Genomic DNA, 142,859 nt, shown 5'->3' on the forward strand with positions numbered 1-142,859 from the left:
TATGTTAAACATATATCCAATATTCCAATTTCTATGTGTTAATGACAAACAATAAGCAATGAATAATTGAAGGTAGGTGAAGTATAACGTTAAAATTTAATTAGTTATGGAGCTTTGTGTACCCTTATGGATGTTAGATATGTGTCTTCCCTTTGCCAAAACGTTCAACTTATATGTGTGTTTTGCTCAATCAATATGTGTTAATGATTCTGTTAATATGGTTAAAATGTACAACACCCTCCTATCACATATTCCCTCCGTCCCCAAAGAATATGCATTTTGGGGGTGCACGAGTTTTAATGTAAAATTGATAAAGTAAGAGAAAGATAGAGAGTAAAAGTAATTAAAGTATTGTTAGGTCATGTTTGGTAGGGGTGATAACTCATATAGGGATGGAATTTTATAAATAAAAATGACATTTTTGTTCATAAAATTCCATCCCTAGATGAGTTATCACCCCTACCACACATGTTACTAGTGGAGAATGAGTCTCACCTGATTAGAAAGAAAGGACTCTCCAAATTTAGACAGTGTATATTTTTATGGACGGACTAAAAAGTAAAGAGTGCATATTTTTATAGGACGAGGAAGTAACACGTTAGGACACATAAGTGAGAAATGAATGAAATTTACAAGAAAAATGAAATAATATTGTAATATCTAATCTGACATTCCCTTATGTATAAGTGTGTCTTAGGAAATCAACATAGAGTGTCTTTTCTCTCTTTTATTGTTGAATGTATGAGCAAAATTGGGAGTTGGATCCCCTGCTGTGCTCCACCACAGCAGAGGCGGCTGCCACACACATACTTATATTTTATTAATAAAAAAAATAAAAGTAAATAAAATTATATTAAAATATTGTGATGAGTGAAGCATAACAGCCCCTGCTGTGGTTGGAGACAGCAAGGGGTTCCAACTCTGCAAAATTGTCCCTGAATACTTGCACATGAATGTGTGGGGTACCGTCGCGGCATTAGATGATTTTTGTAGAAAAGTTTGGTATTCTATCCACACGCAGAAGTAGGAAGTGTATGAAAAGTTCGAAAATTGGAAAATCTAATTGGACAAACTATTAAAATCGACAATAGTTAATCATGTAATGCTCAATTGAGTACTTTGTGCATATGGGATAAGGAGACATAGAGTATACCCTCCAATTAGGGCTGGCAATTTTTTATCCGACACGATAATCCGACACGAATCCGCACGAAATTAACCCGACACGAACACGCACGTTAAAGATTTGGGTCCTTATAGGGTCGACCCAATAAGAACCCGAAAATTTTGGGTTGGGTTGGGTCGGATGCGGGTCGGGTTGGGTTAATCCGTTAAGAAAAAAAAATTTATTTTGATTATTTTTATTAATTAAAATAATATATTAAATTTTAATTTTAATTATTTTTATTAATTTAAAAATATTATAATTTTAATTTTATTAGTAAAAATATGATTAATACTATTATTAATTATTTTTTATTATAAAAAATACTAATGCATACTTAGTTTTTATTAAAAAAAAATAATTATTTTAATTATTGTAACTCTATTTATTAGATTTAATTTTAATATACTTTAATTTTATTATTTGGATTTAAATATTATTTAAATTAATTATTTTAATTTTGTAATATCTTATTTTATCGTGTAATATCAAATTTTAATTATACAATATCATATGTCGGTCGTTATCGTATAGCGTTTATATTGTGTAGTAACTTACTATCATTAAAAGATGACCAATATTTTTTTGGATGACACGAAATCCGCACGAATCCGACACGAATCTGTTTGGGTTGAACCCGATAAGAACACGATGATTTGGGTTGGGTTGGGTTGGGTTGGGACCCGATAAGATTGGGTCGATATTGGGTTGACCCGATAGCGACCCAATCCGCACGATTTGCCAGCCCCATTGAAAAATAGTCTTTCCGTTCCATTTTAAGTGACACATTTTTCTTTTTAGAATGTCTCACTCTAAATGACACATTACTAAATATAGAAATTCTCTACTTGTTCCCCTCCCTTGCTTTATTCTTCCATGTTATTAAAAAAAATATCACTACACAAAATCTCGTGCCAAATTAGAAATGCTCTGCTTAGAGTGGGACGGAGAGTATAAAAACTTTTGAAAAGATTTTAATATACAATTGGTAAGTTAGCTTAGGAGAATTGGTAAGTAAAAGAGATTGAAAAGAAAAATGGGTAAAGTAAGAAAGAGAAAGAGTAATGAATATAGTGTCAGTGGACTATGTGATTTCACGTCCCAAATCAGAAAGTTTATAAAGTCTTAAATTTTAAGGGACGACCCATATTATAAATAGTTTCTATTTTTAAGGGATGAATATAGTATTCCTCCATCCCACGTCTAAGTGATACATTTTCCATTTTAGTAGTCCCACTCTAAATGACATATTTCTAAATATGAAATTGTCACTCTTTCTACTTTTTTCCTCTCTCTTACATTATTGTTTCCATTTTACTCACAAAATAACACTACATAAAATCTCGTGCTAAATTAGAAACGCTCCACTTAGAATATGACGGAAGGACTATTACTTAAAAAAAATGAATAGAACCCTTCTCGACAAGATTAGGTGTCTTTTTGTTGGGCTTTCTGAAAAAATTTAGGGTAAAGCTTTATATGCTAGTACTCCATCCGTTACCTCATAGTTGAGCCATTTTTTTTTTTAGAAAGTTCCCTTATAGTTGGGTCATTTTTATACTATATGGTAACACTTTTTCCCACTCTTACTTTACTATCTCTTAAGTACTTTATTTTCCATACTTTATTGACTTTCTTCACTATTATCTCTCTTACTATTTTTATCTCGAGTGAACTATGCGAATAATACTTGAACTATACGTTTTGCACGCAGACGGTCCATAAACTTTAAAAATATCATGGGTAGTCCAGGGACTAAGTTGGAACCACATTCATGGTACTTTTTCACTATTCATCACAATTTTTGCACCAAAAATGCCTCCTAAATCATGAAGAGCATTTTCAGACATTCACATTTAGGTATTTAATATGATATTTTTGGTATCTCTTTCTAGTACTCATTTAGTCCCACTGAAGATGACTTACTTTTCTTTTTGGTTTGTCCCAACTAAGATGACTCATTACTAAAAAATGGAAACTTCTTTATATCTACTTTATTCCTTCTGTCTTACTTTACTCTGTCCATTAACACACAAAATAAAATTGTATAAAAACCCGTACCGCCCAAGGAAGGGGTCATCTTCCTTGGGATGAAGGAAGTACTGAATAAGATATTTTCTTATAGTTTGAATAACCTAAAATGATACTCCAATACCTAGATATGAAAGTCCAAATTACCCTTCATGCCTTGGGACATTTTTAGTACAAAATTGTAAACGTGATTACACCTTAGTCCAGGAATCAAGATCATCCTTGTATAAGGATGATTGCAATAAAAGTTAGAGGTAGGTCCAAAAAGTAGATCAAGATCGGGGTTTATACATCCTAAAAGAGAATCAAAAGTGTTTTAATTGTGGTCGCCATACATACACCTAACAATTTGAACTTCATTTGCAAATTCTGTTTCCCGCTCAGTCAACTCAAGCTCAGCCATACCTCACAATTTAACTCAGTTACTGAAAGACACTACGGATGTTTCGGAATAGCAAAAACAAATCAACTAAACTGTGGTTAAACTAAGTGAAGGATTTAGCTGTGTTAGACGACTAGCAACAGTGGACTAGAGAAGAAGCAAAAGGAGGATGGGAACATACCCGCGTTGATTCCCAGAGCAGCAGAGAATTAAGAGGCCGAGATGCCTTGATTGAAGAACGGGTGTTGCTTTATCAGTGTAGAGGTCGATGGATAAGTAGATATAAGCGGAGGTAAGTGGACATAGGCAAATAATGGGCATCAATTTCTCTAGATTTCGACTTATAAATGGACTCATTTAATTGGCCCAATTTAACGAGAAAAAGTTTACCGATCAATCCTATTTGATACTATGTACTATCAATAAATCATTGACAAATATAAATATACTCCCTCCGTCCCACTTAAAATGAAACATTTGGAAATCGGCACGGGATTTTATGTAATGTTGTTTTGTGAGCTAATGAAGACAGAATAAAGTAAGAGAGATGAAAAAGTAGAGATAGAGTTGTTTCCATTTTAGGAAACGTTTCATTTTTAATGGGACAGAGGGAGTATATATTCATAGGAATATACTAATATGGATGCGTTAAAATGACAACACCTCTTAAAGTGACACTGTGACACCACGTAGCCTGCAATATTATAAACACTACAATGCAATAGTATAAACGCTACATCGCAATCTATAGATTGCAGTCTAGCGTATTAGATTGCAGTCTAGCGTATTGGATATTGCAAACGGGCAAAAATTGCAGTCTAGCATATTGGATATTGCAGGCCGAGAAAATTTACCTTTGAGCATTTTTTATGATTGCCACATGGCAGCTGATTATTCGTCCACGTGTACAAATAATTGGTTAGGAATGGTGGTATGGTGTCGCTTTAAGAGGTGTTGTCATTTTAACACACCTATACTAATATGCTAACTAATTTTAAATTGCTAATGTACATTCAATCTCGTGTTGCCACGTGGCACGAAAAATACAATATTATAAACACTAAAATGAAATATTCATTTATAGAAGTTATATATGAATTTTGGCAGATTACATTTTTTATTGTTGGGTTTTGCAATTTAGATATATGTTTAATTTGCATTTAGACGGATTGCATTTATAGATAGTTTATTTTGCATTGTAGAAAATTTAGGTTAAAATTCAAAACTCAACAATATAAAATGCAATTTTCCTATAACTAAAATGCAATATGCGGAAATACATGTACAACTTTACAAATATATATTGCATTTTTTGTACCACATAACAGAACGTGATTGAATATACGTTTACACTCTAATTAAGGATACACCCTAGTGCTCCCCTATATTCATATTTCCTATTAGATAAATTAATAATGGAACACTCTAAATTATATAGGTAAAGCTTCTACTCATTCCATGTATAATTCCTACTATTATGTACTTCAATATTTGTTCAATTTTCCCAATTATTGTCAAAGTTACACGTAATACTGAAAAGGATTATATCATCCATTTTTTTACTATTTGTTATCATTTTTTTAAACAAGAGATAAAAATAGAATAGTCCTATTTTTCGTGGACGGAATGAATATATAATCATACTATAAGTTTCTTAGCATTGAATACTATAAATTAAATTAACAATATAAATCATTCCAACGTGTATAAATTAAGTTAACTATATGACTATTTATATAGTGTAGTTAGGGGTGGGTCGATACGATATATCGTATCAAAAACGTTGTATCGTGTTTCGTATCGAAAATATCGATATGAAAGAATTTCATATCGTTATCGTATCGAAAGTTTCGATATATCGAACTTTCAATATGGATAATATCAATATCGTTATCGTATCGAATACCTGTATATCGAAAAATATAATTTCAAAACTGAAAAATAACACAAAAATGAATAAAACTTCAACACAATAAAATAAATAGTGTTCTTATTAGGGTTTCATATATATATATATATATATATATATATAGGGGTGCATTAGGGTGCCACCATAGATAGGATAACATCATACCACCAATATAGTCCGTTAGATCTCATCTATGGACGCCTAGGATTAAGTTTCGTGAAAAAACACGGGTTTGCAGTCTACTGTATTAGATATTGCAGTCGTGGTAAACTGCAATATTGTTGTAGTAAGACTGCAATATTCAATGAACAGCACTGCAATCTGGTAACGTAAAATTAAAAATTTCCTATTTTACCCTTCCGTATTTTTACACGTGGCAGCATGACAAGCACACGATTTTTAGATCTAATGGCCTAAAATGGTGGTATGGTGTTACAATAAAGAGGGTTGTCATCTTAGTACATCCCTATATATATATATATATATATATATATATTTCTAAATATATGAATGAATAAAATGGATTTATATATATTTATAATTTTAAACTTCAATATGTATTGAATTTCAATATGTTTCGATATATACGATATATATCGTATATTCGATATAAAACGATATATCAAAAATATCGATATATATCACATATTCGATATAAAATGATATATCGCGATATAAGGAAACTCATATCATTATCGTATCGAAAACTTACGATACGATACCGTATCGTATTGAAAATTACGATATACCGAAAATTAGATATTTTTCAATACGATACGAGCAATATATCATATTTTCGGTATTTTTCCCTAGCCCTAAGTGTAGTTTTTGTTTAATATTTCATTGCATATTAATTGTATGAATATTATATACGAGTATTATATTAAATTGTAAAAACAATAGCAATAAGATGATCTTAAAACTACATTTTATCCTTTTCAATGTACCATCAAAAAATTCCATGAACCAAATACGATGGATGATTGTTGCATTAATAACATTTAAATTTTTTAAAATTAGAAAAAACTAATAGTAGTTAATGCATGAAATATCTCTCAGATTCATAATAAAATAAACAAATAATATTTATAATATAAAGTTATCATTTTTTAATATATACGTATAAAATAACGGAAGATAATTATGAATGACGATGACTAAATATTTAAATAATAGAATAATGAATTGTAACGACCCGCTCATCTAGGGTATAATAAATGCGGCGATCGTTAACTAGGCGGACTTAAATGCATCAAAGATCATAGGCTAGGGTTCCATTTAAAAAGGGATTTAGCCAAAGCATTTAATGAACAATTAAGTAGGAGAGAAATAATGTCTTAGCAATGAAATCCAACAAAAGGCTATCACCAAATATGCTCCAAAAATAGCAAAAGTTCCAAAGTAATCTCATCTGTTTTGCATCTAACACATTCCCACGAAATAAAAGAGTTTAACCCAACCAAAAGATCACAAGTTTCATAATATAGCGGAAGCGATCAAGAGAGAAGTGAAGCTATGTATGGAGACACAACGACACTTAAAGTTCCAACAGATCATGATATTATTTCCTACTCAACACCGCAGCCCGCTCGCCACTGCTCAACCTGCACATAGGGAAAACACATGCAGTTGAGTACTATAATCATACTCAGTGGACTCATTGCCGAAAACAGTTTTATCAACAATAGTAATTATCATGCCATTTTCAAGTGTCCATCGGGGTTTTAACTTTAGAAAGACCCGAGGCACCAATATATATTCTTTATCAAATATCACGGTCGCGCAACCATTTTTCACATCGACGTTTACCATATCCTCATTCTACATGACAAGGAATGCGGCCGCAATCCAGGTCACTAGACCGGCCAACCCGTACGCTGACACTCGGTCTACCATTGGTGTACACTAACCCAAGTAGAGTTTGCGGCTCTACGAGGATCCGAATTCGATTAAATCAATAGTGGCATAGCCACGAGGGATAGGCACGACAAAACAAATCAAGGCATGATAACACATATCTCATTCTCATCAATATCAGTTTAGGACAATGTCCTTATTTTAAAAGAAAGCCCACCTCGTCGGCTTAGCTCGATAGTATTCTCTTCTCCTCGTTTATCACGCTGAGAGCGCGAAGTATCACCTTTAAATTAGGCGTATCACAAATCAGTTTCAATCATTGATTTCAAATCTTGCATGTTCCCACGTTTCCCTTTTTCCCATTGATAAATCTTTAATATCATTATTCAAAAATCGAGGTATGATTAACATATCATTTTTATTCAAATAACAACTCCAAATTCACCACTAAATCGCGTCACGCATGAGTGCTCTACACACACAACACACGCACACGAACACCACACATGTGCACGCCGACCGAGGCGTGCACACACACACACACACGGTCACGCACACACACATTCACACATGCACCCCAAAATTCACCGATTAAATTTCCCATTCACTCGATCTATATGCATGTGGACTCAAGAACACCGATTAATCGGTAGAAGAAGAGGAGATCAAAATTAAAGTACCTTTTCCAAAAGAACGAATGGTAGAAACAAGTTATAGCTTTGGTTCTTCAATAAAATCTTGAACTTCAACTTGGATTCTTCTCAATTGATGAAGAAATCTTGGAGAAAAGATGAAGAAAATTTGGAGAGAGTGGGGGAGAGATTTCGAAAATATGGAGGAGTGGGGTGTCGGTTTTGATTTCTAGGGTTAGGGTCTCTCTCTTATTTATAGACTGTAGGATATAATATCTTTAATTAAATAAATTAAAGATTTTAGAAGATATGGAGAGATTTGATAGTAGTTGGCGTTGAAACCGTTGAGAATTAGGAGGATTTCGAAATTTGTAGGCTATTTAATTAGCCAATAATTAAATTCAAATATTTCACGGAGTAGAATAATATATCACGGAGCAGAATAAATAATTAAATCCTCTTCAAATAATAGTAGTAGGCGATTTTTATGCCTATCTCACAAGGGATTAAATTTCAAATCCTAATTTAATTAGGGTATGGCAAGATCTTCTTATGTTTGGCAAGATATGGTAAGATATTCTAGCATATTTATATTTATTCATGGAATAGAATAAATAAGAGATCAAATAATATAATAAACAATTCCCTCTTCTCCAATATATGAGATTTTTGAAAATCTCATGGAAAATCAAAGTGGAGTTTTCGAAAATCCAAGGTGGAATTTAAGAATAATTGGACTTTGGATTTAATTTGGATAATTATCCCAAACAAGTAATTAAATCCAAGAAAAATAGGATTTCTTCTCCAAATAAAAATAGGAGGGATCGAATAATTCCACATGACTAAATAATGCTCCTATTTAATTCTCACTCATCCCTTAGGAAAAATAATCCACCACAATTATATTACTCCGCATCAAAATATTCACACCAAATCAATCATTTCTTCACTTTCTCTTCATTTTCTCAACGCATTGACCTTTCAACGGCCACGTCATATTTTCCACATCTTTGACTATTCAATAGCCACGTCATATTTTCAACAAGTTGACTATTCAACTCAATCTCAATTCTCATACGCAATTAGGTCACAAAGACACCATGTAATTAATTACTCATCAATTAATTCACATATCATAGCATTTAATGCAAAAATTTTATAACCCGAAAATTAGGGTTTGAAAAAGTGGGGCGTTACATGAATATTTCTTGCATATATAATGTATTTATTATACATGGAATATGAAGATACTTTCTAACAGAGGAGTATTAGGGTGCCACCACCTCTTAAAATAACATCATACCATCAGTCCTAGTCAATCATTTGTACATGTGGACGAATAATAAGCTGTCATGTGCCAAAAAAAAAGGTAAAAAACACGGCCAGCAATATCCAACACGGTATATAGCAATCAATAGTTTGATGTGTAGTGTTCATAATATTTCTGTATATGTGGTGTCACGGTGTCACTTTAAGAGGTGTTGTCATTTTAACACAAACCTCTTTCCATATAATTTAGTGTATTGTTTATAGGGTCCTATTAGATTAACATTTTTGGGCCTAATTGAGAACTAAGATGCATTTTCAGCTACTCATTCACAATTTTCGTGTGATGTCAATTACAGAGATATTATGTCAACTAGGGGGCATAATTGTCTTTTTCGCGCGATGTCAACTACAGAGACATTAAGTCAACTACATTGTCAACAACAAACGTTATTTATGTCAACTATTATGTCAACAACAACATTTTACAAATAATTAATGTCAACAACAAATATTTTCATGTCAACGACCTATATTATTGGCATGTAATTTGCATAAATTGTACACATAGTTGACATTATATGTGTATATTTGACCTGAATTGTATTTGTAGTTGACAAAAAAAAATTAAAAATTAAAAACAAAAATTTTAAAAATTTAAAAAAATTAAAAAAATTAAAATTAAAAAAATATTTATTGAATAAAATGTACCATGAAATTACCATTCTGCCCTAACATAATTAATTAATCTAAAAGTATTTTCCAATGTTTTAAAAATCGGATCAGCCGGCGAACCGGCGTCGTTACTGGTTCACTGGTTCAACCGGTTCACTGGTCGAACCATTGGTTGAACCGGAATACTGTTTATATATATATATATATATATTTGTTTATTTAGTAGTAGTAAATAATAAGATTTAATTAAATATTTTATCAATAAATATTATAGTGTTATATATTTAATAGTATTATTATAGAAAACAAGTCTTATATTAGTATATTATAATTTTAATGACCATATGTTTAAATACAATAATAAATTATAATACACAATATTAAAAACTAATATTAAACTCTATGTATAATTATAAACTCATATATTGTAAAATATTAGTGATTGTAAAAGTATAATTAAAATATAAGAAATATATTATAATTAACATTCTCTTAAAATAATATAAAATTAAAATGAATTATTAGTTTTAGTGGAAAAAGAATTTCAGATTTAATGTATAAGAATAATTAATGTTCATAATATTACAAAATGATGATGTGGTGGAGTGGTAAAGGAGTTGGTATTTAAAGAGGAGGTCATGTGTTCAAGCCCTAACAACAACAAATTTTAAAAAAAATATTTTGAAAAGGTGAAAAATCGGTTTCCGGTTCACGGTCGGACCGGTCCGACCGGCCGGTTCCACCGGTTCACGGTGATTCAATATACTAGCGGTTTTTAGGGGTAAACCGGACCGGACTACCTGCTGGTTCGCGGTTGAACCGGTCGAACCGGCCGGCCCGGTCCGGTTTTTAAAACACTGGTATTTTCCATGTGGCAAATTCTGGACCACTCATTTAATAAAAATGAGTGGCTGATAATGTATCTCAATTCTCAATTAGGCTAAAAAATATCAGTTGATCACAACTCATTATTTATATATCTAATTGAAAGTGTGATTGTATATATTTCCATTTGTCAAATACTTCATATCTATTAGTAGGGTATACCAAATAGGATTGATATCATGGTATGTCTTGATCAGTGAATTTTTTCTCCATTTTAATACTCGATATAAGGATTAGTTGGTTATACCCCCATAACATAAAATAGTTTAGATTTAGAAATACTCCCTCTATTCCATATTATTAAAATTATTTTATTATTTTAAAAAAATTTAAATTAATTAAGTCATTTTTATTTTTGGCAAAAAGTAACTATCTCTCTTACTTTATTATCTATTTGTAACGCCTTGGAAATGATATTGGAAGAAATTTGCTATTCTTATTAAGAAATCTAAGAATTGGAGCTTACTGGGGAGAAAGATAGAATTAAATTATACAAACTTCAGACTATTGGAATTTGTGAGTTATTGGTCGAAAATGAAAGGAACGATTTTTTTTGTATTGTTGGGAGGTTAATTAGACCCTATTTGTTTACTTAAGCTATAGAACGAAGTAAAAAATAGAGAAAATCCTAGTGAATTAAAGAAATGCCACTTGACAAATGAAAATACCACAAAATAAATTAATCCTTGGAAGATCCACTAAAATACACTCAAAACATCATTCTTCCTCATTCTTTCATCCTTCATGGTCGGCATTTTTTGAGAAAAAATTCAGTGGTATCAGTATATCACTATGAATGCATATGTGGTATATCTAATTAATAGTATTTTGATAAATAAATATATTCATGGGTCTCATCTCCAACTAGAGTCACGCGCACACATATATGGAAATTTCTTATGTCCATACATAAATCATATAGCTCCATATACACACATATATATGCATTAATTACTAGCTCCATATACATCGGCGGATCCAGGTGGGGTCGCCTGGGGTCGGCCGACCCCACCAACCCCCTCCAGAGTGCCGCTGGATCGCTTCTTTCATCGGCCCTTCGACCCCGCGACGCCCGTGCCTCCGACCCTGTTCCACGTAGAGAAAGCTGGCAAGGCTGAGTTAGAAATGAGAAATTGAGGCAGCGACGACGTGAAATGAAGAGAGGGATAAAATAAGTTGTTCAGTTTTTGCTTTCAAGAAGAAAGAAATGGGATGGCGGGGGAGGAGAGAGAGATCGAGACCCAATAATCGAGAATTCAAACACTTATTTGTGCATTTACTACTATATTTACATATTTAAAATAGCTTAGCTGGCAAGAAGAAAAATTGATACATATCCTATTTAATATAGTGTCATGTCTTGATTATTTCTAATTTTAAAATGAACTTTCAAATTTTATTGTTTTATTTTTATTATTCCAAATAAACCTAAGTAAAATTTGTTGATAACGATTTTAGCAAATTTATTATAATATCTCTAGATTTTCTAAATTTAGTTTCTATAATTTAACATTTCAACCATATTATTCACATTAGAATTATTTTTAAATTTTATTTAATCTATTTAAATTATACTCTTTTATGTCAAGGGAAAAGTTGTTGGTGTATTAATTAGAGAGAAAAAGTTTCCAAAAAAGAAAATGTGTCATTTTAATTGGGACAAACTAAAAAGGAAAACGTGTTATCTTAAACAGGACGGAGGGAATATTTTTGAAAAACAAATATTTATTTTAATATTATTTTTACTATTTGTTTCGACCCCACGATATTTAACTCATGGATCCGCCATTGTCCATATACACGCAATAACTACTGCTACTGCTAGTGCTATACTCTTAAAAATCTCTCACATAATTAAAATAGCCACCATTTCATCATCACCAATAACAAGTATTGCACACGATAAATTATCTCTATGAATGATAGAAGTACTTAATATAGTACTTCCTCCGATCCACAAAAGATATCACACTTGTAGGAGGACAAGGATCTCCTGCTGTGCACAGCAGGGGCTGTACCAATATTTACACACAGCGTATTATTCTATAATAAAATATATTAATATTTTAATATTATGATTTTAAATTAAAATAATAGTATGTGAGTAACAACATCCCCTGATGTGCAATCACCCACAACAGGGGATCCAAATCTCTTGTGGGATGACACATGATTTTAAGAGGTTTTGTTTTGTGTGTTAAATGGAGAGAGAAAATATACTACCTCCGTCCACGAAATTTGTCCCGGTTTGATCGGGCACGGGTTTTAAGAAATGTAATGGAAAGTGAGTTGAAAAAGTTAGTGGATTGTGGGCCCTACTTTTATATATTAGTTTTATAATAAAATGTGAGTATGAATAAGTTAGTGGAATATGGGGTCGACTACCAAAAATAGTAAAAGTGAAATGGGACAAATTTTGGGGGACGGACGGAAATGGAAAAGTGGGACGAATTTTCGTGGACGGAGGTAGTAATTTTTATATTAATGTGAGAGAGAACTTTTCCAAATATGGAAATGTGACATCTTTTATGGGACAAATTAAAAAGAAAAGTGTGACATCATTTGTGGGAGGGAGGGAGTAATATACTTCTTATTTAATTTTTCTGAACTTTTAAGTATGAATTAACATAATAATCGTTGTATTCTATGTTAAGTTATAAAGATAGGAGTATTTAATAATAATGACATAGATCCAAAAAATTTTAATATATTAAAAATTCTAGAAAAAAAATAGAGTAAATGATTATCGCAATAAATAGCAATTAAAATAAAATAAAAATAAATAAAATTGATCGGAGATTTAAGTGTGTAGAAAGATGAAGCCTTCACTGCATATATACGAATATATTAGAGCATCTTCAATGGTCGGCTAGCGACCGGCTAGCTGATTCGTCGCGCTGGCCGATCGGCTAGCCGAACCATTGGAGGCGGCCAGCGCGAAATCGGCGAGCGGACCGGCGTGGGCTGGCCGATCGCTCGGTGCTGGCCGATCGGCTAGCCGCCATTGTGGCGGCCCGATCGGCCAGCGCCATTTTTGTTTTTGTTATTTTTTTTAAAAAACCTATATAAACGCGATTTTCGTTTCATTTTCATTTGCACCACTTGTTTTAATGAGTTTTCTCTCTCTCTAACTTTCTGTACAAGAGCATCATCGAGCGATGAGTAACGCGGGTGGTAGCGGTGGTGGTAGGGGTGGGGATGCTGAGGAGTACGAACGGAGGATGAACGAGGCTATGAATGCCTACATGAACCGCGAGATGGAGCGGTACATGCTTATGGTGGAACAGCAGGCGATACCTCGCCCTCCACGGGTTATCCACCGCCGAGCAGTGATTGATCGGGATCACGCCGCTGCACATCAGCGGCTGTATGACGAATACTTTTCAGAGAACCCGCGGTTTCCCGCCAACTTGTTCCGGCGGCGTTTTAGAATGCGCAGGGAGTTGTTTATGCGCATCGTTGGCGCATTAGAGCGTCGATATCTGTGTTTCCGCTTTAGGCACGATGCGGCTGGCAGACCCGGCCACACCCCTATTCAAAAGTGCACGGCGGCAATCAGGCAGTTGGCCTACGGAGGCGCGGCAGACATGTGGGATGAGTACCTCCACATCGGTGAGTCGACGGCCCTGGAATGTCTGAAGGATTTCTGTGGGGGCGTGACAAGCGTTTTCGGTGAGCAGTACCTTCGAAGCCCTACTCCCGAAGATTGTCAGAATTTGATGCAGATGCACGGGGAGAAGCATGGGTTCCCCGGGATGTTAGGCAGCATATACTGTATGCATTGGGAGTGGAAGAACTGTCCGACTGGCTGGAAGGGGGCCTACACGACCGGCTACAAGTCAAAGAATCCCACGATAATCCTCGAGGCTGTAGCTGATTACCGGCTGTGGATCTGGCATGCGTATTTTGGGGTAGCCAGGTCGAACAACGACCTCAACATCCTGAACTCGTCTCCCCTCTTCAACGAGAAGTGCCAGGGCGTCGGTCCAGCCGTCTCATTTGTGGCCAACGGCAACCGGCATGATATGGGCTACTACTTGGCGGGTGGGATATACCCTCGGTGGCCGGTCTTTGTGAAGACGATCAGGCAAACAAGTGATGAAAAGAAGGCCTACTTTGCGGAACGACAGGAGTCGGCGCGCAAGGACGTGGAGCGCGCATTTGGTGTGCTCCAGTCTCGATGGGCGGCAATTAAGGGTCCAACGCGTTTGTGGGATGTCGGATGCGTTTCTCAGATAATGTACGCCTGCATTATCCTGCACAACATGATCGTCGAAGACGAAGGCGTACAACTGACTAGTTGGGCCAATGATGATGAAGCCGGTCCAAGCCACGGAACGGCCACCCCTAGTGTACGCCGTGGGGTACCTCTCGATGAAGCCGACCGCCTCAAGGAATTTGCCAACATGCGCCAAGTGGATGTTCATATTCAACTCCAAAAGGATATAATTGAAGAGTTGTGGGCACGGAGGATTGCACGGCGATAGTTTTTTTTCTTTATTATGTACCTTTTTAAATGTAATTTTTTTTTATATATGTACCTTTTTTAAATGCAATTAATGAATTTTCCCGTATATGTCTCGTAAATTTAATTCCGTAATTTAATCGTAATTTTAATTCCGTAAATGTAGTATTTTTTGAATTATTTTTATTGCGGCTGGCCTATGGCTGACCTAAATCTGATGTGGCAGGTGGATTTTTAGTGCTGCTGACGTGGCAGGGGGAGAAACTGCTGGCCGATTTCTGGCCGAAGTACCATTGAAGATGCTCTTACGTGTTAGTTATATGAATTATATATGAGATGCAATTTTTATATCAAATCAAATTTCTGCCGTTAGCTAAATGAGATGGTAATTAATGCGTATATATATGTGTATATGGAGCTATTTGATTTATGTATGGACATGAGAAATTTCCATATATGTGTGTGTGACTCTAGTTGAAGATGGGACTCATAAACGTATCTATTTGTCAAAATACTATTAGTTGGACATACCACATGCATTCCATGATGGTATACTGAGACCACTGAAATTTTTTTCTCGGCATTTTTCCTCTCCAACTCCAAGTTGTATTCTTCAATTCCTAATCTCGTAAGAAGTCAGAAAAGTTGATACAATTATGTATACAAGGAATTATTAAGGTACTGCTTTTATCCTAGCTTATTTTATTAAGTTTATTGATGAAATATTGAGTTAGTTATGTATTAGTAAAATTTTCTAAAATTAAATGATATGACAGAATTATGTGTGAGGATTATCCTTTGAATAATAGATTAACACGTTATTATAGAATGTTAAATATTATGTTTTGATTATTAGATTCAAAGTTGAGATGTTCTCTAAGATCAATTTGTAGGAGTTAGTGGTTTATGAGAATTTGATATCGATGGGCTGAATTTAGTTAGAAATATGATGTTTATAAACGTGTTGAAATAGAAAATGGATTAAAATATATGGAATGGGTATGGAAGTTTAGAAGTGACCGAGAACTTTATATACGTTGAGCCAAATATTGTGAATTCTATTAGCTTAGATTTAAATTAATATTTGTACTTTTAGACTAGATACAATGCACTATGTAAACTGATTAGAATTAATAATGATCAGTTGATACATCTTTAAAAATTTGATAAGAATGCCTAAGTTATAAGTTTATAGAGTAAAGGCATCTATCTAGATGATTTTGGTCATGAATATGATCTGGAATATCTATAAGTATAAGTAAATAAATTTTCAAGTAAGACTAGTAATTGAAAAATGTAAGCAACATAATGTTTAGTGACTTTTTTAATTTAGACTTCAAGTAACACTAGTAATTGAAAAATGTAAGCAACATAATGTTTAGCGATTTTTTTTTATTATTTTGGAGACTCAATGGGGGTTACCCTCTTCATCTCTCTTATTTTATCATCATCCACTTAACACACTTTCTTAATCTCTGTGTCGAAAAGAAACGTCTCAATTAACAAGGAACGAAGGGAGTACTCCCTCCGTCTCAAAATGAAAGTCACATTTTGTCATATCTATCCGTCTCACAATAAAATTCACATTTCACTTTTACCATAAATGGTAAGTAGGTCCCACGTTCTACTAACTCACTTCATTAACATTTTATTATAAAACTAATATAAAAAAATGAGTTTCATATTCTACTAACTTTTTCAATCCACTATTTTTACCTTTCTTAAAACTCGTGCTCACATCAAATGTGATCTCTATTGTGGGACGGATAAAATATTAATTTATCTTTCTAACTAATTTACGTCGTCTCTTATAAAATCCTTTAGACATAATTTAGTGTCATCCTTAATAATTAAAATCAAATCATCGCAAATTATTAATCTCCCCAAATTATTAGAGTTTCAAGAACTAAACTTTAATAATACCTTGTTCCAACATAAGTAGTTCCAAGAAACACATTTATTGTAGTATCTCAAAAGTCCCTAAACATTCCTATAAATACATGGGACTTGGGCATCTTTCAATCATCTAAATCAATACAACCTTTTGTTATATATTGCTTTCTTCTCTAAACTATGTTGCCAGTACCATTTAACATAAACAATTAATGTCAAACCAATGTTCAATCCAAAATCAGGGCGATGAATTGGAGATGAAGTTGTGTTTATGCTAGACGACTAATTCTGACGAGTGAGTGAGTAATTAATCAATTATGATGCCCTTAAATTTGAGAATGGAATCCGAGGATGAATCCGAGGTGGGCAGCCAGGTCGACGACTCCTTCGAGCCCGTTACCCTCGACCTCACCCTCAGCCTCAGTGCCAACGAGGCCGTTTCCACCCCTCCGCCATCCTCGCGAGTCTTTTCGTGCAACTACTGCCGTCGCAAGTTCTATAGCTCGCAGGCATTGGGAGGACACCAGAATGCCCACAAGCGCGAGCGGACCCTCGCCAAGAGGGCCATGCGTATGGAGATTTTTTCCGAGAGATACGCTAGCCTCACCTCACTCCCACTCCATGGATCCGCCTTCCGGTCTCAAGGCATCCAAGCTCATGCTTCCGTGCACTCGGAACATGGGATACGAGGAGGAGATAGGTTTATTGGTCAAGGCTACTTCGGATATATGGAGTACGACGAAGGGGAAGGGGAGTTTCTGACAAATGGAGGGCGTTTGTGGACATCCGGGGTAGGGTTCGGATATGGTGGCCGAAGCTGCCCCAGTTCCGAGGACGGAACATTCATCACTTCCTGATTCATAAATTCTTGTAATCATCTAATGAGCGCAGCGGAAATTTACATACAAGAATAACAGATCTAGATTCATAATCATATTGCAAGTTGAGCATGTAAAACACAACGGAATTAAATCTTACTTGTTGTGTTGTTTTCTTCTGCGATTGAATCCTACAAGTTGAATCCACTACTATCGAGGTCCACGTGCAATCCAATCCGATGCAGGAACTATCCCGGTACAATTGCTCCGTAGAAGAATGCTAGGAATTCTCTCTACAAACTTTTACGTATTTTCTCTCTAATGTTACGCTATTTCTCATGCCCCACAATGGAGAATAAATAACCATTATATAGATGAAGAGTCACTAGGGTTTCATGATTGTTGGGCTTATGGGCTATTATAATTATAGTCCAACTATAATTACTTAATCCATATTAATCTAATTCTAGCCTATTTCCTTTCAATCTCCCACTTGGACTAGCATTAGATATAATACGCAGTTCCAACTTTGTACCCTTGAGCGGATCAAAATACACTTATAGTATGACCCTTTAGGCCCTCATTATCGACGACGATCTAAACGAAGTCTGCACAAAACTCCTAGACTGCGTTGGCAGCGTAGCTCGATATATGAAGGACGTTTACGTGAATTCTGTAAACAAGCCTTTACATAAAGTTTATAGTAATATCCTTTCATTCACGAACCACCCGATTGAGCCTAAGATTTGTCATGTGTCATCCAAATAGCTCAATCACTTTATCTCATCTTTATTAAATGACCCATTTGATCATATTCAATTACTTTAATTGAATATATCTTTGCATTGGCCAATGACTTAGTGGTCAAGTAATATAGAGAATTTGAGTGTTCTCTCAAAATTCTAATCGAGGAATGAATCTCATTCTTTGCTCAACTACCATTTTCATTTATCTTATGATGTACCCAACACAAGTCCGTGTCTTAATCCTCCGAGGGAATGCAAAGCGTTGTACAAGGTCAAAGCACACCACTCAACAAACAAAATGTGTAATGACCTCAGATCCAAGGACTATTACATACTTCATGCACTAATAAACCGTAGACACTTAACAAAACAGTTTAATAGTAGGGTATACCAATACTCTCCAAAGTATACCATGTGTCCATCACGAGTATCAAATATCTCATAGTTGTGAGAACAACTACATTCTCGAAGAATGTGATGCAAACCTCATGCTAATCTATAACATATCATCGATATCTCATTCTTGATGATCATTGGTTAGGGATATTTTAGAATTATACTATATCATTAATGTCTCACACCATTAACGACAGTCATAATTCAAGGGAACAAATATTCAGAATAAAGACAAACATTTAAACAATTATTCCAATAAGTGCACAAAACCCATAGAAAATAAAATTTTCATAGAATGTGATCAAGTAATAATGTCTCAATACAAAATATTTCTAAGACATATAAAACTTTAGCTCCCACTGATTCAAAGCCATCTACCAACATGCTTAACACCTAAGTTCTCGAAGTGCTTGTTGTGTTTTGCTATACATAATGGTTTGGTGAAAGGATCAGCCAAATTATCATCAGTGGGTACTCTTTCTAATTTTATGTCGCCTCTTTCAATTATTTCTCTGATAAGATGATATCTTCTAGGAACATGTTTGTTTCTGTTCGTAGCTCTGGGTTCTTTTGCTTGCGCAACAGCACCAGTGTTGTCACAGTACAAAGGTATTGCACAGTTGGCACTCGGAATGACACCCAGTTCTTTAACGAACTCTAACAAAGCAACGGCTTCTTTGGCAGCTTTAGATGCAGCAATATACTCGGCTTCAGTGGTGGAATCGGCAGTGGTACCTTGTTTGGAACTATTCCAACTCACTGCTCCACCATTGAGGATAAAAACATATCCAGACTGAGACTTATAGTCGTCATGGTCTGTTTGGAAACTAGCATCAGTATACCCAGTAACTGATAACTCTGGTTGTCCACCATAGACTAAGAAGTATTCTTTAGTCCTTCTAAGGTACTTAAGAATAGTCTTAACAGTTTTCCAATGTTCCTCACCGGGATTTTGCTGAAATCTGCCTGTCATGCTAAGCGCATAGGCCACATCTGGCCTAGTAGATATCATGGCATACATAATAGATCCTATAGAGCATATGGGATCCTTTTCATGTTGTTTCTTTCTTTGTCATTAGAAGGACAATCCTTCTTTGACAATACAATGTCATGTCCCATAGGAGGAAAACCTTTCTTAGAATTCTCCATTGAGAAGCGTCTTAGCAACTTGTCTATGTAAGTGGATTGTGATAATCATAACATCCTATTCGATCTATCTCGATAGATCTCGATTCCAAGGATGTAGGAAGCATCACCCAGATCCTTCATCATAAAGGAACTAGACAACCATTCTTTCACGGATTGCATCAAGGAACGATCACTTCCCATAATCAAGATGTCATCGACATATATGATAAGGTATACGACGTTTCCATTTTCGCGTTTACTATAAACACATGGATCCTCTTTGCTTCTGACAAAACCAAACGATTTGATTGTTCTGTCAAAACAAATATTCCAACTCCTAGAAGCTTGCTTAAGTCCATAAATGGACTTCTTTAGCTTGCACACTGCATTCGGCCTTTCTTTCGATACAAAACCTTCAGGCTGTGTCATATACACATCGCCTTCTAATTCTCCATTGAGAAATGCGGTTTTGACATCCATTTGCCAAATATCAAAGTTGTAGTATGCAGCTATTGCAAGTAATATCCTAATGGACTTGATCTTAGCCACTGGCGAAAAGGTTTCATCATAGTCAATGCCTTCGCGTTGACTATAACTCTTTGCCACTAACCTAGCCTTGTAGGTTTGTACTTTGCCATCTGCATCTCTCTTCTTTTTGAAGATCCATTGGCAGCCTATAGGGTAAACCCCTTCTGGCAAGTCAACTAGTTCCCAGACCAAGTTGAAGTACATCGAGTCCATTTCAGATATCAAGGCTTCAAGCCACTTCTCTCGATCGGTGTCTGACACCGCCTCGGTATAGGTCTTAGGCTCATCGTTATCTAAATCAACTTCATCATCTTGGTTCTCAACCATTAGATTCAGTCTCTCATGTGGAGGACGGATCCTTCTAGGCCTATTGAGTTGGTTTTCTTCTGGCTCGGGCTGTTCATTCTGAATGTGAGTAGGTTCAGGAATATCACTATAATCTTCTTGAGGTAAAGATGATGCAACTATTGTATCATCTTGTCTTTGATGCATCTCATTGTCTTGAAGAGGTTCTTCGAGAGTTCCTCTAAGGTCTCCTCTAATAGTAATTTCCCCTCCCAATAGATCATCAAAAACTCCCACTGAGTTATTGTTCAAACCATTTGACAATACCTCATCCTGTTATCTTGTAGTTCTTGAATTTCTTCAAGATCTACGATGTTGTGACCTTGTTCCTTTAAGACATAATTGTCTTCAAGAAAAGTCACATTCCTAGAGATTATCACCTTGTGATCACCAAGGTAGTAGAATTCATATCCTCTAATTTGTTTAGGATATCCCACAAAGTAACACTTCTCACTTTTAGATTCCAAGTTATCAGTCATTTGTTTCTTAACAAAAGCTGGACAACCCCAGGTCCGCATATAGTTAAGACAAGGCTTTTTGCCATACCATAACTCATATGGTGTTTTCTCAACTGATTTAGATGGAACTCTATTCAGAATGTAAATAGCAGTTAATAAAGCATGATCCCAGAGAAATAAAGGGAGACTAGCTAAACTCATCATGGATCGAACCATATCTAATAATGTTCGATTTCTCCTTTCAAATACTCCATTCATTTGTGGTGTACCAGGAGGTGTCCAGTCTGACTGAATTCCATGTGATTTCAAGTAATCAAGAAATTCTCGGCTCAAGTATTCCCCTCCTCGATCTAATCAAAGACTTTTGATACTTTTCCCAAGTTGTTTCTCAACTTCACACTTAAACTCTTTAAATTTCTCAAAGGCCTCAGATTTGTGTTTCATAAGATACACATATCCATACCTTGTCAAATCATCAGTGAAAGTAATGAAGTACGAATAACCACCTTTTGCTTGAGTTGGAAAAGGTCCGCACACATCTGTGTGGATCAACTCTAGCACATCATTAGCACGCACCCCTTTCTGAGAAAGTGGTTTATTAGTCATCTTTCCTTTGAGACAGAATTCACAAGCACCATATGATTCAAAATCAAATGAATTTAGATAGTCTAACTTTCTCAATCTCGCTATCCTTTTCTCATTGATATGACCAAGTCTACAATGCCAAACATAAGTAGCATTATCCGTATTACATAGCTTAAGTCTTTTATTTTGCACATTGAGAATATTCTGTTTGCATTCAAGCATATATAATCCATTCTCTAAAGAGGCATTTCCATAAAACAATCCATTCTTAGAAAATGGGCATCTGCTGTTTGCAAAATGGAAGGAAAAACCCTCGATGTCCAACATCGGAATGGAAATAATATTCTTTGAAATAACTGGAACAAAATAAAAATTATGTAAATCTAGTCTATGTCCTGAGGGAAGATCTAATCTATAAGTTCCCACGCGTTCGTCAACAACTCTTGCTCCATTTCCAACACGTAGGTCTACTTCCCCAGACCTCACTTTCTTGTTGTTTATTAGACCTTCCACATTATTACAAATGTGTGAACCACAAGCGGTATCCAATACCCAGGATTGTGAGTTTTTCATAGACATATTTATCTCAATGACAAACATAGCTGAGCTCCCACTCATTGCACCTTGTGCCTTGAGTTTTGGGCATTCTCTCTGCCACTCCGTGAAATTTGACCTAGTCAATTTGTACTCATAAGATAAGCTTGACATATTATCTGAACAGAAAATAAAATGAAAAGCAAATTAGAAAAGCATACAAAGATCACATTCGCATCACTAATCAAACAAGGGTTTATTGTATTGATTAGCTCCCACTAAATTTAACATATATTATACCCCCAAACATAAAATACGAATTTATATCAAATATAAATTTTAGTGGTCCAAGATCCAACTCTATATAGTTGTAGCCTCTGCGAGGGCTGATGACTACAATAATATCATTAGGTAGGCCTCCAAGCCAATTGTAACAACAATTTTACAATTCTTGGTTTATTAATCGAATTAATATACGTCCATAAATTATTTTGGTTGCGAGGGCTACACAAAATAATTTAACCAAGTCAACCCCATCACACGATGCCAACCATGCATCTATGAATGAGCCTAAACCTTGTTAATTTGGAGTAAACGCGAGGGCGTAAAATTCATGGTCGAAAAGGCTAGGAACATCAAATAATTGTGATGGACGACGCGTTTGTTTTAAGAACAAGACTTATATTTTATGGGGGAAAAGTGTGATACTATCAAACAATTACTGGGCGCCGCCTACCCAGACATAGTATAACACAGACTACAAATACTAGGCGCCGTCTACCCAGACATAGTATAACACGGACTACACATACTGGGCGCCGCCTACCCAGACAATAAAACGGTCTCTAACTACTATAGTTAAAATAAATAAGCATAAATCAAATAGCACGCTGATCACATAGGATATCAAATAATGCTCAATGAATAAAATCAAATTTTATTCTCTAATTAAATGTGGACTTAAATAATTCAGGTATTAATTCTAAATTAACATAATCACATATTTAATATTAATTCCAAATTAATATTAACAATATATTTATTATTATTAGTATTCAGTAATCGAATTAATGAATTTAAATAATAATCTATATTATAATAATTGTACACGAATAATTCAAAATCAATATAAGATACACAATATTATTATTTCTAAAATAATAACGATGAATCACAATCTATTAATCTAATTAATATATTAACTCTCTGATCTATATTAATTCCAAATTAATATAATATGTACAATTACCGTCAGTTCCAAACTAACAAGATACATATTCATTCAAAATTGAATAAAATTTCACAAACCAATTAAATTAATCAAATAAGAGTAGTGCAGCTACTGCACAGTCATAGCACCAGCACATACATCCTCACGGTGGGCTTAAACCCGCGGCCCGAATCGGGTATAACCCGATCCAGTCCTGAGACCCGTTAGGGTTTGAGGCAGTAGCTTTTGCGCCGACTTCCTTTTCTCCTTCTCGTCGGTCAAAACGTCTCCAAAAGCGGCTCTTCCAGGTCCGTTTTTCCGGCAATCAATCGTCATCTCCGAGATGTCGAGGAAAGTATAGCACGGTTGTGTGGGAATGAATGTTTTGGCTGGATTTACGCCGCAACGGCACCGAACCACTAGCATCCCCTCCGGTGCCAAGCACCGATCACCTCCGCTATACACAACTTGTTCAATAAGATTCATTCAACATGACAGTGATTTGTTCCCAGAACCAATCTTATCCTCAAATTTAATTTCAAAAATGGTTGGAAACCAATTTCAATTTTCGAAATTCAATTGCAAATATGGTTGAAAAATATCATTATCTTTTAGTTGAAATCCAATTTCAATTTTCCAAAACCTTCAAAGCTTAATTACAGTTTACAACTCATATTCGATATTTTATTGAGTTCCGAAATCAAGTTCAAGTATCACGCCAGTGGTCATGGTTTTGGTTTGCAAAACATTCTGAGTAAAGTTGTTGTGCTGGAATCCAAGTTCCAATTATCACACTAATTTTTGAAAGAATTTTGAAATCCAATTTCAGAATTTTGATTTCCAAAATCATCCACAAATTAATTAGTAAACAAAATAATTATGAATAAGCCCTGGGCTCTGATACCACTGTTAGGAATTCTTGTAATCATCTAATGAGCGCAGCGGAAATTTGCATACAAGAATAACAGATCTAGATACAGATCTAGATTCATAATCATATTGCAAGTTGAGCATGTAAAACACAACGGAACTAAATCTTACTTGTTGTGTTGTTTTCTTCCGCGATTGAATCCTGCAAGTTGAATCCACTACTATCGAGGTCCACGTACAATGCAATCCGATGCAGGAACTATCCCGGTACAATTGCTCCGTAGAAGAATGCTAGGAATTCTCTCTACAAAGTTTCACGTATTTTCTCTCTAATGTTACACTATTTCTCATGCCCCACAATGGAGAATAAATAACCATTATATAGATGAAGAGTCACTAGGGTTTCATGGTTGTTGGGCTTATGGACTATTATAATTATAGCCCAACTATAATTACTTAATCCATATTAATCTAATTCTAGCCCATTTCCTTTCACGCTAGCCTCACCTCACTCCCACTCCATGGATCCGCCTTTCGGTCTCTAGGCATCCAAGCTCATGCTTTCGTGCACTCGGAACATGGGATACGAGGAGGAGATAGGTTTATTGGTCAAGGCTACTTCGAATATATGGAGTATGACGAAGGGGAAGGGGAGCTTCCGACAAATGGAGGGCGTTTGTGGACATCCGGGGCAGGGTTCGGATATGGTGGTCGAAGCTGCCCCGGCTCCGAGGATGGAACATTCATCCCTTCCTGACCTCAACCTCAAACTTTAACAATTTTTTGGAGTTTAACATGTGATGTGATGCATAAATATTGTACAGATATTTGAGTGCTAGAGATGAATTCTTGGTGTGGAGATGCTATATGTTGCTAGTTGGGATAATAGTCTTAAATTAAGCATATCAAAAATAGGTTGATGTAATTTTGTGGGTAAAAATATTTGTAATGCCAACTCATTTATCCATTGAACATTGTTAGTTATTTTAGATGTGCATATCTTGGACATAATAATTAGTTATGACATTGTGTTATTCTTGTGCTAAAAGAGAAACATGTAGCAGGTAGAGTGATGCTAATGCTTTATGCTACATGCCCCCAATGCAATTTGGTTAAATAAATGAATTTTAGTAAGGGTACTTTTTTCTAGTAATTTAAAATATTTAATGGACGTATCTAATAGACTAAACACCTATGAATGTCAACTTAATCATCCAAAACTAAATAATCTAACCAACCTATTTATTAACTAATCAAGCTATTCCTAACCAACCTATTTATTAACTAATCAAGCTATTCCTAACTAGACTTTGATATCATGGAATTTAGGTTGATGATTCAATTCTACAATTTAATTCTCTTAATTCATACTCTATAATTTTAAATTTCGTATTGAAAATAAATACTTGAAACTCTAAATATTTTTAAGATTGATCACATTTCAAACACACACGTTACATTACACACACAACACACAACATACAACACACGATGTATATTGGCTATTGCACACAACGCACAATACATTCCATACAATACACACACATCTATACAACACACTAATACAATATTGCACACACAACATGTCAACACACACACAATAAACTCATAAATATTGAAAATTAATGTAAACATGCATAAAGTTGTTAAATGAAACTTTTTAAAATGTTCATTTAGAAATCAATATCAACATTTAAGTTATTATATGACATACCAAATAAATCATTTGAAAATTTCATAAATTTCAAATATAATTATATTCCTAGTAATCATCAATCTAAAATAATAATCTCATGAATTATTTTTCCTAACAAGTTTTTTATTGATAAATAAACATCAATTTTTAAGTCTACATCACAATAAACTTGAATCTAAAACCTTTAATCGTAGATATTAACCACACTTGACACTACTACAATACACATGACAAGTTTTGTTTTCTATACTATCCTATTAAACAAATGGACCAAAAACAAAAGTCGCTAATAGCTCATTAAATTAACATAACCTAAAGATACATCTAGATTTGGAGAAGATCGCCTTCATTTATAATCTTATTTAATTATTCCTAATTGATTCTCGGAACATAAATTAATCACCAATTAATCTCGTGACCATAACTTATTAGCTAGTCGAAAGAGTGTTGATTCCAATCGAGCCCCTAACCTTAAAATTTTAATTTGTTCTGTACTGTTTTAGACCTTTCTAAACTTCATCCATGAGCTGTCATAATTTTATACTATACTTTATTAATGATACCTTATTGTAATTATACGATTATTTGTACGAAACTAAAGTCATATTTTAATATTTTTATATAGTTAACCAACCACATCTTTTAGATGAAACACCAACCGATATAAAATTGGTCGATAGCCACTGTCTTATTTTATTATGTCACATGTGAATTGGTAAATTCGAGGATAAATGTGTTTCATCGATCATCAGTTTATATGTTTGATAGATTTAAGTTATATTTTCACCTGCAACAAGAAAAATGGTAGATGAAGTGATGATGATGGGTAGATGAAGAAGTCCGCAAAATGGAACCAGCGAAGGTTTGCACGCTTACTAAAAGAGATATACGGTCGTACAAGATGAACGCAGAAAAAAATACTATTGATAGAAACTTTAGTAAATTTAATTTATATAATAGAATAAGTGCATACATATTTAAAAATATTATATATGGTATAAAAATCATATTAATATATACTATTACTCCATGTTTAATAGTGCATTGGAATATATTACACTTTTTTTACTTTGTACTAGTATTTCTCATTTTAGCATTTGCTTCTCCATTTCTCATATCAATCCACGAAACCAAACTGTACAATGTTGTTGTTGCTTCTTCCTTTATCAGTCTCTTTCATTGAGCATGCATTTTGTGAGAATTTGAAATGAGTTTGTAATGTCAGTTGACTTTGATTTCTAAACTTAATTGGGACGAAAATAGTACTCTCTACGTTCCATAGTAATGGAGGCATTTCTTTTCGGCACGGAGATTAAGAAAAATTATGTTAGGTGAGTTAAGTAAAAGGAGAATAAAGTGGAAAATGAGAAAATATAGACGAAGAGAGAAAAAAGTAAGAGAGAGTAAAGTAGGTGTGGAAAAATGTGTTCACTTTTACTAAAAAGGGAAATGACTCTATTACTATAGAACGTACCAAAATGACAAAATGACTTTATTACTATAGAACGAAGAGAGTATTTAATACTAGTATAAAATTAACTATTTCAAATTGAGAAAACACGATCTAACATATGTTACAAGAAAATAGTTATAAAAAGAATCGGAATGTTAAATATTTAGTGTCAGTTTGATTTCGGTTAGTGTTTAAGAATATTTTTAGTAATCGATGATAACCGATAAAACCAATCTAAATATAAATGTATGAATTGCTTACATTTAAATGTATTAGAAATTTACATCAAACACAAAACAAAAGTAGACTGACGTGTAAATCAAACTTCCGTCCCATAATTAATTGTCTCGTATCCGATCAGCACAAGTACAAGTTTTAAAATGTGTTAACTTTATAAAGTAAGGTGGATTGAAAAAGCTAGTGAAATGTGGAGTCTACTTTTATATATACATTTGTCTATGAAAAATAATCTAATTTTGTTATTTTTGGATGTCTAAAAAAAAATAATCTCATTTAAAAAAATGGAAAATTTCTTTTTCATACTTACTCAGCTATTAGTTTTATAATAAAATATAGGTGGAATAAGTTAGTGGAATATAGAATCTACTTATCAAATATAATAAAATAAAATAAAATAAAACATTTATTGGTAGTCAATGACGAAATGGAAAAAGTACATTTCTTGGCAGACAAAGGGAGGAGTACTTATGATTTATGAAAGTCTAAAAGTAATAACAGTACTTCCTCCGCTCCCTTATAGTTGAGTCAAATTTTTTTGACACGGAATTCAAGAAATAGATGTTTTGTGTGTTAAGTAAATAGATTAAAAAGTAAGAGCGAGAAAAAAGTAGAAAAATAGAGTAGAACGTGAATAAAGTAGAAAAAATAAAATAAAGAAAGTAAAATAAGAGTTAAAAATAACATTACCACATATAGAAATGACTCAATTATAAAGGAATTTTACTAAAATAAAAAAAATGACTCAACTTGCGACGAATCTTCCTAAAATGAAAAAAATCTTTCTAAAATTATAAAGGAATTTTACTAAAATAAAAAAAATGACTCAACTTGCGACGAATCTTCCTAAAATGAAAAAAATCTTTCTAAAATGAAAAAATGAGCCGCAGTTTGGTGACTGAGGGAGTACTATATTAATCGTAACATACTATAATTAATTGGGCTCATAAATCATAATTGGGCTTTTATAAAATTCATACTGTAATTAATATAAGACAGGTATTCTCAACGGCCCAACAAATATGGGCTTCAAATGAGCCTGTCGTAATTTAAGAAAACTAAGCTATTTTGCATTATAATTACTGCTACAGCTTATTTTATTTTATTGACCAATTCCAAAAAGAGTGATTTAAAAAATAATCATTTATATTTTATTTTTTTGAGTTGTATGAGCAATCTAATAGAGTGCTATTGTATTTAGCATCACTCAAAAACCCTCAACATCCATATTTATTGACATTCTTTTTCCATGATTTGCAGACTGGGCTACACATAAATTAATTGTTGTTGACCAGAACGTGATAAGATTCCACAGTTGATACGATTAAGATTTTGGTGCCAAAATATTCTCATGATCTAGTGTAGATTGTTGACATTGAAATAATTTAATAAGACAAAATACCATCAAAGGAAATGGAATTTCCTTATCTGTGTGACAACTCAATTCCCATTAATAAAGATTTACTAGAAAAATGTGTTATTGCCAGTTTCTCATTTAGTATATTTTTAAATTTTAATATATTGTACGGTTAATAACTAATGAGAAAATAATTGTGATTAATATATACCGAATATTTGATGAAATCTTTGCTAGCGAGTAATTTAATAAAGAGTGAATGGAGATGTTGGTCGGATTAAATTAATATTTTTGTGGTTATCTTATCCTTTATAAAAGCATAATCATTAATTGAAATGTGGCCATTATCCTCATTCCATAAGATTCAAGAACACAAAGCGAAAGGCCTGACATTTGATTTGATATATGTCGGTAAAAATACTTGCCCTAAAAAATCTATCATTATGAACACATTCAACAAATTTCATTATGATAAATAAATTGATGCTCTATCATTATGAACACATTCAACAAATTTCATTATGATAAATAAATTGATGCACATACTAATGTAACCTATTTTGAAAAGTGAAATTGTTAATCCTTCATTTATGTTCATTGGTAGGAAGGGGTCAAAAGTAATGCTAATAGAACTACAATGTTCCAAGACCATTAAGGTCATGTCAAACATATATTTGAAAGATTTGGCAATTATATAGAAATTGAACAGACTGAAAATACCAAAAAAAATAAATTTTATTTGGATAAAGGGACCACAAGATGTCTTGATATACAAAGTAAGAACATGTAAAGAAGGCAAAGGTCCCCAACTGGAGATCATAATGTTTTTGGAGGTAGCGTTATTTAGACAAAGTACAGCATAGTACCCTCCTGTCTAGCACAATCATATCTCGTTTAGTAGATTATCCATGTTTCGACTAAATAGAATTATAATGATCATTTCGTATCATAGTTTATGTCAGTTATGTCCTTCGTTCTGTCTTAAAAGAAACGTTTCATTTTCTGCATTCGTTTAGAAAAAATAATATTAATAAATAGTTAAAATGAAAAAAATAAAATAAAAGAGAGAACAATGTAGAGAAGACTCTTCTCTATATGGAACAAATGGAGTATTAATAAGAAGTGTTTGATAGCATAATTAAAAACATCTTGTTTTTAATTTATATTTTGTGCCAAAAAAATAGAATATCAAGTTAAAATTTTGTATGCGTTGGAATAACTCAATGTAGGGCCACAATAGGACTAGAATGAATTAAGAGTAACAAAAATGGAGAACAATTTGGTAATTTCGCCAAACTACCTAATTGCATCTCCCAAAGATGTAAACATAGCACATCAAAATGGGGAGTTGATTTTCTAGCCCTCTATTATCTAGGTAAATTTTGTAGATGACATGAAAAGAACAGATAATATGAAAACTCAAGAAGTCCATTTATTTGATTTAAGTAAATTTCAAGATCATGGAACCTCTGTATATCCCAATCAATAAAATTTTAAAACACTGATTTCACCTATGAATAACTCCGCAAATTTAGTCATTAATCTCAAGATCATTTTATATTATGCAAAAGAGAAGAGTTTAGGAAGAGCAAATAAGAAGATTAAGGCAAACATCAAAAAGAAGGAAAAGTTGGCATAAACACATTATATTGTTGCAATATTTCACTTTTCAATGATCAATTTATGTTCATTTATATTTTTTAATCTGGATATAAAATAAGCAAATAATATAAGAAACATCATCTACTAAATTGATTGCTTATTACATATAACTAATGCCATTTAGTGCAAAGTAGTTGGAGCTTTAAATATAAGCTTTTAATGTTAATGCCAATATTTAAATATTCTTCACTGTTACTACATCAGACTAGTTTTATCTCGCAGTTTCTTGAATGAGACATTGACTCCAGCACTTTTATTGGGATAAGAAAATACATTTTGTTAAAGTATGATAAGTATTTTGTTAAATGACCTTAATCTTGCTTTATTTGAGTTGTTACTTAGTTCCTAGTTATTCTATTAGAACAGCAACTGCCTACCTTATTTTGACAATCACATTGACTTTTGAGATATTGGGTTGACAAAAATGCGGCCAAAAAATTTGCCTATTTTTAGTTAGAATACGAGTAATGATAGGTGCCATTATCTTTCCTTTAATTTTAAATTTCACTCTAAAAGATATGAAGAGTCAAATTGAATAAAAATACAGGAGAATAATTTTTAGGTCCTAAAATATAAACTCTCCACATATAAGGCTACATATATATCAATACCCCTTTTAGTTTTATGTTGAGGTAATCTATCTCCGTTGGTACGAAAAGATTGATCAACTACAAAAAATCAAATGGTTATAGACTCCAATTGTAAAGTTATAAAATGTTATTTCATTTAATAGACCTACTTTGTTAGTTGGATTTCATAGATTTTAGTGAAATAGATTGTGGATTATATTCACCATAATAATTTGTAGTGTTTTTTATGAGTAAACACGTATTCATAATATGCTTATAATAATCTTTGATTTTGTGTAATAGCTAATACCTCATAAGTACATTTCCTTTTATAAACTGCAATTGCAAGATTTAGTGTGACAAGTTTGGTCTATAAAAAGTGGAAGAAAATGGAAACTTTTGACGACAGTAATGTAAAATACTCAATCCGAAGACCTTTCTCGATTAAACTATTTATTATTGTTGAAAGATAGATAAGATTGTGATGGCATGATGTAGAAGCATAGTGACAATCTAGATTATATCTTTTTCTTTCTTTCTTTCTTTATGAAAACAGTCGTTTGTATTAGAAATTTAGAATCTTTATCCATCTTTTACTTTTTTGGTGAAAACCCAAAGTGGAAATTCTTCTTATAAACATTTTGTTGTTTTGTTCAAGCATGTAACTCATATTCCACTATGACAAGACAATTGTACATGTTTATGAGCTTGTGTACGATAACTAGTTTCAAAGACATCTTATATAGAAGTATGTAATATGCTTATTTGCATAAATGGAAAAAGTGGAATAAGCTGAAAATACACCACTCAATTAATATTAGAGCACCCACTAACTATAGTAAGCAAGTGATGTGGCATAGAAAGAACCGCACTTGAGGAGAAGGGGAAGGGGAAGCTCCTACTGGCTCCCCGATGAATTCAAATAGTCGCCTACATATAAAATATTATTATTATTTTCAATTATTGGACGCCATTTTTGTACGAAAACGTCTGCATATGATTTCTCGGGTGCCATATTAGATACACTCATAAGTCGTATTCTAAACTTGGTTACTGATCAGTATGTCGTGAAATGCATGTATTATCTGCAAAACAGTTGCTTAAGTGTGCAGGATTAAGGGATCCAAGTCAGGAGATAGTTCGGACGTTGCAGGTGAAAAAAGCGCAAGAAGGGTGCAATACTGACCAAGATGCATGCCAGAGAAAAGACTCGAGATGGAGAAGAAGGATAGCTGGGATGATCAATAACAAGGGGTAGAAAAGTCAAATTACGAAGGAAGTCTACCCTAAAAACAAGGGCCAGCCTCCCTATAAAAGAAGCCACTTGGAGAAAGAGAAGAGTTCCGAGTTTGAAAAAATCCAACCACTACACTTAGTAGAATTCTCTCTAGAGATCAGTCTTTCAGCATTGTCCAGTTTCTTGTTCCCCGCCACAGCTATGGTCACTTGACGTCTAGAAGTCTAACGGAGAAGTCATCATACCACCGTTCCAGCCAGTTCGTCGTAGTAGTATAGCAGTTTCACCGCCCGGAGTGGCCAAAAACAATTGTTACTCGCTTTCTAGTTTAATATTTACTTGCTTTCTTCGTTGGATCTGTTGGAAACAGTTTATCTTTGTTGCCTTTTGAAGTACTTGGTGAAGATCCAAACGTTTAAGTTATGAAGTTTCTATTTCGTATGTCTCTTTGGTTTGAATTTGCTTCGTTTTGCCTAGGAAAGTTAAATTTAGTTATCGCTTTTAATTTCTAAGTGTTCGCATGTGTTTTCATTCGAGTAGGCTAGATCTGAAGTTGTTGATCGAAATTTGTAGTTATGTTTCAGTTTAAGTTTTCGTGCATGAGTTTCCTGTTCTGTGCTGTTATTACCACCTTGCATGTTAGTCAGTAGAAGTAATATGCAGTTTCAGCTGTTCATCTTAAGTTGAGCATTTTAATTAATGGATCTTGAGTTTGAATTTATGAATCTAGTTTAGTCATGGAGTTTGTGTTCATATTGTTTTCTGTTAATACTTGTTGAAGAAGAAAACATCACAATCTACTTTTGTTTGGACTACTTTTACTTTTAAGATACTTTTTGCTTTTGTCCTTAACTTTTCAGTTGTACCATCCAGGCTGTCAGAAAGCTACCCAACCACCAGATATGCCCTGTTGTCTAAGTTTATGCATTTAGTAATTGTCTACTTTTCACATGCCTCTAAGATACCTTGTCCCCTATTTCCTCGAACACAACCACATGTCTGTCATTTTCACGCCTACTAGTCAGTAGAGTACCATCTTTATTTCCCGTCTAAGTAGAATCTCAACCCCAACGCTTGGTAGCTAACCAAACCACCCAGGAATATCACCACAGTTATCCGAACGTGTCCATCCTCGTGGGATTCGACCCTTACCTCCACTATACTAACCAGTAGAAGTGGGTTGAGGAAATTTATTTGATATCAGGTTTTGGTTGTCGTGCCAACGTCTCAGCTAGATTGGGAATCTTATCCTGATCAGTTGGATACACACTTGCATTTAACACACCCGACCGAAAACCTGCACCTTCATACACCAACACAATTTTCACGGGATAAATGCAAATAAATCCAAACTTCATACTTTATTTTGACTACCATTGTTATTAAGGTTTCAATTTCGCTTTATTTTTTGTTCTCAACACAATTATATTTATTTGTGTAATTATTTAACACTCCATTGTTTTAATCAAATAGTATAATGTAAAACAAAGATAGTACTCCATATAATACATATGTAGAGGATCTTATTAGAATGATAACTAACTAATTACTTGTCAATACATATGAAACTACCATCAAAATTAAAATATACGAATGTTAACTGGCTTCATAAAAGTCTCAACTAGCACTAAAATATACGAATGTCAACTCACTTCATAAAAATATCAATTGAGAATAATGTGTTAACATTATTTGCCATCTATTAACATCTCACTACTGATCCAGAAATCTAATAAATGAAATTTAGTTATTAATTATCACTAAATAAACAATTATCATTTAATCACATTAAGCAGACATATTTAAAATATAATTATAATTGTGAAGGTCATTAAATAAAGAATCGATAAAACTTCAATGAAAGTTGATATTGAGAAAGTCAGTACTTCTTCTGTCCAAACGAAAATGACTTATTTCTTGTGCAGAACAAAATTTTATATAGTTTTACTTTATGTATTGGCTGGATAGAATAAAAAAAGTTTTATTTTAAATAAAACATCATGTTAAATAGGACAAACTGAAAATGAAAGTGGACAAAAAAATACTACTCTTTTCATCCCACTAAAGATGACTCGCTCTAATTTTTAAACCAAAATGATCCGCTACTGAAAATGAAAACTCATTTATTCTTACTTTATTTCCTTACTCTTACTTTATTTTCTCCACTTAACACATCAATTAAAAATGCATAAAAACCCGCGTTGCTCAAGGACGGAGGGAGTATCACTATAGTATTAGCGTGGAACACCACACCCACATAAAAGTAGAAAAAGAAAGAAGGGCATTTCAGTAAATATTGGGCATGAGATCTGTTTCTTGTCGCCATGTCATTATCCACAAGATATGTGAAAGCGACTTCAAATTTTATATTCAACAAACAATTATTTTTACCAATCAATAATTTAATATTACAATTAAAACCACTTGGGTTATTAGAAATTTAGAAAAGAAAATGACTCCAATTTTTTTATTCAACAAACAATCATTTTTACCCATCACCACTTGCGTTATTAGAGATGAGAACGAAGGGGAGAACTGTTCAAATTTTCAATTAACGAACAACCAAATGTGTTAATAGGAGAGAGAGAGAGAGTTTTTTAATTAGATGTGAAAATGTAAAGAAGGGGACAAGAGCGTATCTGGGAAAATCCAGAAATTCGTTTAAAAAGCAAACTATGGACGTATCTCATGCACTTACCACACTCGCCATCTCATTAAAATAATGATTTTGGCCCCCCCTAAAAGCCTTGTGAGTTGTGAACTCAACCACAACAAACTGCAGTACATTGAATCCAGAGTTAGGCTGCTGTTTTCTTGATGGAGTAATATTTTACTACTGTTTCATAATGTGAGCAGATGGGTTGGTCAAAGATGAAATCTTGGGGTGGTTTGAGTTTCTGAGAATGATAGGTATACTATTTTAAGTGAGAAGGGAGCAGAGAACGTGCTTTTTTTTGTCTGGGTGTTCTTCAAACTTAACTCCACGCTTGTGGAGAAAATCTATGCTTTGATTTAGGGGCCTTATTATTTGTTTCTAGTTATCTACACCCTCTCACATAATTCCCTTTTGGATTAGCAAACAATTAGTATTATAACTTTTGGTCCGAGAGAGAGAGAGAGAAGGGGGGGGGGGTTTCTTTTCTCTTTGGAATTTGGGGAAGGTTTCGCCTTTTGAGGTCTGCAGCAAGGCATGCTTTGCTCCTCCCATCATGGAATTATGAATACAAATAATATTAGGCTCTTTCTTTGAGCAAACTCCTTCAACTTGGGGATTTTCTTTTTTTGTTTTCTTCTTATGCTGGGGTTTGTTCAAATCTTCTCCTAGTGTGAAATGTGGATGATGCTTGTAATGATAGACTGCCTTGAGCCGACGAAAGGCCTCTTCTTTGCAGGAAAAAGCGAGTCTTGAAAAGGTGTAGCAAAAAAGCTCATGAGTGCGTGTCTTTTCTCGATCTCTTAGATTCCCCTTGTGTTTGAGGGAGTAAAAGGTGTGAATTCTTAGTTGAGGTGAAAACTAAAAGGTTGGGTTTTGGAAGATGGGTGAGAAAAGGCAAGGGTCCCAGATGATGGCTGTGAGGGGGAATGAAGCAGAGGGGACTGAGAGAAAACATTCTGCTCTACTGAAATTCTGTTCTAATCGTCGGGTTTTGGGAATCTCGATCTTGCTAATGTTGTTTCTGAGTAAGAATATCTATGATCATATGGATGATGAGCAGCAGAAGAGGAGGAAGGAAGTTCTTGTAGGCATGTGTGATCAGAGGGCTAGGATGTTGCAGGATCAATTTAGTGTTAGTGTTAATCATGTCCATGCCCTTGCCATCCTCGTCTCTACTTTTCATTTTTACAAGAATCCCTCTGCAATTGATCAGGTTTGTGTCGTTTGGGCATTCTATACTTTCTTGATCATAGAATTTGCCTAATATTGTGATGTTAAGGACTTTGGTTTTGCGTTGGAAATATGAAATTTAGTTTTGGTAGTTTATATGTTATGGAATCAATCCTCCAATGTTGGTTGTTTATCTTGCCTTGGATATTTGTTATATGTAGTGAACACTGATCAAGGTCTTCACAATGCTTCTAGTGACTTACTTTGCTTTATTAGTTGAGAGATGAAACAGTGGATCCATTTGTAAATGTCAAACTGTGTTTATTTTACTTTCTAATTTTGAATCTGTGGCTCACCATCGATTGGAAAATATGCGTTGGTGGTAAATGCAGGAAACCTTTGCAGAATACACAGCTAGAACAGCTTTTGAGAGGCCGTTATTGAGTGGGGTGGCCTATGCTCAGAGGATTCTGAATTCTGAAAGGGAAGAATTCGAGAGGCAGCACGGATGGACCATTAGAACAATGGAGGAAGAAGAGCCTTCCCCGATTAGGGATGAGTATGCACCTGTGATATTCTCTCAAGAAACTGTTTCCTACATTGAATCGCTTGATATGATGTCAGGGGAGGTAATTGAGTGCATTTTTTGATGATACCTTTTACTTGCTTGTGGCTTGTGAGACTTTTCATCTTCCAACTACTAGTTCATTTTGTCAACACAGGAGGACCGTGAAAACATACTGAGGGCTCGAGCTACTGGTAAAGCAGTCCTTACTAGCCCATTTAGGTTGCTAAACTCACATCATCTTGGGGTTGTTTTGACGTTTCCGGTTTACAATTCCAAGCTTCCGCCTAACCCGACTGTGCAAGAGCGCATTGAAGCAACGGCCGGGTAAGCACTTGCTCTGTCTATATGAATTAACAAATGGAGCATTATTCTCATAGTGGACAATAATCCTATGTACTGGTGCATTTAGGTTCTTTCCTTGATTTGTTACCGGGCAAACAGCTCAACATGTTGTGCATCTCACTAAAATTTTTTTCTTTATTCCGTATGTGTTGTGACTAAATCGGTTACATTTGCATCCTATAGTAAGTTCAGATTGTGATACCATCTAAAGTAGTTTATGAGTTTAATGATAAACTATGGCAATATAATTATTGAACAGTGCAAATGATAAATTCTTAAAATTTGTACAATAGTCAAATTAGTGCTTCATTTATGAATAACATTTGCATGCCTACCAATGAAAGCCACAATCTTTTTTAACTAAAGTTCTTCAATAAGTAATTACTCTGACTTCAATGATGAAATTTGAAATCACAATTATTGTGTCTGTTACAATATGAGATGAAAATCATATAAATATATACAAGTATCCAATATAAAAGAGTGACTCTAGATTTGTTTTATTTTATGTTACTTTTAATTTTTATAAATTTAATGGTTCAAGTCCGTGTGAGCATTTTCATAGAGATTGTAGACCAATATGTTAATATTTATTTCTCCTCTCTGAATAAAGACAGTGGGGTGAGCACAACTCCTGTTTTTTTTTTTCATGTGACGTGCCTCATATCACAGTTTTTATTCAAATATTTGTACAAATGGCATTTGCTTCATGTGTTGCATATATTGCTTAACTGCCCTTAAGTTCTTTCTTACACTTAAGCACTTAGCTTATCTTCTAACCTTCAGGGATATGTAAATGTCATTTAGGTACCTAGGTGGGGCCTTCGATGTTGAGTCCCTTGTTGAGAATCTACTTGGGCAACTTTCTGGGAACCAGGGGATTGCTGTTATTGTATACGATGTTACCAACTCTTCTGATCGTTTGATCATGTATGGCCAGCAATCTCTAGAAAGTGATATGTCACTTAAGCATGTGAGCAGGCTTAACTTCGGAGACCCATTCCGCAGGCATGAGATGATATGTGGGTATGTGCTCAAACCCTTATATAATATCTTAGTAAGTTGAACGTACCGAAATGTGTAACCAGAAACGAAACTTGAGACAATTTCTTCTTATTTGGATTCTGCCTTTAGGTACCTTCAGGAGGCTCCAACATCATGGATTGCGCTAACAACATCATTCTTTGTCTTCGTGATTGGCATCTTAGTTGCGTATATGATATATAGCGCCGCTATTCACATTGTGAAAGTTGAAGATGATTTTCGTAAAATGCAGGTTCTGAAATCTCAAGCGGAAGCTGCAGATATAGCCAAATCTCAGGTTTTTCATTTAGTACTTGCTGTTCACAATTACATCTATCTGCTTCTTCTCAAATCTTAATTGCCTTTATTTTATTTTTTATGTCCTTGCAGTTTTTGGCTACTGTTTCTCACGAAATAAGAACTCCCATGAACGGGATCCTAGGTACATTGTTGTCTTCCGATTCACTAATGAATCACATTTTTGTCCGGTAACTGTAATAAATAACTCGCTTTCTTGCCATTGCAGGCATGCTACAGTTGCTATTAGACACGGAGCTGAGTTCGGCGCAAAAGGACTTTGCTCAAACAGCTGAAGCTTGTGGAGAAGTACTGATAACCTTGATAAATGAAGTGCTTGACAGGGCAAAGATTGAAGCTCGCAGGTTGGAGCTTGAGGCTGTCCCGTTCGACATTAGGTCGATTCTAGATGATGTTTTGTCCTTATTCTCTGAGAAATCAAGGCAAAAGGGTGTCGAGGTTAGTCTTGAAATAGTTAGAATCGAATTTATTGCCTTTCTATTCTTTTCTTTTACCCCCTTCAGCATCTTATTTGTTTAGAATTTCTACCTATAAAAATTATTTTGTAATAACTGGAGAGTACAGTTGGCTGTTTTTGTGTCAGATGAAGTGCCCGAAGTTGTTGTCGGGGATCCAGGAAGATTTAGGCAGGTCATCACCAATCTTGTTGGGAACTCAGTAAAAGTAAGTGTCATGATCACACATTTTCCCCCATGTTATATTAATTTTCAAGCAGGTTTAGAGCTTTCAATTTCCACTCCTTGTGGATTTGAAATTTGAACTCTCAGTCTTGAAGATCTTCCTTTTTTGTAACTAAAAAAAATCAAAATTCATATTTGTTGAGATGAAGTTACCCTTCGGCTCATATGGTCATATTCTCTATTTGATTGTTTGAACAGTTTACTGAGCAAGGACATATATTTGTTCAAGTCCTTTTGGCTGCACAAGCAAAGTCAGTTATGGATGCGGAGACTGAAATATGCACGAATGGAGAATCTGAGTGCAAAGTGCAATCTTGCATTCGACAGTACAATACACTGAGCGGTAGACAAGCTGCAGATGACCGCAGCAGCTGGGTAACCAATAAACATTTAGATGATGAATCTGGTGATGCTTCGTGTACTGTGATGAATGGTGATGCTTCGACAACTGTGATGAATGGTGATGCTTCTCACGGTGTTGCCTTGATGGTATGTGTCGAAGATACTGGGATCGGTATCCCTGAACAAGCACAAAAGCGGGTGTTCACACCGTTTATGCAGGCGGACAGCTCAACTTCTAGAAATTACGGTGGAACTGGTATTGGGTTGAGCATTAGCAAATGTCTAGTTGAGCTGATGGGTGGTCAAATGGACTTCAAAAGCCGTCCTCAAGTAGGAAGCACGTTCTTCTTCGCTGTTGAGTTTAGGAGCTGTGAGAATAATTTGATTGTAAATCTGAAGAAATCTCTTTCCGATGATCTGCCTAACTCGTTTAAAGGGATAAAAGCACTTATAGTTGATGGCAAACCGGTTAGAGCTGCTGTCACAAAGTACCACTTGAAGCGAATCGGTATTCAGGCCCAGACCGTTGGTAGCATCGCTAAGGCAGTTGCAGTTTTCGGAAAATACTGCTCTCTGATTTCTAGGTACGCACTTTTCTTATTTCTTGGCTAAAATTTCACTATTATATCCTTCGTTTCGGCAAATCTTATTGGTTGTGTAAATCTCTCTTTTCCGACTAGGATAGCCTAGCAATCTAAGTTGCTGTTTCCTTTGTTTTGTGGGGGCAGAGATGAAAAGCCGCCAGATGTATTACTCGTTGAAAAGGATTTGTGGATTCCCGGTGAAGAATATGACATGATGCAGTTATCGAGCTGGAGAAAAAATGGCCATTTGTATAAACTCCCAAAGATGGTCCTTCTTGCAACCAACATCACAGCTGCCGAGTGTGAGAAAGTGAAGGTGGCTGGATTTGAAGATACGGTCATCATGAAACCTCTGAGAGCGAGTATGGTGGCTGCGTGCTTGCAGCAAGTATTGGGGATTGGTAAAAAAAAGCCGCACGGGAAGGAATTGCTGAACAGAAGTATCGGTAAATCTGGCTTGCTATCTGGCAAGAAGTTTCTGGTGGTTGATGATAACGTGGTGAACCGTAGAGTTGCTGCCGGTGCCCTAAAAAAATTCGGTGCAGAAGTGCACTGCGCTTCAAGTGGCCAAGAGGCTCTGAAGTTGCTCCAAATACCACATGAGTTCAGTGCCTGCTTCATGGATATTCAGATGCCTGAAATGGACGGGTGCGTGTCGCTGTTTCTCCTCTGCTATGAGCGTGGAACGTGTATTTAACCTCTTGTTTCCTCACGCTGCAGGTTTCAGGCGACCACTCTTATTCGGGAAATGGAGCGTAGAGCAAATGCACACGTAAACGGAGAGTGCACCACGGAAGGAGAGGCAAGGAAGGGTGAGTGGCACATCCCAATATTGGCGATGACAGCTGACGTCATACACGCCACGCTAGAGAAATGTTTGAAGATTGGCATGGATGGATATGTATCGAAACCTTTCCAGGAGAAGAGTCTGTACGAGGCTGTGGCGAAATTCTTCGAACCAAAGGAAACCGTAAACTCTTCTTGATTCATCTATCCGACAGTGCCACTGCCAGCAATTTTTGCTCATTCTGCTGCCTGTGGATTCGCTGAAACGGACGCTTGCTTCGACTCCGTTTGCAACGCGTGGTTGTATGTATATTTACTAGGGAAAGATGTAAATGTTTGAGGGGGTTTCACAGCCTAGGTCAAGAAGCGATTTGGTCTCTGTAGAAAATCATCGTATATGAATGTTGTGTTGTAGAATTAGTTTAAAGCATGTAAGCGATAGTTGTTGCCATTCATAATCACAACTCTTTGTTTGCATATTCAATCTTCATTCTCGAACCTCTCCTTATCTTGGCCTCCTCTGTCTGTGTTAACGATATTGGAATTGACTATAAACATATGATAAATGCATCAATTTTAATCTAATTACTTAAAGAAGGAAAGGTGGCACTCAAATCAAATCCACACATCATTAGTGCCTAATATTGAAAGTTGATACGAAACAAACCATAGCCCAATATACAGCTAAAGACAGCTAGAAAGACATAACTAGAACTAGAGAGATAATACGACATGATATAACTAATCTAGCAATCATTCCACACTGCTAAATTTGACGTGGAAATACACAGAACACGCCTATCCTCTAACGTGTGGAAATTTATTTGCAGGTAGACCCTTACCCATAAGCTGTACATACTTGCGTCTGTCTAGTGGTGCGTGGCACCCAAGAGAGCGAGAAGGAATGTTCTGTAATGGCTTGATGTTTCTGAATGCACTGCATCGTTCAGAGATTTTCCATATTTCTTTTGGTACTCTGCCTTTATATACTGCAGATCAATCTCTGCTCTTGTCACTATCACCCTGGTAAGGGTTTTATCGTCAGTTCCCATACCCTTCATTGCCTTGCGCAGCATCTATATTTCGAGGTGAAACATGCCGTCATTACACATTGACGGTGATATCTAGCACACACAGAAATAGCAAATCCTGGAGAGAATAAAATTGAGACAGCTCGAAGTTTACCTTTGCAAAATACCTCCCAGGGTTCTCAGCACACTGTAATATAGTCAAGAGACCAAGCTCAAAGTTCCCAGACGTTTCCCTTTTTACGGCCTGCAGAATGATTCAAATTATTCGTTTACTATACAGAGTTTCTACGCAAGAATTACAGCCTTTAAATGAGATAGGTACCTTTTTAAGTGAGTTCCCATACATGCTATGATAAGCAGAAGATATAGCAGCCAATTGCGCTCGGCTCCGTTCAGCGAATATGCGTATGAAAGTGTCCTCATCAGTTCCAAGCTTCTTCTCCCCAGCTTTAAAGAGAGACTTAGCATCATGCTCTGCTAATCCCCTGTCGACCTCAGGACCTTCATACCGAGGAACACTAGCATATGCCAGTAGCAACTATAGCATAGAAGAGCAGGGAAGCACATAAGTAAGGTTTTTTGGTTGAAACTCCTTGAATTACTCCTAGCCATGAATATATTCATAGATTATGAATATTTTATTTACATCTTTGTAATATTATTTGCCACAATTATATGCTTATGTATGTAAAAATACACGCCAACAAAATGAGGAGTAGTTAACAATACCAATTATTGTGGGAGCTGTAGCTCAATGGAAATAATTAACATTTAAATAAAAGATTACATGTATAAATTAAGTACCAAAGGCTAAAAGATATAAGACCAACTTCAAATTGCAACAATTTCTTTATAGATATAAGACCACTCTTCAAATGAGAATACTCTACTTGTACTTCTGACTTGTACGGTATGCTTGCTCCTGCCTCCTTTATCTTCATTTACAACATTAGTCTTTAGGTGCTTGGACGACGGTATCTTATACATGACTCAGGGTTTACTGACAGAAACATGCAAGCATACTCAACTGAAGCAGAGAGAGGTGTTCGGTGAAACACAATTTATTCAGCTGAATTTTGTTGACATGTAAATATGAGCATTTGATGAGAGAGAGAGAGAGAGTTTGGACCTTTTTGAGATCACCAGATGCTTGGTATTCAATATCATGCTCAAGGTAAGCATGAAACTTTGCATGGTAGATTTGTTTGAAATGCTGTATTTGAGTTGAAGTACGCGAACAAATGACTTCAGTAGCAGCTTTCAGGTCAATGACATCACCACTCAAAGCTTTCCTTACTACTGTTGCATCACGAACAGCTGGATCAGGCATCCAAAGTAAAATTGCTCTCTGCAACCATTTCACAACATGAATATGAAAATTGTTCATAAAATATAAGGTGCTGGAAAGACAATTCTACAAGTTTATATAAGTGAAAGCTTATATCTGGAGAAAAAGAAGTATAGATCACTCTCGTTTGTACCTCAATATCACCCCTAAGTTCTGAAGCCAGACGTTTAGTAAGTTCTTCGGAATATATAGTTCTGTACTCTTGCTCGATAAGAGCACGTTGCATTGCGTCCCTATGAGCAAGGATATTAATAACTGCTGCAGTGTCGCACCCAAAACCTGAAATTTGCAGCTACCACCAGTCAACTTACTACTGTACTAGATTTTTTAAATCTGTAACATATAATTACAAGGAGCCAGCCACGCTTTCCTCTACCATATCAAGATACAACCTAATCTCCAGCTTAATAGAAAAATGATAAGCCGCAATTTCACGGGCTACATTGTTTGCTAGTGGTGAATAAGCAGTTGAGACTGTTGAGTTCATGCTAATGTAGAGAGCTTCATGACCTAATTAATAATCCAATTGGCTAAATCGTTGATTAATTACGAGTCGATGAAGATTTTAAAGCATCCCGAGGGCCATGAGCCCAACGAAATTTCACTAATCCGGATTCTCGACACATTCTCTCTACAAGCTTTTCGCGTTCAATTATCCACTAACTATTTGACGTCCTGACCAATATATGTGTGATTGGAGTCGGAATCAGCTTGCTGATTAACCTTCCTTGTTCAGGTTGCATGTCACTTGCAGAATATCAAATCGCCCAAATTATAAAAGAAGGCCCTCATATTATCCTCCAAACACCAAAATCACGAAATTTTCACATAATAAGTAAATAACCTAGCAGACCGAGACTCAAATCTAGAACATTACAGCAATACGATGAGCTAAACCCGCAAAAATGCTTTGAATTTGGAAATCACGTCTCACAACCTGCAAACAAAATAAAAAAATGAAGAAGACGAAGTTGTCACCCTTGAAAGCGCGGTAGAGTGCCGCAGCATCATCTCGGGGCGAAGTCAAAACTGGAGGAACGCTCAATGTCGCCATCTTTGATTCTGTGATCTCTGGTGAATTATGCAGATTTTTGTTGAACAACTTTCTGTGGCAGGTACAGATCACTCATAAATATCGGATGAGATGGGAGCGCTTTACACGTCACCGCACAACATCCGTAGCGAAATGTACAACCGCATAAATTAGTTGAGCCACGCGTTGACGCGGACATTTTGCAGGTATTTTAACTGATTGGTAAAATCATTTGTTAAAGCAAGAGAGATGTACCCTGAAAAATTAAATAAATTATTATTAATGGAGAATGAGTCACTTTATTAAATAGAAAGGAGTCAAAAATTAAAGAGTCACTTTATTAAATAGAAATGAGTCAAAAATTAAAAAGTGTATATTTTTGTAAGACGGATGAAGTATTATAACAGAAAGTTTGTTATAAAAAGTTATGGAAAACTCTCTCTATTCCACAAAGTTTGTCCCAATTTAATCCGGCCCGTGTTTTAAGGAATTGTTTTACTTTGTATTAGAAGGAGGTGTGTAGTGGAATAAAGGTCGCACATTGAAGAGATTGAGAAATGTATTTAATGTCTATTTTTGGGAAGATTTCAATTGAGACAAACTTTGTGAGACGGATGGAGTAGTTTAATGTTTTAACGAGGAGTAGGATGGACAAATTAAAGAAAAAAATGGACATGTTGAGTGAGATGGAAGGAGTAGTTGATATTTTTAAAGAACGGACCAAAATAGAAATAGCTACTAGGAGTATTTTTATACTCCCTTTTTCTCACAATAGGACTCACATTCGGTGTTGACTTAAGTTTTAAGAGCACTCCCAATGGAGTTCCCTAAAAACTCCCTTATTTCTCCCTAACTCCTGCCACATCAGCGCCACATCAGCACCAAAATTTATCCCCAGTTTTTAGCCAAGTGCTACATTGGTTTCTCCCTTATTTCTCCCTTATTTCTCCCTAACTCAACATTTCATTTTTACATCATTATTTTTTATATTATTTAATTTTCCCTACAAATGTATTTAATAAATAGACTAATAATGAACAATTCATCGTTGTATTAATCATTGGAAAATATAATACAACGAGAAAAAAAAAACTACAAATAAAAAACGCAAATAAACAAAGATTTAAAAAAAAAAAATCTAAGACGGAGGGGCCGGAGGGGCGTCGGGATCGAGCCCCAGCGTACTCTGCAGGTGTTGGATGCATTTCCAGAGGGCCGCCTTTTCTTCAGGGGTCCCGCCGCCGGTGAAGTACAGCGTGTACATCTGGGTCAGATTGGCGACATTGCTCGAATAAGTGGCTTTTTCTAAGTCGATGACGGATTCCGACGCGACTTCCGACGTTGCGCCCTTCCCCTTCCGCCTCCCCTTCGCCTTCTTCACTCCCTCCGGGCGCTCGTGCGGACCATCCCCACTCAAGTCGATGTGGGCCGCGCTCCCCTCGCTCTCCGAAACGCTAAGTCGCGAGCGCACCGATTTCCCGTGCAGCGCGTCGTGCATTCCCGTCCGGAATTTGGGGAGATCCTTCAGCTTATCGTAGATGTTCCAATACTTGAAGCCCTTCGTCGACAAGTACTGGCTACTATACATCCGGATGGCCTCATCTCGGACCATGTGCTCGTTCTGGCCACTCGTCATGTGAGTCATCAAGTTAGAATAAATACCGTTGAAGTGCCCGCAGTCCCTCATGAGGCGCTCCCAATGCCGACGGATCGCCTCGCTGCCATGGTCCTTCATTGAGGCAGTCTTGTGGCTCCTGTACTTCGCGGCAATCCGCTCCCAGAATATGATCTCAGTCTGGTAGTTGCTGCGCTCCGCGTCCTGTGACGTGTCCGCCCAGCAGTCGGCTATCAGCTCGGACTCTTGCAGAGTGTAAGTAGTCCTTACCCGCTTCGGCCTCTCATCGGAACCCGTATCAGTCGCAGCCGACGACGCCGGCGCCTTCCCCCTCCCGCTCCTAGAAGGCGGCTCGGTGGGCGTTTCTTCCACCTCGAAGTCCTCCGCGCTCAGTGTCGCGGCCTGAGATTCTTGGTCGCCTGGGGTTGATCCGGGGGTGTCGAACTGGGGCCGATACACATCGTCGGCTGGAAAGGGCATTCTGCCGGCAGAGTTGAAGTACGGAGAAAGTCTCCGCGCCGGAGGAGTCTGCAAAGGAGACGGACCCCCGTATGGAAGTTGGCCGGGAGGAGAACCCATCGCCAACAACGACTGCATCCACTGCTCGTTTGCTTCATCCGTGTTGGGAATTTGTGAACTCGACTCTTTCCCCTTACCCTTATCCTTACCCGATCGGGAACTTTTCTTCCAAAAGCTCATAATTTTGATGAAAATTGAAGATTGGGAGAAGAGATTGAAAATGGAGAGAATGAAGATTGTGGGTGATGAATGGAGGAAGTGGAGGAAATATTTATAGGGGTGGAATGTAAAATAGCCGTTGGGTTCAAAAAAAAAAAAAAAAAATTTTAATTATCGCCGATTATCGCCGAGCGTCGCCACAGTGGCCGGCGATCGCTCGGCGATAATCCGGCGTTAGAACGCCACTCGGCGAAGCAACGGCAACATTATCGCCGAATTATCGCCGACTTCGCCACAATGGCCGGCGATAATTCGGCGATAACCGGCGATTTATCGCCGAGAATTCGCCACCTCCATTGGGAATGCTCTAAGAAATGCAAAAAATAATAGATTGAAATATGAGGTCCACTTTTATATTTATTTTATAATAATAGTATGTATATAAATATATTTTGGATTTCGGAATACTTTAATGTTTAAAATATCTGACCCAGTATTATCTAAATTTTTAAAAAATCTAATTCGAACCTAAAAATCAAAAAGTCCAAATCAAAGCTTAAATATTTTAATTTACTTTGAATCAGATTTTAGACATTTTGTTCACCGCCAAAAATATTCTCATCTCTTTGCCCACTTGTTTCCTCTTTATTTATTAAATATAATGAGGAGCGGTGTATTTAAATTTTCAGGTAAAGTTCATTTATCTCCAACTCCTTTTAAAATTTCGTTGCTAATTGCTAGTGCGAAGGAGATTAAATTATGGAAAAATGTTTTTATTTGGGGTGGGGTTGATAGAGTTTTTTGCCACACGTAATTATTATTTACCCAAAATAATCCTCATATATTATGATAAATTTCTCTCTACTTACTTTTTCACTGGATTTCTTACTTTATTATTTTACATTAAAATACGTATAGTATACTACTCCCTCCGTCCATAAAAAATAGATCACTTTCATTTTCTGCACTCGTTTTAAAAAAATAATAATAAATAGTTAAAGTGGAGAGAAAGAAAAGTAAGAAAGAGAATAATATAGATAAGAGACTTCTCTATATTGTTCTCTCTCGTACTTTACTTTTTCTTCACTTTAATTATTTATTATCATTTTTTCAAAATGAGTACATAAAATGGAAGTGATTTATTTTTCGTGGACGAAGGGAGTATATGAGAAGTTATATACATCAAGTTTGTTTTATACAAATGTTAAAATGCAGTGTCGCTCTTCCTTAAAAAATTAAAATGAGAGAGAGATGCGCTAATGAGCTTTCTTTTAGATGTGTGGAAGTAAATGTAATTGTTTCTTGTTCTTTGCTTATAGTGTATAGCCCAATGAGCTGTAGGTTTGGTTGAAGGTGAAAATATTATAATATAATTAAAATCGTCTTTACATAAATTATTAAATATTCTGAATTACTTATAAGGATATTTGAAATAGGTTAAAAGATGCATATAAGTAAGGTAATACTCGCAGTCGCATCACAAGGAATATCTTTGTCTTATAAAATAAAGTTTCTACAAAATTTACCCAGGGTCATTAAACTCATATAAGTACTTTTTTTATCTTTTGAGAATATATAAATTTCTCCCCATCATATTACACCTTTAACAGCGATAAATATTTATGTTGGTGATTTGTTGGAAGACAACTAATCCATTAAATAAAATATACTATTTGGTATTATAATTTTCTACAACTTATTTTTATTTAACCAAAAAAGTCATTAATTGCATTTTATTTTTTCGATCCCTCTTTCGTCGCTCTATAAAGACCTACCTTTTATTTCTTTTTTCTTCCATTTTCATTAAAAGCATCGCTCGTTACTCTCTCTCCTAAAACACTCCGAGTAGCTCTCTCCGGTGATAAGCAAAAGTACAAAAGAGTCGATTCAAGTCACAAATTGTGTTCGTTAATTAAGAAGACTAGTCAGGGTTGTATGTATATTGATGTACTCTATATTTATTAAGGTTCGATATTTTTTCAATTTGATTTACTTGTGAAAAGTCAATTACCTTTAAAGAATGCATGAGTTTTGGATCTTGATTAAAATTTATTTGGTAAAATCGTATTGAATTTTTAGCGGGGTAGAATTTTCGTTCATGATTTTAGTTTTGATGAGCATGATTTTAATTTAAGGGTAAAATTAGAATCATAAGAAACAAATTCATAACTTAAGCCAGAAGATAAAATCCTCACTCGAGAGAGTTTGCACAATAATTTTCAGACCCGTTAGTAAAGATTCTTTACGCGTGAATCGTGTGTACCCTATTCAACTGAGTGTATTTAGATTTTAATTTTATTATCATTAAATACACATCCTATGGTGGTTGCAATAAGTAGATTTATACCTTGTAATGCAATTCTCTTCTCTCTCACACGCAAATCATTTAATTATTTCTGTGGTTCGTTAAATTAGAAAATAATTTATGTTACTACCAATGAAAATGCGTGGAAAAGTACTAATCTTTATACACTATATATCTATTGGGCCCATAAAGCTTCACATTCTTTTATGGGTTTCTTTCTTATTTTATGCATATAGTGTAAGCCCAATAGGTTGCGCCTCTACTGAAATTATTGAATATTTTAAATTATTTAAAAGGATATTTTGAAATAAGTTAAAAGATACATACAGGTAATAATGGCATCATAAAGAATATTTTTGTCTTATTAAATAAAGATTTTAATAAAATTTACTTAGGATAGTAAACTTTTATGTACTTTTTTCTTTTGACTATATATAAAAATTAATTTCTCCCATCACATTACAACTATAACAGTGATAAATATTTATTTTTCTTTTATTTTGTTCGAAGTCAACTAATCCATTAGATAAAATGTTCTGGCATTATAATTTTCTACTACTTATTTTTATTTAGCCACAAAAAATTATTAATTACATTTTATTTTTCGATCCCTTTTTGGTTGTTCTATAAAGACCTACCTTTCTTTCCTTTTTCTTCCATTTTCATTAAAAGCATCGCCCCCCTCTCTCGCTCCCTAACAAATATAGCTCTATCTGACGATAAGCAAAAGTCGAAAAGAGTCGATTCAAGTCACAAACTAGTCAGGTTTGAGTTGTATGTATATTGAGTACTTATATTTTATCGAGGATCAATATTTTTTTTAGTTTGATTTACTTGTGAAAAAACGTTTCTCTTTAGAGAATGTGTGAATTTTGGATCTTGGTTAAATTTTATTTAGTAAAATCGAATTGAATTTTCAGCGTGGTAGAATTTTCGTTCATGATTTTAGTTTTGATGAGCGTGATTATTATTTAATCATATGTAAACACACATAGTTTTTTGAGTTGGATTTAGGGAGAGAGAGATATAAATATATATAATAATTAGAAAAATCATAGTAAACAATACTCCTAACCTAAGCCAAGAGAGAAAATCCTCACTCGAAAAAGTGTGTAAAAGAATTTTCTGAGCCGTTAATAAAGATTCTTTATGCGCGCATCGTGAGTGCACCTACTCAACCGAGTGTATTTGCATTTTATTAGCATTAAACCGAATTACACATCCTAATTATCATAGACTCATAGTTGCTTAAAGCGATTATCTTCTCTAACACACGCAAATCATTTTATTATTTTTGTCGTTCATTTGAATTAGATAATAATTTGTGTTAGCGATGAAAATGTGTTCAAAGGTGGTGTGATCTTTACAAAGTCCTACTTATAAAATTGTTACTACTACTATGTACTATCCGCTAATGGTAAGTTGACTAATTTTTTTCACATGGCAATAAAGGCCCCCAATATTATTTAAGTCAATTTAGAGTTTTAGACAATCTTATAGTAGCCATTAGGTCATTTTATGTCTTACAATAAGATTATTTTTCCTCCCAGTCACAAATTATTTAATTTTTTTTTTCATTTATTTGAATTAGATAACTATTACTTTGACTAAAGACTGAAAACACAAGTTAAAAGGTTGCTTTATAGTCTTTTGGTTGAAAATTTGTTTTTATACCAATTAGACCATTCGATGACGGTAAGTTGACTATTTTTTTCACTTTTTTTACACGCACTTTATTAGTCAAATTTATTAGTTGTTTATTTGAATTTACACCAATTATTATAAGTTGATTCTTTTCCTTTTCAATCCTAAGTCATAGTAATTCTTTTGGCCTGCGAAAAATTACACATTGTTTTTTAATTGTTGCACATTCGTGAGGCAACTAAGTTTCCCAACGGTTATATTCATTTGTCATCTGTATTTCATTTTTTTATATTAATAATCACAATCTTACTGTCACAAATTAACAAGGCAGATCTACTAAGAGCTTAGGATGGGCATTTGCCCCACCTCATATTTTCAACTCCATAAGTATATTGTCTACTATGAAATTTATTTTTTTTAGTTTTTAACTAAATGCCCCTCATTAAATACTTAAATTTTCTTCATAAATAAATTTACCTCTCTCCCTACAAATTCCTGGCTCCGCAAATTAGTAAATCAATACACAAAGTTATATTACAAGTCTGTAATTATGTATATCGCTCTCTATCGCACGCACACATACGTGCGTGTTCCTGCGCGTTCGTGCAAGTGGACTTATATATTTTTATTCTTACTCTACAAAATAGGTCAAATCACGGTTCTAATTTAAGTACTAATTTATTCGCGTGTTTCTAAGTTCTAACATATATTATGCATAATTAATCCACATTCGTTATTTTATTGGTAATACTAACTTCTTAATTGGGCATTGTGTAAAGAGCTCATTCTTTAATTTCTAGTACATTGTTATCTGTTTTGGGAATCATGGTGATTGTAATTTGATCATATGTATATCATTATGTGTCTAAGCTATGATGGATTGACTTAATGTTTATTCTTGATTGAGTTTTGATATTGCACAAGCATTCTAGTTTTGCTATTGCACTAGCATTCTAATTTTGATATTGCACAAGCATTCCAATTTTGATATTGCACAAACTGATGCATCTTTAGTTGGCAGATGACTAATTGTATGGAGAATCAAGTTGCATCCTCGTTGTATGATTTGTTTGGGGAGCCAAAAATCGCGCCTCGAGTTGGGGATGAATATCAGGCTGAACTGCCTCAGTTTCGTGGAGATTCAAACACTGGTATGAGTCGGATGGATGAAATAGACGAGCGCAGTGGTATGGTGCCTGAAATCTGTGATGAATGCTGGTCTGAAGCTGAGAAGGGCTGTTTCCTTGTTGGATTGTACATATTTGCAAAGAACTTTGTCGAGATAAAGAAATTTGTTGGGACGAAGGATATGTTAGCTGTGCAGTCGTACTACTATGGGGCGTTCTACTCTTCACAGGAGTATCATAGATGGTTCAACGCTAAGCACAAGAGATGCAAATTAGGCCGGGGATTGTTTTATGGGCTAAGGCTGCAAGAATTTCTATCTAGGGTGCTACCAAGAGTAGAGGAGGAGTCTCGGAATGCTCTATTAGAGGTACTTATTGCTGACTGCGCTTTTTCTTGATTGAATGCCAAATACTGCAGAAATGTGCTGATCTTGTGCATTTGGTTGTTTTTTCTAGGTTTCTAAATCATTTGAGAATGAAAAGATATCAGTAACAGAGTATGCCTTCCGTTTGAAGGCGATGATTGGTACAGAGTTGCTCGTGGAAGCCGTTGGCATTGGGAGAGAGCATCAAGATCTCACTGCAATGGCTACGCGGCACTCAAAGGCACGCGGCCATGATATGCCATCAGAGAAGGTTTATACCTCACTTACAACAGCTGAGATATCGAGCTTGTTGAGTGGAGAGCACCGACTGAGCAAGGCCAGATCGAATGATCTGTTCTGGGAGGCAGTCTGGCCGCGTCTGCTAGCAAGTGGTTGGCATTCAGAGGAGGCCACGAACTACAGAGACGTTGCTAGTTCAAATGCAAGTCCTAGCCTAGTTTTTCTTATTCCCGGAGTGAAGAGATTTTCGAGGAGAGATTTGGTGAGAGGTGATCAATATTTTAATACTGTGGCTGATGTGTTGAGAAAAGTTTCTCAAGAGCCTGCCCTGCTGGAGCTCGACCAAGAAGCAGAACAATGTGGATTGAGTAATGATGAGAGTTTTTCTGTCACTGTTGTGGATACAGGCCTCCCAGATGGGAAGGTAGTCGAATTCAGAACCTTCCCATCTGCAGCAGAGATTAGTCGAGAAAGGACTGATGCCGCGGATGAAGAAGCTCGTGCGACTTCCCCTGATGTGCACAAGAAACGCACCACTCGAGATCAAGTAAGCAAGAATCTTGATATATTGCCATCCACTAGCAACAACAGCATTGAACAGCAGCAACAACCTCAGTTTTATATTGACCTCAACTTCCCTCCAGAGGCCGAGGCTGGCTCCTTTTCTGCTGAGCAAGATATCATCGCTTCCAAAAACAATGCTAGCTCGAACCAAACAAGGTTTAGCACGAGGCGTAGGCCTCCAACGATGAGGGTTCTAGAAGCTGTTGCGCACGGATACTTGAGCGTGAACAAGAAGCAGAAGAAGAAGAAGAAGGAAGATGGGCAATGAGCAAGCGAGGTACAACGTGATGGTGATGATAATTACTCTCCCGCTCGTTGCATATGCATAGGCCCGCCTTGGCCCCGACGCCCTCGCCCGTTCTTGATTTTTGTCTGCAATTTTGAGAGAGTTCAAAGTTGAAAGTTGAAAGTTGAAACTAAGATATTGATGAGAAAATTTTGCATGAGTCCAGAATTTAAGTCAAAACTCCAACTGATGGAGGTGTGTATAATGACAGGAAAGGGCCTGAGGTGGGAGGGTTTCGACGGTATTCGGTTTCGGGGTAGATTGGGGAATTCGCTGCGGCGGATTAAGGGCAGCCAAATTTCAGTTATTTGATTTCTCGCTCTATAGTCTATCACACTGAAATGATTGAATTAGTGTTAGAGGAAGTGGTGGGCATTCGATTTTGTGGAATCAAATTTCGGCTAATCTGAATTGATATGAAAATCCGAGATTCGAATTATGAAATCCGATCTTAAATTGTACAAAAATATAAAAATTCAATACCAGAAATCCGAAAATTTGAAAATTCAAATATATTCTCCCTCTGTCCTACTCAGCATGTCCATATTCTTGAGTAATACAAGATTTTAGGAGAGGAGTTGATTAGTAGAGTAAGTAGAGAGAAAAATGTACTCCCTCCGTCCCCTAAAATTCGTCACCATTTGACTCAACACGGGTTTTAAGAAATGTAATAGAAAGTAGATTTAAAAAGTTAGTGGAACGTGGGTCCTAATTTTATATGTTAGTTTTATAATAAAATGTGAGTGTGAATGAGTTAATGGAATGTAGGGTCCACTACCAAAAATGGTAAAAGTGAAATGTTACAAACTTTTAGGGACAGACGGAAATGGAAATAGGTGACAAATTTTCAGGGACGGAGGGAGTAGTATAAATCTTGTTTTTACATACTCCCTCTGTCCCATATGTGCACTTTCCATTTTCATCAGTCCCACAAAAATATGTGCATTCCATTTTTGGAAAGTTATAATGTAGGTCTCACTATCTACTAACACAACTTAACTACAGTTCTTCACCTCTCTCTTACTTTACCATACAATTCTCCTCCCCTCTCTTATTTTCCCAATTTTATCTTAATTCTCATGCCATATCCATTGCCCATATTTTTATGGGACAGAGGAAGCGTAATTTTTCTCTTCACTTCAATTATTTATTATTTTTTATTTTTCTCAAAAAATGGACAAATTTATAAATGAGACGGGTTTTAATGTGCAATTGGTAAAATAAGAGAGAGGTTATTAAATTAAGAAAGAGAGACGAATAAAGTACTGGAAGTAGTGTTAATGGATTGTGAAATTCACATTATTAGTGATGTGTAATTCGTTAAAAAATTTTCATATTTAGACTTGGTCTAACTTTTTGGGATGGCCAAAGTAAAATTAATCTATTTTTTGAGGATGGAAAGAGAATCATTTTTTCAATACAAATGCCAAAAAATAGTGATTCAATTGTAGTGATACGGATGGAGTATTAGTTTTATAATAAAATTTGATTAAGAAAGAATCAGTGAAATGTACAATTCACTAATAAAAAAAAAAAAAAAAGTAAGATAGTAATAAATTTTGAAGAACACGTGAAAATAAAAATAAATGAAGTATTCAATAAAGGTTGAAAGGGTCAATTATTTTTCAATCTTACTCTATTTTTTCCTATATTTCTCACCATGAAGATTGTTTAAGTCGGTACTATAATTTTAGAGGACATTTGCTAAACTGATACTCTATCCATCGCCAATAATGGTCATAGACACAATTTTTTGAAAAAGGTAATAGAAAATGAATGAAAAAGTCTAATGCAATGTGAATACTCCCTTCGTCTTATAAAAGATGTCACACTTATGGGACGACACGAAATTTTAGGAGGTTTTGTTTTGTGTGTTAAATGGAGGGAGAAAATATAACTTTTATATTTATGTGAGAGAGAACTTTTTCTATAAAGAGAAATGTGACATCTTTTGTGGGACAAACTAAAAAGGAAAGTGTGACATCTTTTGTGGGACAGGGGGAGTACTATTTTTATATATTAATAAAATATGAGTGAGATGAAGTTAGTGGAATATAAAGTATATTACCAAAATTAGTAGAAAATAAATGAGACAATTATTTACAAACAAGAGATTTGCAATGTGGATCTCCTACTCCACAATCCATACTCTGCTCCTACTCCACACTAGGGCTGGATCGATACGATATACCGTATCAAAAACTTTATTTCATTATCATACCGAAAATATTGATATGAAAGAATTTCATATCGTTATTGTTTCGAAAGTTTCGGTATACCGAAATTTCGGTATGGAAAAAAATTATACCGTTACCGTTTCAAAATTTCGGTATATCGTACCGAACTTCGGTATACCGTTCTGAACGGTATATCGATATTTCTTACGATATACTGAAATTTTATACCATTTCGAATACCTTTATACCAAAAATTATAATTTCAAAACTGAAAAATAAAATCAAAATTAATATAATTTTAACATAATAAAATAAACATTGTCCACATCTTCATAATCAAAAAATATATAATTAAGTTATATGGATATATTTATGATTTAAACTTTTAATCTTAAAAAAATAAATTATATTATTATTATTATTATTATTATTATTATTATTATCATCATCATCATCATCATCATCGATATAAATGGTATAAACGATATGTATCGATAACTCGATACGTATTGATTTTCGATATATTTCGGTATATACCGATGCTATCGATATATACCGTATATTCGATATAAAACGGTATATCGTGGTATAAGAAAATTCATATCGTTATCATACCGAAAACTTTCGATAAGGTATTGTACTGTACCGAAAGTTTCGGTATACCGAAAATTCGATATATTTCGATATTTTTCAATACGATATGATCGATATACCGTTTTTTCGGTATATTTACCCAGCCCTACTCCACACACTCACAACATAATAAAATAATACTACTATAAACATGAGTAATTTTAATAAGTGATGTGGATCCATTTTATTTTGATGTGAGTATAGAGTAGGAGTGGAGTAGGGATTGTGGAGCAGGAGATCCACATTGGGAGATTTGATCTGTTGAGCCCCTAAATTGAGCGTTGGTGTGAGCGACTTCCACGTCATCAATAAGCTCATTTTATTTCTTTTCTCTTTCTTTATCGTTCTCCATTTTTGTTCGTCTTCATCTCTTCTAAAATACAATTTCTTTCTCTCAGAGATTAAGTAATCATAGAATTTTGCAGTTATCTATGTAATTCTTTCTTATGCAAATAATCCCTCTGATATTTTGTATCTTTGAAGTAAGAACTTAAATGCAATTTGCAACTTCCCCCTTCATCAATTGGCTATCGGAAATGAGCAATTGCAAGAAAATCGCACTACATCTTCTCTGCTAAAGTAAATAAGATATCTGCAATGCTGGAAATATATATAATTGCGTCGTTGGCGTGAAATTAAGCTATAATTGAGTCTGATTTACAAAATTCGATGAGAATCGCGATGCGGTGGAAATCGCACACAAGTTTTCAGGGTTGTGTATGATGAATTCGACAGCTATGGCAATACTTGCTCAAACACACCTTTATGTGGCGAATCGCCGGCAAAAATGGTCCGGGAGACGTGACAATAGAAAGCTCTCAAATCGAAAAATTAGCATTTAAATTGAGGAAAAAGTTAATTAGTTGATGTCACTACAAGATAAAGGTTGTCCAAGGACGCTTTTTAATTCAATTGAGGACGTTTTTTTTTGTGTTTTTAAATAAACTACCTGACGCCTCAAAAAGTACCCTTACAGGAAGTGTGCCAAATACAATCAATGACACTTTCAAATAGGTAATTAATTTTTTGTGACGCTTTAAAACGCGTCTCCAATATATTTGGGACGATTGCAAAATTGAGTCTCCAAATATATTTGGATACGCTTCTAGATAGCATCTCAAATTACATTTGGGACACTTTTAAACAGTGTGTCCAAATAAATTTGTTTTTGGGACACTTTAAAAGCGTCTCCAATATATTTAAGATATCCCTAAATGATTTCTCCAATTATAATTTAATCTAGGATTAATAGCCTTTATATACATAATAATACGTGAAAGATAAAGAGAAATTGCTAAAGACCGAATAAGAACTAAAATAATTTCATTTATCTCAAAAAGGCTGCAGTCAGCATCCAAGCTTTTTACAATTATAGAAAGACATATACTAGAAAATACAGTCTTCCATCAACTAAAACAAGGCCAAAACAGGGCAAAAGAAACAAGACATTCAGCTCTGGTCTCGGTTCAGCATCTCAACTGCATTGGCAACATAAAAATAATGAATAGTGGAAAATTAATACATGAAAAAACAACACTGGAGAAGAAGAGTACATGGTATCCAATTTTCCATAACAAGAACCAACCAACAAATATTTTGATGCAATAAATCAAGGGAAAGGGTAACGGCATTATACCACGAACAAAGTATGTGGTGACTCCATTGTCTCAGACTCGTTGGCATTTGGTCTTGATAAAGGTCAAGTCCTCTCCTTGTAATATGAAAGTAAAGCAGTGTAAACATGAAAGTTTGACAGAGATCCTGATAGAGGCTGCGCATTAACTGTGATGAAAAATACGACTCAGATAAGTTTCACTAATATCCATATCTGGTTTATGCAAATGTATTTAAGTAATCCATGTTCTATCCTCATGCAAGGGGAGACAAATATATATCTGAATATAGAATGAAACGCCATTACCTCCCCATTTTGTAGAGTCAAACCAAAATGTTTCCATGCATTCTTCTGGCATAGCAATTCAGCATGTCAATATATCTGAAATTTCATAAAACTTGGTCATAATGGAGAATAAGTGGAGGGGGATGCTAAAAATGCATATAAGTATAAAGCAGCAAAAGAAATGTGAAGGTAGATTTCTACTCCACTTACTATATCCTCCATAATATTTTGCATCTTGATATCCATCATTGTACTTGTTAGTCATAACCGAACCAACAACTTGCATCACATACACAAAAGTGACCTTTTCAGAGGGATAAGCTTGAGCCCCTGCAACATACATGAATTTCAGCATTTAGGACACAATAAATCTCAATGGGAAGAAACAACAATATGATCACATAAAATTAGTGACAGCACATTGCAATCTGATGAAAAGCAAGAGAAGATAAGCACAAGTGACTTTCTATTGTCTAGCCTTTTCATGCTCGATAATGTCAGCAATTTTGGATCAACGACCTCCAATAATGCATTTAACTGCTTGGGCTACTGTTTTACAAAAGCAGAATTACCGGATTAACTTCTTCCCGAATAAAGCAACCCAGTGTTATGGCGTGTCCATTTTCACGAACCAGCAAGATGCTTTACTGTAAAAATATTTGTATTAACATCAATTCTGCATTGCTCCCCACCTCATATACACTTATAAATCAACAAGAGAGATGTTTCACATATAAATATAATAAATATCTATAAAATCAAGCTAACTAACCTTAGAAAGTATCTTCCAATGCTTAGAGTCGTGAGCAGAAATTTCAACTTTCATTGTAGAGTTCCTGTTCAGTCTGAGAACAAGCATCAATATTAGGAAGATCATCCAAGTTAAAAGAAATACAAAGATGAAAGCAATCGCAATGGCATTTAGAAATCGAGCTTTTGTGATATGTATGTACCTTGGGTAAAATTTTAAGTATTTACTTCATTTCTTCTATTAGCTTCCAGAATCCTATCAGCTTCCAGAATCCTATCAGCTTCATCTATCACAATGCACTACATACTTCAAAAAATGAGCATAGAAGTAAGGCAAGAGTTGTATGACCACAACAACTAACTAGATTCTGAAGGATGTAATGTTTTGGGAAGCTCTATAATTAAAACTTTGCAACAAAGATGAAGTGATCTTTGGCAAGAACTAGAAAACTTTGTCATTTGTAATAAACGAAACTTCCTCAATGCAAATTAAACTGAGATAGATGCAAAATATGCAATGGTGGTGAGTTGTATGTATTGAAAATAGAGTAACCTAAACAATAAGCTAACAAGATACAAAACCATCTTTAACTAATTCAGAAATAACATCTGCACTTTTCAGTACAACTTGGATAGGAAAACTCAACACAGGTTGCCCCAAGATTATCTAGTTTGGAAATATATATATAGTGGTAATAGTTTCATGAATTTAATATCATATAGTGTCTCTTTAACGTACAACCAAGCAGACACTGCAACAGTTTCAGTAGCACAAGCAAAAACAGCAGGACCTGCTTTAATGAAGGGTATTATAGCGCTATTCATGTATTATTCATAAGTAAATTCCAAACAAGTTTTACATCAATTATGCTCAATTATCCTAATTTGAACAAAATGATCTAAATTCAGCTCCCCTACAAAACTAGACACATCGAAAGTATACAATTTCTGCCGAATCTAGAAATTTTTATATTAATTTTAAGGAGTTGACAATAGCATACCTAATCATAAACTGATACTTGATTGATGACATATCTGATTAAGATCTCAACATCATATTTAAAACAAGACCTCCACATATAGCATAACGAGAGTTCTGTCGCGGCGGTCATTTCAGCCGAAGACAGTGAGGAGCGAGGGGAGAATGGATCAGAATTTGAGGAAATTTTTTTGAGATTTACCGAGAGAGGAGCTGGAAGCTGTCGACGACGGTAGCTCGCGCTGCAGGTCGAAGGCCGAGAAAATTTCGTGAGAAGTAGCGTTCGACCGATTGTGATGATGCGGGAAAGACTCGCCGTCGTATAATCGGAGAGGGAATTCAAACGAGAGATGGCAGATTTCGGCGATGGATTCGCGATTTCAGGAGGAATTGATCGATTTGGAGGAAGATGAATGAGGGAAAAATGAGGGCAGATTAGGGGAAGGTTAGCGTGAATCAGTAAGAGGGAGAATCAGATGTGAAGGGTGGAAGGAGGATACACCAACCGGCGGCGACTTTCGCCGGAGAAGAAAATAATTTTCTGTGTTTTGCAAAAGAGAGATGATATTGGAAAAATAAAATGTGCCCTAATATTTTACCAATCTTTTTTAGATTAAAAAAAAATGCTAATTGTTTTCCCAATTCAAGTACAGTATAGACTTTTAGAAGCTATTACTCAATGCGTCCCTAATAAACCAGGTATTTAGACACGCTTTCTTAGTGCGTCTCTAATTTACGTATTTAAGGACACATTTAATTAATGCGTCTCGAATTTAAGAACACTTCTTTTTTTCATCTTAAATTTTAGTCATTTTAAAAATTTTTGAATGCAAGTAACTGCGTCTCTAATTTTGCATCCTTACAATATAGATTTGTTGTAGTGTGTTCCTCTCGTGACGATGGTGGCGGCAGACATGTCTACGACGGATTGGATATTAATCAACGAATCAAGAGCATTTTCTTAATTTAAAATCGCTGATATGGAGCCTGATAGGTCCTCTTGAGGATGATGTGCAAAGGCCATAAGAGATTTGGTTGGGGAGAAAGAGCTGCATCAAAGGGGAAAGGAGACTGAATTGCAGAACAACAGATAATAGGAAAATAAAATAAAGAGAATTGATGACGTTGGAGCGAATGGAGAATATTAAGGAAAATTCATTTACACATCAGCAGTCGCTCAGCTAGCGCTCATATAGAGTCGCTCAGCTGAACAATTCTCTTACAAACAAACGAAAAAGATATATTAGAACAATTAATAATGAATAGAGGAAATACTATTTGTTTGGACTTAATACACAAACTGTCTGCTATGATTATGAGCGAGTAACGTAGGTCAGGAACTGTGGATTTTGCTGCATGTGCAGACTGCTGAGAGCATCTCAAAGGGGAGAGGCAAATGAAGAGGTAAACTAATATAACTACCATTTTTATTTTTATCTTTTTTTTCATAAAAATCATACTCTAAGGGAAGAGATATTTGAGAAGATATTATACTTTTTCCCATTTTGAAGAGGTATTTTTACCTTCCTATCAATGGAGAGGTAAAAATCTTATAACTACCATATTTGCTTTCTTTTCATGAAAAACCATTCTCCAAGGAGAAATGCATTTGAGAAGGTATTAACACTTTATATTTTCTAATGCATTTTGTACTATTATTTTATTTTTAAAAAATAATTTACCTTTCTATACACCTTTTCCCTTCGGAATGTGTTACTTTTTAGAAGGGTATATTTCACTTTTTAAGAAGGTATAGACATAATATATCTTTTCTACTCCCTCCGTTTAATAGTAATATAGGCGTTTCGTTTTGAGCTCTCGTTTTGAAAAAATAATAATAAATAGTTAAAGTGAAGAGAGTGTAAAGTAAGAGAGAGAATAATGTAGTGAAGAGTCTTCTCTACAATATTCTCTTTCTTACTTTACTATTTCTCAACTTTAACTATTTATTACTACTATTATTTTTTCAAATGAGTGCTTAAAACGAAACGCCTCTATTACTATGGAACGGAGGGAGTATATACCTTCTCCCCTTGGAGATACTCTAAGTGCTCAATTCAAGCACGTACGTGGTATGATAGTTTGAAAATTATGAGTTGTTTTTTCCTATTTTCTTTTCTATTAATTGTTTTCGTAATTTAGTATTTTGCATGACCTAATTTATGGCATGTGAGAGTTGTGAATGCTTAAAATAAACTTATAAAATTGATGTGATAATACATTATTTTCTTATCCATGAAAAATGGTCTCATTTTATCATTTATAAATGTCAACAAAACACAGTCTCATTTCAAAAAATAAAAACTTTTTCTCATATTTTATCCATATTTCTCTTTCTCTCACGTACTTATTTTCTCCCTATGTTACTTAATCTAATTACCATTTTTTTTTATTAAAATACGTGACGTTTATAATAGACTATTTTTTTAATTTATTCAATGGGTAACAATGATTTCTAAACTCGACCCAAAATATATAAGCCCAGTTCAACTAAAACTAGTGGAGTACGTATACTGATTTACAAAAGTACAAAAATACTTAGAAAACTAGAAAGTCAAACAACTTAAATGGGTATCAAAATTTGGAGGACGGAGGCAGTACTAATATAAATAAAAATTAGTACTATTATTATTAAATAAAAAAGAAAGAACCCCTAAAAGCAGAAGAGAGGCGCCGCAAGCTATTGTTGTTGACGAGAGAGAAGGAGGCTGCAGCGATGGGTAAGAGACCGAAGAGTTCAAGGAAGGGAAAGAAAGAATGGAGGGCCAACATAAGCACTGAAGATATTGAAGATTTTTATGATAAAACCACAAAAGATGCTCTTTCCGGTGGTTCTTTAGCTGATGTCCCTAGTGATTCTCTTTTCTTCCTTGATAAATCCAGAGGTATCAAACTTCTCTTTCATTCTTACATTTATAATACATCAAAACTAGGGCGGACATCCTTTATTTCAATTGAACCTAATCCTTAGTAGCCAATTTGAATCCCAATTCAGTTTGTGAGTTAGTGAAACTTAACAAGAAAGGTTTTTTGATGAAATAACCTCTAAATTATGCACCATAGTCGGCTGTATGGAGTCATGAATTGCTCTAGAAATGCTGTGTAATTGATAGTATTAGCTTTTCCTTATTTGAAACTAGCTATTAGTAGTATATAGTACTTTTGTTATTGATGGTTTTTGGATTCACTAGTGTATTTAGCTTGTTTCTTAATGAACTGTTTGGAGTATAATATATTACTATAGGCCTTGTTGTGATGTTCTTCTTGAGAGTTATGATTAGATTGTAACAAAATAGAGATTTTCATTTGCAGATCTTTCTGTTAAGCGGAAGATTGAGAAAAACAGAGAAAAAGTATTGCGATGTGATAGTGTGTTGCAGAGAAACCCTTTTATTAAAGCTATTCCTTCCTCTACACAGAATAAGCAAAAGTCCAAGAGAAAGGGTAAAGCTGTATCCACACCAGTAGATGAAGATGCTGCACAGGGCAACGTGAAGGTTAGTTTTGTCTCGAATTGCTTCAGACTGAGTCTGCAAATGATTCTTATATTTTTAATCCGACCATTTCAGGATGAAAGTGCGCATGTTTCTGGAGTTCTTGACTTGTGGGAAGAGAAAGGTAACTCTATGTGCGCCCGTGTGTGTGTGTGCATAAATTCATGCATATGGGTCACTATTTCTCTCAACTATGGTTTGGGATGACCATTTGTTATATCTAACAGGGCTTGCTATTTCACTTTTGCAGAAGGAGTGAAGGCAAAAATAAAAAAGGTATAACATTATTGGTTGTGCACTTTTGGTGTCTGCATGTGTAGCCAAATTATATAATTATATTGTTCAAGAAGCATTATGTGATGAGCGGTATGTCTAGATTTTGATAGTTTCTGAGTTGTCTCTATATGCATCAAAAACTTCTTGATGATTATTATCTATGCGGTTAATTAACAATTAATAATGACAGAAGCCCAAGACTTGCATTATTCCTGCTGTTGAGGTTGAACATCCTGGATGTTCATTCAATCCTCACCCTGAGAGCCATCAGGTTGGCAGCTATCTTATTTATGTAATTTCATCATTTTTCTTTTTCTTTTTATATCAATTGTTGATCCCTGTACTCTATTATGATAGGACGCTTTAGCTCGTGCTGTTGCAGATGAAATGCAGAAAATGTACCAGCATGAATTGGGGCCTCAACCCATCCCTTTAGTTGTCCCTGGTGAAGCTATTGATGAAGAATATGTTTGTACCTCATCCTGAACTGGTTACTTGAAATGAATATTACGTCTACATATTTATGTGCTTATGAAAGTTTCTACACTTCCCTCTTATATGCGTCAGAAATATTTCCTTGAGGCAGATGCGGATGGTACCGATGATGATGAAAATGAAAATCAGGCTGATGGAGGAGACGAGGATGCAGAAAAGAGGTGATAGTCATTTTTGCCTTGGTTCCATTTGATCATCTTATGTTTGTTTCCTTTTTCTGCAAGGATAATTGAACTAGTTGCTTTGATTTGTAAAATAATGGTTCTGATGTCCGGTATGGTAATTGTGATGAAAACTAAGCAGTTCTCAGAAAACCAAAAGGGTGACAAGGGTAGAGTTTAACCGGAGGGCTAGAAGGAAGGAACGATTGAGAATTGAAGCAGAAGACAAAAAAGTGAAGGGACTTTCAAAAGAAATAGACAGGTAAAGAGCTAATATATCTTCAATCCAAGATAGGCGTGCTTTACTTAAAATCACTATTTGGTTCTCTGCAGTTTACCTGAAATAATGGAAGAAATTGCAAAAGAGGATGAAGAGAAACATAACCGACATCTCCGAAGGATTGTTGCCAAACAAGAAAGATTGAAAGCTCGTCCATCTCGCTTGGGAAAGTACAAGTATGGCATTTGATAATACACTTGTTTAACCTTTTATCTTCCATGTATATGAAGTTCTGTTGAAATAGGAAGCTACCACAACTACATGGATTAAATGTTCTCTTGATAATTTTCACTTATACTAATCCATTAATCAACTTATATCTTATCTTGCATATATTTGCATCATATTTTTCTTAGTCAATTTCTGTTTCTGATTGCAACGAAGTATTCCAGTGAAGTATCAATATCTTGGATGTCTTATGTATCCTCTGTTTCAGATTTGAGCCTTCTCCACTCCAAGTTCTATTGACCGAAGAGAAAACTGGTTCACTTCGGCAGTTGAAGGTTTTTCATTTGGCTTTTGTCATTTCTTTTTCCAAATTAAACGAACATAATTCTCTTATCGACATTTATGAGTTAATGACTTGCTGTTTTGTTTTTATATGCATCTCTTCTGGAAATAGGGCTGTTGTACACTAGTCAGAGATCGTTACAAAAGCCTAGAGAAAAGAGGACTGATTATCCCAACAAAGAAGGGTAGCAGGTTAGTTCAACTCTCTTATTAGCAAAAATGCTTTGCTTTAAGTGCTTTTTGCAGGTCTAGTAAATTATCTTTTGATATTTCGTGTATCGATTGCTTTTGTTTTGATGCTTTGCTTTGTCACTTTCCCTTTCGAGTTCATACATGAACCCCAAATGTTTACGTCCCAATTATTGCTTTTAAAAGGGCTTTTATTTTGGATTTTATTCTTCTTCTGCTGATTTGAGTGTCTAACATTTGTTATGATATCTATCGATCGCCCTGAGCAGGAGGTAGAATGGTTTCTTTGTGAAGACGAAGTGGAATATGTAGAGTCGAGATAGCGAGATGAGAAAGTGAAGCTGTTCTTCCAACGGTTTAAATAGCAGGGAAAATCAACAGCTGGTTTAGAACCAAATAGAAATATCCCCTTTCGTCGCACTAAAATTTTCGTTTTTATATGTTTTAATTTTCGTTTTTGTATGTTATAATGTTTACAATACTGCACCTTTTTGGTTATTGAAATGTAGTATATGCAAGTGTTGTAGTTTCTTAGCTCTTTGCTATACTTTGTCCAAACTAATTTATGTATGCTTACTGAGATGGTTGGAAAATATTTGGGAGTTTACTAAGAACTGTCGATGGTGCAGGCCCATTTCATAATTAAGAATGATCAGGTCACAGTGCATAATTATTATAAATAATTTAATAGGTGTTTATAAAAGGTAGGACATGTTTCAATTTCGTGTCTCCAAATGTGAGATGCGTTTCGATTTTATGCATATTGCTTGTGCGTCACTTGTGTAAATCTTGTGGTCATGCCACACCTATTTTCTTCACTGACCATATTAGATACTGCGCAATGATAAACAACCAAATTTTGTACAACCAAAATAAAGTTATATTAATAATTTGATGTATTAATTATATATTAAAATTATAAATATAGTAAGTGGATAAGTTAAAAAGACTTATTAGCCTTTAACCTCATTTTTTATATTTATATTTGAATTTTCTTTCTATTATTTTTAAAATTTGAATTAAAGTATGCACTAGTTACATATATAATTCTAAAAAAATAAAAAAATTATAAAAAATCATAAATATATAACCACAATATTATGCACTTTCCATGTACTATATATGTATCTAATATTTTAATTAAATTCATAAATAAACCTATTTTTTTGTCAAATAAACAAGAATTTGGTTGTACAAAATTTGGTCACATAGATTTATTGATACTCCCTCCGTCTCCGATTAAGAGTCACACTTTTTCATTTCAGTCCGTCCCCAATTAAGAGTCACACTTCATTTTTACCATAAATAGTAAGTAGGTCTCACATTACACTAACTCAATTCACTCACATTTTATTATAAAACCAATATAAAAAAATGGGTTCCACGTTCCACTAATTTTTTCAACCAATTTTTCTTTACATTTCTTAAAACTCGTGTCTGGTCAAAGTGTGACTCTTAATTGGGGACGGAGAGAGTACATAACAAATATCTTTTATGTTTACTTTCCACAGTTAGGTCTTTTTTTCTTTTCTCTTTTTTGGTTATCCTATAAAAGACAACCCTCCAAAAATAAGCGTGCTTAATTAGCGATGAGCACACGGTATTCTTTAGTAAAAGGCAAAAGAATAGCACCCTCATTTAATACAAAGTTAAACAATTTCTTAAAACTCGCACCAGATCAAATTGAGACAAACTTTGTAGGACGGAGGGAGTACTTAAGAGTTGATTTCACAGAGATGTAATAATTACTACTTAATTATTATTTTCAACAAAATATCATAAGCAGAAGAAGACACATAAATAAATTCAATACAAACAAACACTAATATTGAATGTATACATAATATTAACTGTTAGTATTATATAAAAGATTATGTGAAAAATAGTTAATATTGTTGGTAACATAATTGTGTTCATCAATAAAAAAATTAATAATAAAACGTTAGGTTTATATAAGGTGTTGAAGTTGTAAATGGTTTTGTATGTTTATAGTTGTAAATGTAATGGACAATTAAGTCTTGTGTGCACATAAATTGGTAAAATATGGTCATAACTAGCAATCACACTATTTTCTTAATGCAAAATACTTTCTCCTTATCATAAAAATAAGGATAATAAGGACATTTTTCCATTTTGGGATGTCAAATAAAAATATCGCCTTACTTATTTGAAAAGTTTCTTTCCACTTTCTTTCCACAGAGTACTAAAATAACTAAATACTTACCTTACTCATTGTTCTTTCTCTTCAAAAAATAAAATATTTTCTCATGACAAAGACAAAAAAAGGTGGACTAGGTGGGACATACATGTGTAACTATTGAGCAATGAATTGTCTTTATTTTGAGTTTAGGTTTTAGCACATAATTATAACAGCACAAAGTTCATAGCTCACCAATTGATAATTCCTGTGTGGAGGTAGGTAGATAGCATTTTTCATTTTAATGGGACGACAAAAAACCTTTTATGATTCTAATTATTTCTCAATTATTTTCAGTCACATCTATGTAATGATTATGTAGCGCCCTCCTTCACCCCCTGTTCCCCCCTTCTTCCCTAGTTATAGCAGAATCGACTTCCATAAAAGAAAAGAAAACAGACATATCAAAGATTAGAAGATGAAAGATTAGAATAAAATAGACATAGCAAAGATTACAAAACAGAGTCTTTGCCCATTAAAACCTTAGAAAGGTCAAACAATGGACACCGTTTGCACTAATTCAAAGCAGACAAATCTGAGCTACTTATATTCACCAAAATTAGATGTAGCCAAACATCTAACAGCCCCAAAAGTCAAATCTTAGACATCAAATTCAATAAGTCTCAAACCTCCCAATTTACAGCCTCATCCAATCAAATTTGTATCAGATTCACCTAGTCAAGCTCTACCAAAATTTAGTAACTATCTCCAGTAGTGGCAGCATCTTCATTATCTCCAGCTGTGGCTTCACCATCTCCAGCTGTGGCAGCATCTTCACTATCTCCAGTTGTAGACTCCTTGGCTTCTTTACTAGGTTCACTATCTGTAGCTAAATCAATAAATTTTGAAATTATTCAGTTGAACAATAACAACCCAGAGTCAGAAAAGAGTAAACAAGTCTTACAACACATAGTGAATACCAATTCAGTTCAACGATAACAGTTAAATTGATCAATAGCCAAATTTTGAAATACAACTTAAGGTTCATATGTGGCATTATCAGAAACAGACTTCACAATTAAGCTAGCAAAGGAAGAGATCGTAGTTAGACAAAACTATAAACTGAAAGATAGAATGGCAGTTATATTATAAGAAAATGGAAGCATAAAGATAAACATACCTGGACTTGCCAGAAGCTTTCAGAAAGTTTTTAAGAAGCTTAAGATCATTGCATCGTGTGACAGCGGCAATCTTGCATGATGAATCCAACTTGCCAGTAAACAATCTTTGAAGCATCTACAAACAAAATAAGGCATGATTACAGTTATCACAAACAAAAAAGGACAACCAAACAAGAAATGAAACCTGATGGCGAAGTTGGAGTTGCTTTTGCAAGAATGACATTCCATTCAAGTACAGAATGTCCGAAACTACAATGCTGACAATGATTTCAGCATCTTCCCAATGTGCGTTGGGAAGATCCTGCCATTTTAAACACAAAGTAAGATAAATGAGAGAAATATAACTAAATGCATCTAAAGCCAAAAGATGTACCTCAATCGATAAACTAATCTTTCTCCTTTCATCAAAGGCGCAAACTTTGCAATCCATTATAAAGGACTTCATATTCTGGGATCTTACTCTACATTTAAGAGATAAATGTCAATAAACATAAATAAATAACGATAAACAACGTATTAATTCATTCAAGTAAAAAGTACCTCTTCATTATGGCAAGAATATCGGGAAAACGGTTTGTGATCAATACATTATCCACATATATCTCAATCATGCCATTTTCTAGACCATGTATCTGCACATTAAATTGCAAAACATCAAAAAATTTCTTAAAAATAAATATAAAATAAAGTTATTTCATACCTGAGCACGTATTACATCCCCATAGTCATTAGACTCATAGGTGAAATCATTAGACCCAAATATTTGAAACAGCTCGGATCTGTCAAGTATAGGTTCAGCCTCCATCAACTTTAGAGGAATGCCAGGAGCAAATCCTATAATCTCTGGCAGATACATATATCCAATGCATGGATAGGGATGACAAAAGGCATCACAAAATGCTCGAAAAGACTTGTGCAATTGATAAATTCGGTTACAAAGATCTACAGCCTACACATGGAAAAATAAAATTGATGATAATCGGGACAATCAAGATAAACAATTTGTACAGAGAATTAACTAGAACAATTACTAAAGGAAGTACTTTCTCAAGATGCAGAGGAATGTCAGGGTCCTCAGGAGAAATGTGTGCATACACAGTAGCACAAGCGAGGCCATGCAGAATCACATTCTCAGGAACCTTTTTCCAAATGGGCTGCAATTAATAAACATGAACTATAAATAGAATGCTAATAAAGTCGAATTAGAATACTTCTCAAAAAGAGGAATCAGCCAGATTATAAACCTGTAGCAGCCGAACCAAGGTCCCAGCTTCAAATTCCGAAGCATGATTGAACATACCAAGCAATGCATACAGGTTTCTGTTAGCCCAAACTGTTTTTTTTTCTTTCTTCCTTTTGACATTCTCCTATATTGAAGATATAAAATACATTAATATAGTATTTATAAAATATAAAATAGTAGTATGAGTTATTACCACTAATGCGATGATCTTTGAAAAAAGATACTCAACGGTAAGCTTTTCACGTTTGAATATTAACTCTACTGGTCTGTTGACTTCAGCAACAAATGCTAAGTCATGCTCCAACAACTGATCTTTTATAAACTCCGGGGTCTTGTTAGATGATGCAGCGATTGCTTCGATGATAGCATCTTTAGAAGCTTCAATTGTGTAAGAGTTATCACCATCAACATAAGTCCTTGCAAGTATAGAAAGGACTGCAAACAAATTTTGAGGAGATATCTTCATGAACGTCCTAAAGATATTGCAAGTAATATCTTGTAGATCATGCTCAGCCGCCTCTGCCTCTGACACAGCAACCAAACAATTGGCCAGAAACACAAATGGAACATCACCACCAAGCTCCCAATGTACTACATTAGATAGAGTGTAATCAGATGGACTTCTCTTCAGTTCGACAAGTGTGGTTGGGGAAGCCATACTGTAGGAAAATGAACAATTAGATTAAAAAACATACCATCCATTATATAATCTATGATTAGAAGGACAAAACAATAAAATAAGAAAACATAAGAACCATTAGATAACATATTAATACACAACCATATAAATTGTAATAGTACATCAAAAATCCTAGTTAATGGGCCACCAAAGGAGAAAATGAAAAACATAGGATCCAAAAGCAGAAAAACATAAATGATGCACATATAGCAAAATAAAAGCATTAAACAATGCTCACTAGCCCCCCGCAGTCTGATCGCCTCCAACAGTCCAATCATAGTGACAATTCAACAAATACAAATAAGAGTGGAATAACAGAAGATGATGGAGATTTCAACGAGAATTCCATAAACAGGACAAATTATTTGAATATTCCAATTTGCGCAGCAATTCCAATCGCACTCTATGATGAACAGTAAGCACAGGATCATGGTGTACATCACAATATGGTAACTGAACATCCTACTACAGATACATATTAGGTTTCTGATTTCTTGGCAGAGAAATTAAATCTTGGAGAATCTCTCTAATGGCATAATTAGTTTACATAATAAATGATGGCAATTAATTTGTAAAATACAGTAGAACCTAAAAACCAAACATGGGCCGACATATATACAAGTGAATGCACGTGTGTGTGTGTGGAAGAGAGAGTTGGGGAGATGCTACATGCATATATATGCATTCAATGAAGGTTACCTGTTGGGTGTATTTTTTAATTCCTACTCTTATCTAGAAGTTTCATGGTGTAAGACCTACTACTCTTATTGTCAAAGTATGGTAAAATTCCACATGTATACAAGCATACATGTAGTAGTAGTGCTCTACAAATACGAATGGAAACAAAAGATGGACATTTCAACGAGAATTCCAAAAACAGAGTTCATTAGTAGAGAAAATACAAGTATCAAACCCTAACCTCCAACCATCTGATCTAAAAATACGAATAAAAGGGGAAAAATTAACACAAGAAGATGGAGAGTTACCTGATGAGACAATGTGAAGCGATCACAATCCTACAACACAATCTGATCCCGATGGTAAGCACAAATAAGAAACAAGTAGTAGGAAATTAACACAATCCTCTCTACTCTCTAGCTAGGAGAGACTAGAGAGAGAAGTGATCAGGTGATAGGCATGTGCCGGTTAGAATCCAGGATCCGCGCCAAAATTAAACATCGTTTCCTTTATTTTGACCCGATTAAAAGTAGTGACATTAATTACATAACAAAATATCAAAATGGTATGCATTGCCAATTAGCAAAGAATGTTATATAATATTTAATATTTAAGTAATATATAAACTGGTAAAATAGAGATTGGACGGATCCTTTGATTGAGGAACAATATAGATTGAATGGATAATTTGCTTCAAGGACAATGGAGATTGAATGCATTGGATTGAATGCCTCCATTAGAAAAAATAAAGATTGCATGCATTCATTCCATTAGATTTTGGAGAAGAAATAGTGGATAGAAAAAGCATGAAGATGGGAGATGAAAATAGGATGAATGCAAAAAATACTTGTATTTATAGGAGAAAATGAAGAAGAGGAGTTGTATTGGCATTCATACTCTGCCATACCAAGAGGAAGCGCCGCTTCTTATCAACCTAATAACTAATCTAAACCTAAAAAATTGGAGAGGCGCCTAATAATGGTGGCCTAGACTAGATGTGGTTGGTTTACAAATAGGCTTTGATTGGCCCAGCAACATTTTAAAATACTCCATCTGTCCATTAAAAATGAAACGTTTTCTTTTTTAGTTTGTCCCATTAAAAATGAAATGTAAATGTTTCCTATAATGGAAACATCTCTATCTTTACTTTTTCATCTCTCTTACTTTACTCTCTCTTCATTAACTCATAAAACAACACTATATAAAAACTCGTGCTGATTCTCAAATGTTGCATATTTAATGAGACGGAGGGAGTATGTTTTAGTTTGTTTAGGTAATCTTAGTTATTGAATGAGCGAGTTCATCTAAAAAGAAGCATACGACATCACATCGAATTCGTATTTTCTAAAGAATATATAAAAAATACACTTACTGTCACTCCCTCCGTCCATGAAATGTTATCCATTTATCCAGTTTTGTCATTTTAGTCTGTCCATGAAAAATTATCCACTTTGCTTTTTTACTATTTTTGGTAAATGGATCCTACTTTCCACTAACACTTTACACTCACATTCTATTATAAAATTAATATATAAATGCAGGACCCTCATTCCACAAACTTATTCAACTCACTTTTCTTAAAACCTATGTCGAGTCAAACTTGGACAATATTTCATGAATATAGAGAGTATGTCTTTATGAGTGAAATATCCTAAAATAACCGATGTATATGAATTATTAGTTGAGAAGATACTTAAAGATCGGAAAAATATACAAATTTAAGAGCCTTTTTTGAATAATAAAAGTCATTTAATAGAACAAATGAAAAGGAAAAAAAGATCGGTTTTGTGCTGGGGTTTGAATTCCCTTACACAGGGGAAGACTTGTACAAAACAAATAAATCAGATATAGGATCTACAGTATTTGACAGATTATGAGATTAATATATTCACATGTTAACACATAATTGCATGCTTAAAGAATATAAATCCTAAAAATGAATACTACGATTTATGACTAATCTATTTATGAAGATAGTTTCAATCAACATCAACAACACCATCTCATTTTATAAACGTATAATATCATTTTTTTCAGCCTTTGATATAATACTATTCAATTAGGATTTCGTTGGAATAGTCTTAAAATTATCTTTAAATTGATATACTTTTTGTAAAAAATAATTAAAATTTTAAAAGTTATGAAATAAATTTAAATTTTTTAATTATTTTAAGAGAAAGAAATTGATCTTCATATAGGTGGAGAGGAATAACCGTGAGGAGAGTTGTTATATTCAAAGGTCAAAATTGTTCTTTTCATTTAAATATTAAGGAAAAAAATGAGGGATCAAGCCACATAATTTAAGAAGATGGATGATCCAAATTTAGTTACTGAGTTATTACGTAAATATGCTCTATTTTTGTGGATGGAGGGAGTAATAAAGTGTTAGTATATAAATAGGATATTACCTATTCTAGTTAACACATTTTTTACTTTATTATGCCTTACTTTATTCCTTACCCACTCAACTCACAAATAAAAGCATATAATAAAATCTTGTTCCGGATAGGAAATGTTTCACTTCGAGATTTAAGAAAAATTGTTTTAAATGAGTTAAGTAAAAAAAGAATAAAGTAGAAAGGAAAAAGGTAGATAGATGAAGAGAGAGTAAAGTTTAAGAGAATAAAATAATTTTTGCCAAAAAAAGAAAATGACTCAGCTACAGTTGGATAACCCAAAAAGGAATATGATTCAGCTACGGAGGGAGTGCATTTTTTTAAATTAGTAAATGAAAATAATTTGTACCGTGCTATGGAGAGGGGGTGTTAAGGTTCATATTCTAATGCTTATAGCATCCTAATCCAAAATTAAGACCAAATCTCCATCCTTAGATTTTAAAATGAGTGGATGAGATTAAATCTTACGAATCTCAATAAATAGTAGACAAAATGTCAACAAAAAGGGTAATATCGTCATTATGTTATCATATGATAATTTTCGTGAATGTTTTTTTATATCAACATAGTGTATTACAAATATCAACAATATGACATAAGAATATCAATACTAGTACAAGAAAATATCAACACATATTTATTGAGATTTTTACATGGTTCTATTGAGATTTTTACATGTATTTGTTGATAAAAATCATGTTATCAACATTTTCGAAAACTAAAATAAAAAATATCAAAAATTTCATCATCCGAACGTCGTCGGAACATATGCAATTGAAATCTCGTTGGACCTTATAAAATTATCTTTAATTTTATATATTTTTTGCGAAAAAATAATTTAAATCGAGAGAGTTACGTAATTTAAAGTTTTAAGTTGATTTTAATGAGAGAATTGACATTAATACCCTCTAATTTTATTATTAGTTTTCTTAATTAAAAGTATAATCCATGTAGCATTATATATACTTAGTTTTGATTAATTGTTATTCTAGTTTACTTGATTTTCAAAGATCGAACCATACAAATTTGACACCATTACACGATGCAATTTTTGGGAGTTACAATCACAACCAATATAAGATAATAGAATAGAAATTTGTTGAATAACAAATGATGACAAATTAGATAGATATTTTGTAAATAAGAATCATATAAATAAACAAAATACATAAGAACCTGTTACAGCACACATCAATAAAAGTACTAAAACCAATTCTTATGTTTGACTAATTAAAACTTACCGACTGAACATTATGGAACCCCATGGTTTTGAGTGAAATCAAGCTTGGGGTAAAAACACCAATATTAGAAGAAGACCATTGTTCAAAATTATAATTTGTCACATATTTCCCAAGTGCTCCGGTGTTCTTGGAGTAGATATAAAGTTCATCACGATCTGGATACACATAACCAATAACTGATATTGCAAACAACAAGTCACCATTCGCCAAAACTTTGAGCAAGTACATATGCGGAATCTCTTTGGGCAAGTTGAAGTCATATTCCTTTATCCATGAATTCTCATCCCCGTAGTTGTTCATCTTCCAAATAATAACACGATGCCAATCTATAATATTGCATAAATATAGCCGACCATCCAAAATATATAGCCGATTATTGCCATAGCCATTTCCATCGTAATCACAAGGAATTGAAAAACGGGAAAAGAGCTCGGTGTCAAAATCAAAGTAACAAACAAAGAAATTCCCTTTCGAATCACATGCCAACCAATGAAGATTTCCATTCAAAAATGCAGCATAATCATAATATAGTGTATTGATGCCTGGTTGTGGTGCTGCAATGCTTCTCCACAACCCCACACCTCTTCCTATAGTGTACACATGACAACTATATTCATTACCATATAAAATCTTATATTGTCCACTTATTTTGCTCATTCCAAATCCATAAAAGGAAGTAACTCTATCTGTAGAAAGACGAGGAAGCTCGGCATACTCACGAGTGAGTGGATTGCATATAAATAGATAGTCAGCATACTGATCCCACATTGAAAGCAAACCATTAGCTGAAGCAATTACAACACGACGGTCAATAGTAGAAAGTTGATTGTGAGAAGGCAAACTGAACTGGAAAAGTGGCTTAAAGACCTCATTGAAGACAGTGTACCACATTTCCATGTCTCGATAAACGTAAGTTAGGCCTGGTTTTGGAGTATACGACATCCCAAACTCATCCCCCTCAATCAGATGGCGCCATGATTTAAGAACACACTTGCAAGTCATAACGCTTGAAATTGGGAGTCTACACAAGATATCTTTTGTGATATCTTCTGGCAGATTTGCAAACAGATCTTCCTTGGTTGTTGCCAAAATATATTTCCGTTTACGTTCTTTTCTTACGGCAACATGACTATCTTTCAATCTCTGTTCTTTTACTACAGCTAAACGCCGCAAGAGATCCTTTTTGGAGAAATGTCTCTGTTCTTTTCTTAGAGCTACACGCCGTTTCCGTTGTTTTCTTACAGTTAAATGCCACAACCGATCTTTTTTGGCGGAATGTCTGTTACTTGTTCTGAAGGCAGCAGAGGAATTTCTATTCATCACAGATATAGCAGAATCCCCTTCTAAAAAGTTAGTGATCTTCATTAATAACTGAAAAAAATATGAGATTAGCAGATGCAAAAACAAGCCTGCCGATTAAAAAAAAAACAATCTTTAGTACTACTTTTTTTATTCATTCATACCAAAATAGAAAGGTTAAACAATCGACCTCAGTCAAAGAAAAACAAAGCAGATTAATCTGAGCTACTTATATTCACCAAAAACAAATATAGCCCAACATTTAACAGCCACAAATATCTAATCTTAAACATCAAATTCGATTGATCTCAAATTCAATTCAAATTTCCAGCCACACTGAATCACAAAAAAGTATACTAAGTATTTAACATCAAGTCGGATAGATGTCAAATTCAATAAAAATTTGCAGCCACGTCCAGTCACAAAAAAGTAAAGATCTAAAATCAAATTCAATTAAAAAATTTCCAGCCACATTCAAGCACACAAATCAAATATATAACATCAAAACGATAGATCTCAAATTCAATTCCAATTTCCAGCGGTAGAAATACCTTGTGTTCGGATTCCGAGAGCGTCACCGGAGGGTTTCGCCGAGAGAGACGACAGGAGAAGCGATGCGGTTGTGAGAGGGTTTCAATTGCAATGCGGACCCTTTTTAACTATTCGGTACAAACCTATTCCGTTCGGCTAATAGAGCTATAGTTTTAACTATAATTTTAATATTCGGATTTCGGCTTAATTTAAAGAATTTATTGGGCCACTTTCAGCTTTTGACATGGAGTATATATAATAAATTTAATATCATAATAATAAAAATTAGTTATATTTATTGAATATAAATATTTAATTATTACTATATTTTTGATTATATTCAAATAGGATTAGATACTAATTTAATATCTGACAAAATAAGACAAAATGAGAAAAGATTAACCATGTTTAAATAATTTAATATTTTTGAAGGTTATTTTTTGTTTCGTTATTTATAGTATAAATTTTTAGTAAAGTGTCAAATTATGTGTCAAACAGACCGAATAATATACAAATTGTTGCACCTAGGTCCAACCCATTGGGCCAACTCTACTTGTGTGGGATATTCAGGTGCCGCATAATCAAGTTATAATTTAGTTGAGTTAAAAAAATTCAATGCTAACCCATTGAATTTAGCAAGCTATTCGAATCAACACGTGAATTTAAGATTGCACTTGCACTGATATCCCTACTTCTTAGTTCTTAGTAATTCAAAATTGGAAACTTTCCACAAAAATAATGCATAATCTTTCTAATGATACTATTTAATCTTTTCTAATGATACTATTCTAACTTACCATATTGTATATACTCCCTCCGTCCCATGCTACTCGCACTTTTCATTTTAGGCCGTAAATTTGAGATTGATTTTTTAATGTAATTAAATTAAATTTTTAAGTGTAATGAGACATCACTTAATAAAGGACTTCTTAACTTAAACTAACATATTAATTAAATGCATTAATTCTAACTTAAACTATAAATAGTGTAAGGAGTTTGTGACGTGCCGAAAAGTAAAAGTGCAAGTAACATGGGACGGAGGGAGTATTTCCTTTTATCAAAATTACCATATTTTCCTTTTCAATAGTCCGTTGCAATCTTATTCCTTGTAAATAATATCTCAGACTGACCTTTAGCTATACTATTTTTACATCGTATACTTGCCGTTGGTTTTAGTGTTAATAATAGTGCATCAAATCAAGTGGACAGTATAATATATTATTAGGTGATGAATGGAAGCCACTTGACGTCATGTATGATGGGGTTTGCAGAAGAAGAACAAATATATCACAGTTCATGATCTATTTAGCAAACTATTTAGACTAATTCTAGAACAAATATATCACAGTTCATGATCTATTTAGCAAACTATTTAGACTAATTCTATTCGCGCAATCAACATATGGAGCATACAATTAACTTGAATTAAACATGATTAATTGAAAACCATAAGCATGCATACTACAGTGAGAAATTATACCTAATGATTCTCCAAAGAATCTAAGATGGTTTGCTCCTTCTCCCCGTGAAGATCTTTGTTACTTTTTGTTACTAGACCACAGATCTCCTGACTGTATCCTAAACTTATATTTGTTACTAAACCACAGATCTTCTGACGGTAACCAAGATCTTTGTTACTAGGCCACAAATTATTTAATTGTACCCAAGATCTTTGTTACTAGACCACAGATCTTTAGGGTAGCAATTAAGACATGTTTCTCTGTTAGATCCATTCAGTGTTATAACACACTAATGTCATCTTATTTCGTTAAGGTTTGGAAATATACGGACTGACACTTCAACTTTTCGTGATAGGTAGTCAATGCCTAACTGGGTTGTGATACTAGATTTTTCTTTTGTTAAGAGCTGACTATTACCTTAAAGTTAACGACGCCCACAACCAGTTTATACATTTAAACATGTAAAACATCCATTAAATGTAAAAACATAACACATTGTAACAAAAACAGTAGTATGTTTTATTCATATAAAAATAAACGAAGAGTTTTTACAATATACAAGCACTCGAAAAACACTTTACAGTATACAAAATTCTAGCAATGTAAGGGTTGTGGAAAAGCAGCAACTCCAAGACCCGCTATTGATGGTGATGCTAAGTTTTTGAACTAAAATCTTCACGTGATGGCATCTGGTTTTGAGGGAAATTCTTTGGTTTATTACTATAATCTTGAAACCGAGCTCGGCACTAGATTTTCTCTTCCTCCTAGAGGTCATGGTTATGGGTTTGCTATGTTTATATGTGATATTACAAATGATTTGCATATTGCTATTTGGGGGATGAACAACTATGAAGATGTTTATTCTTGGTTGAAGGAATATGTTTTTCCACTTTAAGTTTCGGAAAATGGTGACTTGTTGTTCATAGTGAATATTGATGATCGACTATTTATCTATGCCAAAAAACAAGGAAGATGTTGAGAAATATGGTTCTTCACCGGTGACAAACACGGATTTTGCATGTTTTGAGGACTATATTTGACTCATTTTAAATGCCAATCATGCAAATTATGTTCTTAGATTGCATATGTTATACATTTGGTATTTTTGACGTGTTTGTTGATAAATGATAGAAAAAGACAGATGAATGTGCAAAAAGGGCCAAGGGGCAACAACCTCAGTTCTAGCTGAGTTTCCCGCAGTGTTGAAGTCTATTCAGTGATTAATGCATATCATTCTCTTCATCTTCGAAATAGCTTCGCGTGGATATCTTGCACGTCTCAATCGGAGTACTTTGGAGAAAGTTATGACTATTCTACGAACATTGCGCAGTGCAGTCAAAGCTGGCGGTGTTTAGGCGGATATTCAGGGAAGAAAAAAAATTGTTGCCCAAATCTCTCTCATTTAGAGCACGAAAATTATCAAAAATATACCTATTTTCCACCTATAAATACCTCTTAACTTAATTCATCATTCTCTATCTCAGAGCCTCCAATCCTTCTCCTCTCTACACATTCTTCCATTCCATTTTCCACAAATAATTCATCCATCTTCCATTGGAGCGTAGCTCTGCAGATCCAGGCAAGAGAAGACTGAAGATTGAAGATTCAACCTTGGGTTTTATCTATTTCTTTCATGTTTCGTACTTTTATTATTTTCACTACTTGTCTATAAATAGTTAAACATCATTTGTAGATTTTTTGGTGAAAACTATTATGAACATATTTTGATTTATTGAATTGAACCTTTTCCTAGCTCTTGTGATTGTTTTGCTTGTTCGCGTGCTTTTATTGTTCTTTTGTCTGGTCAACTTTAGAACTATGTCCGTTTAACTAGATTAATCGAGAGATAGCTAGTTTTATGTGGTAAAAGGAGCGAGTACAACACATAAGTTTATCTGCATTCGAGAGAGGGAGGGCCCTTTGTGAGGGCTTGAGTATTAAGAACTTAAGGAGTTAGAATCTAATCCACTGGATAGTCCACTGGATAGGTGCACTCGAGAGAGGTTTTTTCCTAGAATTACATAAAGGTAAAAGTTCTGTTAGATTAATCATCACTAGGTCATAGTAGTTGGATCCTAAAACTCTACATTCTTTAGCCTGCTTTGTATTATTTTGTTTTTATACTTTCTTTTATTTGTTTATATTTTTCTCTAGTTTAATCAATCAAACCCAAAACTCCGTGTCTCTAGATAGTTTATGACACTTAGTATATCATCTGCAGTTGTAATCTTATTCCCTATGTTCGGTATCACGATACTGACCTTTAGCTATACTAGATCTATCTTGTAAACTTGCAGGTACTTTTAGTGCTAATAAATAATGCACCAACCGGTCTATTTATTCCTATGATTCACAATGTTCATTCATTAAATTTTAATTAGGCAAAATATATTCATTGTACTTCAACATACTTTTGTACTAGTTTTTCATTTCAACTGGTTCTTCTATATTATTCCCTCCGTCCCACGTTACTTGAGGCATTTCTTTTCGGCAAATGATTTAAGAAAATTGTGTTTAGTGAGTTAAATAAAGTAGATGAGAGAATAAAGTAAGAGAAAGAAGAGAGAGTAAAGTAAAAGAAAGAATAAAGTAGGTGAGATTATATGTTTTGTTTTTAGCCAAAAAGAGAAATGACACAAGTAACTTGAGACAACATAAAAAGGAATACGACTCAAGTAACTTGGGACGAATGGAGTATAAATTTTGTTCTTCATTAATTGAATGATCTTTCCGGTGATTATTTGATATTTATCTAATTTCACGTCATATCCTATATTTTGAAATTTGATAGTATGGAGTACCCCATATCTTTATTAATTAGTTAATTAGTGATTTTTCATATCTTTCTTATATAATTAGAATATCTATTTCTTTATCATTAAGTTAGGTTATTCCTAATATAAATAGGAGCCTCTGTTATCTTTTGAATTATTCATTGAAGAAACATAATATATCTTTCATCGTCTTTTACTTTTCTGCAATTTATTTTTCTTGTTATTTGGTTGCTCGACCGAGTGTCTCCACGAATGGACCCTCCTATCTCGGTGAGTTCTCGATGAACTATCCCTGATACGAGTTTACTCGTATCATTTGGTGCTTTCATCAGATCTCTTCCTCCGTATTTTCTCCATCATGTCATTCACCTACACCAACTACCACCACCACCAATTCGACAGACAGTTCTCCTTGCCACTGCCCATGCCGAGCCCCACATCGTGTTGGCACCCTCAGAGACAAGACGTGCAATTTGGGTACTCCTATCCAGATCCGGCGTGCCCAATTCAGCGCTACCCTTTAGCGCCCCAAGGCCCTCTTTGGTGTTCGATCCGCGCCCCGAACCTGACCCACCCGACGGGCACCATTGTACACCGCTGCACAGTCGCCATATCAGTTCTTCCAGCCACCATCGCCTCTGTACCAGTCGCCTTACAATGGTGTTGACCATATGGAGCCCCTCGGCATGCCGCGTGATCCGGTGACACAGGATCTGGAACCGAACCTATCGGTGGGTGCCTTTGTTTCACAGCTTGAGCGTTTGACTGCAGATGTCAAGCAATTGATGTCACGGATGGATGCAAACGAATGTCTCTTAGGCGATCCACACGGACAGTCTTCGGCTTGTCCCCTAGCCCACCGCAGTCGTCGGGCTATGTTCAACCATCGCCTTACGATCAGTAGTCCCCAACTCCTGTCCTGCCGCCATAGTCGTTGCCTGCTACTGCCCCCTCGATGACAATGGTAACGTCAGCTCCTAACCTTAATCTTTTCTACCCCAAATCTTTGAATTCTCTCAACTCCTCCACCAAAAAATTTTACTTTGCAGAGAATGCATTTGAGGGGAAAGTCACAAATTCAAAGAATGTAGTGAGAGGTTTTCATCGTGTGGAGAGATTACTCATGTTCATGAGATTTCAGAGGGTGTGAAACATGAGCGAGAAGGCTTCTCTAATTCTTCTTTGGGCAAGAGAATAATTCTTGAGGAAATTCACAAATTTGATAATATACTTCATGTTGAAGCAAATTCAGATGATGATGATGCATATTTCCATTCAATTTGTGATTCGCTGACAAAGTTTTCCAATGTTTCTGCCCCTAGTTTAGGGGATACCTCAGAAAAGATGTCGCACAAAGAAACTAAGGAAGTGTCTATTATTGGTGTTATAGTTAATAACCAAGTTGCCGATGCCGATGATGTTGCTATCATATTTCGTGCTATCATCATGGACTGAGGGTATGGCGTCTCTTGAGAGAGCAATGACTTTCTCACCCAATTTAAAGGTTATTGGGGGTAAAGAAACAACGATCTTGTGTTTTGATCCAGGAGGGGATTCATTACAAGTATTATTTATTGATTTCCACTTTGAGGACAAGGTGATTTTCAACCGCGGGTGAGTTGATACGAGCATACCCCTACTATCCCCATATCTTTATTAATTAGTTAATTAGTGATTTTTCATATCTTTCTTATATAATTAGAATATCTATTTCTTGATCATTAAGTTAGGTTATTCCTAATATAAATAGGAGCCTCTGTTATCTTTTGAATTATTCACTGAAGAAATATAATTTATCTTTTATCGTCTTTTACTTTTCTGCAATTTATTTTTCTTGTTATTTGGTTGCTCGACCGAGTGTCTCCGCGAACGGACCCTCCTATCTCGGTGAGTTCTCGCTGAACTATCCCTGATACGAGTTTACTCGTATCACTTAGCTACTGCCGCACACTTGGAGAGGAGGATTTCTGGTCCCGCTGGTGTTTTTAGTTCACGATATCTGTGTCCCGCCACTCTGAAGAGCGAAGAAAATATCTCTACTTTCTGTTTTAGTTTTAACTTTCATGCTTTGAGACGTTTGTTGGTATTTTGAACATCTTGTTAGCTGATTTTCGTAGTTGTTTCCGATGTTGAATCTGAATCTTGACTTTGGATTGTGTTGAATTTGTTTTGAATTCTGAGTTACGAAAGTTATAGTTGGTTTTTCAGTGGATTTGGTCTTGTTGAGCCTTGTTTACTTTTTCGTTGGATGCTTTTCACAATTGGTAGTTGTAGGATTTTTGGATCTAGTTTGTTGGCATTCCATTTTATAGATCCAAGCTTGATTGTGTCTAATTTTGGTAGATCCATGTTAGTTAAGTGTTTGATTGCGTAGATCTAAGCTGTGTTGTTTTGAATCTGCATGATTATGGCCGATTTCCATTCGTACGTCATTTCTGCTTAGTCAGTTAGAGTAGGTCTGTTAGTTCTAGCTCAAATTTAACATTTACGTCTTGTTTTCGAAGCATGCTCTGTATAATTTCGTTAATGGTGTTTGATGCTCTGTTCCATGCTCTGTTTTAACTGGTTACATGAAGAAGATGAAGTAGGAGGTAGTTAGAGATCCAGATGTGTAGTTGTTTTATGCTTTTACTTTGCAGCGTTTCTGCCAACCCCAGTCAGATTAGGAAAAATGGTCTCCAAAATTTTCAGCATGTTCCTTCAGTTACATGTGTTCTAGGTAGTTTAACTTCAGTCTACAAGTTGCCTTGAGTTTGGTTGTCATGCAAGTGCCCGTATTTTTTCCATCCGATAGGTCAATTAGGTAGAGTCAAGTTAATTCTGCCGAGTCAAGTAGATTCAAACTTAACCTACAGAATGCATGGAAACAGCCAAAAACCTCCCAAAATGTCCCGAACACTCGTTAGCACATCCTTCCTCGTGGGATCGATTCTTGCTTCCCTATACAAATTAATAGTATTGTGGGCTAAGGTTTTGATATTAGTTCTTACCGCGCGTCCGACGACACGCGAGTAGGTCTTGATTCCGCTTGACCCATTTGCTTTCCCACTTGTTTACTTCTAGAACGCACAAAGAGCGAGTTTCATCTGTCATTGTTAGGAAATTCAGAGCATTGGAAAACAATTCAATTTTATAATGCTTATGCGTGCCACTGGTTTAAATTACATAACATGTTCATCTATGTAACAACAATCAAGTTTTGCATTAATATCAGTGCACAATTGCATTTCGATCAAAATATTGCAATCATATATATAGCCACTTTAGTATAAAATGGCTACAAAACAACGACTACTAATCCAAAACGTAGTAACATCTAGCCTAAAATATCAAAACCATCTAGAAAAAAACGATTGTATCCATTTTACATATATAACACCATCGTACTTCCATGTTTAGGGTACGCTGATATAAGTTGTTAACCTTGCAATCAGACTAAAAAATCATTGAGAAGAATTCTCAGAAATGTAGTAATTTTCTTTCCTTTTCTCTCGTTGGAATGTTTTCACCCTTAGATTGAGTCAGTCCGTGCTTCCGCCGCTTCTTAGTTGCCGTTGGAATAAAAATACTAAGTCATTCTAGAACGGTTCCTGATAGAGTTTACAAATGATTCATTTTTTTCTAGTGGGACTGTTGTTTATAGTATGCATTGCAAGAGTTGCACTAGTTACTTATAGAGCATCTGAAATTGAGGTCTGCATCATTTGAGTTCGTAAATTGGGTTAAAGCGTATTATACAATAAAATAAGCAATTGTTCAAAGACATCAAGCAAACTATCCAAGACAATAAGCAAACTTTTGATCAAAGGAAAGAAACTTTCGAACAAAATAATTTATGTTACAAAGGTTAACCAACAAATTAAGAAAACTTTGGAACAAATTATGCAAAATATCTTTCAAAAAATCAAAGGATTACACGACAAAATAACAAATAGTCGTACAAAATAAGCAAATTCGTGAACAAATTAAGAAGATTTTCACACAAAATAAGCAAATTTTAGCACACAGTAAGCAAACATTTTGATAAAATAAGCAAAATTTCAAACAAAAGTAACAAACTTTCCAGCAACCTTTTTGAACAAATTGAGCAAACTCTCGAACAACTTATGCAAAATATCAAAGAGACTAAGCAAATAAACAGCCACTTAGAAAACTGCAAACTATCTTAATACACAACAACTATTTTTCCAAGAAATCGGAGTTCGTTTATGAAAAAAATTCTTCAGACTCCATCCTAGAAAATGGATCCCAATTGATAGAAAGCATAAATTCACGCACCAGAAGTATGCGAAATAAATCACAAACTTACCGTTTCCAAACGTTACAACGCTGTCAGTTGTCGTGAGTTTCAAAATGGGGCTGGGATTTAGCCATTTAAAACAAACTGGATTTGAATGAACAGAGTTTAGGAATGGATTAATGTACGAGTAAATTTAGATGGAAAACATCGGAACGTCTAGGTAGAGATGCAACTTCGATTCTGAATTTCGTGACTGTTTTTGACTCGATGATGGGAAAACGGTAGGATGCAACCAGGGTTTATCAAATTTGGTAGGAGTTGAGATATGTGAGGAATTTTGAAGGAGTGGAAAGATTAAGAGAGTTTGGAGGTTTCAATTGAATGTGGGTTGACTCTGACGTGTATTGAATGACCACTGAAATTCCGCGCCTTCAACTTTTTCATCTATGAACTGACAAATTTACCCATCCGATGCAATCAAATGAATGAATGATTCAAGTCAAGTTTATGGAATCTACACCACACATATGGAATCTAAAGGCTTAAATTAGATGGACGATATATCTCTATAAGAGCTTAGGGAGTGTAGTGCTCCCCATAATAATATCTACTTATTCTTTATCCACTCAACTAACAATCTGCTTCTGCTTCTGAATAGGAATTGCTTCACTTCGAGTAAGAATGAAGAAGTACATTTTTTAAAGCGTATAAAATGAAGTACTCTCTCCTTCCCAACTAAGTTGAGACGTATTCCATTTTAAGATGTCCAACTAGGTTGAGTCATTCCGTTTTATGACAAAAAAACAAAACATCCCATCAATTTTACTTTATCCTATTAACTAGTTTACTCTCTCTTTATCTCTCCTCTTATATTCCTTCTCTTCTACTTTTCAACCCAATTTCTTAATTTCCGTACTCAAAAGTTTTGTATCAACTAAGTTGGGAGGGAGGGAATAGTACATTTTTTTTAATTTGTAAAAGAAAAATAAATGTACCGTGCTAGGGTGTTAATACTTAGTTTTGATTAAGCAACAAATTTAACATTGTTATTTTTGCAAGTTATAGTTTAAATGATTTCAAAGTTCGAACCATATAAATTTGACACCATTACACGATGCACTTTTTGGGAGTTACAAGCACAACCAATCTAAGATAATAGTATAGAAATTTGTTAAGTAACAAATGAAGACAAATTTGATAGATTACCGATAAATTTGTGATTCTGTAAATAAGAATCATATAAATAAACAAAATACATAAGAACCAGTTACAGCACACACCAACAAAAGGACAACAACTAATTCTTATGTTAACTAATTAAAAACTTACCGACTGAACATTATGGAACCCCATGGTTTTGAGTGAAATCAAGCTTGGGGTAAAAACACCAATACTAGAAGAAGAACATTGTTCAAAACTATAACATGTCACATATTTCCCAAGAGCTCCGGTCTTTTTGGAGTAGATAAATAGTTCATCACGATCTGGGTTCACATAACCAACAACTGATATTGCAAACAACAAGTCACCATTCGCCAAAACTTTGAGCAAGTACGTATGCGGAATCTCTTTGGGCAAGTTGAAGTCATATTCCTTTATCCAAGAATTCTCATCGCCGTAGTTGTTCATCTTCCAAATAATAACACGATGCCAATCTATAATATTGCATAAATATAGCCAACCGTCCAACATATATAGCCGATTATTGCCATAGCTATTTCCATCGTAATCACAAGGAATTGAAAAACGGGAAAAGAGCTCGGTGTCAAAATCAAAGTAACAAACGAAGAAATTCCCTTTCGAATCACATGCCAACCAATGAAGATTTCCATTAAAAAATGCAGCATAATCATAATACAGTGTATTGATGCCTGGTTGTGGTGCTGCAATGCTTCTCCACAACCCCACACCTCTTCCTATAGTGTACACATGACAACCAAATTCATTACCATATAAAATCTTATATTGTCCTCTTATTTTGCTCATTCCAAATCCATAAAAGGTAGTAACTCTACCAGCCTTAAGACGAGGAAGCTCAGCATACTCACGAGTGAGTGGATTGCATATAAATAGAAAGTTAGCAAATTGATCCCACAGCGAAAGCAAACCATTTGCTGAAGTAATTACAACTCGACGTTTAGTAGTAGAACGTTGATTGTGAGAAGGCAAACTGAATTGGAAAAGTGGCTTAAAGGCCTCATTGAAGACACTGTACCGCATTTCCATGTCTCGATAAATGAAAGTTAGGCCTGGTTTCGGAGTATACGACATCCCAAACTCATCCCCCTCAATCAGATGGCGCCATGATTTAAGAACACACTTGCAAGTCATAACGCTCGAAATTGGGAGTCTACACAAGATATCTTTTGTGATATCTTCTGGCAGATTTGCAAACATATCTTCCTTGGTTGTTGCCAAAATATATTTTCGCTTGCGTTCTTTTCTTAAGGCAACATGACTATTTTTCAGTTTCTGTTCTGTTCTTACAGCTAACCGCGGCAAGAGATCCTTTTTGGAGAAATGTCTCCATTCTTTTCTTAGAGCGACACGCCGTTTCCGTTGTTTTCTTATAGTTAAACGCCAAAACCGATCCTTTTTGGCGGAATGTCTGTTACTCATTCTGAAGGCAGCAGGGGAATTTCTATTCATCACAGATATAGCAGAATCCCCTTCTAAAATGTTAGTGATCTTCATAAATTACTGAAAAAAATATGAGATTAGCATATGCAAAAAACAAGCCTAGCGATTAAAAAAAAAAAACAATCTTTAGTACTCTTTTTATTCATTCATACCAAAATAGAAAGGTTAAAAAATCGACCCTGATTCACAGAAAAACAATGAAGACTAATCTGAGCTACTTATATTCACCAAAATCAAATATAGCCCAACATCTAACAGCCACAAAAATCAAATCTTAAATATCAAATTCGATAGATCTCAAATTCAATTCAAATTTCTAGCCACATTGAATCACAAAAAATACTACTCCCTCCGTCCCATAAAAATTGATACAAAACTTTTGGGCTCGGAGATTAAGAATCTATATTAAATAATATTAAATAAATAGGAGAGATGAAAAAAGTAGGAAAGATAAGAGAGTAAAGTAAAAGATGGAATAAAGTAAGTGGGACGAACTAAAAAGGAATACGACTCAACTTTTATGGGACGAAGGAAGTACTATATATTTAACATCAAGTTGGATAGATCTCAAATTCAATTCCAATTTCCAGCCACATTCAAGCACAAAATATCAAATATTTAACATCAAAACGATAGATTTCAATTTCGATTTCGATTTCGATTTCCAGCGGTAGAGATACCTTGTGTTGGGATTCCGAGAGCGTCACCGGAGGGTTTCACCGAGAGAGACGACAGGAGAAGCGATGCAGTTGTGAGAGGGTTTCAATTGCAATGCGGAGCTTCGGCAAGCTCTTACCTTTTGTAGTTGCAAATTCCGGCCCTTTTTATTTAGCAAATAAAATAAATTTAAAGAATATTAATCGGCTAGTCAAGCTATAATTCTTATTTGGATTTTGGCCTAATCCAACGGATTCATTGGGCCACTTTGAGATTTTGAGATATACGTGACTAATCCAATGTTATAATAATAAAATTAGTCTATTGAATATAAAATATTAATTTTAATATTTTCAAATTACATGCTTATACGACTAAATAGTACTCCCTCCGTCTCACAAAGATTGTCCGATTTTTTCATTTCTATCCGTCCTATAAAGTTTATCCCATTTCACTTTTACCATTTTTGGTAGTGGACCCCATATTCCATCATACTCACATTTTATTATAAAACTAATACTTTAAAAATAGGACCCACATCCCACCAACCTTTTCAACTCACTTTTCATTACATTTCTTAAAACCCGTGTCGGGTCAAAGTGGGACTATCTTTGTGGGACGGAGGGAGTATTAATTCAATATCTGATGAAATAAAACATAATGAAAAATTTTAAACCATGTTTAAAAAATTAAAATATTTTTATAATACGTTTTAATTTTCTACCGCTAGAAATTGGAAATTTTTTTACAAATTTAAATATATTATTTGTGTATATTTAAAAATTGAAGGTTATTTTTTTTTTGTTATTTATATTACTCCCCCCGTCTCAAAAGAATATGTAGCATGAATTTTTAATACAAAATTAGTAAAGTAAGAGAGAGACAGAGAGAAAAAGTAATTAAAGTATTTTAGTGGAGAATTGGTCCCACCTCATTAGAGAGAAAATGATATCCAAAGTTAGAAAATGCATATTCTTGTGGAACGGACTAAAAAAGGAAGAGTACGTATTCTTGTAGGACGGGGGTGTATAAAATTATTAATAAAGTGTCAAATTAGGTGTCAAACACGAAACAATTGCACCTAGGTCCAACCCATCGAGCCAACTCTACTCGTGCGGGATATTCAGGTGCGGGATAATCAAGTTATAATTTATTTGGCTTAAAAGTTTTCAACGTTAACCATCTAAATTTAGCAAACTATTCAAATCAGCACATAAATTTTTGACTGCACTATACAAAATTGGAAACTTTCCATAAAAATAGCACATTATCTTTTGCTAATAAATAATATTATTTAAACTTTATAGTATATGATAATGAAACTTACCAAATTGTATATATTTCCTTTTATCAAATTTTCGTGAATATGAGAAGTACATATTTTCCTTTTATAACAAATAATTTTATTTATACCTAAAGTAAAAATACACTCAAATAGTAAACACCTATACCTTTTGATGTTATAAGTTGCAAAAACTCTTCTTTTAATTTCAAAAGCACTAAATCAAGAATAAAAACAAGCTCATATTTACATAACCTTATACTACTATTTGTCCATAAAAAAAGTAGGCTAGTTTAATATTTTGGATTGTCCATCAAAATTAGACTAATTTTTAAATATGAAAAATTTTAGACAATTAAATACTAATCCGTCTCAATTAAGTTGAGGAAAAACTTTCGGACAATAAAATTAAGAAATTGTATTGAATAAATAAAATGAAAATAAAATAAAATAGGAGAGAGGAATAAAGTAGGAGAGATAAGAGAGAGTAAAGTAGGTTTGTGTTAAAATGACAACACATCTTAAAATAACACCATACCACCACGTATACAACAATATTATAAACGCTACACAACAATAATATAAACGTTAGACAACAATATTGTTGTATAGCGTGTTGGATATTGATGACCGAGAAAAAATTGTTGTAAATTGATGTCTACTGTATTAAATATTGTTGTCAAGTGTATTGGATATTGCTGGCCGAGAAAATTTACCCTTGAGCATTTTTTTTATTGCCACATGGCAGTTGATTATTCGTCCACGTGTATAAATGATTGGCTAGGAATGATGGTATGGTGTTATTTTAAGAGGTGTTGTCATTTTAACGCACCCCGAGTAAAGTATGTAATAGAATAAAATAACAGTGATTATATGTTTTGTAATTTGTCGAAAAAGAAAATGACTCAACTTAGTTGGGATATCCGAAAAAAAATACTCTGTACAACTCAACTTAATAGGGACAAAGAGTACTAATAATGTACACCTAACAATCCACGACATTACTTCCACCACATTTACTTACTTTTCTCTCTTTAGTAATTACGCATTAAAACTTGTACAATTATAATTTAGTCTATTTTTCATGGACGAAGATAGTAAAAAAAATATAAGTATTTATAAAAATATGGAAAATAAGTTGGATTGAATAATTTATTTTGTGGTAAATAGGGTTTATATCCTATTTGCCCTAAATATAATCACATATTGGGGTGGGAATACAAATACCTAATATTAGGTTTGACACGCACTCGATCTGATATCATTTCAATAGTCTTTATTTAAATTGTGTCTTTTTATAGCGACTTCCAGAACATATGAGGGAAGTGCTTATGATTAATAGTTAGCATAAGTCAAGTCCTAATTAACGATTAATTAATAGATTAGAGTCATTTAAATTAACCTTTCTATGCGCTTAAAAAAAATACGCTACCGTCTTATCAAGTAATAAGGTCTAAAATGAAAGATAGTACAAGAATCTATTGAAGTATAGAAAACGATACATATGCTTTGCCTAATTAAAACTTAACATCTAAACATTGTGAATCCCCATAGTTTTGAGTGATAAAAAACTTGGGGTATAAACAACAATATTAGAATAATACTCCCTCTATCCCATAAAAATTGCTCTACTTTGACCGGACACAGATTTTAAGAATTGTAATGAAAAGTGAGTTGAAAAAGTTAGTGGAATGTGGGTCTTACTTTTATATATTAATTTTATAATAAAATGTGAGTAGGAATGAGTTAGTGGAATATGAGGACCACTATAAAAAATGGTAAAAAGTGAAATGGGACAAACTTTGTGGGACGGACCGAAATAGAAAAATGGGACAATCTTTATGGGACGGAGAGAGTAATATGTAGGTCGTTGATGAAAATGATTATAAGTCTCAAAAGATTCTAAATCACCTTCATTGTTTTTAAGGTAGATAAATAGTTTATCATTGCAATCCACTGCGAACAAGTCCTCATATGCCAAAATTTTGAGCAGATGAATAAATCCGTACTTTAGCTGGTCCTTTGAAGAAGGTATATACTTAATCCCACGTATTACTATCCTCATAGTTGTTTATCCACAAAATAACTACAAGATTATACCCTATAATATCGCTATAACATAGCCGGCTCTGCATAACAAATAGCCGTTGATAGCCATATTTTCCGCAACCATAATTCGGAAGAGAAAGTCTTGTAAATAGCTCAATTTCAAGGTCGAAGCAACTGACAAAGAGATTTTCTCCGAATCATATTCCAACCAATGAAAATTTCAGCTAAAAAATATAGCATAATCACCCGGCGCTCTAAGTTTATGAAAACAACACCTGTGGAGATTCTTCTTGAAATCATATTGACTCAAACCTTTATAAAATGCAGTAAAATCACGAGGCACTATAGTGCGTTTATTGCCTCGTGGTGGTGTTGCTTCAATGTTTCTCCACAAGTCTTCTCCTCCTAAAGTGTATACATAATACGAACCAAATTTATCACCACATACAATCTTATATTGCCCGGTTAATTTGCTCACTCCAAATCCAAAAGTGCGACTATGTGCATGTGTACGCAGAGGAGGAAGCTCGACATATTCACGAGTCATTGGATTGAATACGAATAGAGTACCAGCGCATCCATCGTTCAACAAGATCAAACCATTAGTTGAACCAATTACAACACGATTATGAGCGTGACTGGCAGGGGCCAAATCGAACCCAAAAAATGGCTGGTAATCCTCATCGCAAACTACATAACCTGTGTCTTGGTGAACGAAAGCAAGCCCTGGCTCCGGAGTATATAGGTAAATTCAAAGTCACCCCCCTCTATCAGATTGAGCCATGATTTACAAACGCACTTGCACCTCATAATGCTTCTAATCGGAAGACTTCCGAGGATCTTTCTTGTGAAATCTTTTGGTAGATTTGTCATCTCCTCTCTCTTCTGCAACAGTCTTTTACTTTATCCTAATGCAGTAGGAGGGCAGCTAGTGATCTTCATCAATAACTGCAGTACCAATGTATATTGATTCTATATTTATTCATGAACATAATTTAAAACATAGGAAGAAGACAAAGAACATAGGGAACCAATATGCCTTTTCAAAATAGTTGCCATATTACCTAATTAATGAATAAGACATCACTACAAACATAAATCAACACATCGTAAGTCATTACACACTAGCTATAAATCAAACTAATAACTAAATTATTAACAACCAAAAATAAATTAGATTTAAATTAACCAATTGCTAAACTCTTCAAAGAATACAGAAATGAGAAATGTACCATCACTACATAATAATAGGTCGAATTAAGCAGAATCATTACCTATTTATTTATTTGGCCGAAATCCAAATAGTTGCAAAGCAGAAGGAAGACGGCGGCAAGGTAGATTAGGGTATTGAACATGAATAGGGTAAATTAATTCAACTACAGTATATATGAAATATATTATTATTATTATTAAACAAAATTTACATAATATAGAAAATTTAAATACAGTAAAAATGTGATTATGTAAACTTGCTATAATTATAGGGTTTAGGGTTTGAATTAAGTTAATATTATGTTGAATAAAAAACGTGAGCCCACTAATCAATTGTAATCAATAACTAACCTAATATTAATAAAAATAATTAGGTTATTATTTCTTATCTTTTTTCTTCCATTCTATCGCCGTCGGCTAATATGCGTTCTTTCTCTGTAAGTTTTTTTTCCATGGTTTTTCTTGTTGTGTTTTTATTTATCTCTCTCTAATCTTCTACTATTTTGTTGTAAAATTAAAGATTTTTTTTTCTTGAATTTTTAATTCTCTTTCTCTCTAATCTGCTATATATTTGTAGTAATAATGAAGGTAGATTTATGGACAATTCTACCGCAAGAAATATGGATTAACATCCTCGGAAGACTTCCAGCTAAAAGTGTTTTCAGGTGCAAGTTTGTTTGCAAATCATGGGGCGATATGATAGAAGGAGTTGACTTTTCAGAGTCGTATATTCCAAAACCATGCTTATGCCTGGCTTTTGGACATGAGGACACGGGATACGAAGTCTACGATGAGACGTGCAAGCCACTTTTCCGATTCCAGTTGGCTCAACCAGCTTTTACTCACAAGCACAGTTGCGTTGTGATTGATTCAGTCGATGGTTTGCTTTTTGTGTGGGACATGAGCCGTAATTATGAGCTTATTCCTTGCATAGTCAATCCAATGACTCGTGAATATATCAGACTTTCTCATTTGCCCATACACAGGTTTATTTACGGATTTGGAGTGAGTAAATTAAGTGGACAGTATAAGATTTTATTAGGCGATCGATGGAAGCCACGTCATGTATACACTTTAGGACCAGAAGTGTTGTTGAGAAGCATTAGAGAAGAAGTAAAAACATGTAGACTGGATGGTAATGGTGATGCTAAGTTTTTGAACGGAAATCTTCACTGGTTGGCAGATTATCCCGACTTGGTTTGTTGCTTTGATCTTGAAACCGAGCTCTTAACCACTTTTTCTCACCCTCCTCGAGTTCATCATGGTTATAGAGGCCGCATATATGGTGGATATGGGCTATTCATTTTGGAGGATTTGCTATGTTTATGCGATATTTCAGATGATTTGCATGTTGTTATTTGGAGGATGAACAACTATGGAGATGCGAATTCTTGGATAAAGGAATATATCTTCGACCAACAACCATATATTAGTGAAACTGGTCGGCCAAATATCCTTAATTATGTTTTGCCACTCAAAGTTTTGGAAAATGGTGACTTGTTGTTCACTGTGAATACTGATAAACGACTATTTATCTACACCAAAGATGCGGACGCTGTTGAGACATATGGTCTTCTTCAACGTTCTACTTTTTGTTCTTTTTCAAATATCATCATTTATAGGCCAACGTTTCGTTCTCTCAAAAGCATGGGTATTCTCAATGTTGGGTCATCAAGTTTTTATTAGGCAAAGCATATATATTTATTGTACTTCAATAGGCGATTTTTACTAGTTTTTCGTTACACAATGCGTTCTTCTATATTTAATTTTTTTTTTTACTTCGTTGGATCTTTAACAGAATGATTAAGCTTTCCGTTATAATTTGTTATTTATCCAATTTCTACGTAATATCCTATTTTTAAAAATTTGTTAGCACATAAATATGAGTATGTAGTAATCCGCAGTAGCTTGAGAAAAGACCTACATATATTATATATCATGTATCCTTACCGTGCCCGTGCATTACAATTTTTTGTCCCAAGTTACAAGTTAACAATTATCTAAGTGATTATTACTATAAGTATTTGATTCAAATCTTATTGAGTCATTGGAATGTGCTAAACTTGAAGTTTTTTTTTTTTTTTTTATAAGCTAAAATGCTAAGCCAAAAAAGTGGCGAGCCAAAGAGTACAACAGGAAGGTCCAGCAACAATCAAAGCAATAAAGCCAAACAAAACAAGAGCTAAGCGAAAAAAAAAATGCTACCTGTTAATTATGGAGCCTAATCTTCTACCATATTTAGGATTTGTTTCCTAGAAGTATATTTTCTTTTGATAGATTTATTCCATAGAAGATATTTCCTTATGGAATATGTTTCCTAGTTTTACTAGAATTAGGGCTCTCTATTGTGCTTATAAATAGAGGTGCTCCCTCATTGTAAAATCATCCTGAAATTATATAGTGAAATCTCTGGCTTGGCATCGCCCCCAGACGTAGATACGCATTGTATTGAACTGGGTAAACAATTTCTTGTGTTCATTCTCCTTTTATATTCATAATTGCCTGTGTTTATTTCCCAACAACTGGTATCTAGAGCCTAGGGTTTAAGAGGCAGAAATCACGATGGGGATCGACGGGAAGATTGCTGTAGAGAAGTTCGACGGATCTGATTTCGGATTTTGGAAGATGCAGATTGTGGATTACCTGTATGGTAAAGATATGTGGAAATCTTTAAAAGCCAAACCCGAAAAGATGGAACCGAAGGAGTGGGAGCTGCTGGACAGAACAACGATGAGCGCGATTAGGCTATCGTTGTCCAAGGAGGTGGCTTATCACACGACTGCAGCAAAGTTGACGAAAGAGATGATGAAGATCTTGGAGGATATGTATCAGAAACCATCAACGGCAAACAAGGTACATCTGATTAGACGATTGTATAATTTTAGAATGCAAGAGGGAAAGGAGGTGCAACAACATCTCAACGAGTTCAACATGATTACTTCGCAACTGAACTCTGTTGATATTAAATTCGCTGATGAAATTCGTGCCCTAATTTTGCTATCGTCCCTGCCTGAGAGTTGGGCTGGCACAGTGACAGCAGTTACTGCTGCAGAGACAAACCTGACAGTTGACAGAGTAAGAGATCTGATGATTGGTGAGGAAGTTCGTCGGAACGAATCGGGATCTTCTACTTCTGGTTACAGAACAGAGAGGCAGATCGAAGGGAAGGCAAAATCGTGGAAGATCAAAATCCAGAGGAAGGAGCCAATCCAAGAAGGATTTGGATCGAGTTAAATGCTGGAATTGTGATGAGTTTGGGCACTTTAGAAATCAGTGTGAGGCACCGAAGAAATATAAGAATAAGGATCAGAAAGAGAAGAATACAACAAACGCTACCATGTCAGATGACGATGGCGAGACGTTGGTCCTAAGTGTGAGTAGTCCGATGGAATCGTGGGTATTGGATTCTGGAGCGTCGTTCCATTCATGCAACAATGTGGAGATAATGGAAAACTACGTTTCTGGCGATTTAGGGAAAGTATATCTGGCTGATGACGAGCCCTTAGATATCGCGGGAAAGGGAAACGTGAAGGTAGTGACATCCAATGGATCCGTAATAAAACTGAATGGAGTCAGACACATTCCTGGATTACAGAGAAACTTAATTTTGATTGGGCAGCTTGATGCAGAAGGGTACACGGTAACATTTGGCTGCAACAATTGGAAGATTACCAAGGGAGCTATGATAGTAGCTCGAGGTAAGAAGGAGGGTACGTTTTATACCACAACTAACTCCAAAGAATGCATTGATCTTGCAAGTGAAGCATATAATGCAGATTTGTGGCATTGTCGTCTTGGCCACATGAGCGAGAGATGGATGAAGATAATGTGCTCAAAAGGTTTACTTTCAGGCTTGAAAATAGTTGAAGTTGGCCTATGCGAGGATTGCGTGTTTGGGAAACAGAAAAGGGTGAGTTTCTCAAGAGGAGGCAGAAAATTGAAGACACAGAAGTTGGAGTTGGTCCATAGCGATCTATGGGGACCAGCACCTGTGAAGTCCCTAGGAGGCTCTGAATATTATGTGACATTCATCGACGACTCAACTCGAAAGGTATGGGTTTATTTTCTGAAGAGTAAATCTGATGCGTTTGATACTTTCAGGAAGTGGAAAGCCCTTGTTGAAACTGAAACCGGGCTGAAGGTGAAGTGTCTAAGATCCGATAATGGAGGAGAATATGAACTTACAGAGTTCAAGGAGTTTTGCGCAGAGAATGGAATTCGCATGGAGAAGACTGTGAAAGGAACTCCACAGCAGAATGGAATCGCATAGCACATGAACAAAACGTTGAATGAGCGAGCAAGATGCATGAGGTTGAAAAGTGGATTGCCAAAGAATTTTTGGGCAGATGCAGTCAACACAGCTGCGTTCCTAATCAACAGAGGTCCATCAGTACCGTTGGAGTTTCGGATACCCGAGGAGGTTTGAACAGGAAAAGAGGTGAATCTATCTTACCTATGTATCTTTGGTTGTGTTGCCTATGCTCATGTTAGTTCTGTTGAGAGAAGTAAGTTGGATGCCAAATCTATTAAGTGTACATTCATTGGTTATGGAGGCGATGAGTTCGGTTATAGACTCTGGGATGAGCAGAACCATAAGGTTATTAGCAGTAGAGATGTTGTTTTCAATGAACAGGTATTATACACGGATAGATTGGAAGTGTCGAGTTCCAGCAGTTCTGAGCCCCAAGTAGTCGAGCTAGACATCTCAAACTCGAGTTGGAGCAAGGAGAGTCAGAATGCTGAAGATGTGCTTGAAGAAGAACCAAGCACTCCACCACCAATTATTCCGCTGCCTAAATAGACTAGAGAGCGACGTGCACCTGATAGGTACTCAGCCTCTAATTTCTATTTGTTACTTACTAATGGTGGTGAACCTGAGTGTTATGCAGAGGCAGGAGAAGGCCCTGATAAACGAAGGTGGAAAATTGCCATGGATGACGAGTTTGCCTCTCTTCTCCTGAATGGTACATGGGAGCTTGTGGAACTTCCAAAAGGAAAAAAGGCATTGTATTGCAAGTGGGTCTATCGAATCAAAGGTGAAGCCGATGGTAGCAAGCGCTACAAAGCTAGGCTGGTTTTCAAGGGATTTGAGCAACGATACAGTATTGATTATACAGATGTCTTCACTCCTGTTGTGAAACTGACTACTATTCGTTTAGTGTTGAGTATGGTAGTTGCAGAAAATCTAATTGTTACATCAGATGGATGTAAAGACGGCATTCCTTCATGGTGATTTGGAGGATGAGTTGTACATGACACAGCCCGAGGGATTCGTAGTAAAAGGAAAGGAAAATCTTGTGTGCAAGTTGAAGAAGAGCTTGTATGGTTTAAAGCAAGCTCCAAAGCAGTGGTACAAGAAGTTTGATGGATTCATGATGGAGATTGGCTATAAAAGATGCTACGCTGACCATTGTTGTTACTACAAGAGGTTTGACAAGAGCTATCTTATCCTGTTATTATATGTTGATGATATGTTGATCGCAGGTGGTGATCCAACGGAGATGGATAAGTTGAAAAGGCAATTGTCTGAACGATTCTCCATGAAAGATCTTGGAGAGGCTAATCAAATTTTGGGCATGAGAATCGAGCGTGACAAGGCGGCAGGAAAATTGTATCTTTCGTAAGCTGCTTACATTGGTAAGATTTTGGAAAGATTCAACATGGATAACTCGAAGCCAGTAAGTGTGCCTTTGGGCAGACACTTCAAGCTATCGAAGAATGAGTCGCCGAGTACAAGAGAAGAACGTGCTGAAATGAAGAAAGTTTCTTATGCTTCAACAATTGGCAGTATTATGTATGCAATGGTGTGTACGAGGCCTGATATTGCACAAGCAGTGGAAGTAGTGAGTCGGTTCATGGGTGATCCAGGCAAGCAACATTGGGAAGTAGTTAAATGGATCCTTCGATACTTGAGAGGTACTACAAAAAGAATCTTATGTTTTAATGGCAAGAATGTCGAGCTGGCAGGTTATGTGGATGCAGACTTGGCGTCCAATGATCTTGATGGGAGAAGAAGCACAACCGGGTATGTATTTACTTATGGTGGTACTGCTATTTCATGGACTTCTAAGTTGCAGAAGACTGTTGCTTTGTCCACTACGGTGGCTGAATATGTAGCCGCGACGGAGGCAAGCAAGGAGATGGTGTGGTTGCAGAGTTTCTTAGATGAACTTGGAAGGAGAACAAGAGTAGCAGACTCTATAGTGATAGTCAGAGTGCTATTTTCTTGGCAAAGAATCCAGCGTTTCATTCTAGGACAAAGCATGTGGAGTTGAAGTATCATTACATTCGACACTTATTGGAGATGAAAATCATGCAACTTGAGAAGATACTTGGAAGTGAGAATCCAGCAGACATGTTTACTAAGATGGTGGCCTTAGAGAAATTGGCCTTGAAACTTGAAGAGAAGGTTAGGCGATGCTAAGCGGATGCAGGGATGAGATCACGAGGATATGGTGGCGTAGGAGTTGTTAGTCTCCAAGTGGGAGATTGTTAATTATGGAGCCTAATCTCCTACCATATTTAGGATTTGTTTCATAGAAGTATATTCCTTGTGATAGATTTATTCCATAGAAGATATTTCCTTATGGAATATGTTTCCTAGTTTTACTAGAATTATGGCTCTCTATTGTGCTTATAAATAGAGGTGCTCCCTCATTGTAAAATCATTCTGAAATCCCTGGCTTGGCATCGCCCCCAGACATAGATACGCATTGTATCGAACTGGGTAAACAATTCGTTATGTTCATTCTCCTTCATATTCGTGATTGCCTGTGTTTATTTCCCAACACTACCAAACAAAGAGGTCCCTGAAAACGCACTCCACGCAGCACACCCAAAAGAGAGGAAAGAGCAGCATACAAGCAGAGAAAAGGCAAGGAAAACGAACCGTAACACATGCCCAAGACAAGCCCAAAAAAATCAAGCAAGCACCTCTTTGCATCTCCTGTGGTCACAATGATTGAAGTTTCATCTACGCAATCGGTCAAGAGACCTCTTTTTAGGGGAGTTCCAGCACCGGCCCTTTCCTCGGGTATCTTGGAGTCTTCCATCCTCTGATGTCACCAAAATTTTCCATTGCTTGCATCGAGGAAAATGGAAAATCCGGGCACCATCCTTTCACCCATATGCCTAACCGCCAAAAAAGTTGTCTCTTTTCGAATGTATGTTAACACTTGACGGATTAGAGTTTCGGAATTTGATTCCATAAAAATTTACTACAATACAAATCTAGCTTGTGATTATATATAGTTAGCATAAGTCAAGTCATAACCATTAATTTGATTTATTAGTAACACATATGACATATCATAAATTAACACATCACAAGTCATAACACACTAGCCATAATTCAATTTAATTAGGAAATTCACCAAACATATAAAAAATTAACAACAAAAAATAAATTAGATTTAAATTAACCAACTGTTAAATTCAGCATAATGATTAACATCTAATTATTATTCGGCCGAAATCCAAATAGTTGCAAAGCAGAAGGAAAACAGTGGCAGTTATATTAGGGTAGTGAAGAGGAATTAAGATATTTAGGGCTTGTTCAGTGTTTCTAATATGGGTTGTTCTATATAAATTTGGTTTAAATTTGATACTGCAGGGCCCACCAAAATGGGGCATCGTTTATGCGGTTCGGTGTTTTAGATATTGGGTGGCTTTTACCACCAAAATACTACATGCATTATTTTAAAGGTAATTATTGAAAGACGGAAGTGCCCCTAACATTATTGGATGGCTTTGAGAAGGGGGTAAGTGCAAAAAATGAGAAGGGTAACTCCGTAAAAGTGTCATCAATTCTGGGCGTGCTTCTCGATGCAGGATCAAATCTTAGCGCCCATGGAAGAATTGATTTAAGGAAAAAACTGAGAGGAACTGTGCAGGCCTTCATTTTGTAGCCGGGCCCAATAGAAATGATACAAAAACACTGAATGGTCATAATTCGACGGAAATGGGCCCATTTCTCTCTATCTCTAAAATACCGAACACGTCCTTAGAATCTAAATAGGTTGGAATTCAAAATCAGCAAATTACTTTGCCCAATTTCTGTTCGTTTTGGAGTACCATGAAGTTAATTGCATACTCTACTATTAGAATCTAGAGTGGTATACAAATTTGGGACCTATATATGGGGTTTTGAATGCTAGACACCCCTATGTTTCAAAAATATCGCCACACACCTGTATGTATGGACTTAATATCATTTGAAAGAATTTTTTACTATTAACATACTTTTAAACCCCTTTTCCACTCGAATTTAACCAAAATGCCACTAGAAGGGCTTTTTAGTCTTTAGCTTGAACCATTTTCTATTTGAACTTCACACTTAATAAAAAGGATCATTAACTTCTTCTCTTCTCTCTCCTTCTCATTTCGAGAATTTTTTTTTTGTTTTTTCTACTTCAAGTTTTTGGAAATTATCAAAAACTTTCTTCAACCCTCACCAAGTTAACGCTAGAGAGTAAATAATCAAAATTAGAATAGTAGAAGGGGTTGAACTGCATTTTGTTATCAAAATCGCAGAGGTAAAAAATGCTTGTCCTCGTTGGAGAGGATGAAGAAGACTCAACTTTTATAAAAATTAATAATAATATAATATTATTATATGATCATTCATGTGAAACGCATAGACATGAAGACAAGTTATTTCTTTAGAAAGGCAAGAATGCCCTTAGTGGCATTTTGGTTAAATTCAAGTGAAAAAAGGGTTTAAAAGTCCGTGAACAGTGAAAAAGTCTTTCAAATAATTGTTGAAAAGTAAAATGCTCAAATAATTGTTGAAAAGTAAAATGCGGAAAATAAAATACTATTGCATAAAGTAAAAGACGGGGAGAACTTTAAAGACTGCATTGTGAACGACTTGAATTATTAATTCTCTCCATGGCTACACCACCTTTTATAGGCTCTAATTCTAGCTATACATGGAAAATATATTCTAATTATACTAATATCCTTTTTATTTGATTTTCCATAATCTTTAATTGATTTCCTTCTTTATTCTTGCCATAACTTCATCTCTTGATTTCTTGTTCACCAATTAGTTAATTTCTTCATTCGAACACTCCCCCTCAAGTTAAGTATCGAGATTTTCGACACGTAACTTGCACGATCTTTAGTTTGATAAATAGTTTATACTCGTATGTAAGAGTTCTTCAATTTTCAATGACAGTTTATGCTCGTATAATAGAACTTCTTCAATTCATCATTGACAATTTATACTCGTATCAAAGAGTTATTGAAAGTTTAGACTCCTTTCAAGGAGCTCTTCATTCATCATTGAAAGTTTAGACTCGTTTCAAGGAGTTCTTCAATCATCATTGAAAGTTTAGACTCATTTCATGGTGTTCTTCAATTTTTTTGTTGACGGGTTTAACTCGTGTCAAGGAGCTCTTCAATTTTTGGTTGGCAGTTTTAACTCGTGTCAAGGAGCTTGTCTAAACAGTTTAAACTCGTGTTCAGGAGCTTGTTTAAATAGTTTTTACTCATATTTAGGAGCTATCTTAGATAGTTTTAGCTCGTATAAAGGAGCCATCTTTGACAGTTTTAACTCATATCAAGGAGCCATCTTAGATAGTTTTAGCTCGTATCTAGGAGCCATCAAACATTTTTGACTCTTGTCGAGGAGCTAATCTAGACAGTTTTTGCTCGTATCTAGGAGCCAACTTAGACCATTCTTGGTCCATTCCAAACTCAAACTATGAGCTCGTTATTTTCATTTCTTTTCTTTCTCGGTAAGCCTAATAACCACTAGGCCCAAATTTACTTCTCGGTGACCACTTCCAGCGCCAAACTTCCTCCAGCAGTGTGGCGGTTCTCTCTCTCTCCTCAGTGGATGATCATCAATCTTTCTCGAGGACCTTCTGACTACAACACCGATTACTCAATGAAACTTCACCAGTATTCACCTATTACTATCTCACCCTTCGACTGCTTTACCTTTCCGGGTTGTCTTGCTACCAATCTTTCAGCTCTTTTCTAGCGGTATTCTCTCCACTAGTGGTTCTGTTTTGAAGACGAGTCATCCGGTTGGTCAATATCTCGCCCTCTCAGCCGGATAACTCGTCGGCTTTTCCTTCGGTCTGATAGCCTTCTCTCAGGCCATTCCGGCGATATCAAATCGGTCTTCTTTGGCCTCACGGCTGACAGGACCTAGAAGTGCAGTGTGGTTTGTGCTGTGTGTTATGTGTCACTCGATCTAACAGGTCCAGAGATTCGACTAGACTTCAGAGGCTAGAAGATCATGAAACTATCAATAAAGGGGTCGTTGGGTGCACTCTATTCCTTCAAAAACCTCAACCCACTATACTACTGTTAGAGTTTGTATACTAGAAATCACGTTTCGAGTGATTGAATACTGTAAAACTCTTATTTTATTTTCCAATAAATAAAACAGATTATTTTTGTCATAATGTTGTTATGTTTTACATTTAATGGATGTTAATGCATGTTTAATGTATAAGTTAACTTAACAAAGTCTAAGTCTTTGTTTTAGAAGACCGGTTGTGGGCGTCGTCCACTTTAAGGTAATACGGTCAGTTCTAAACAAAGAAAAAGATGTATTTCACAACCTAGATGGAATTTGACTATCCATCGAGAAAGGTTGCAATGTCAGTCCGCATATTTCTAAGCCTTACTGAAATAAGATGACATTGGTGTGGTATAGCACTGAACGGATCTAACAGCAAGACTTGCCTTAGGCTATCTACTGAAAGGCGAGGTCTTGATAAATATTTATTTCTTAATCAATGTAGGTTAGCATTGAGCATACGGTATTGATTATGCACTACTTTGACTTATCAAGTGGTGCGGGTTTTTCGTAACCCAATGATCCTGATATATTGGGTAGTGGTGATCAATATCTAGCGGTGCTAGGATTGCTATTATATTGAATCGTGCGCGAGCTGAGTCTCGTTTGATAATGTCCTCAAGAGGAGCGCGAAACAAGGTTTTATTATTCGGAACCTAGCTAGTTGGAGTGTGATTACTCTATGAATAATAAATAAGCGTTTCATGCTAAGTCCACTCTTGGAATCAATAAGAAGTTAATTAATTAAGTCAATAGCAGACATTAATTAATTAATGGACATTTTAATCTTAAGCACGGGAAATGAAAGTTAAACGGAAACCCGGATTACTTGTAATTTCGGATTTGGATGGGGAGAGTTCAATATTACTTCTGTAGTGGCTGCTCGTAATATTCCAATTATAACTTATATTAAATTGTGGGTTCAATTTAATTAGTAAAAAGTAAATTGGATGAGCCCATATCCAAAACCTTCCATAGATCCCTGTCTGGGCCCAAAAGGAACTTAATAAAAATAGGAGAATAAAGGAGACAGAAATAACACAATTTTATTTGCTAAAATTTTCGAAAATTTCAGCTCTCACAAGCTGTAGGAATTTTCGAATTCCTCTCCTATTCCATAAAGGATTTCTTCTGTCTTCTTTATTTAAGTCCTAGTATTCTAGTAAGATCAGCCCACACTGATATTGGGATACAGTTCGGGAACCAGAGAGAAGATTTGTGGTCTAGTACTCAAAGCATCACGTGGAGAAGAAGCTAGCCATCTTCAATTCTTTGGAGAATTAATTAGGTATTTTTCTGCTCCGTAGAAAAACATGTTTTAGGTTTCAATATTCTTAAAGCATGATTGATTCAAGTTGTAAGCATGATACATGTGATATTTACGCGAATAGGTTTTGTCTAAATAATCTGCTAAATAGATCTGATTATTATGTGATTGATTTATTGTTTTAAACGCACCGCTTCCGCTGTCAGTTCCAACAATTGGTATCAGAGCCAGTCTTTGGCTCTGATTATTTGGATTTAAATTTCGCGAAATTCATGTATGCATGTCTTATTTGATTAGCATGTTCTTGTGTTTTTATTATTTATGTTTTTGCATGATGAACTCAAGAACATTCGAATCATAGAACTTGAATTATTCGAACGGGCGAGATGTGCGATTCGTCGGCGCTTGCGCCGGGACGAATCGCACTACGTGCGATCGGAGTAGGGTAGTCGATAGAGTGGGAGCCGAGGGTCGACGACTATGGGGCGACGCGCCGGCGAGCAAGGGCTCGCGCGCGCCGCCGGCCAAAATCCGTCGAAACCCTAGACGGCCCCGATCAATTTCGACGATGACCGACGTCGAGGGGGAGCCGAGGGAAGTGATCACGCGGCGACGCGCTGACGAGCATGGGTGTTGTGCGCGCCGCCCATCGAGACCACACACCTTAGCCGGAGCCTGCTGCATCGGCGGTGGAGGGAGGCGGAACGCGCTGCTCGTCCGAGAGTAGCGCCGGCCTTCTTCGCCGGAAACCCTAACCCTAACCCTAGAACCCTAGTCGCCTAGCCCTGACGCCGCCGGACCAAGAGCAGCCATTCCTCCCGAGGCAGCTGCTGGTTCTCGCGAGGATCGCCGGAGCAGTGGGAGCTCGACGGAGCTGGGCAGCCTTGGCTGCGCGGCTGGTTGACGTACGACGGAGGGAGATCGCGGCGGTTATACGCTGGGAAGAAGAAGGGAGGAGGAAGCGTCGCGCCTTCGGGCGCAGCCTTTCGGCGGCGGTCGGGCGGTGAATTCACCGCCCCGGCGAGCGTCTCCGGGGGGATATCTTCAAATCTTCGTCGTGTTGATTCGTGCAAACCTCGAATCGCAAGATACCGACGAAAGATTATTTTAATGATTATTTAATTTATTAATTAATAGAAATCATTAAAAATAATATTATTTAATGAAATAAAATATCTTTGGGAAGATTTCCCTAGATTTTAGGAATATTTGGATTATTTTCTATATCTATGAATATTTTATATCCTAGTTGATATAGATGAGAATAATTTAATAGTTTCCTAAATATAATATATCTAGAATCTATAATAAGATAAGATATTTGTAAGATTGCATTAAATAATATAATTTAATTTTCTTCCTAATCTTGAACTTGGAAATTATATGAATATAATTTTTCATGTCTAATTAAGATTATAAATAATGTACTTTATTTTAGATATATCTTATAGTATGACGTGAATAAGAATTAAATTCTAGAACAATAATTCCTAAACTAAGATATTAAAGATAATAAAAGTCTTATTTATCCAGTCAATTAAATACCAACATAATTTAATTTAGTCTTAATCTGCCTAAAGGCTAAAGGATAATTAATTAAAACCATAACTCAAATATCTAAGCGATAATTATGAACTAAAAGTTTATATATGGTCTCCATCGGTTGGACTGCCAAATTTTTTGAAGCTGATTTTCTAATATTATCGCCACCTACAGAGTAGGGACAATAATCCTACGAAAATAGTAAGTTCATAAGGGCGGACTTCTCAAATAATAAATAGAATGAACTAGAAAGTGGTTCCTAATATTATCGCCACCTACAGAGTAGGGACAATAATCCTAAGGAACTACGAGTTTTAGGGTTCAATCAGAATTTATGAGATAGCTTGGTTTTGTTATCAACACATGAACATTGTTATTGGAGTGTGTTGTAGAAATAAAATTCTGTAATGCTAAACCTGATGGTCGTGCTTAGGCAGCATTAGATATGTCGACCTCCAGAGGAGGAAGCTATTGATATGTCGGTGTTGTGACCAGTAAATTGTCAAAATTTTAATGCGTATTAACCTCCAGAGGAGGATACAATTTATTAATTTGGCTGTTGTAAGATTTTGAAAAGTTTTTATGGTTAATCTACTCAATTTCCTTACATAAGTTTATGACAAATAGTAAAATCTTCTGTTTGCAGTGCGATAAAATCCGTCAAGATGTCTTTTAATCCTCTTTCTGCCATTCTCAAAGAAAACAAACTCGAGGGCCAAAATTACATAGAATGGAAACAAAACTTGGATATCGTTCTCACAGCCGAAGAGTACAAATTTGTGCTCACTACTCCACACCCAGCTGTGCCGGCAGCTAATGCCGCGCAAGCATTGCGAGATGCGCATAGACGGTGGCATAAGGCGAATGAGATGGCTAAGTGCTATATGTTGGCTTCTATGTCATCAGTACTCAAGCATCAGCATTCTGCCATGGAAACTGCCGCCGAGATCATGACAAATCTCGCAAATCTTTTTGGTACTCAGAATCGAACGGCTAAGTCTCAAGCCTTTCGGAGTATCATGACGAAGTCTATGAAGGAAGGCTCGTCTGTGAGGCAACACGTCCTCGAGATGATGAGTCACCTCAACCAGATTGAGGTTTTGGGAGGGACGATCGATCCCGAGTCCCAGGTTACTATAATCCTTCAAAGTCTTCCCCTAGCTTCCAACAGTTCAAGCTCAATTTCGAGATGAACAAGCGGAATTACACTTTGGCAGAGCTGCTGACTGAACTTCAGTCGGCGGAGGACCTTATGGTTCAAGCTAAGGTAGCTATGCTGAGTTTGGCGCCTAATTCCTCTGGCTCTAAGCCTAGAAAAGGAAAGAAAAAGGCACCCAACCCAGTGGCAGCTAAGAATGCTAAGGGAAAGAAGAAACAGCGGGTGACAAGAAGCCTACTGGAAAGTGCTTCAAATGTGGAGAGAAGGGTCATTGGAAGCCAGACTGTCCTAAAAAGGGCAAGGCTACAGGTGACAAGACGGCTACATGATCGTGAGATCGAAGTCCAGCTGGGCGACGCTACGAAAGTGGCGGCCGTTGCAGTAGGAGACGTTTATTTACGTTATTCTAGTGATAGATTTTTGATTTTGAAGAATGTATTGTTGATACCTTCTTTTAGAAGAAATTTAATTTCAGTTTCTAAATTGTCTTTTGATGGATATTCGATTTCTTTTAATGACAATTGCGTTATTAAGAAAGATGGTTCTTATATCTGTCGTGGTATCATGGAAAACAATCTGTACACGATCACATCTACACAATTTAATCAACGTGAATCAGAACTCAATGCTACATCGAAAATTTCTAAGAAAAGAAAAGAACCTTCAACTTCAATGAATGAAACGTACTTATGGTACCTTAGACTTGGTCATGCCAACGAAAGAAGGATTCATGCTATGGTTGATCAAGATCTTATTAAAGGTCTTGAGAAGGAACCGTTTTCGAAGTGTGAGTCCTGTCTCGAAGGCAAGATGACTAAGAGACCTTTTAGGTCAAAGGGGAATAGGGCCAAGGAAGTACTTGAGCTCATTCATACTGATGTGTGTGGACCAATGTTAACCGAGGCAAGGGGCGGTTTTCGATATTTCGTCACCTTTACAGATGACTACTCGAAAATCGGATACATCTATTTGATGCGCTACAAGTCTGAAACTTTTGACAAGTTCAAGGAGTTTAAGTCTAAAGTAGAGACACATCATGGTAAGAGTATCAAATGCCTGCGATCTGATCGCGGAGGCGAATACCTAAGTGCCGAGTTTTTGAACTATTTATCAGTGGCGGGAATTGAATCCCAAACGACTGCGCCGGGCACACCCCAGCAGAATGGCGTGGCTGAAAGAAGGAATAGGACCTTATTAAATATGGTCCGGTCGATGATGAGTTATGCACGGTTACCTGTTTCGTTTTGGGGTCACGCTTTGCTTTCAGCAAACTATCTCTTAGACAACTTACCTTCTAAATCTGTTCCTACTACCCCATATGAGTTGTGGAATGGGCGCAAGCCTAATCTGGAACATCTCAGAGTATGGGGGTGTCCGGCTCATGTATTGGAAAAGGATCCAACTAAGCTGGAATCTAGGACGGAGGTTTGTGTGTTTATAGGATACCCTAGAGGAACGAAAGCTTATGAATTCTATAGTCTCAGAGATCAGAAAGTGATTGTGAGCACTCATGCCACATTCTTAGAGGAAGACTATGTAATGAATCATAAGCCCAGCAGTGAGATAGCTCTTGAAGAGCTCACTCAAGTTACAACTTACATTAACCAAGAACAATTACCTAGTGTACCAACAATTCCAGAAATTTCAACTAATACTCCAGATATTGTAGTGCCGCGCCGCAGTGGGAGGGTCTCTCATGAGCCCGATAGATACATTGGTTTGGGAGAGTGCATGGATCACTCCTCGGACAACAATGTACTTGATCCCTGGAATTTTGCAGAGGCGCAGGCAGATGTCGATCATTGCGAATGGGTGAAAGCAATGGATTCGGAACTACAATCAATGGTAGACAAGGACGTCTACGATTTGTCTGTCCTACCCGAAGGCTGTACTGCCATTGGGAGCAAATGGATATACAAACGTAAACGTGGACCCGATGGACGAGTTAAAGTCTTTAAGGCAAGACTAGTTGCTAAGGGGTATACCCAAAAGGAAGGCATCGATTACGATGAGACCTTCTCCCCAGTGGCCATGCTCAAATCGATCCGTATACTTTTGTCTATAGCAGCTTACATGGATTGGGAAGTATGGCAGATGGACGTTAAGACTGCGTTTTTAAACGGGAGTCTTGAGGAGACCATCTACATGGAACAACCCGAAGGCTATGTAGTAAAGGGCAAGGAAAACATGGTTTGGAAGCTTAAGAAGGCCATTTATGGCCTCAAGCAAGCATCTCGATCATGGAACCAGTGTTTCGATCAAACTGTTCAAAAGTTTGGATTCGAAAAATGCCCTAATGAAAGCTGTGTGTATAAGAAGGTTGAAAAGGGAAATGTTGTGTTCTTAGTTTTGTATGTAGATGACATTCTTCTAATTGGAAACAATAAAAAGATGTTGTCATCAGTGCGAACTTGGTTGTCCAGCCAGTTCGAGATGAAAGATATGGGTGATGTGGGACACATTCTCGGTATCAAGGTTCTTAGGAATCGAGCTAAGAGAATGTTGTGCTTATCCCAAGAATCTTACATCGAAACAGTACTTAGACGCTTTAGCATGCAAGATGCCAAGAAAGGTTTTCTACCTTTTAGACATGGCATCCATTTATCTCAAGAGATGTGTCCTAAGACAGCATCTGAGATAGCAGAGATGAGAAGAATACCATATGCCTCGGCAATTGGTAGTCTCATGTATGCTATGCTTTGTACTAGACCCGATATCTGCTTTGCTGTTGGCATGGTAGCAAGATATCAATCTAATCCCGGCCAAGGACATTGGACTGCCGTAAAGAACATACTCAAGTACCTTAATCGGACTAAGGACTATGTTCTAGTTTACAATTCAGGCGAGCTCTGTCCTTTAGGATATACAGATTCAGATTTTCAATCTGATGTAGATTCGAGGAAATCAACTTCCGGATATGTGTTTACCTTAGGAGATGGAGCTGTAATTTGGAAGAGTGTAAAGCAGAAATGCATTGCAGACTCTACCATGGAAGCCGAATATGTGGCCGCTTCGGAGGCTGAAAAAGAGGCGGTATGGCTTAAGAACTTCCTTCTGGACTTAGGTGTGGTCGCGAACATGCCCAAGAGCATCACCATTTATTGCGATAATTCTGGTGCTGTGGCAAATTCGAGGGAACCACGAGTTCATAAGGCGAGCAAGCACATAGAGAGGAAGTATCATATCATTCGAGATATAGTGCAGAGAGGTGACATACAAGTGGTCAAGATTGAGTCAGAGAACAACCTGGCAGATCCTTTCACGAAGGCATTAGCGGTAAAGCCGTATGAAAGCCATGTTGAAGGAATGGGAGTTCGACTAATTCAAGACCTCAATCCGCTTTCAGTATAAGTGGGAGAATATTAGACGTTAGCACATTTTTTTGTATTCTCGAAAGTGTTTTGAGTATAAGTGAGAGATTGTTAGAGTTTGTATACTAGAAATCACGTTTCGAGTGATTGAATACTGTAAAACTCTTATTTTATTTTCCAATAAATAAAACAGATTATTTTGGTCATAAGGTTGTTATGTTTTACATTTAATGGATGTTAATGCATGTTTAAATGTATAAGTTAACTTAACAAAGTCTAAGTCTTTATTTTAGTAGACCGGTTGTGGGCGTCGTCCACTTTAAGGTAATACGGTCAGTTCTAAACAAAGAAAAAGATGTATTTCACAACCTAGATGGAATTTGACTATCCATCGAGAAAGGTTGCAATGTCAGTCCGCATATTTCTAAGCCTTACTGAAATAAGATGACATTGGTGTGGTATAGCACTGAACGGATCTAACAACAAGACTTACCTTAGGCTATCTACTGAAAAGCGAGGTCTTGATAAATATTTATTTCTTAATCAATGTAGGTTAGCATTGAGCGTACGGTATTGATTATGCACTACTTTGACTTATCAAATGGTGCGGGTTTTTTGTAACCCAATGATCCTGATATATTGGGTAGTGGTGATCAATATCTAGCGGTCCTAGGATTGCTATTATATTGAATCGTGCGCGAGCTGAGTCTCGTTTGATAATGTCCTCAAGAGGAGCGCGAAACAAGGTTTTATTATTCGGAACCTAGCTAGTTGGAGTGTGATTACTCTATGAATAATAAATAAGCGTTTCATGCTAAGTCCACTCTTGGAATCAATAAGAAGTTAATTAATTAAGTCAATAGCAGACATTAATTAATTAATGGACATTTTAATCTTAAGCACGGGAAATGAAAGTTAAACGGAAACCCGGATTACTTGTAATTTCGGATTTGGATGGGGAGAGTTCAATATTACTTCTGTAGTGGCTGCTCGTAATATTCCAATTATAACTTATATTAAATTGTGATATGAGAATAAAGGAGACAGAAATAACACAATTTTATTTGCTAAAATTTTTGAAAATTTCAGCTCTCACAAGCTGTAGGAATTTTCGAATTCCTCTCCTATTCCATAAAGGATTTCTTCTGTCTTCTTTATTTAAGTCCTAGTATTCTAGTAAGATCAGCCCACACTGATATTGGGATACAGTTCGGGAACCAGAGAGAAGATTTGTGGTCTAGTACTCAAAGCATCACGTGGAGAAGAAGCTAGCCATCTTCAATTCTTTGGAGAATTAATTAGGTATTTTTCTGCTCCGTAGAAAAGCATGTTTTAGGTTTCAATATTCTTAAAGCATGATTGATTCAAGTTGTGAGCATGATACATGTGATATTTACGCGAATAGGTTTTGTCTAAATAATCTGCTAAATAGATCTGATTATTATGTGATTGATTTATTGTTTTAAACGCACCGCTTCCGCTGGCAGTTCCAACAACTACAACTTAGCACAGGGAAGTAAAGGATCGATCCCACGAGGACGAAGGTGTTACGAAACTGCATTTGAGGATGTTTTGGAAAAAGGGGTTGGCTGCTGCCACGCAATTTTGTGGGTTGAGAACTTAAAACTACTGGGTCTGAGAGATAAAAAAAAAACTTTATTCTACCTACTGGGTCTAAGAACTAGGAGCGTATGGAACATACATGACTGATATATTTTAAGGCTCTAAAACAACTGGAGTAAACTTAACTAGACAGACTTTCCTAATTTGGACAGACAAGCATAAAGCGAAAAGCAAGACAAGTTTCCTTAAACTACTATGTTCTGGAAAAGCATGAAGAAAAGTAAAAGAGACAAAGCAGATCGTACTGACAGGGTCTGGTAGATATGCAGAAAAAGTAAAGTACATGCAGAAAAGTACTGACATAAAGCAGATCTGGTTCTAACTACCAACAACTTCATCTTCTTCGGGAATCAAACGAGAATAGCAGATAAAACAGAGTATTAAACACCATGAAAACATAGCAAACTTTAGATCTAAACTTAAGACAAGAAATTAAAGCCTAAACTAACAGATCTACGCTACTGGACATAAAGGATGCAGAAACAGAAAGTAAACAACCATGATCATGCACAACGTAAACAGCAAACACCAAATACGCGAAACTCCAACTCAAAAACACCACGATTCAACAAAATCCAAACATCTCCATACGCAAATCCCCAACCTCCATCAACAAACCAACATATTTCAGCTCCAAACATCCAACAATAACACGACGAAAGCTAAAAGCAAGAAATAAGAGTCAACTCAGCGATATCCAACAGAAACCAACATAAACTTCCATAATAACTCGAAATAAGTCTGAATCCAGTAGATCAAAGTCAGAAGCTAAAGTCGCGAAACTTAAAAACCACAAAGTACTAAACGAAAGCAAATAAGATTGTTTCTTCGCCTTCACAAGGCGGTACACAGCAAAATAACGATGATGATGAGAACCACGGTGGCCAGAATCCTCCATGTCCAAGTGCGCAGCTGTCGAAATGAGAAATTTGAAGTGTGGAACTAAAGCTAGAGCTAGGAAAGTGTAGAAGTGGCTGTTCACGGTCTGTCTTGTTCTTCAAGGTTGAGCTCCTTATATATGTGAGACTCTGATCCCTAGGGTATCCCTCTGGTGATTTGACGCTCTTGCCCTTGAGTAAGACTCTTTAAAATAATCTGCTCTCGCTCCATTCTACTCCTGTCGCCAACTTTTGATTCTCCCAGGTCCGAACGACGACGTCTGATTTTTACTTCAATTCCATCTCTTTTGCATCTGCCAGGTCAGGTAACAGCAACTCCTGGGTCCGGCAGATTTACTATGCACCTGAACTCATAAACGCACATTAGCGCCCCAAATGCACAGATTTTCAACCTTAAACCGATGCAAGAAACGAGCCTTATCAAAGGCCACCATAGATTTGGAGAGGAGTTGTTCGGTAGCATTATTCCTCTTCCCCTCGGCCAGACAAACCGTGAACTTCTTCTGATCTTGACATATGTTATTTTCTCTTCAGCTACGGTCAGCCTTCTTCTCCGGGCGTGGTTTCTCGAGGTTGGCCACTGGCCTTTCATCTTCTCACCATATCGGTGGATGGCATGCGGCCTCTCTGGCCTTCCCTTACGCGTAGTCTTCTTTCTTGGTTGGAATCATCCGGCTGTGGCAGTTCTCTCCCCCTCGGCTGGATGATTCCTCACTCTTCCTTGAAAACCAATCCGGTCATTATATCTATTGTGTCGAACTCGACCTGCTTCTACGAATCCATCCGGTTGCAGATTCGTCCCATCACGATTTCACTGCCACCCGATTGAACCATCTGCTTCTGCTCTTCTTCTATGAGATCAGACACGAGCCTCTTCATGTCGGCCGACAATGGCCCGTCTCGTTCTCATTCCACATGGACCTCATCGTCTGATCCTTCTAGCAACAGCTTCTTCTCGAGCTCAACAGGGTCCAATTAAGTTTTTCAAATCTCCTTAGCCTTTGCATGAGCTGTTGTTTGGCTCTTTGTAGATTCGTGTAATTGCATTCCATATCGAAGTCTTCTTCATCTTCATCTTCATCTTCTTCGTTGTCACGAGTGCTTTCGCGCTCGTCATCCTCGTCAAACAGAGGATACAATACCGATACCGGACTACATTGCTCCTTCTCTTCCTCCTCATTTCCTTGATTATTGCCCGAATTTTCCTTTTCCTGTTTTACGTGGCAGCAGGAGGAGTCCAACTCCGATGTGCGGCGGCCAGTCGAGGAGGGCTCTGGTGTAGAAAGTCAGTCATCGCCGACACAAAACTCCGAAACAAGGCTACCCTCTCCCAAATCATCCACAAGCTTTGAAACATCTTCACAAAACCCCATCTTTGAAGAAGCGGCAGAAATCAAATCGTCAATTTAAGAGGGAAAAAAATTATATTTCCTTTTTAACTACAAATCTATGTTGTTGTTTTATTTTTGTTTTATTTTTTTTTTTGATATAAAAACAGTGATCGATCCTTATGATCGAACCTGCTCTGATACCATGTTGAAAAGTAAAATGCGAAAAATAAAATACTATTGCAGAAAGTAAAAGACGGGGAGAACTTTAAAGACTACATTGTGAATGACTTGAATTAATTCTCTCCATGGCTACACCACCTTTTATAGGCTCTAATTCTAGCTATACATGGAAAATATATTCTAATTATACTAATATCCTTTTTATTTGATTTTCCATAATCTTTAATTGATTTTCTTCTTTATTCTTGCCATAACTTCATCTCTTGATTTCTTGTTCACCAATTAGTTAATTTCTTCATTCCAACAATAATATTAAGTGCATACATAGAGGTGTGTGGCGATATTTTTAAAACATAGGGGTGTCTAGCGTTCGAACCCAAATACATAGGTCCCAAATTTGCAGTTCACTCTAGAATCTGAATTGGCTGGGCTTCCAAATTAACAAATTAATTAGTCCAAAGGTATTGTCTCTTTTACAAAGTAGCTCTGTCCCTAGATATAGTTCTGTTCAGATAGTTCAGTTATACTACCTCGTCTCACCATAAACAAGGTGTTTTTTCGAGCACGGAATTTAAGAAAAATGATATTTAGAGAATTCAATGGAGAAAGATTAAAGTTAATTAGTGAAAAGAAAATAAAGTACGAGAAAAAGTAACCGTATTCTATTTTGCCAAAAATAAGAAAATGTAGGTTCTGACCATCCTAAGATAGTTGACTCATTTTTCTTTTTGGCGAAAAAATCTTCTTTACTCTCTTTCTATACGAAGCAGTACTTTATTTTCTCTTTTTACTTTATACATTAGTTATTTTCTTTTTCTTTTTCAAATCAATATATGTTCGTCTCTACGACAAATTTAATTATGAAAAACTTCATCTTTTGCAGGTGCTCTTGGATTAATCCCTATCACAACACTTGAGGTCATCCGCATCTCTGTCTCTTATCCGTCTCTTAACCGTCTCATCTCATCACTATTTATGGGCCCCACTGTACTTTTCACCTCATCTCTTAACTAAAAGACAACACCTGCATCCTTCCATCTCTTAACCATCCCATCCCTTAACTATTCATTCAATTTCATTTTTTAGTTTTATTTCCAACAAATTCAATTAATATTTCATTGAAACATTAAATTAATACTAATAATTCATTAAATAATTAAAAACCATAAAAATTACAACATCCGAAAATACGAAAAATACATAATTGAAATCCTATGGAGTATTTTTTAATTTTAATTTTAATTTTTTAATTTTTGATTTTTATTACAATATTGAAAAATACAAAAATTAAAAAGTACAATATTTTAATTTATTTTATTTTCGATTTTTCCTGATTTTAAAAAATAACAAAAAAAAAACATTTTAAACGGATATAAACGACGCCCACTCGCGGGCCGGCGAGTGGGCGTCACGCACGAACCGGAGCACGCCACGTCGCCAAGGCACGTGGCGATCTGTCTCGAGGCCCGCCTCTTCCGCGCGCGACACGCGACGAGATGTTCCGTCTCGTCGAGACGAGATAGAGGCCGCATCGCCGTCTCGATGCGGTCTCGTCTCGAAGAGACGAGATAGAGCCCGCATTCCAATTCCAATTCCAATTTCCAGCCTCACAGCAAAATATGTGCACTAAAAGGGAAATGATTATTAATTGTAATTTGATGTAATAAAATATTTTCTTGTTAAGGAAATATTGATTTTCCCTTATGAATTTGGAATCCGATACTTTAAATAACTACGCGATCACATAAATTTAAATCAGGTTGGAATAAGATAGAGGCAAGCAAAGAATTTACTTAACAAGATTAACATGATCTTTTCCTATTCAGAATAGGATTAATCTGTTATAAATAGAATTAGAGGAGTCGTTTTTTCTTCATCTCATTCTCGTTCTCATTCTCGCTAATCTGCTACTTTTTGGTAATAATGAAGGTAGATTTAACGGCAATTCTACCGCAAGATATATGGATCAATATCTTCGTAAGACTTCCGACTAGAAGCCTTATGAGGTGCAAGTTTGTTTGCAAATCATGGAGCGATCTAATAGTAGGGGGTGACTTTTCAGCATCGTATATTCCGAAACCATGCCTGACTTTCAAGCATAAAGACACGGGTTATGTAGTCTACGACGAGGGGTGCGAGCCACTTTTTCGATTCCGCTTGGCTCAATCAGCTTTTACTCACAAAAATCTTGGGTACGATTTGATTGGATCAGTCAATGGTTTGGTTTTAGTGTGGGACAATGACCATTGTTGTGATCATATTCTTTGCCTAGTCAATCCAATGACTAATGAATATATCAAGCTTTCCCCTTTGCCTGTACATAGGCATATGTTCGGATTTGGAGTGAGTAAATTAAGTGGGCAGTATAAGATTTTATTAGGTGATCAATGGAGGCCACATCATATATACACCGTAGGACGAGAAGGGTCGTGGAGAAGCATTGAAGCAAAAATAGCAACACCTAGATTGCCTTATGATGCTGATACTAAGTCTTTGAACGGAAATCTTCACTGGTTGGCATCTGGTTCCGACTTGATTTGTTGCTTTGATCTTGAAACCGAGCTTTTCACCACTTTTTCTCGTCCTCCTCGAGATCATCATGGTTATGGCGGTCTTGGAGATCGCAAATATGGGCTATGTATTTTGGAGGGTTTCCTATGTTTATGTGTTAGTTCAGATGATTTCCGTGTTGTTGTTTGGAGGATGAACAACTATGGAGATGCGAATTCTTGGGTAAAGGAGTATACTTTCAACCAAAAACCATATATTGCTGCTCTACCATACATCGTGAATACCGTTCTTCCACTCAGAGTTTTGAAAAATGGTGACTTATTGTTTACAACGAATACTGATGTGGGACTATTTGTCTACTCCAAAAATATGAAAGCTGTCGAGAAATTTGGTGATCTTCAACGATCTACTGATTGTTATTATTCCAATAATCTTCAACGAGCGGCTGATTGTTATTATTCTTATATCACCATTTATACCCCAACCTTTTTTTCTCTCAAAAGCATAGGTATTCAAAATGTTCAATCATTAATTTTTTATTAGGCAAAACATAAATTGTACTTGATCAATAGATTTTTGTATTAGTTTTTCCGTTTCAACGCATTCTTCTATATTAATTTTTTTTTTCGACGTACATCTTTTTTGGTCTATGAACTTTGTCAAAGTATCATTTTAGATCATTTTAGATCTATGAACTTTGAAAATATCATTTGAGGTCCCGTCAACTATAGGTTAATAACAATCGAAGTAATTTTTTCGTATTTCCAAGTTTTTCAGACGAAAATACCCTCAATACCTTGAAAGGTACTCCCTCCGTCCCACTTAAAATGAAACATTTAGAAATCGGCACAGGATTTTATGTAGTGATGTTTTGTGAGTTAATGAAGAAAGAGTAAAGTAAGAGAAATGAAAAAGTAGAGATAGAGTTGTTTCCATTTTTGGAAACGTTTCATTTTTAATGGGACAAAAAAAAGGAAAATGTTTCATCTTTAATGGGACAGAGAGAGTACATACTTTTAATAAACTTATCACATACTCATTTTTTTTATAAATATCTTTATTATATATATTTTTATGAATTTTCTAAATATAATTTGACCTTCAATATTATCACTTAATTTTGTAACATGCAAGAAAAGTTCATTCTAAAACTTTTTACAATTAAAGAATTTTAAAATTCTTTTGAAGTATGGATGCTCGTAAAAATTAATGTCACAATCAATAGATGATAATATTGATATATTGTCAAAAATATACAGTCAAAAATATATTGTAAAGATATTTATCAATATTCAAGTATTGTCTATTGAATGTGACATTAATTTTTACAAGTATCTATACCTCAAAAATATTTGAAAATTCTTTAATTATAAAAAGTTGAAGAAGGAACTTTTCTTGCATGTCACACAATTAAGTGATAATATTGAAGGTCAAATTATATTTAAAAAATTCGTCAAAAATATATAGTAAAGATACTTATAAAAAATATGAGTATGTGATAAGTTTATTAAAAATATATACCCTTAAGGTATTGAGGGTATTTTCATCAAAAAAATTTGGAAATAGTAAGAAAGTATTTCGATTGATATTAACTCATAGTTGATGGACCTCAAATACTATTTTTAAAGTTCACGGATCTAAAATGATACTTTGACAAAGTTCATGGACCAAAAAAATGTTCCCTCTTTTATATATTGTTATATAATAAATTAATGATTAACCATTTTCATTTGCTATTTATTCAATTTCCACGTCATATCCTATCTTATAAATTTGTTAGTATATAGTAAATATGATGAGGGGGAGCAATATGGTGACACCATAGTTAAAATAACAACCTAACACCATTCTAAGCCATCTGATCTCTTAATTAGATGGATGAGATTGAATTGTAGAATTAGAGTACGAATTGCTTGCCTGTCAACATAATATTGCTTGCATGGGTATTTTTGTCATTTTTACATAAAAGAAACTGATACGGGATTTGAAAATCACGGTTATTTTGCACTTGAATTTACAATTTCTCTCCCACTCCGCGATAACTCACTTCCGTCTTTCTCTCTCCCCTAGTCTCTAATTAATCGATTCTCTCTCAATCTTGAAACCCTAGGGAGAAATCTCCAATTAAACATCGCTCTTCTAGCAGTTCTCTCAGTCACCCGTTTTCTATTCGAGTGTCGACGCTTTCACGGAAGAAGGAGTGTCGTTGCTGACCAATTTCCAGCTTTTCTCTCTCATTTTTTCTCATCCGTTCATGTCAAGGCTATCCACGTTGTCTGTTATTGATGTCTATACGAATCAGCAGTTGCTTCTAATGGTAGGGTAATTGCTATGTGTGCATTTTTGGGATTTGGTATTGACGTGTGTCAATTGCTAGTGGTTTCGGTAATTGCTGCTAAGATTCAGTAATTTAATGATTCATTATTTATACGTTTCACTATTGCGTAAGTGGTTGTTCGTCGGGCCAGTCGCGTTGTTGCTGTCATCGGCAGTTGGCCGATTTGACTGACACAATGCACTGTCGAGGTCAGCTTGACCTCGTTCTGTTGCTTACATTTCAATTATCTATCTTATGGTCTCTTTTGCTTGGTATGTCTGTTAATTGTTCAATACAATTAATTAGATTGATAAAATTGCTTGTTCAATATTTTAGAATTGCTTGTCCAGTGTGTTAGAATTGCTTGATAAGCGTATTACTTGTCCAGTATATTAGAATTTCTTGATAAACGTATTGCTTGTTCAGTGAATTATAATTGCTTGATAAGAATTGATAATTGTTTGTTCAGTATTTTAGAATTTCTTGTCCAGTGTGTTAAAATTGCTTGATAAACGTATTGCTTGTTTAGTATATTAAAATTGCTTGATAAACGTATTGCTTGTTCAGTGTGTCATAATTGCTTGTCCAGTGTCCCGGTGGAATTACTTGATAAACGTATTGCTTGTTCAGTGTGGTATAATTGCTTATTCAAAGTGTTGGAATTGCTTATTCAAGTTTGTTCTAATTGCTTGTTCAATTTGTCAGAATTTCTTGTTCAAGCTTATTGTTACTTCTTTAGTATTCGCTTTAATTAATAATTAATGGTTGAGAATGTGCTTGTTAATGCATAATAAGTGTAGTGGTTTTTATCATGCAACACAGGACACAATTAAAGAAAAGACCTGATGATGACGTAATGAGAACGACAACAAACCAATTTGAAGAGGCGCAAAAGAAAGGACCCGTTGATGTTGAAAAGATGGTTGCAGAATACCCTAGACCTTGAATAGTGAATGATATTTTTTTAGGAGAATGAGCGTCACTGTATTTGTTTAATTTTTTTTTTGAGTAAACTAACTCTTGATAGGCAATGACTATTGGATTGTTAGGTAATTGCTAAATGTTGATTGTTGGCTAATTGATGTGTATTAAATTTTTTGATTTGGTATGTATTTGATGGTTGGATAATTGATGTATATGCAATTTTATGAATTGTTATTTCCTTCTAATGGTTTGGTAATTGATGTGTATGCATTTTTTCAATTTAGTATTTTTATGTATGCAATTTTTTTTCTTCAGCTTATGCGTTAACTACTTGACCAGGGTGTGGTGAATTGCTTGATTGAACGTTATGGATTGATTTATCCACACTTGGGCAAAAATAAGTAATGAATGCTTCACCGCTTGACTAGTTGTTTGTCTACATAATACAGATTGCTTGCATGGAATCTCATTCCAAAAACTAAAATTAATTGCTTGACTAGTGAGTAATAAATGCTTATGTTGTCCAATTTGTGTACTTGCTCATTGCTTCACTGCATTTGATTAATTGCTTGTCCACATAATACAGATTGTTTGCCTTGAATCTATTTCTAAAGAAAAATCAATTTCAAATATTATCCAAAATCAATCACAAATGATTTGCAATATGGTAAAAAAAACATATAACCAAGTACAAATTGCCGTGAAATATGTGATACATAAGTATTTTAAGAGCACTACTATTGCATAAGGAAACAATGAATATGAAAGCAGTTAAAACAATGTAACCAAGCAATCCAGTACCAAAAATCAATATTTAGATATGATAACAAAGAAATTTCCTAAAAATGTAACACAAACTATGATATACGATTCCTAAATCAGGGGCAAGCAATAAACCAATTGTAAACAAGCAATCTTGCTATTCTTCTTCATCCACCCACTTGCCATTCCTGGAGTCGTGATGGCCCAATTCCTGACAGTTTCTACACCTATGCAATGGTTTGTTTTTCAACTTAATAGCATTCTATTTTGGAGAGACCAAACGGTTGGAAATTCCGTGTGTCGTAACCAGAAGCACGAGCATAAGCATCCGGTTTTTGAATTTCTGAGCAACGAATGGTTTGAGATTATCGTGGCAATCAGACATACATGCAACTGTATAGCATAAGAAGTAAATAACAATTGATTAATTATGAAACGAAAAGGGCATCATGACTGAAAACACAAATACGAGATGACTGTTACAATAAGCAAAATATATTATATACACAAACAACTAGGCAAATATTACTAAGCAATCAGCAATACGAAGTAATGGTTGACTATTACATCACAGCAAGCACACCACACCTCGACATGTATTCATAACATTTCAAACCGTCTATTATCATCAGACAATCAAGAATACATAGCCATGCAATCTAAGATCTACTTTTATTAGTAAAATGGGATTGAAATATACATGAAGGAAAAACACCGCTAAGAAATTGCGGAACTACAACAAAGCAATATAACAAATGGTTGCAAGCAATTTGAGATAATCACGGACCAAATGACATACATTATTGTGGTAATATGGTAGGGACGTGAAATCCAGTCACATAAACAAAGCATGTAGCAAACGTATACAAGCAATCTGATAAGCAAAATCGATAATGCAAATTAACCAAAGCAAATATGAAATATACATGAAGGAAAAACAATGCTAAGCAATTTCAGAACTACAAAAAAGCAATGTAACAAATGGTTGCAAGTAATCTGAGATAATCACGGACCAAACGACATATATTATTGTGGTAATATGGTAGGGATGTGAAATCCAGACACATAAGCAAGCAAAATGTAGCAAATGTATACAAGCAATCTGATAAGCAAAATTTATAATGTCGATTAACCAAAGCAAGCATGAAAATATGCAGTCATTGGATATGAATTTCAACTCCATGAGTTTCAATTGCACATGAATTTCAATTGCAAATTCCGAAAATTAAAGTAGCGAATGAAAACAATTGTTGATCGAATTGAATCAGGGAAACAAACAGAACCAAATTCTCGAAATTGGGGAGGTGAATATCATATTGAAACGACCAAGTTGAATTGCAAAATATATTAACAAAACTCCAGTTCAAATTCTTGGATTAAAGATGAACATAATCAAGTTGAAGAATTTCTTACTTTTTGGAAAATCAGCGAAATCCATCGACATCAGAACGCTAATTCTCCATTAATTGAATGAATTGAAGATTGAATGAATAGTTAGAAAGGTAGAGCGTCAATAATTGAAATCAGCGCAGCCAGAATCTGCTTCAAATTATCGTGAATATGTTCCAAAATTGAAGAAAGAGAGAAGAATAAATCACGCGATTTACGCTGGGAGAGAAACCGATGGAATTGTGTTTCCATCTCTGCCCTTCAGCGTTAATTCCTGATTTTTTTTATAAACAAAAACATGCCACATGTCAATCTAAGAATTGCATCTCAACCAAAATCTAACGGTTCAGATTGGTGGTACAGTGTCACCCAAAATAGCGTTGTCATTTTAGCATTTCCCTATGATGAGTCTGGTTGATAATATAAATATGATGAGCACGAGAGAGAATACTTACATAGAAGGAATATCATGCATCCTTATTGTGTCCGTTCATTACAATTTTTATTTAGAGCATTCATAATGGAAGGGTCATCCCATTCCACATAAGCATTTGGCCAAAATGGCCTATCTCCCTGTAATGGAAGGGCTCACTCATAGAGCCCTTCAATTCCATTTCATTTTCACATCATCCCTATTTTGTTTTAATTTTTTAGCACTTGTATATTTAATATGTTATCAAATTAAATAGATTTAAATGCACAAAATATTTTGTATTACAATATTAGAAAATAGAATACAACGAGATGCAAAAATATTATAGTAAATGTAATAAATTTTAATTTATCTCAAATATGTGACAACTTATTAATTAATTAAATGAAAACCTAAATTAGGCCATCTCTACTTTATAGTCCATTAACTTAATAATATTATTGGCCCTTAGTCCATTTATTTAATAAAATTATTGGCCCACTAATTTATAGTTTATATATAAATTAGGGTTTCATTCTTCTTCTTCTTCTTCTTCTTCTTCTTCTTCTTCTTCTTCTTCTTCTCCCCTCTCTATCTCTCTTTCTACTTCAATGGAAAAAAAAATCATAGGGCCAATCATCGGCTCTCTCACCACAATGGAGGGCCGATCGACGACCCTATAGGATCGGCCAATGCCGATACATTGGCCCATTGGGGGAGAGGGGAGGGGGGCGATCGATGGCCTTTCCGCCGCAGTGGTGGGGAGATGGAGGCCGATGGGGAAGGCCCTCTGAAAGTGCAGGTTTTCTCGGTCAACGGGTGTAAATGCAGCGGTGTATCCAACTGATCAGGATGAGATTCCCGACCTAGCTGAGTCGTTGGCACGATAACCGGAACCTGTCAAACAAATTTCCTCAACCCACTTCTACTGGTTAGTATAATGGAGGTAAGAGTCGAATCCCACATGGATGGACACGTTCGGATAACTGTGGTGATACTGCTAGACTACTACGACAAACTGGCTGGAACGGTGGAACGATGATTTCTCCGGCAGACTCTTGGACGTCAAGTGACCATAGCTGTGGCGAGGAACGAGAGATTGGATAATACTGAAGGAATGATATTCTAGAGAGAATTCTACTAAGTGTGTATGAGAACCGAGGGCTTGCGAACTAAGAACTTCTTGTCTCTCTCCAAGTGGCTTCTTTTATAGGGAGGTTTGCCCTTGCTTTTAGGGTAGACTTCCTTCACGATTTGACTTTTCTGCCCTTTTTAATGATCATCCCAGCTATCCTTCTTTTCCATCTCGAGCTTTTTCTCTGGCATGCATCCTGGTCAGTATTGCACCCTTCTAGCGCTCTTTTCACTCGCGTCACCTGAATCGTCTCCTACTGACTTGGATCCCTTAATCCTGCACACTTGAGCAACTGTTTTGCAGATAATACATGCATTTCACGACATACTGACCAGTAACCAAGGCTTAGAATACGACTTATCAAACTGCTCACACTTACCACGTGCTTGTCCTCAAGCATTAAGACAAACAAAAAAGAAATAAGTCGAATTCGAGCCTGGTTACTCCCCTTGATCGACTCTACCTAACTAGAATCAAAACTCTGACGCAAAGAAAAAACAAACAACGACAAAAACACATAAACACATAATAATAACTTAAACACATAGAACAGGCTATATTTTCAACCATCCCTCCTCTTGAGATCAGGTGCAATCCGGCCGCCCCTCTTTTCCTCCCCAGTCAGTATATCCGCTTGTCATGATCACCCAATCCTAAGCCAAACACTGGGTTCACTCAGTCACTCATTCCTCACAGGGGATGTTAGGACTGTTTTCTCTCAATGCTGAACCACAGATGCTTCGGACTCAGATCTCACGTGCAGCTCCTGAAGGTCTTTAAGGCTTGTAACGGGGCTATTGGTTTGTAATGTTTGGGGTGGTTGTTCCTAGGCTCTAAGGTTCAAAAACTAACTACTTATTTTGATGAGGGGGAACTGTGTGCATTTTGGCTTCTGGCCAGGGTTTCTTCTTTGGCGGGACAATTCTGACATTGGCTTCCAACTGGTCAGTAGCTTCCTTGTGGCTTCGCCACCCTTATTCCTTCTTCCTCCTTTCTCTTTTTGTGGTCAAGTATCTGCGACCATTTTCTTCGATTTTCTTTTATGTGGCTTTGCCACCCTTATACCTTTTTATATTTATTATTTTTTTTTGGATCTGGAATTTTTTTTTGATCGATTTTCTCCTTCTTTCTTTGCTTTTCTTTTCTTCAGCTGGTTCCTTTTGTATGTCCTCCTGGGCAGTTGCCTCCTTGCCATATGCCTTGCACACACACAGTCCTAGTGGCTGATGGGTTATTTCGGGGTATAAATCAGGTTAGAAAGTGGGGTTCTAAGGGTAGGGTTTTTTTTTTTTCGTGGGGGGTTTTCCTACTGCCTTCAGGGTTTGCTACACGCGGTCACCTTGCCCTAGACATCATGTGGTAGCCATTCTTCTTTTTTTTCTGTGTTTAGTGGAAAGTAGTTCCACTTTGGGCTTCTAACTCGCCTTTTTTAAGAGGGCTTTCTCGTCTGACCTAAGGGATAGGTTTTTCCTTCATACTTGCATCATCTATACTAACTAGGGGTTACTGGAGGGGGTGGTTTCTGTTTTTCAGCATGTCTTATCTCCCTCAATTCCCCTCACCGTCAGTTCGAGGCAGTTGAGTTTTAAGCCCATTCATAAAAAAACACACATAATTCCTAGACCTAAACAAACCCTAGAAACACTAACATGCACTGACTCAAATAACACATATATACATGTCATACTGGCCATTTGCTCTCCCCTCTCCCTTCACAAGTGTTTGCCCCGGATACGGGTTGTGAAGTTAAAAATGGGAATGGCTAGTATGACAGACACACATTTGTAACAAGCACATACTGTATCTAAAAACTTCTCACACTTAGACTATGCAATAGGCTAAGTGGGAGACTTTTAGATATATATATATATATATATATATATATATATATATATATATATATATATAGATTTGACAAAACAGAACAGAATATTACAAAACATGATATATAAACAGATAAACTCCTCACACTTAGACTACGCAGTAGGCTAAGTGTGAGTTAACATGCTTATGACAGAATACAAAAAACATAAACAAAACACATGCACCGAAGTAGCAAACCCTTTACTTCTCACACTTAGACTATTGGATAGGCTAAGTGTTATGAATGGGGTTTGCTCACATTAAATACACATATAATACTACCTATACAACAAACGTAACAAAAAAAAAGAAATAAAAGAAAACTAAAAGTTAAAAAGAAAACTAACTGGTCAGTTTGGGGGAAGGGGGTCGATCAGACATTCCTCCTACTCCTCCTTGGCGTAGGGGTCTGTGCAGATGGATCCTTTGGTTCCTCTTCAGTGGATTCCGGTTGGTTGTCTTCTGCCTCCTCTGGTTCATCACATTCTTCTTCCTCAGGTTCGGTGGGTTCATCGTTCTGGCCTCCATGGCCACTTGTTCCAGCTCCTGTGCTTTCCTTTCCTCTCGCTAATTCCTTCAGTATGCTCTCCATCAGAGTTGCCAGCCTTGCCATCTCTGCCCGTGATTGCCTCAGCCTTTGCGCTTGTTCATTTTGCCCAGCTTGCCCCTCCTAGCCCTGTTGTGCCCTTCCACCAGGGGCTTCTCCCATCGGGTAGAACTGAGGGACTCCTTCTCGGTAGTATACCACGTTTGTGCGGACGAAGAAGGGTATATCGAACAGTCCAGGAGCGTCGACCATGTACATCGGAGATAGGTCGTTTGCCTCTGTTATGATGATGTTGTTGCGCACAAAGGCTCCTAGTATGTTGCAGAGGGACAAGTTCCTAGCTGGGTGGGTAGCTATCAGGTGGCATTGGTAGGCTGTCCAAAATCCCAAATGCAGCCTCCTTCCGCGATTAGCGTACCACACCATGTACAATTCAGTCATAGACGTTCTGGCAGCTGAATTACTTTGTCCCAGTAAGTTGTAGCCTAAGTAGAGTTGCACCAGTCTGAGCATGGAATTGTTGAAGTGGGTGGATCTGGATGTGGTGGAGGCGAACTGACCAGCATCGGGGTGGGTTAGCTCCTCCCAGGCTTCCTGAGGCTCAAAGTCTACGTGCCTCCTCGGTACCCCCCTTTCTCGGCTTCTCCATTCTGGTCCTATAGCCTCCTCCAGGCTACACATCCCCAATCTCACAGTCCACTCGATTAGACTCATGGATAGCTCTCCACCAAATATTCTGAAGGAAATTGACACCTCGTCTAGGTCCGTCGTAACTCGGAACCTAAACGTGGTGAAGAATTCCTTGGCTAATCTTACTGATATTTTCGGGTCCCTATTCTCTAACAGCCACTCAAAACCCAATGCTTCCATACTGGCCAGGAAAGAATCACGTACAGATAACTCATCCAGAGAGGGTATGTGGAGTACCTTTCCGCATTTGACTTGCTTGCTGCTATCTTCCTTGTCGTCAAATACGTCTTGAAGCTTTTTGGTGTTGTAGTGCTTCATGTCCTCCATAAGCTCATCAGTGAGCTCTACCCTCCACCGTCGGTACACAATCCTCTCTACCGGAGGGTAGACTAGTTCTTCGTGGTTGTTGGGGAGCTGCTGCTCATGGTACTCTTCCCCTTCTAGAGAGATATCGCTCTCTGAGTTTGAGTCCTCGCTGGAAGTGTAGTCGTTGTCACTCAACCTCCTTCTTTCTTCCGTCTCTCTGATCACTATGCCGGTGTTGGCTGTGCGCTGTCTCTTGACGACTTGCTTCTTCTTAACTGGGGCTTTCCCCTTTCTCTTTCTTTCTTGGATGTACTTGTCTTCGATTTCCATTGCCTTTGCTTCTTCATCGGCTTGTGTTGAAGCGTCCTCCTGGATAGTAGGCTCGGTCACCATGCGGGTACTAGTATCACTTCCTATCGCCTCCTCCCGACCTACTGACTCTGATGCGAAGTCTAGACCCTCAGCCACCTTGTCAGCATCTTCCTTCTGGTCAGTCGGCGTTGATGAAACTGTCCATGTTGCCATTCGGGTGTCCTTCTGGCTAGTTTTCGAGGGCTCCTCCCCAGGTTTTGTAGGAGTAGTCTTCTCGTCTTCGCTAGAGACCTCCACTGCATCTGCTGCTGTGTTTGCTCCTGCCTTGTTGGACTTCCACTTTCCTAAGCATCTCTGTGACACTTTTTGGGGTTTCTGCCTTTCTACCTTGGGGTCGTTCTTTAACACTAGCATCCTCTTTACTGGCTTTGGTTTAGACACTATTGAGGCTTCCTCTAGTTGTTTTTTGGTCTCTTCTTCTGTTTCCTTCGTTTCCATTGACTGGTATGTCTCTGGTTCCTGCCTCTCCTTTTCAATTTTTTCAGCTTCCTCGGTTTGTCCTTCCCTCATTTCCTCCACTGACTGGTGGACTACCCCCTCTGACTCATCTGCTTCCATGGTTGTTTCCCCTCTTCCTACTGCCTGGGATGCGAGGTCCAGTATCCTTCAGGGTTTACCACTATCCTATCTCCACCTCCTTAAACCGATTGGAACTCATCATCCGTCATTAACCCTTGCCTCTTGGCCATTTCGTTCAGATCTATCTCCTCCCTCTCTGCTTCTTCGGCTCTGGTTTCAGTGGCCGTTATCTCCTCTGCTTCATCCTTCTCGCCCTCGCTTACCCTTCCTTCGCTCTCCCTTTCCTCTGTTTCTCCCCAGTTGGGATCTTGATAGGCGGAAAGTGGGCTAACATCGAGTGACTCTGTTTGTTGGTGTTTGGGAGAAAGGTTAGAGGGTTCTGACTGTGCAGTTATTGTTGGGGAGGTCTTTTTGGATGTCGGGTTTGAGGTTTTTGGGATGGTGATGGGTGGGTTTACTGTGGTCGCAGTTGGGGTAGGGTTTGGTGTCGCCGGCATCCCTCCGGTCAGACTAAATCCGGCCAGGGTCGCTGTCCAATCTTTGTTCGGGTCTTGTTTCCTTAGATACGCCGCTAGTGCGTCTAAGGGAACCATCGCCGGAATTTGTGGCGTCGGCATTGGCTGCGATCGTTGTGGACTCGGCGGCTGCGATTCGGCTGTCGCTCGGACTTCTGGGGGGTTGTCGCCGGTGGTAGATGTCGGGTTGCTGGTTGCTTTTCTCTTCGCCATGGTCTGTGTCAGTGGTGGTTCTCTTTTTCAGTTAGTGGTTCACAGTGGTTTTCGGATTGGGGTGGTAGTTTTCGGAGTGGGGTGGTGGTTGTGGGTGAGAGAATGCAGGTAAGGGTTTGTAGAGTGAAGGGGAGTAGGCGGTGGAGTATTTTATAGTGGGGTGGGCAGTTGAGGGTTTTGACCGGTTGCAGGCGGTTACCAGTTGCGACGCTTCGGGTGGGAGGCGGTTGAGCGTTCTCGCAGCTGATTGGACGACTCCTGTCACGTCTGTTGGGGTTTGTATACTAAAAGATGCTTCGAGCGTACATGCCTTTGTACAGTCAGCTTGTGCATGTATACGAGAAACGCCACGTCCACTTGTTTACCTATCTATGAGAATAAATAATATAATATAATGGTTTATTATTGAAATATGATAAACAAGTCTAACGCTTTTTACTAAGAAGGTCAAGTAGGGAAATTCGATGAATCTCCTCATGAGTTTTCCAGTAAGGGACTTGGCCAGATCTAGTAAGAAGAAAAACATATTCACAACCTAGATAGGCTTTGGCTACCTATTGATACGGTTGCGGTGTTTGTGATAATTCTCTCTTACCTAAGACGAGATTAGTAACACCGGTATGGTAAAGCACTGAAATGATCTAATATGAAATGTATTCTTTATTGCTATCTACTATAAGAATATATTTCAGAAAGTTTAGTATTTTCTAGTCTATGATATTAATATCAATATTGTTTATTCAATCAAACGTCACTTTGACTTATCAATGTGAGAGTTTGTACGTAACTCAAGTTCATGATATCTTGGGTGGTAACAATTGAATAACATGAAGGTATTGGAATATTATTTCATAGAATTCGCGTGCCCAGTGTGGTATGATTAAATCCCTAAGGGGTGATCCCCAAGAGGTGTTTGAAAAAGGAATTTATCACTCAGAAAACTGCGCAGTTGGAATTTATTCCACGAATAATAAATAAAGTTTCAAACTAGAAAAATTCTTTGGAGAATTAATTTAATTCTAGTCACATAGCAGACAAAAGAATTAAATTGACGGATCAAGATAATCTTAAAAAATATTATAAAATAAAATGGACCCAAGTATTGTAATTTGGTGATTTAAGTGGGAGTGCAATATTATTCTTTAGTGGAGCAAAATAATATTCCATTGATAATGTATTAAATCATGGGTCATTTGATTTAATTAGTTAATTATCTAATGGGTGAGCCCAACACTTAAGTCATTCCATGGATCCCCTTACTAGCCCATTAAGTCCACTATAAATATTGAAGGGATGTGGAAACCCTAGCACACAATTCAAGACAACACTAAACCCTAACCCTAGCCGCCAAAATCGGCGCCTCTCTCTCTATCCCTCTTGGTCTCGAATTTCGTGCCTAGCACGTGGGAGAATTAGGGTTTTGATTATTGTTCTTAATCTATCCTAATTCATAGGATTAGATCTAGACAATTTCGTGTTTGTATTGGGTTTTCCTAGATCTATTCAAAAGTTATTTATTGATTATCTAAGATCCGCCCACACGGATGGATGATCAAGGACAAGGGATGTCACGACCACAACTCCCTAGTGCTAGTGAGCGTAGCTATTTCGCGACTAAAAATTCTCAATAATCAAGGGACAACAATAAAAGGATGAAATCACTTAAATCAATAGTATCAAAGGCATATGGGTTCATAGTCAAAACGTGTTCAGAGTATCAAGACTAAGTTCATAGCTTTCTAGCACTTAATTCTAGATTTGCAGCGGAAGAGTCCAAGACAAAATAGCACGTATGAAGACATGCTACTTTGGGTTACCTAACTACTTATTTAAAAGTCTTGTCCCAACACCTTCGCCTCCTCGTACACGTTCAACCTGCACATTTGAAAATAACATGCAGGGCTGAGTATTTGATATACTCAGTGGGCACATTGCCAAAAATGGTTTTATCTTTAATTGTCAATGCCAGAGTTGAGTGATCACGGGGTTTTACTTAAAAAGACCCGAGTCACTAAAATACTTTTCCTTTAGTAAAGATTTGATTGCGCAATCACATAACATAGATATACCATATCTGAAACTGATGTGAACCGGGAATGTGGCCACATTCCACGACGGTCACTGGACCGGCCAACCCCTTTTGTTAGCTCACGGTCCCCTTATGTGTACACTAGTCCGAGTAGGGTTTGCGGCCCTACTGGGACCCGAATTCGATTTAACTTGATTTGGCATAGCCAAGCAGATAGGTAATCATAAAACAAAACATGGCATGACAACATACTTGAGCAAAGATTCACATTTTCATACTGAAATCACATTTTGAAAGAAATGCCCACCTCAAAAGCTAAAGCTCTTTCCGTAATTTCCTTAACTTGGCCTTAGATGACGTTCGTAGACGCCCCTTTAGGAAATAGCATAATATTTAATTAGACTTTGATAAATCAATTAAGCTTAAACGTGGATGCATCCTAAGTGCGTGATCATTTTATTCCTTTTCCTTAATTCATAAAAAAGAGTCCCTGAGTACTAAAATAGACTCGAGGTCTTTTCATCATTTCGCACCATAAATTACTCGAGCGCTAATACTAAAGTCTGGGAATTAAATTTATCATCGTGAAAAAAATTTAGCGGACCATTACTTAACCTCAATTATTTGATTTAGCAACATAGGTGGGCTCATGATTTAATTAGGCTAGAGCAAACTCCCATTTTATTTTAATTATTAGCCCAACTCCTTAGATTATTTAAAGAATTGGTCCATTAATTAACAAAACCTTAGCCCATGCATTTAATTTATAGAGGCCCAAAAGAAGAAAAGGAGAGGCCCAAATGAAAGAGGCCCAATTTCTTCCTCCCTCAAAACTATCGGCCTCTCTCTCTCAAAACACAAAATCCCCAAAATCAAAATCAAAAACCCCAATTCCTAATCCTTGCTTTGGAGAGGAACGACGGCGCATCTCCCCCCCCTTCGTCGCCGGCTCCAGCTCTGGATCGACGGCGCGCCTGTGTCGCCGTTATCGCGCGGCGAGCTCCGCCGTCGCCGCTGCTCCAACTCTCTCTCTCCTTCTTCCCTTCTAATCTCTCCCTCCTTCGGCTGCTACGCCGCGCCTCTGAAATTCCCCTCTCCGCTCATCCTTTGCTCGTTCTCGGCGATTCAGCGCCGTCGCCGACGTCTCCGGCTGAGGTAGACGCGGCTTGGCCCGCCTTGAAGACCAGCCCGCCGTCGCCTCATCTTTATTAGCGGAGTCGCCGACAGGAAGGAGGCATCGCCTCTCTTTCTCCCTGCCTCCGGCGTTCTCCTGGCTCCCTCCGGCGAATTCTCTACCGCCGTCATCGCAGCTCGCCGTCCGGCAGCTCTCCCATCACTCCTTGCTCCAAAGCTAAGTTTTTTTCCTCTCATTTATTTCCTTGTAACAATACTATGTTTCAAAGATGAAGTCTTAGTGTATCTTACTGTGTGATGTTGAAACCATCTTGGGTAGTAATTTAATTGGGGAAAACTTTGATATCAAAACTTGTACATGAGGCCTACTGTGTTGGTTTGTATTCTTACTCAAAGTATGGGTTCTATCAGTCGATATTGCTAAGTTCACATTGGATTTTTGAGCACCTATAGTTCTAAGTTCTTGATTATCTATGATTGGCTATCATGATGCATTGGTGAGGGTGGGCTATGGAATACCTCTCCTTTGCGATTCTCGTTTTACGGCTGCTTCTCCGTGTTGCCGCTGCCCCTCCTCGCCTTCTTGCTCCTCCCGATTCCTTGCTGCACTCCTTGATTGTGAGTGAATTTGTGGTTTCTGGGGAGGGAGTCAGGGGCGGTTTATGGTGGTTTATATAGGCGAAGTGTGGTGTACTCGTGAGGCCTTAAATGGCTGTCAAAGCTCTTTGTTTTCATGCTGCAGATGGCACCTTTAGTTTACTTCCTTTGTCTCTTTCTTGAAACATAAGTACTACCTTCATTAGGTTACTTTGTTTGATGTGCAGGGGAAGCAGGTGGCTGTTCGGTTTGGGCTGATTTGGCGCAGCTGGAGGGACACGTTTTGGGCTAGCTGATCAGCAAGGTATCGGTCAAAGGATAGGTTGCCACTCCAAAAGAGGCAAGTCTCAAATTCTTGGCAGCAATGAGAGGTAAATTCTAAATGTTTTATCTCAGTTGTCCCTTCATTCATTTATTACTTAGTACACAGGTTTGCAGCCTTGTACTCCTAAGTTTTAAGAATTTTTGTTTTCACATACAGCTCTCGGTTTGGTGCATTGGCTGTGTAGGAGTGTACCTCCCATTTTGGGATCATTTAGACCTCCTTTGGTAAAGAAAGGATGCCTCCTTCCTTGTTTGGTTTGATGTTGGGAAAAGTAATCTAAAATATTTATTAGTTTTGTAGGTTCTTGCAGGTTTAATGGCAGATAAAGGAAAAGGGTTTTTTTAAAAAAAAATTGGGGATGTGGCCTGGGATCGAGACGAGGCAGTCGGGCTGGCTGCACGGGCCTTCGGGCTGCCCTCTAAGTCTTTGGGCCGAAAGAAATCTCGTGTTCGAGAGTCGAGGCCCAACTCTTTGTATATTTGTATTCTTAAATTCTTTTTTTTTTTTTTGTCAACACATGTGTAAATCATTTTTATTTCTTGACGTTTATTGTATTTCACACGTATATACGAAAATCTGTTTTAGTTTGATCGACACTCTTCAAATTAGCAACCAAGCAAGACCATCGACTAATATTTCTGATTTGAAAACAACAAACATTTCTCTAGGTTGACATTAGTCTTAAAGAAAAGGTAACAAAGAGCGGGTATTACATTCTACCCACCTTAGCAAAAATTTCGTCCCGAAATTTTGCTTATGTTACTCAAACAGCTCTGGGTACCTTTCCTTCATCTTGTCTTCAAATTCCCACGTAGCTTCCTCGTGACCATGGTGTTTCCATAAAACTTTCACCGTTACAATAGATTTGTTCCTCAGTTCCTTGACCTTCCTATCCAATATTTCCTCTGGCTTCTCTTCATAGCTTAAGTCTGGTTCCAAAACCATTTCCTCTTGGTGGACTATGTGTTTCGGGTCGAACACGTATTTCCTCAATTGTGATACGTGAAAGACATTGTGTACATTCCCGAAACTCGGTGGGAGTGCCAATCCGTACGCCACAGGACCCACTTCTTCTAGAATCTCGTAGGGTCCGATGAAACGTGGCCTTAGCTTGCCCTTGACGCCGAATCTCGTAATCCCTTTAGACGGAGATACTTTCAGAAAAACTTTGTCTCCCGCCTTGAACTGCAGATTGGTTCGGCGAGCATCCGCGTAAGACTTCTGCCTATCTTGAGCTTCCTTGATTCTCTCACGGATCTGACGGACAATCTCTATCATTTCCTTTACAGAATCCGGTCCGAGTATCTTTCTCTCTCCGACTTCATTCCTGTAAAGCGGTGGTCTACATTTCTTTCCATACAATGCTTCATTTGGGGCCATGTTTATAGATGCTGACAACTGTTGTTGTAAGCAAACTCTATAAATGGTAGTACTAGCTCCAAGTTTCCTCCACGGTTGAGCACTACGGCTCTCAGCATATCTTCCAAGGTCTGGATTGTCCTCTCAGACTGCCCATCAGTCTGTGGATGGAATGCCGTACTGAATTCAATCTGGTGCCTAGCTCTTGCTGCAGGCTTATCCAAATCTAGAAGTAAATTTCGTATCACGGTCTGATGTGATCGTCACCGGTATTCCATGTAATCGTATGATCTCTTGCACGTAGATTTGAGCTAACTTGTTCGATTCGTAAGTAATACGAACTGGTACGAAGTGCGCGCTTTTGGTGAGGCGATCTATAATCACCCAAATAACAATCCTGTCACGAAGTGCGCGCTTTTGGTGAGGCGATCTATAATCACCCAAATAACAATCCTGTCACGAAGTGCGCGCTTTTGTGACCTTGGCAACCCTGTCATGAAGTCCATAGCAATGTGTTCCCATTCCCACTCGGGGATTTCTAGGGGTTGCAATTTCCCATAGGGTCGTTGATGTAGAGCCTTCACTTGTTGACATGCTAGGCACCTTTCTACAAACGACGCTATGCTCCTCTTCATGCCATCCCACCGAAACTGCTTCTTCATATCTTGATACATTTTCGTACTTCCTGGGTGGGCAGTATAGGGTGTTTCATGCGCTTCGCTCATGATCTCATTTCTGAGAACCTCGTCATCGGGTACACATAATCTCCCTTCAAAAGTGAGGGCGTCATCCGCTTCTTCATGATAACTCACCTCTTTTCCCGACCTCACTTTAAGACGAACTTTCTCTAATGCTTCATCACTCCTTTGAGCCTCAACAATTATGGCCCTTAAGTCTGGTTCAATCACTAAAGGGGCGATCCTACCTTCCACCGTCTCTGGTGCTCTTACTACCTCCAGCCGCATCTTAGCAAATTCCCGTATGAGCTCCTCATTCTGTGTGAGGAAGGTGGCCACTTGGGGCATAGTCTTCCTGCTCAAGGCATCTGCCACTACATTGGCCTTGCCTGGGTGGTAATTTATACCACAGTCATAATCCTTGACTAATTCGAGCCATCTGCGTTGTCGCATGTTTAAATCCTTCTGCTCGAAGAAGTACTTAAGGCCCTTGTGGTCCGTGAAGATCTCACATCGAACTCCGTAGAGGTGATGTCTCCAAATCTTTAAGGCATGTACCACTGCTGCTAGTTCAAGGTCATGAGTGGGGTAATTTAGCTCATGTGGCCTGAGTTGGCGTGACGCGTACGCAATCACCTTGCCATTCTGCATCAGTACGCATCCAAGTCCAATCTTTGATGCATCGGTGTACGCTACATAGCCTGCTCCTGGTGCTGGCACGGCTAGGACTGGTGCGGTGGTCAACTTTTCTTTTAATAGTTGGAAGCTTGCTTCGCACTCCGGCGTCCAATTGACCTTAGCTCCTTTCTTGAGCTGTTGAGTCAGTGGTCTGGCTATTTTAGAAAATCCTTCAATAAACCTTCGATAATATCCAGCCAAACCTAAGAACTTCGAATCTCATTAGGCGTTGTTGGTGACTGCCAACGTTGTACTGTTTCCACCTTTGCAGGGTCCACTCGGGTCCTTTCTGCCGTTACTATGTGTCCAAGGAAGTTCACCTTGTTAAGCCAGAACTCACATTTTCCAAACTTAGCATAGAGTTTCTCGGCTCTCAACGTCTCTAAGGTGGTTCTCAGACGTTTCTCGTGTTCCTTCTCGTTCTTCGAATAGACTAGTACATCATCTATAAGGACTAGGACGAACTTGTCCAAGTATGGATGGAACACGCGGTTCATTAAGTCCATGAACACTGCCAGGGCATTTGTAAGTCCAAAAGGCATTACAGTGAATTCGTAATGGCCGCATCTAGTGCGGAACGCCGTCTTGGGTACATCATCATGTCGGACTTTCAGTTGGTAATAGCCTGATCTCAAGTCCATCTTCGAGAATACACCCGCCCCTCGAAGTTGGTCAAAAGGTCATCAATCCTTGGTAGAGGATACTTGTTCTTGAGCGTCAGCTTGTTCAACTCTCGGTAGTCGATACACATTCTCAGTGTTCCGTCCTTCTTCTTCACGAAGAGCACTGGTGCGCCCCATGGTGACACACTGGGTCGGATGAAACCGAGGTCTAGTAATTCCTGTAGCTGTATCTTGAGTTCTTCTAACTCTTTAGGCGCCATTCTGTATGGTGCCTTCGATACCGAGGCCGATCCTGGTTCGAGATCGATTGTGAATTCTAATTGCCTGTCTGGCGGCAATCCTGGTAGTGCGTCCGAAAAGACATCTGGGAATTCTCGTACCACTTCTACATCCTCAATCTTACGGTCCTCTTTCTCTTCTCCATTCAGATAAACGAGGTATGCAGAGCATCCTTTCCTTATCATAGTGGCCGCTTGTAGCGCAGAATCTATGGACTTTCGTCGCCTCACGGATATTCCGTGAAAGATTGTGGGTTCTTTCCCTGGGTATTGCACAGAGATCTGCCTTTCCTTACAAAGAATGGTAGCGTAGTTCTCGGCTAACCAATCCATTCCCAATATGATGTCGACGTTCCACATCAACGTTACATGTAAATTGTGAGCCACTAACTTAAGGTTTCCCATAGTGAATTCTACGTTCGAGCAAGTTCGTGAGGTATCTTTAAGGCCTCCTATGGGTGAGAACACCCTCATCTTATGTTCGATTTCATCAGTAGGCAATTCTAAAGTATCCACGCAAGGTGCTGACATGAAAGAATGACAATAGGTATGTTGAGGAGAGTTCCCATACTTGCTAAATTGTCTTGCTCTTGGTTCCCTGCTCAATCTTAGGCTGTTTCTGCCTCGGTGCAGTAACTATAGTCTGAGTGGGAAACCTCTGGCGTAGCTGCCGCTGGTGATATGGTGATTAGGACTGTCTTTCTTCTTGGCTCAGCTTGAAGTGCCCGCAACTACGGACGCTGCCCTTAATAGTCCTGCCTCCCTCCTGTCCTAGTATTCTTGTACAGCATTCCCTGGAGAAATGTCCGCTTCTGCCACAATTAAGGCACCTATGTGTCCTAACTATGCACTTTCCACGGTGGTTTCTTGACCACTTAGCGCGGGGATGGGCCTTAGGTCGGTACTCAACCTTCTTATTGAGATCGGCTTCTCTACCGCCATTCTGCGATGGTTTTGGGGCAAGTTGTTGCTTCTTATTCTCATTTGAAGTACGTTTTCGTTTTCCCGATCGTTCCTTCATTCGTTGGTTTTATTGCGCCATATCTCAGATGATTTTCCTCTTGTCGAAGACATCCGTTCATTAAAACGTAATCTATGAGAGTGTTCATATTTTCACTAGATTTCGTTACCTAACGATGATCTTGATCTCCATTTCCTCGTGGCTCTCCTAGTTCACTTTGTTATTTGTGCCCCAAACGATTAATCACTTAGATAAATAAGTCTTGCACAACGAAAAGTCATTAGGTCTGTACGTATATAAGATTCCTTTACATTTCTCTTTTTGTGGCCTACATTCTATGTATATAGCGTAACGATCCATCCCATAGCAGCTCGTGACCGGCGGCACACAAGTGCGAAAAGTCCAAACAACTATGCCCTTCGTGATTGCCTTGTACTAAGAACTCGATGATTAATCAAACAGTCTTAACTTGGATAGGTACTGATGTCACCTAGAAGAAGCATGACTGCAAATTTCTTTTATTGAAAGGACTATAGAATATCCAAAGGGATAAGAATAACATCTCTTGCTCGACTGTTGTGAATTTTCGACCTCAAATCGTGACAATTGATTTTGAAGGCAAGTACTAAGTTCAATTGAACTTATCGTATCCATTCAAAGAACTTCAAGGTTCAAATGGTTTCAAATACTTAAACCCATCGAATTTGTGAATTCAATTCTTATGGGAACTTGAAAGAACATGAGGTAGGTCATGAGAATAAGATGATACTGTATGAACTCTCAATTTCCATAGTAGGCTTGTCAAATAAGATGGTTAAATTGTCCGTTCAAATTGACTAGATCCGGACATCAAGGATGATGATTTCAACATGTCAAGATCTCAGATGATTAGTCGCAAGAGGGTTTAGAAATGTAAACAATTGCCATTGATTAACGTTGATCATGGTTCACCAACATTATAATGTGGAAATCATGGAAATACATCAATGGATTCACAGGTAGCGACCAAAGTGAAAGAAATATTTTTGGAAAAGTCAACTACCATCAAGGAAAATGCAATACATTAGCCTTAACTTAGTGTTTCAGAAAGAAATCTTGAGCTAGAAATAATGCATGTAGTGGAACTGGACAAGAAAAATTCACTCATATAAGAACGAAATAGTCACAATATGGTTGCCAAATAAGGAGGTGAACAAAAGTTCCACTTATTGTGCCATTCTCTGAGAAGAAATGTCTGAAAAAATCAGCAACTTAAGGGTGAAGTTATACCGTGAGAGTTAAAGAATCTGGGATATTGATTTTATCAATGGTGGGTCATACGGGGGACAACAAACAACAAAGATGCTTGAGAACATATAAGTCTTTCGAATTTAAGATTTGAAAGTAAGTCACCATTTTCGTAAAAAAAAAATAAATAAATAAAATGATAGTGACTTATTACTTGCAAAAACGTGAGTCAATCAAAAGTCTTAAAAAGACGGCAGGACACCCTTGTTCAGGATGTTCAAAATGAGATTATTCTGGAGGGCATGGCCGTAAGCAACTTTAGAGTCGAAGGTTTATGACCGGAGCTTATGAAGTCAACACCTTACATTTTCTGAACAATGAGCTCAACTACTATAGCCAACAAATTGAAAGAGAGTCACAACTTTCGTAGGAGAAAAAAAAAATGAGGCATTAGTTGCATAAATCCAAGTCAATCTAAGGTCTAAAGTAGACGAGGGCATTTTCATTAAGGAGGTTCATAGAAAGAAATCGATGGGAATCCAAGTAAGTACTGTTGATCATAATCATCTGTTCCACTTATGTGACACTTTCTTGTTTGTTCTTTCGGAGCTTGTACATGATCAGAGCGTTCCAGGAAACCATAGATTCCAAGCTAGGATTCCTGGTGTTACAACTAATAGCTGTCGTTGAAGGTCATATTTTCATAATGATCTCGATAAGTCAGGACGTTCATTCTCGTAAAACATTGCACTCTCCATCGTGCTTCACAGCGTGCTATAAGCATTGTTTCTAGATCACGTAGCCTCCTTGACTTGCTACGCAAGACTGGATCACTTAATTTGATCGTAAGTACGATATCTTTTCGTGTAAGGATACACCTCCTTTACTAGATCAAGGGTACGCTCATTTTGATTATGATTGAGTTCATGAAGACAAAGGGAACTTCATGTTGTTCCCATCATTTAAAACGTTCAACAGACGCCCATGTGCCGTAGGTAGTTTCTCGTATCTCGTCTGATCGTTACCATCTAAGAATAGATGGGTTATTTATAAATTGTTAGGTTCATTCTTGTACATTTGGAATTGTTCCAATTACAACATCATGGATCGTGGTCTCGTCAAGAGATAGGGTAGAGGAAAAGGTGTGGGGTCCACTTTTAGACACATTCATCTATATTTCCTCATTCTTAAAACAAAATTAGGGGTTTGCCCTAACTTGCATATACTCGTTCATTTTATCGCTTAGAAAAGCGGTAAGGAAGTCATCAACTTACAACTCTGTTCAAGAGCGTTTAGTCTAACGTACTTCTTAGGCATTCTATGTTCGCATGCGTTAGTCATTCCGTAACTTCCTAAAAAGTTCCTTAATCTATCATCATACTTCACATAATCGAGCATGTGTAACTGATAATACTTTAGCATTTGTCTCAAAGACATCCTTATGCTTAACAATTTAAACTTGAAATTCCATGGTTCGTAGGAAAAATGGAATTTACATGCTTTTCCTTGAAAACCCTGAATATTTTCACAATATCTTCAAAAAGAAATCATTTTTTTTTTTTCAAGTTCTTTCATGAATAACTGAAAATTTTTCTGGTAAAAACTTCTTTCTTACCTCATTGCTGCAGTTGAACGTGACGAGTCGAGGTGTTGGGTCCTTTTAAGCTTTCCATTTTAGTACTATCCTAGTCTAGTACTATCATTCTCGACTAAGGCTTGAAAAGAAGGTTCTTGGGTCCAGAGCGAAAGAACGGTGCTCTGATACCACTCTGTCACGACCACAACTCCCTAGTGCTAGTGAGCGTAGCTATTTCGCGACTAAAAATTCTCAATAATCAAGGGACAACAATAAAAGGATGAAATCACTTAAATCAATAGTATCAAAGGCATATGGGTTCATAGTCAAAACGTGTTCAGAGTATCAAGACTAAGTTCATAGCTTTCTAGCACTTAATTCTAGATTTGCAGCGGAAGAGTCCAAGACAAAATAGCACGTATGAAGACATGCTACTTTGGGTTACCTAACTACTTATTTAAAAGTCTTGTCCCAACACCTTCGCCTCCTCGTACACGTTCAACCTGCACATTTGAAAATAACATGCAGGGCTGAGTATTTGATATACTCAGTGGGCACATTGCCAAAAATGGTTTTATCTTTAATTGTCAATGCCAGAGTTGAGTGATCACGGGGTTTTACTTAAAAAGACCCGAGTCACTAAAATACTTTTCCTTTAGTAAAGATTTGATTGCGCAATCACATAACATAGATATACCATATCTGAAACTGATGTGAACCGGGAATGTGGCCACATTCCACGACGGTCACTGGACCGGCCAACCCCTTTTGTTAGCTCACGGTCCCCTTATGTGTACACTAGTCCGAGTAGGGTTTGCGGCCCTACTGGGACCCGAATTCGATTTAACTTGATTTGGCATAGCCAAGCAGATAGGTAATCATAAAACAAAACATGGCATGACAACATACTTGAGCAAAGATTCACATTTTCATACTGAAATCACATTTTGAAAGAAATGCCCACCTCAAAAGCTAAAGCTCTTTCCGTAATTTCCTTAACTTGGCCTTAGATGACGTTCGTAGACGCCCCTTTAGGAAATAGCATAATATTTAATTAGACTTTGATAAATCAATTAAGCTTAAACGTGGATGCATCCTAAGTGCGTGATCATTTTATTCCTTTTCCTTAATTCATAAAAAAGAGTCCCTGAGTACTAAAATAGACTCGAGGTCTTTTCATCATTTCGCACCATAAATTACTCGAGCGCTAATACTAAAGTCTGGGAATTAAATTTATCATCGTGAAAAAAATTTAGCGGACCATTACTTAACCTCAATTATTTGATTTAGCAACATAGGTGGGCTCATGATTTAATTAGGCTAGAGCAAACTCCCATTTTATTTTAATTATTAGCCCAACTCCTTAGATTATTTAAAGAATTGGTCCATTAATTAACAAAACCTTAGCCCATGCATTTAATTTATAGAGGCCCAAAAGAAGAAAAGGAGAGGCCCAAATGAAAGAGGCCCAATTTCTTCCTCCCTCAAAACTATCGGCCTCTCTCTCTCAAAACACAAAATCCCCAAAATCAAAATCAAAAACCCCAATTCCTAATCCTTGCTTTGGAGAGGAACGACGGCGCATCTCCCCCCCCTTCGTCGCCGGCTCCAGCTCTGGATCGACGGCGCGCCTGTGTCGCCGTTATCGCGCGGCGAGCTCCGCCGTCGCCGCTGCTCCAACTCTCTCTCTCCTTCTTCCCTTCTAATCTCTCCCTCCTTCGGCTGCTACGCCGCGCCTCTGAAATTCCCCTCTCCGCTCATCCTTTGCTCGTTCTCGGCGATTCAGCGCCGTCGCCGACGTCTCCGGCTGAGGTAGACGCGGCTTGGCCCGCCTTGAAGACCAGCCCGCCGTCGCCTCATCTTTATTAGCGGAGTCGCCGACAGGAAGGAGGCATCGCCTCTCTTTCTCCCTGCCTCCGGCGTTCTCCTGGCTCCCTCCGGCGAATTCTCTACCGCCGTCATCGCAGCTCGCCGTCCGGCAGCTCTCCCATCACTCCTTGCTCCAAAGCTAAGTTTTTTTCCTCTCATTTATTTCCTTGTAACAATACTATGTTTC

General features: G+C 36.4%; 11 protein-coding genes, 6 long non-coding RNA genes, 1 other non-coding gene and 2 pseudogenes across 31 annotated transcripts in view; 9 read left to right on the forward strand and 11 right to left on the reverse strand.

The window, feature by feature from the left end:
• The window catches only part of LOC125220099 (disease resistance protein RGA2-like), a 10,083-nt pseudogene extending 6,196 nt beyond the window's left edge, over positions 1–3,887 (reverse strand). The window contains exon 1 of the transcript XR_016137371.1: positions 3,760–3,887. The product of XR_016137371.1 is annotated as a disease resistance protein RGA2-like (transcript). The remainder of the gene's footprint in view (positions 1–3,759) is intronic.
• A 13,590-nt stretch (positions 3,888–17,477) lies between these two features.
• LOC125220242 (zinc finger protein 4-like) lies at positions 17,478–25,554 on the forward strand. Its single transcript, XM_089056010.1, has 2 exons — positions 17,478–17,916; positions 25,424–25,554. Exons 1-2 carry the CDS (start codon positions 17,478–17,480, stop codon positions 25,552–25,554), a joined length of 570 nt encoding a protein of 189 aa, XP_088912136.1.
• Positions 23,911–25,099, reverse strand: LOC148934352 (uncharacterized). Its single transcript, XR_016128647.1, has 2 exons — positions 24,950–25,099; positions 23,911–24,365 (listed from the first exon to the last, which is right to left on the reverse strand). It is a non-coding gene; the product is annotated as an uncharacterized LOC148934352 (long non-coding RNA).
• A 10,103-nt stretch (positions 25,555–35,657) lies between the features above and the next one.
• On the forward strand, positions 35,658–41,942 carry LOC125218908 (histidine kinase CRE1-like). Of its 3 annotated transcripts, XM_089069298.1 has the most exons (12): positions 35,658–36,858; positions 37,208–37,444; positions 37,520–37,707; positions 38,533–38,751; positions 38,860–38,932; positions 39,002–39,046; positions 39,139–39,190; positions 39,275–39,504; positions 39,631–39,729; positions 39,945–40,672; positions 40,817–41,320; positions 41,393–41,942. In XM_089069298.1, the coding sequence occupies exons 1-12, from the start codon at positions 36,526–36,528 to the stop codon at positions 41,655–41,657; spliced, it is 2,973 nt and encodes a 990-aa protein (XP_088925424.1). In that variant the 5' UTR covers positions 35,658–36,525; the 3' UTR covers positions 41,658–41,942. The 3 variants fall into 3 exon arrangements, with proteins under 3 accessions (XP_088925424.1, XP_047976665.1, XP_047976666.1); XM_048120708.2 differs by having other exon boundaries at positions 35,660–36,858; positions 38,860–39,046; XM_048120709.2 differs by having other exon boundaries at positions 35,662–36,858; positions 37,538–37,707; positions 38,860–39,046.
• Positions 41,943–42,068: 126 nt separating this feature from the next.
• Positions 42,069–44,954, reverse strand: LOC125218909 (annexin D5-like). Of its 2 annotated transcripts, none has more exons than XM_048120710.2 (6): positions 44,816–44,954; positions 43,971–44,116; positions 43,619–43,837; positions 42,812–43,027; positions 42,644–42,733; positions 42,069–42,534 (listed from the first exon to the last, which is right to left on the reverse strand). In XM_048120710.2, the coding sequence occupies exons 1-6, from the start codon at positions 44,889–44,891 to the stop codon at positions 42,328–42,330; spliced, it is 954 nt and encodes a 317-aa protein (XP_047976667.1). In that variant the 5' UTR covers positions 44,892–44,954; the 3' UTR covers positions 42,069–42,327. The 2 variants fall into 2 exon arrangements, with proteins under 2 accessions (XP_047976667.1, XP_047976668.1); XM_048120711.2 differs by having other exon boundaries at positions 44,715–44,845.
• A 7,179-nt stretch (positions 44,955–52,133) lies between these two features.
• On the forward strand, positions 52,134–53,676 carry LOC125220241 (uncharacterized). Its single transcript, XM_048122403.2, has 2 exons — positions 52,134–52,607; positions 52,696–53,676. The coding sequence occupies exons 1-2, from the start codon at positions 52,134–52,136 to the stop codon at positions 53,674–53,676; spliced, it is 1,455 nt and encodes a 484-aa protein (XP_047978360.2).
• A 4,134-nt stretch (positions 53,677–57,810) lies between these two features.
• Positions 57,811–60,739, reverse strand: LOC125219898 (uncharacterized). 6 transcript variants are annotated; one of them, XR_007176235.2, is made up of 8 exons: positions 60,336–60,739; positions 59,358–59,454; positions 59,177–59,249; positions 58,977–59,051; positions 58,615–58,734; positions 58,426–58,500; positions 58,141–58,286; positions 57,811–57,982 (listed from the first exon to the last, which is right to left on the reverse strand). It is a non-coding gene; the product is annotated as an uncharacterized LOC125219898 (long non-coding RNA). The 6 variants fall into 6 exon arrangements; XR_007176233.2 differs by having other exon boundaries at positions 59,358–59,461; XR_007176234.2 differs by having other exon boundaries at positions 59,358–59,441; positions 60,336–60,738.
• A 2,030-nt stretch (positions 60,740–62,769) lies between these two features.
• LOC125218246 (ribosome biogenesis protein NOP53) lies at positions 62,770–66,072 on the forward strand. Its single transcript, XM_048119882.2, has 12 exons — positions 62,770–63,018; positions 63,446–63,630; positions 63,703–63,751; positions 63,878–63,903; positions 64,094–64,174; positions 64,261–64,371; positions 64,471–64,559; positions 64,702–64,821; positions 64,893–65,015; positions 65,276–65,342; positions 65,462–65,541; positions 65,808–66,072. Exons 1-12 carry the CDS (start codon positions 62,850–62,852, stop codon positions 65,812–65,814), a joined length of 1,107 nt encoding a protein of 368 aa, XP_047975839.1. The 5' UTR covers positions 62,770–62,849; the 3' UTR covers positions 65,815–66,072.
• Positions 66,073–67,079: 1,007 nt separating this feature from the next.
• Positions 67,080–67,192, reverse strand: LOC125185725 (U5 spliceosomal RNA). The gene has a single exon (XR_016134762.1). It is a non-coding gene; the product is annotated as a U5 spliceosomal RNA (small nuclear RNA).
• Positions 67,193–68,151: 959 nt separating this feature from the next.
• LOC125217761 (DNA ligase 1-like) lies at positions 68,152–72,324 on the reverse strand. Of its 2 annotated transcripts, XM_048119288.2 has the most exons (10): positions 71,765–72,324; positions 70,293–70,758; positions 70,101–70,223; positions 69,900–70,010; positions 69,557–69,805; positions 69,397–69,488; positions 69,230–69,317; positions 69,041–69,157; positions 68,856–68,971; positions 68,152–68,564 (listed from the first exon to the last, which is right to left on the reverse strand). In XM_048119288.2, the coding sequence occupies exons 2-10, from the start codon at positions 70,755–70,757 to the stop codon at positions 68,555–68,557; spliced, it is 1,371 nt and encodes a 456-aa protein (XP_047975245.1). In that variant the 5' UTR covers position 70,758; positions 71,765–72,324; the 3' UTR covers positions 68,152–68,554. The 2 variants fall into 2 exon arrangements, with proteins under 2 accessions (XP_047975245.1, XP_047975246.1); XM_048119289.2 differs by lacking the exon at positions 71,765–72,324 and having other exon boundaries at positions 70,293–70,853.
• Positions 72,325–74,963: 2,639 nt separating this feature from the next.
• On the reverse strand, positions 74,964–77,089 carry LOC125219168 (F-box protein At5g49610-like). Of its 3 annotated transcripts, none has more exons than XM_048121066.2 (2): positions 76,944–77,089; positions 74,964–76,464 (listed from the first exon to the last, which is right to left on the reverse strand). In XM_048121066.2, the coding sequence occupies exon 2, from the start codon at positions 76,456–76,458 to the stop codon at positions 75,079–75,081; it is 1,380 nt and encodes a 459-aa protein (XP_047977023.1). In that variant the 5' UTR covers positions 76,459–76,464; positions 76,944–77,089; the 3' UTR covers positions 74,964–75,078. The 3 variants fall into 3 exon arrangements, with proteins under 3 accessions (XP_047977023.1, XP_047977025.1, XP_047977024.1); XM_048121068.2 differs by having other exon boundaries at positions 74,964–76,436; positions 76,944–77,083; XM_048121067.2 differs by having other exon boundaries at positions 74,964–76,502; positions 76,944–77,083.
• A 4,100-nt stretch (positions 77,090–81,189) lies between these two features.
• LOC148934353 (uncharacterized) lies at positions 81,190–83,331 on the forward strand. Its single transcript, XR_016137379.1, has 2 exons — positions 81,190–82,121; positions 82,207–83,331. It is a non-coding gene; the product is annotated as an uncharacterized LOC148934353 (long non-coding RNA).
• A 1,036-nt stretch (positions 83,332–84,367) lies between these two features.
• LOC125185522 (uncharacterized) lies at positions 84,368–85,937 on the reverse strand. Its single transcript, XR_007170162.2, has 2 exons — positions 85,467–85,937; positions 84,368–84,852 (listed from the first exon to the last, which is right to left on the reverse strand). It is a non-coding gene; the product is annotated as an uncharacterized LOC125185522 (long non-coding RNA).
• A 636-nt stretch (positions 85,938–86,573) lies between these two features.
• Positions 86,574–88,868, reverse strand: LOC125219782 (F-box protein At5g49610-like). Of its 2 annotated transcripts, none has more exons than XM_048121843.2 (2): positions 88,718–88,868; positions 86,574–88,097 (listed from the first exon to the last, which is right to left on the reverse strand). In XM_048121843.2, exon 2 carries the CDS (start codon positions 88,089–88,091, stop codon positions 86,715–86,717), a length of 1,377 nt encoding a protein of 458 aa, XP_047977800.1. In that variant the 5' UTR covers positions 88,092–88,097; positions 88,718–88,868; the 3' UTR covers positions 86,574–86,714. The 2 variants fall into 2 exon arrangements, with proteins under 2 accessions (XP_047977800.1, XP_047977802.1); XM_048121845.2 differs by having other exon boundaries at positions 86,574–88,038; positions 88,718–88,846.
• Positions 88,869–93,819: 4,951 nt separating this feature from the next.
• LOC125220240 (putative F-box protein At1g14315) lies at positions 93,820–94,923 on the forward strand. Its single transcript, XM_048122402.1, has one exon. It carries the CDS (start codon positions 93,820–93,822, stop codon positions 94,921–94,923), a length of 1,104 nt encoding a protein of 367 aa, XP_047978359.1.
• A 19,141-nt stretch (positions 94,924–114,064) lies between these two features.
• LOC148934354 (uncharacterized) lies at positions 114,065–114,726 on the reverse strand (annotated as a pseudogene).
• A 2,061-nt stretch (positions 114,727–116,787) lies between these two features.
• Positions 116,788–119,784, forward strand: LOC148934355 (F-box protein At3g07870-like). Its single transcript, XM_089062281.1, has 2 exons — positions 116,788–117,688; positions 119,678–119,784. The coding sequence occupies exons 1-2, from the start codon at positions 116,788–116,790 to the stop codon at positions 119,782–119,784; spliced, it is 1,008 nt and encodes a 335-aa protein (XP_088918407.1).
• Positions 119,785–126,847: 7,063 nt separating this feature from the next.
• Positions 126,848–129,339, reverse strand: LOC148934356 (uncharacterized). Its single transcript, XM_089062282.1, has 3 exons — positions 128,875–129,339; positions 128,420–128,674; positions 126,848–128,089 (listed from the first exon to the last, which is right to left on the reverse strand). Exons 1-3 carry the CDS (start codon positions 129,337–129,339, stop codon positions 126,848–126,850), a joined length of 1,962 nt encoding a protein of 653 aa, XP_088918408.1.
• A 2,877-nt stretch (positions 129,340–132,216) lies between these two features.
• LOC148934357 (uncharacterized) lies at positions 132,217–133,981 on the forward strand. Its single transcript, XR_016134362.1, has 3 exons — positions 132,217–133,470; positions 133,581–133,648; positions 133,725–133,981. It is a non-coding gene; the product is annotated as an uncharacterized LOC148934357 (long non-coding RNA).
• Positions 133,982–142,308: 8,327 nt separating this feature from the next.
• Positions 142,309–142,859, forward strand: part of LOC148934358 (uncharacterized) — a 1,765-nt gene continuing 1,214 nt past the window's right edge. The window contains exon 1 of the long non-coding RNA XR_016134361.1: positions 142,309–142,859. This exon is cut by the window's right edge and continues 703 nt beyond it. This is a non-coding gene — a long non-coding RNA (uncharacterized LOC148934358).

The sequence above is a fragment of the Salvia hispanica genome, chromosome 1 (genome assembly GCF_029641045.1).
Source record: "Salvia hispanica isolate PSC_SH4W2 chromosome 1, Shi_PSC_v1, whole genome shotgun sequence".
In the NCBI taxonomy this organism is placed as follows: Eukaryota; Viridiplantae; Streptophyta; class Magnoliopsida; order Lamiales; family Lamiaceae; genus Salvia; species Salvia hispanica.

Bases quoted from the DNA above. Each gene is read 5' to 3' on its own strand.
- LOC125218909 (XM_048120710.2), bottom strand. From the start codon at position 44,891: ATGGCGACATTGAGCGTTCCTCCAGTTTTGACTTCGCCCCGAGATGAT. The intron at 43,838-43,970 runs GTACAAACGAGA...AAATGGTTGCAG, and splicing joins AACTTAGGGGTGATATTGAG to AGAGCAATTTTACTTTGGAT. The intron at 43,028-43,618 runs GTCCAAACTCTC...TCTATGCTATAG, and splicing joins CATCTGGTGATCTCAAAAAG to TTGCTACTGGCATATGCTAG.
- LOC125218246 (XM_048119882.2), top strand. From the start codon at position 62,850: ATGGGTAAGAGACCGAAGAGTTCAAGGAAGGGAAAGAAAGAATGGAGG. The intron at 63,019-63,445 runs GTATCAAACTTC...TTTCATTTGCAG, and splicing joins CTTCCTTGATAAATCCAGAG to ATCTTTCTGTTAAGCGGAAG. The intron at 65,343-65,461 runs GTTTTTCATTTG...TTCTGGAAATAG, and splicing joins GTTCACTTCGGCAGTTGAAG to GGCTGTTGTACACTAGTCAG.
- LOC125219782 (XM_048121843.2), bottom strand. From the start codon at position 88,091: ATGAAGATCACTAACATTTTAGAAGGGGATTCTGCTATATCTGTGATG.
- LOC125220242 (XM_089056010.1), top strand. From the start codon at position 17,478: ATGATGCCCTTAAATTTGAGAATGGAATCCGAGGATGAATCCGAGGTG. The intron at 17,917-25,423 runs TTCTGACAAATG...GTATGACGAAGG, and splicing joins CGACGAAGGGGAAGGGGAGT to GGAAGGGGAGCTTCCGACAA.
- LOC125220240 (XM_048122402.1), top strand. From the start codon at position 93,820: ATGAAGGTAGATTTATGGACAATTCTACCGCAAGAAATATGGATTAAC.
- LOC125219168 (XM_048121066.2), bottom strand. From the start codon at position 76,458: ATGAAGATCACTAACTTTTTAGAAGGGGATTCTGCTATATCTGTGATG.
- LOC125218908 (XM_048120708.2), top strand. From the start codon at position 36,526: ATGGGTGAGAAAAGGCAAGGGTCCCAGATGATGGCTGTGAGGGGGAAT. The intron at 37,708-38,532 runs GTAAGCACTTGC...AATGTCATTTAG, and splicing joins CGCATTGAAGCAACGGCCGG to GTACCTAGGTGGGGCCTTCG. The intron at 41,321-41,392 runs GTGCGTGTCGCT...CTCACGCTGCAG, and splicing joins CAGATGCCTGAAATGGACGG to GTTTCAGGCGACCACTCTTA.
- LOC125220241 (XM_048122403.2), top strand. From the start codon at position 52,134: ATGACTAATTGTATGGAGAATCAAGTTGCATCCTCGTTGTATGATTTG. The intron at 52,608-52,695 runs GTACTTATTGCT...TGTTTTTTCTAG, and splicing joins CTCGGAATGCTCTATTAGAG to GTTTCTAAATCATTTGAGAA.
- LOC125217761 (XM_048119288.2), bottom strand. From the start codon at position 70,757: ATGGCTTCCCCAACCACACTTGTCGAACTGAAGAGAAGTCCATCTGAT. The intron at 70,011-70,100 runs GTTTATAATCTG...TATTAATTGCAG, and splicing joins CCTTGGTTCGGCTGCTACAG to CCCATTTGGAAAAAGGTTCC. The intron at 69,158-69,229 runs GTACATCTTTTG...TTAAAATGGCAG, and splicing joins AGATTAGTTTATCGATTGAG to GATCTTCCCAACGCACATTG.
- LOC148934356 (XM_089062282.1), bottom strand. From the start codon at position 129,339: ATGGCGAAGAGAAAAGCAACCAGCAACCCGACATCTACCACCGGCGAC. The intron at 128,675-128,874 runs GTAAGCGAGGGC...CTCGCATCCCAG, and splicing joins AAAGGGAGAGCGAAGGAAGG to GCAGTAGGAAGAGGGGAAAC. The intron at 128,090-128,419 runs GTAGAAAGGCAG...CCTACTATCCAG, and splicing joins TGTTAAAGAACGACCCCAAG to GAGGACGCTTCAACACAAGC.
- LOC148934355 (XM_089062281.1), top strand. From the start codon at position 116,788: ATGAAGGTAGATTTAACGGCAATTCTACCGCAAGATATATGGATCAAT. The intron at 117,689-119,677 runs GTGACTTATTGT...TATACGAATCAG, and splicing joins ACTCAGAGTTTTGAAAAATG to CAGTTGCTTCTAATGGTAGG.